This window comes from Mus musculus, chromosome 18, assembly GCF_000001635.26.
Source record: "Mus musculus strain C57BL/6J chromosome 18, GRCm38.p6 C57BL/6J".
NCBI lineage: Eukaryota > Metazoa > Chordata > Mammalia > Rodentia > Muridae > Mus > Mus musculus.
In genome coordinates, this window is record NC_000084.6 from 31,494,392 (window position 1) to 31,616,287 (window position 121,896).

The 121,896-nt window shown below is 39.3% G+C and overlaps 1 protein-coding gene, 1 long non-coding RNA gene and 1 pseudogene across 4 annotated transcripts; all 3 read right to left on the reverse strand.

The window, feature by feature from the left end:
• Gm5241 (predicted gene 5241) lies at nt 25,308-26,371 on the reverse strand (annotated as a pseudogene).
• Nucleotides 61,713-76,803, reverse strand: Gm38606. Of its 2 annotated transcripts, XR_877270.2 has the most exons (5): nt 76,286-76,803; nt 64,157-64,229; nt 63,099-63,242; nt 62,446-62,489; nt 61,713-61,894 (listed from the first exon to the last, which is right to left on the reverse strand). It is a non-coding gene; the product is annotated as a predicted gene, 38606 (long non-coding RNA). The 2 variants fall into 2 exon arrangements; XR_877268.2 differs by having other exon boundaries at nt 62,446-63,242.
• Nucleotides 76,804-85,772: 8,969 nt separating this feature from the next.
• Nucleotides 85,773-116,141, reverse strand: Slc25a46 (solute carrier family 25, member 46). 2 transcript variants are annotated; one of them, NM_001357461.1, is made up of 8 exons: nt 116,042-116,141; nt 112,831-112,873; nt 111,362-111,419; nt 108,332-108,409; nt 105,741-105,841; nt 102,648-102,704; nt 100,186-100,243; nt 85,773-89,378 (listed from the first exon to the last, which is right to left on the reverse strand). In NM_001357461.1, exons 4-8 carry the CDS (start codon nt 108,353-108,355, stop codon nt 88,800-88,802), a joined length of 819 nt encoding a protein of 272 aa, NP_001344390.1. In that variant the 5' UTR covers nt 108,356-108,409; nt 111,362-111,419; nt 112,831-112,873; nt 116,042-116,141; the 3' UTR covers nt 85,773-88,799. The 2 variants fall into 2 exon arrangements, with proteins under 2 accessions (NP_001344390.1, NP_080441.1); NM_026165.4 differs by lacking the exon at nt 116,042-116,141 and adding an exon at nt 115,138-115,539.
• Nucleotides 116,142-121,896: the final 5,755 nt, after the last annotated feature.

Sequence of the window (121,896 nt, forward strand, 5' to 3'; positions counted from 1 at the left end):
ATAAAGTGGGAAAGAGCCTTGAACATATAGAGCAAATTTACTGAACAGAATACCAATAGCACAGGCACTACGGTCAACAATTAATAAATGAGGCCTCATGACTGAAGATCTTCTGTAAGGTAAAAGACTACATAAATCGGGCAAAATGGCATCCTACAGAAGCCATTTGTGCTTCATCTTTTGAGAACTCTCTGTTTAGTGCTATTACACACACACACAGAGACACACACACACACACACTATTAATTTAGTTATTTGATTCTTGATGTCCACTTTTCTTGTACTTCATAGTAACCCTCTTTTGGATGCATAATTAGTAAAGACTTTTTTTATTTTATAGACTGTCGCTTTGAATGATAGTGACCTTTGTCATAAAGAAGCTTTTCCATTTTATGAGGTCCCATTTATTAATTGTTGTTCTTAGTGTCTGTGTTATCAGTATCCTGTTCAAAAAGTCATTCCTGTGGCAATGAGTTCCCCAAAGATTATTCCCCTCTTTCTCTTCAGATTCAGAGTTTATAGCCTTAGAGATCCTTGGCCCATTTGGATCAAGTTTTGTGTGGAGTGATATAGTATGGATCTATTTGTATTTTTCTATATACAGCCATTGAATTTTACCAACCTGGTTTGTTGAAAAATCTGTCTCTTTCTCAATGTATATCTCTGGATTCATTGTTCAAAATTAGATATCCATTGGTGTTTAGACTCATGTCTAAGTCTTCAATTTGGTTGCATTGATCACACGACTGTTTTTATACTCATACTATACTGTTTTTATTACTATAGCATACTTCTATAGGTTTCTTCTAAGATAAGCAACCTCTAGAGAGCCAACTGATATTTAATAGTCTTGCCAGTTACTTTTAGAAGAAAAGGGGATATTTTTAAAATGTATGAAAACCTAGTTCATTGCCACCCCACAGACCATTATTTTCTTTAAGAGTATTAGCCCCATGTATGAGACAAGTGATAGATGAGGAAGTTGATTGTCTCTTATTTTTCACAGCAAAGAATCTTAATGAAAATGGCATTCATTATTTTTATTCCTTTAGAAGATTTAGGAAAAGTAACAAATCCTGAAGATTCATAGACAGTTAATTAATCTACAAACTTTGTTACAATGGTAAAAAGCATAAACAGGTCATTCTATGGATGAATGTTGTCTACCTTGGATCTTAGGCATAACATGATGCCCCTCCCCCTTCCTGGAAAGAGAGATTATTACCACACTTGGTGTACTTCATGGAAGATGGAAATTCTGAGTGCAAAAGATTAAGCTTTCTACTTGCATTTGTATCCAAATCCCAGGGCAAAATAAAATTATTTTTAGAAACACTCATGAGTCATTCTGATGACCTAACTTCCTGGCTGAACTTAAGGTATCTTTGTTTGTAGTATAATAAAATCCTCACCTTGTAAGAGGCCATAGCTTTCTCCATCTTATCTCAGCTGAAGTCATCTTTGGTTGTTACTCTCAACCCTGAGAAGTCCTGTGGGAAAGCACTCAACCCTGTTCTAGAAACTCGTCATCAAAATGCCCCAGCTAACTCCATGTTCTTGGCTTTTATTAGATTGCTTGCTTGGTTTCCCTTCAACTGCCAACCAGAATACAGCTTTCTGTGTTCTCTTCTTTCCCTATAATGTGCATTAGGAGCTGCTCTGTGAGGAGTGTTTCTCTCCTTGTTTAACCACCCGGTTTAATACAGGCTCTCAATTCGAACTTTGGTCATACTGAGTGGTCTTTGTGTCTTTATCCCTAACAATCCCAACTACCATAACAAATGTACCTTATTCAATCAAGTACCATAAAGATATTGCTAATATCTATAAATATATCTTAAAACTTAGACTACCCCAAACTCTTCCCTTGACATTTATCCAATTAAAAATACTGGAATGTAGGATGAATACATAGAGGAAGGAGTATGGAAAAAGATAACAATAGTGGTCTTTTGGAAGAGTCATATGGAAATCTACTATTACAAAAGTGCCATAAATTATACACATTTAGACTTTCTCTACTATGCGGGACAATAACCCAATTAGACATACCATCCCAGTACCAAGAATTTGTTACCCCTTTAAATTGTTGGCCAGTAGGTATCACATATACCTCCAATCAGTACTCTTGACTACCCTCAAAAACTTGATGGTAAGACCCTATTGTTGAAGACAGCATACACTTGAATCATAGAACAAGTGGAAATCAAGTTGATATTTTCCTGGAAACTTTATCCCTACTGGCCAGTGTTTATTTATACTGGAAGATACTATCCATACTGCTGATGGAGAAAAATTACACTCAGTCTCACCCAGTTGTGAGCCCTAAAAGCAACAACAAGGATTGGCTTAATAAGATGTGCCTACTCATGCAATAGTGTTACAAATGTTATGACAGTAGGCAATCATTTCATGTTTGGATTGCTGAGTTAGAAAAAAAGATTTTATTTTGAGAATATCCTACATGAATACTGTTTATATAATTTCTACTTCTCTTTTATCCCTGTATAAATCCTCCTATACCTCCCACTCTCTCTCTCTCTTTCTCAAAGTTGATCTTTTTATTGTTCATATATCTATATATAACTATACACACAGACACAAACACAGACACACAGACACACATCTCTGAGTCTATTTAATGTTGCTTATGTGTTTATCTAAAACTGACTACTTGGGATTGGATAACCTATCAAGGAAATAGTTCCTAAAGAAAACTGATTCTTTCTTTCTCAGCAGCCATTAATTGCCTACAATTATTGGTCTATGGTTGGACCTTCAACAATAACCAGGATAGCTAAGACATCACCAAGGATGCAATAGCAGCAATTAGATCCTGGAGTTAACTGACAGTTGTCCAATTGGACTTAAGTCAAACTCATTAAGAGAAATCATGACTGTAATGTAAACATAGCCAACTATCCTGGCTAATGAGGTCATGGACATAGATGAAAGCCTTCTACTTCCATTTCCCTAAATCAGTATAATTTCTAACTGCATTCTAAAACCACATACTTATCCACAAAGAGAAATATATCTCTCACTGTTCATCGAAGACCTTCTTTTTTAGCCAAACGGAGACTATTACAGGAATCCATAACACATAAAACTGTAGAAAACATGGGGTGCCAAGCCCAATCCATGTATCTGCACAGAATGCTCAGGGTGCATTGAGGGGGAGGGGGAGGGATAAAAAGATTGTAAGAGCCAGAGGTCCAGAACCTCTGCTTTAAATATTGTCTACTATATATGGCAGAGAGGTCACATCCATGAAATCTCGAAAATATGATCACCTAAACAAGACCCACATTATGACATCAGCCACATGCCAATATTAAGACAAAATTTCAAAACTCCCTCTTTGACCCAAACCTTTAGAATTTTGTCAAAGTTACAGTTGCATGTTATTCACAATAGATGAAGAATTCAATATCACTCTTAGCAGAAAAGCACAGAATACAATTTTCTTATTTCTCAAAAATTTCAGTTATACTTTCATAAATCAGAAGAATAAAGTGTCATTACTTTCCTATGGCACATTCAACCATATTTGGGGATTTTTCCTAAGGACATTTGAAGCTATAAAATGTTAACATTTCTGTTTACTGTTGAATTTTTTAGAGCTATGAATAAGCCTTATTACTTACTCAGGAAGAGTTTTGAGACTATAGATTGTTGAGATTCACACTGCACACACAGAAGCAATGATGCCAAACTTTTGAAGGATTCTCAGTGATCCTATTGAGAAGATTCACTGTAGAGGTTGAGCAGAGAGAGAGAGAGAGAGAGAGAGAGAGAGAGAGAGAGAGAGAGAAAGAGAGAGAGAGAGAGAGAGCGAGCTTAGGACTTAAGAAAAAACATAGACTTTCTTCAAAATCTTAATCTTGTTTTTTCATATGACCTAAGTTTGTCCTTAAATTCATATCTCTAGCCATAGCAGTTCCTACCTACAAAACTTGTACTTCTGTACTCTGGCCATATGTTCCCTCCTTGCATTGTCCTGATTCTCTTCTGTACCACCGGCCCCTCTCCTTTCCTACATCTGTAAACCTATAGCAGGATCTTTTATCAAAGTCCTATTGAAACCTAGGCTCTCTATACCATTTCAGAAAGCATTTCACTTGGAAAGAATTGTATCATCCAATCAATCCATCACACTTTCTCTGGATGACTTCAGCCACACAGTAGTGTTAACTCCCTCCAGAGAGGATTAGTGTCTGTCCCATTTAGAGCTCCTTGATTTGGAAAGAGCTCAATAACTATTCTGAAGATGTCAATAAAAAGTGCTTAGGGCTTCCTAAATCTCAGAGTTCTCAAGGATTGCCTAGAGGCTGCTAAAACAAGGATTTCTAAATACGTAAGTACAACCTGCTCATTCTGTATAAAGCCACTTGTATGCATATTTCCAAAGTGAATGTAACAAGCAATAATGAAAAGAAAGGCCATAAATTTGAAAACAGAGAAGGTGGGTGTGTATTGGAATCTTTTAGGGGAGAAAAGGAAGTGAGAAGTGCAATTATAATATTAAAAATTAAAAGAAATAAAAAGTGAACAAGAATTAAGGTATTGTCAACGGTGAGATAGTAAAATGTAGTAGGTCTGGGGTAGAGTGCATGTGTGTTGATGACACAGATGCCCTGAGCAGCCCCTCTCAGTAAGGCACACACATACACATAAACACAATGAGTAAGAGTGGACTTATTCTAGAAACCTTTTCCTTGAGAATAAAAGTGTTCGATGAAAACTGACTAGCTCATCTTACCAAGATGCTTTAGAGTGTTAGAACAGGATAAGCAAAGGTATTGGTTAAGATGGAAGAAATAAAATTATGTTCATAGGAAAATAAGATGATACACTGTTCTTTATATATCCTGCTACTATAGCAACTCTACATTCTTGTGCATTATTTTTGAAATTTTGAATCTATATGAAGAGCACTAAAATACTGTATTCATTATAAAAAATAAAAATAGGTAAGAAATTAAATATAATCATAAAAAATGATCTAACATTTTAAATCCAATTTATAGGAAAAGCAACGACACATATAGACTACACTGAATCATTTAAAAATGCCTTCCTTGATCTAACATGAATGTTTAGAACGTCGATCTTAGTAAACACTACACTAAATTAAGCCAATAATTTTTGGGAGAGCAAAGATAGCTGATGTTAAGGGAACAAAAAAAAATGGATTTTCTAAGATCAACAAACACTCCCTAGTTTTGTTGCCATCAAGAAGGAAAACAGCAGGAAGCCAGTCTTCAGGACATCATTTGACATTAGCTAATAAAGGCAGAGAGGAAAGGGGTCAATGACAAGGAAAACTGACATATTTTTGTGGAGAACTGTCTGTAAGTTCTTTCCTTCTGTGCCTGCAATGCCTTTGGTAATGAGTGAGAGGCTGACACTTAGCCAGGAGGAGACTCTGAGCGGCTCTTCATGACTAGAATGGAGCTCATAGTGTTTACCTGTGCAAGCACCTGTCCTTGATATAGTAGATATGTTAACCCAATGGGTAATTTCTTGTTGTTTTTTGCTATTCTTGATGATTGATACCAGTTGATACTATATCTTGGGTAGTTTTGGAATGGCAATCCAGTATTGATATGAGATTTTATATTCACATGATTTTAATTGTTAAAATCAATGTGTTGCTTTATGATTATTATTGAAATACTTCTGTGTAATAGCTATTAAGCCACTAATTCTGATACTGTCCAACCTTATTTGGACTTATTAGAATAAAACAGAAATTCTATACTTTTTACTAAAATAAAATCCCAACATGTGTCATCATAGAAAAAATTTGTTCCTTATATTTTAATGGTAGAAAGCAATCTCAGATGTTTCCCTGGGGTCCTGCCTGACTGCGCCTGTAGGAAGTGCTTGGGTACCTGTCTGTCTACAAGCACATTATAGCTTTCAGCCTAAAGTATAAGTCACAAAAGAACATAAGCTTTGATGAAGAAAAAGGAAGCAGAATTAAGTCTTCTGAGAGAAGCATAGCATATAAATCAGGTGACTTGAAAACCCTTGAAATCTTATGAGCAAGTTTCTAGTGTGGAACTGTGGATTCCGTAGATAAACACTATACTATATGACTGTTCAAAACTAAGACCAAAACAGCACAAAGCAAAGAAGGAGGCATTTCTCTGTTTGCAAAATGACCAGTAGGCCTTGAAACGGACATAAACATGAAGCACCTTTCTCTGGACTATGTGTGAAGCCAAGGAGAACATCCTCTAATAGAACCTTCATGGCAGGCAACAACAGCACGATGAGTAAACTATTTTAAAAGCTATTTTTAAAGTGTCTGTGCCGTTCTGTATTTTCAACTAAGTGATGCATTTTCACCGAGTTCTCATCTGCATTTTGGAAGTCTGATTACTCGTTTTAGTTATTCCGATAGGTGCATTGTTTTGTGTTGATATTCATTCCCTAATGAAATGTTATTTTTCATTTATTGATGCATTGAACACAATTTGTGAGATTATTTTCAGTGTGTGCTTTCTCTGCAATGAAATGCATCATCAAATTTAGTTCTACTTTCTAATTAGAATGTTCCCTTTTTCCATTGAGTTTTAAGAGCTCCTTTTACATATTCTTTTAACTGGTGTTTTGATGGAAAATATGAATGTTTGGTTTGCAAATTTAACTGTTACTACTTTTTTTTCACTTCAGTATTAACTATTTCATAAGGCGAACTTTTCGATTTAGATTGTTTCACCATTTTAGTTTTTGTTACTTTTTGTAGAACCTGTGACTACTTTCTTGTCCTACTTCCACAATGACCCTTGAGCTTTCATAGAATGGAGGTGAGTGACAGGTGTCCCATTTAGTCTCAAATTCCATGAACCCTGGTCAGTTGCGAGTGTCGGCAATAATCATCATCTCCTGTGAAAAGAAGTTTCATTGGTGACAGTTAAGAGACACATTCATCTTTAACTGTAAAAATAAGAGCTTACAGCACACTTTGTTACTGTGGCCACCTAGCAAAACAGTAAGTAGTAGGCTTTCTCTTGGGGCATATGACCTAGTCATCCATTGAGGTTTGTCCCAGTTAAAAATACATAGCACCAATTCAGTCTTGTGATATGGACCTTAAACCAAACCACAAAGCAGTTGATTCCTCCTATAGTGTTTGTGTTTTATAGAAGTGGGTGTTTTTTGCCAGGTCAGTCATTGTTGCAGTTTGCAGGGTTCATAGCTGGGTAAGACTGTGGATTACTTATCTCCTCTAGTAGCATGTATACAACATTCCAGGAACATGAAGTCTAGCCAGCCAGTAGAGTTGAAAATTCCAGGAACAGGGGCACAAGTCCCTTCCGGTCCACTCCAGCACTGGGGTGCCTTGCCTGCGGAGTCTGCGGACACCCGCAAAGACCCACACAGGATCCCCCATGGGATCCTAAGACCTCTGGTGAGTGGAACATAGCACCTGCTCCAATCCAATCTCGTGGGACCTGAGACTGCATTAACTAGGGAAGCACATAACCCGGCCTGAACAGGGGCACAAGTCCCTTCCGGTCCACTCCAGCACCGGGGTGCCTTGCCTGCGGAGTCTCCGCACACCCACAAGGACCCACACAGGATCCCCCACAGGATCCTAAGACCTTTGGTGAGTGGAACACAGCGCCTGCTCCAATCCAATCTCACGGGACCTGAGACTGCATTAACTAGGGAAGCAGATAACCCTAATCTTTGCACAGTTCCCTTCCAGTGCACTCCAGCACCGGGGTGCCTTGCCCGCGGAGTCTCCAGAAACTCGGAAGGACCCACACAGGATCCCCCTCGGGATCCTAAGACCTCTGGTGAGTGGAACACAGCGTCTGCTCCAATCCAATCGCAAGGGACCTGAGACAACATTAACTAAGAAAACAGATAACCTGGCCTGATCAGGGGCACAAGTCCCTTCCGGTCCACTCCAGCGACAGGATTCTTTGCACGCAGTTTCCGGACACCCCCAAGGTCCTCACAGGACCCTCCATGGGATCTTAAGATCTCTGGTGAGTGTAACACAACATCTGCCAGAAGACAGGATCGAACACCAGATATCTGGGCACCTTCCGTGCAAGAAGAAAGCTTGCCTGCAGAGAATACTCTGACCACTGTAGATAAGGAGAGAGCTAGTCTCCCAGGTCTGCTGATAGAGGCTGACATAGTCACCTGAGGAACAAACTCTAACCAGAAACAACTATAACAACTAGCTTCAGAGATTACCAGATGTTGAAAGGCAAATGTAAGAATCCTACTACCAGAAATCAAGACCACTCACCATCATCAGAACACAGCACTCCCACCCCACCTAGTCCTGGGCACCCCAACAAACCCAAAAACCTAGACCCGGATTTAAAAGCATATCTCATGATGATGGTAGAGGACATCAAGAAGGACTTTAATAACTCACTTAAAGAAATACAGGAGCACACAGCTAAACAGGTAGAAGACCTTAAAGAGGAAACACAAAAATTCCTTAAAGAATTGCAGGAAAACACGAACAAACAGGTGATGGAATTGAATAAAACCATCCAAGACATAAAAAGGGAAGTAGACACAATAAAGAAAACCCAAAGTGAGGCAATGCTGGAGATAGAAACCCTAGAAAGAAATCTGGAACCATAGATGCGAGCATCAGCAACAGAATACAAGAGATGGAAGAGAGAATCTCAGGTGCAGTAGATTCCATAGAGAACATGGGCACTACAATCAAAGAAAATACAAAACGCAAAAAGATCCTGACTCAAAACATCCAGGAAATCCAGGACACAATGAGAAGACCAAACCTACGGATAATAGGAGTTGATGAGAATGAAGATTTTCAACTTAAAGGGCCAGCAAATATCTTCAACAAAATTATAGAAGAAAACTTCCCAAACCTAAAGAATGACATGCCCATGAGCATACAAGAAGCCAAAAGAACTCCAAATAGACTGGACCAGAAAAGAAATTCCTCCCGACACGTGATAATCAGAACAACAAATGCACTAAATAAAGAGAGAATATTAAAAGCAGTAAGGGAGAAAGGTCAAGTAACATATAAAGGCAGGCCTATTAGAATTACACCAGACTTTTCACCAGAGACTATGAAAGCCAGAAGAGCCTGGACAGATGTTATACAGACACTAAGAGATCACAAATGCCAGCCCAGGCTACTATACCCGGCCAAAATCTCAATTACCATAGATGGAGAAACCAAAGTATTCCACGACAAAAAAAAAAAAAATTCACACATTATGTTTCCACAAATCCAGCCCTTCAAAGGATAATAAGAGAAAAAAAAACAATACAAGGACGGAAATCATGCCCTAGAAAAAGCAAGAAAGTAATCCCTCAACAAACCAAAAAGAAGACAGCCACAAGAACAGAATTACAACTCTAACAACAAAAATAAAAGGAAACAACAATTACTCTTCCTTAATATCTCTTAATATCAATGGACTCAATTCCCCAATAAAAAGGCATAGACTAACAGACTGCCTACACAAACAGGACCCAACATTCTGCTCCTTAAAGGAAACCTATCTCAGGGAAAATGACAGACACTACCTCAGAGTGAAAGGCTGGAAAACAATTTTCCAAGCAAATGGTCTGAAGAAACAAGCTGGAGTAGCCATTCTAATATCGGATAAAATCGACTTCCAACTCAAAGTTATCAAAAAAGATAAGGAGGGACACTTCATACTCATCAAAGGTAAAATCCTCCATGAGGAACTCTCAATTCTGAATATCTATGCTCCAAATACAAGGGCCGCCACATTCATTAAAGACACTTTAGTAAAGCTCAAAGCACACATTGCACCTCACACAATAATAGTGGGAGACTTCAACACACCACTTTCATCAATGGACAGATCGTGGACATAGAAACTAAACAGGGACACAGTGAAACTAACAGAAGTTATGAAACAAATGGACTTAACAGATATCTACAGAACATTTTATCCTAAAACAAAGGGATATGCCTTCTTCTCAGCACCTCACGGGACCTTCTCCAAAATTGACCATATAATTGGTCACAAAACAGGCCTCAACAGACACAAAAATATTGAAATTGTTCCATGCATCCTATCAGATCACCATGGACTAAGGCTGATATTCAATAAAAACATAAAAAAGAGAAAGCCAACATTCACGTGGAAACTAAACAACACTCTTCTCAATGATACCTTGGTCAAGGAAGGAATAAAGAAAGAAATTAAAGACTTTTTAGAGTTTAATGAAAATGAAGCCACAACATACCCCAACCTATGGGCCACAATGAAAGCATTTCTAAGAGGGAAACTCATAGCTCTGAGTGCCTCCAAAAAGAAACGAGAGAGAGCAAACACTAGCAGCTTGACAACACATCTAAATGCTCTAGAAAAAAAAGGAAGCAAATTCACCCAAGAGGAGTAGACGGCAGGAAATAATCAAACTCAGGGGCGAAATCAACCAAGTGGAAACAAGAAGAACTATTCAAAGAATTAACCAAACGAGGAGTTGGTTCTTTGAGAAAATCAACAAGATAGATAAACCCTTAGCTAGACTCACTAGAGGGCACAGGGACAGCATCCTAATTAATGAAATCAGAAATGAAAAGGGAGACATAACAACAGATCCTGAAGAAATCCAAAACACCATCAGATCCTTCTACAAAAGTCTATACTCAACAAAACTGGAAAACCTGGACGAAATGGACAAATTTCTAGACAGATACCAGGTACCAAAGTTAAATCTGGATCAAGTTAACAATCTAAACAGTCCCATATCCCCTAAATAAATAGAAGCAGTCATTATTGGTATCCCAGCAAAAAAAAAAAAAAAAAAAAAAAAAGCCCAGGACAAGATGGGTTTCATGCAGAGTTCTATCAGACCTTCAAAGAAGATCTAATTCCAGTTCTGCACAAACTATTCCACAAAATAGAAGTAGAAGGTACTCTACCCAACTCATTCTATGAAGCCACAATTACTCTGATACCTAAACCACAGAAAGATCCAACAAAGATAGAGAACTTCAGACCAATTTCCCTTATGAATATCGATGCAAAAATCCTCAATAAAATCTTGCTAACCAAATCCAAGAACACACTAAAGCAATCATCCATCCTGACCAAGTAGGTTTTATTCCAGGGATGCAGGGATGGTTTAATATATATAAATCCATCAACATAATCCATTATATAAACAAACTCAAAGACAAAAACAACATGATCATCTTGTTAGATGCTGAGAAAGCATTTGACAAGATCCAACACCCATTCATGATAAAAGTCTTGGAAAGATTAGGAATTCAAGGCCCATACCTAAACATGATAAAAGCAATCTACAGCAAACCAGTAGCCAACATCAAAGTAAATGGTGAGAAGCTGGAAGCAATCCCACTAAAATCAGGGACTAGACAAGGCTGCCCACTTAGTCCCTACCTCTTCAACATAGTACATGAAGTCCTAGCCAGAGCAATTAGACAACAAAAGGAGATCAAGGGGATACAAATTGGAAAAGATGAAGTCAAAATATCACTTTTTGCAGATGATATGATAGTATATATAAGTGACCCTAAAAATTCCACCAGAGAACTCCTAAACCTGATAAACAGCTTCAGTGAAGTAGCTGGATATAAAATTAACTCAAACAAGTCAATGGCCTTTCTCTACACAAAGAATAAACAGGCTGAGAAAGAAATTAGGGAAACAACACCCTTCTCAATAGTCACAAATAATATAAAATATCTTGGCGTGACTCTAAATAAGGAAGTAAAATATCTGTATGATAAGAACTTCAAGTCTCTGAAGAAAGAAATTAAAGAAGATCTCAGAAGATGGAAAGATCTCCCATGCTCATGGATTGGCAGGATCAACATTGTAAAAATGGCTATCTTGCCAAAAGCAATCTACAGATTCAATGCAATCCCCATCAAAATTCCAACTCAATTCTTCAAGGAATTCGAAAGAGCAATCTGCAAATTCATCTGGAATAACAAAAAACCTAGGATAGCAAAAACTCTTCTCAAGGATAAAAGAACCTCTGGTGGAATCACCAGGCCTGACCTAAAGCTTTACTACAGAGCAATTGTGATAAAATCTGCATGGTGCTGGTACAGTGATGGACAAGGAGACCAATGGAATTGAATTGAAGACCCAGAAATAAACCCACACACCTATGTTCACTTCATCTTTGACAAGGGAGCTAAACCATCCAGTGGAAAAAAGGCAGCATTTTCAACAAATGGTGCTGGCACAACTGGTGGTTATCATGTAGAAGAATGTGAATTGATCCATTCCTATCTCCTTGTACTAAGGTCAAATCTAAGTGGAACAAGGAACTCCACAAAAACCAGAGACAGTGAAACTTATAGAGGAGAAAGTGGGGAAAAGCCTTGAGGATATGGGCACAGGCAAAAAAATTCCTGAATAGAACAGCAATGGCTTGTGCTCTAAGATCGAGATTTGACAAATAGGACCTCATCAAAGTGCAAAGCTTCTGTAAGGCAAAAGACACCATCAAAAAGACAAAAAGGCCACCAACAGATTGGGAAAGGTTCTTTACCTATCCTAAATCAGATAGGGGACTAATATCCAATATATATATAAAGAACTCAAGAAGGTGGACTCCAGAAAATCAAATAACCCCATTAAAAAATGGCGCTCAGAGCTAAACAAAGAATTCTCACCAGAGAAATACTGAATGGCTGAGAAGTACCTGAAAAATATGTTCAGCATCCTTAATCATCAGAGAAATGCAAATCAAAACAACCCTGAGATTCCCCCTCACACAGTCAGAATGGCTAAGATCAAAAATTCAGGTGACAGCAGATGCTGGCAAGGATGTGGAGAAAAAGGAACACTCCTTCATTGTTGGTGGGATTGCAAGCTTGTTTAACCACTCTGGAAATCAGTCTGGCGGTTCCTCAGAAAACTGGACATAATACTACCGGAGGATCCCGCAATACCTCTCCTGGGCATATATCCAGAAGATGTTCCAACTGGTAAGAAGGACACATGCTACACTATGTTCATAGCAGCCTTATTTATAATAGCCAGAAGCTGGAAAGAACCCAGATGCCCCTCAACAGAGGAATGGATACAGAAAATGTGATACATCTACACAATGGAGTACTACTCAGCTATTAAAAAGAATGAATTTATGAAATTCCTAGGCAAATGGATGGACCTGGAGGGCATCATCCTGAGTGAGGTAACACATTCACAAAGGAACTCACACAATATGTAATCACTGATAAGTGGATATTAGCCCCAAACCTAGGATACCCAAGATATAAGATACAATTTGCTAAACACATGAAACTCAAGAAAAATGAAGACTGAAGTGTGGACACTATGCCCCTCCTTAGAATTGGGAACAAAACACCCATGGAAGGAGTTACAAAGACAAAGTTTGGAGCTGAGATGAAAGGATGGACCATGTAGAGACTGCCATATCCAGGGATCCACCCCATAATCAGCATCCAAACGCTGACACCATTGCATATACTAGCAAGATTTTATCGAAAGGACCCAGATGTAGCTGTCTCTTGTGAGACTATGCCGGAGCCTAGCAAACACAGAAGTGGATGCTCACAGTCAGCTAATGGATGGATCACAGGGCTCCCAATGGAGGAGCTAGAGAAAGTAGCCAAGGAGCTAAAGGGATCTGCAACCCTATAGGTGGAACAACATTATGAACTAACCAGTACCCCGGAGCTCTTGACTCTAGCTGCATATGTATCAAAAGATGGCCTAGTCAGCCATCACTGGAAAGAGAGGCCCATTGGACACGCAAACTTTATATGCCCCAGTACAGGGGAACGCCAGGGCCAAAAAGGGGGAGTGGGTTGGTAGGGGAGTGGGGGTGGGTGGGTATGGGGGACTTTTGGTATAGCATTGGAAATGTAAATGAGCTAAATACCTAATAAAAATGGGAAAAAAAAGAAATTCATGAAAAAAAAAAAAAGAATGAAGACCAAAGTGTGGACACTTTGCCCCTTCTTAGAATTGGGAACAAAAAAACCCATGGGAGGAGTTACAGAGACAAAATTTGGAGCTGAGACAAAAGGATGGACCATCTAGAGACTGCCATATCCAGGGATCCATCTTATAATTAGCCTCCAAACGATGACACCATTGCATACACTAGCAAGCATTTGCTGAAAGGACCCTGATATAGCTGTCTCTTGTGAGACGAGGCCGGGGCCTAGCAAACAGAAGTGGATGCTCACAGTCGGCTATTGGTTGGATCACAGGGCCCCCAATGGAGGAGCTAGAGAAAGTACCCAAGGAGCTAAAGGGATCTGCAACCGTGTAGGTGCAACAACATTATGAACTAACCAGTACCCCGGAGCTCTTCACTATAGCTGCATGTGTATCAAAAGATGGCCTAGTTGTCCATCACTGGAAAGAGAGGCCCATTGGACATACAAACTTAAATGCCCCAGTACAGGTGAACCCCAGGGCCAAAAAGTGGGAATGGTTGGGTAGGGGAGTGGGGGGGAGGGTATGGGGGACTTTTGGGATAGCATTGGAAATGTAATTGAGGAAAATACGTAATAAAAGAAATATGTGAATATATATATATATAGAGAGAGAGAGAGAGAGAAGAGAGAGACAGAGACCAGCTGTGATACAATAGAAAAAAAAAGAAAATTCCAGGTTGGTGCCAGAATGATATAAGTTATGTTCAGCATAACGTACCCAAACATTTCATCAATGAAATATTTAGCCATACTTTTAATCCTGAGTTAGAAAAGCCAGGGAACTTCTGAAATAACATTACAATATACAGGCTTTTTGTGATGGAGTGGATTTAACGTCACTATAGAACTTGTTAGAATTTACTTCAGCAAGAACTGAGGATGCTAGCATGTAGCTGGAGTTTACCCAGAAGAATGTGATTGGAACTCTACAAACTGTAACATATTCTATTTTTGAAGTAATATCCAATTATTGCACAGTTACATACAAAACCTATTTGATAAGAATATATGTTTCAGGTGCTGTCTGGATCCAAATGATGTAAGAACATACTGAAAGTAGTTTAGTTTGAATCTGGAAACACAAATCTAAAGCCCAGGGAAACAGTTGTGGCTCAGAAGGGAATGAAAGATTAGAATATGCAAGTGGTCAGTTAATCTTCAATGTGGTTAAGAAGCTACTGTAAATGTCAAAATAAAAGATTATGACTTTGTGGGGAGCATCAGTGTCTGTGGTAATGATCATGAGGGTGCAATCGCTGCAGATGACAGAGCAATCATCATCAGTGTGGAAGCATTTGGAAGTGCCACCAACAAAGGATACTGCAGTGAAGGACAGCAAGTCAGAATCCTCATCCGTCTGCTTTCCCTGGAAACAGAAACTCTGAAAAACAGTGTCTCAATACATCGTGCCTCCTGTAAAATAGGAGGGGAGTTATACTAAGGACCGGTGATTGCTTGAATGGCTAATTCAGATATGTGTACTTTGACTTTAACGTAATTCAAATAAACCAGAGATCCAGCAACCATCACAGCCTTAAAGGACGGGCTAATATGTAGACAGTGAATGGTGGTGCTTGGGATGAAGTTTAAGTTGGTTTTCTAGGTTAAAAAGTGAAAGTAATTTCCTCGAGAATAATTCTAGAGTGATACTTCCATTCCTGTAGGTGACTCTAATTCAGTTTAACTGTTACTGGCCACCTAAAACATATCATGGTACAGTTGATGAGGAAGAGAAGACAAGAAACAAAACAGTCCCGTAATAAACATGTGATAGGAGACAACTTTGAGAAATAGCTGTCATTGGAGATAAGCTTTGTAGGAAGGTACATTCTTTTTTCTTTTTTTTTCTTTTTTTTTTTTTTTTTTTTAGATTTATTTATTATTATATGTAAGTACACTGTAGCTGTCTTCAGACACACCAGAAGAGGGAGTCAGATCTTGTTACGGATGGTTGTGAGCCACCATGTGGTTGCTGGGATTTGAACTCTGGACCTTCGGAAGAGTAGTCGGGTGCTCTTACCCACTGAGCCATCTCACCAGCCCACATTCTTTTTTTCTTTACTCGATTAAGATAATAGCTTTTCACACAGCACATTCTGGTCAGTTCCCCCTCCCTTGTCTCCTCCCAGATCCCCCCATCCTTCTCTCACCCAGCTAGTACACAAGCAAGGCACATGTATAAATGCATTAACAATACCAAGCACTGAGGAAAAGGAGAAGAGTCTTTGACATTGCTGATGCGCGTGTAAATGAGAAGGAAACATCTGGAAAACTATTTAATAACATTCTCTACGGCTACTGCTTACAAGGTTTCTGGTTCCTATAATTCACAATGGGATCTATATACCAGAGAGGAGAGACAGGAAGGAGGGGAAGGAGAACTGTGTGGGGTGTGACAAAACTTTTCCTGGAGAGATACAACACACACAGCTACCCACCACAGATAGGGAGCTCACAATAAACTAAAGTTTGGATACGACCGAAGTCCAGTTTGGTGAACCAATGAGCTTTACTGGGGTCACATTCAGGATTATGGGTAAGAGGTTACTTACAGGAGCAGATATCACTCAAAGGTAGCTGCACCATCAAACCCCACCCCAGCATAAGTGACAGTTCTAGCACAACAGACTGAAGAGTTTCCTTTCCAAGTACGTCCAGTGCTCTAACCTCTTCCAGGCAGCTCGGCTGTTTCTGTGTCTTCTAGGCAGCTGGCCTAAGAGTCTTTACAGATGTGCTTGTCTGAGAGTCTTCTTTGCAGCTAGGCTTCATCTAAGAGTGACCCTCAGCTTTTATAGTTTCCTCTGGCAGGGAAGGGCCTAGTGAATCTAGTCAGTTTCAGGGACTTCCTGAAGCTATTTTGAGTTGTTTACCTTCCTGCTTTAGAAGCTTCCCTGAAGAATGAAATAATTCAGTCTTGGAGGAAACGTATACCCATATGGACTATCTATGGAGACGCCACAGAATAAAGAAACAGAGACTTAAATTTATTATGGATGCTTAAGGCCTTCACTTAGGCTTGTTCCCACCTAAATCTTTTAACTTAACACATTTATTCTATTCTAAAGTCTGCCATGTGACACATTAGTTACCTCTCCTTCAGTCATGGCTTGCTTCTTCCTCCACTTTTGGCTGCCCAGAGTTCCTATCTCTGCTGGAAGCCCCATTTATTCTCTCCTCAGCTGTAGGCCATCGGCTTTTTAATAAACCAGAGAGTGTTTACAAACTATTATGTGGCCATATGAATAACAATACCAAAGTCCAGTCTACACTCAACTCTCTGCCGCCACAGTGCACAATAATATTACCCCAACAAAAACTGTTACAGAACATTTGAAAAGTCATTTCCAAAGATATGGTAACAGTGAAATTCATAGTAGCCTTAAATAAAAGCTAATACTCAAGTCCATTAATACTGAGTTATTATGTAACCATAAAACAAAGTAATATAATGCAATAAAAAATAACAAAGTATGCTAACAAAATAATATTTATTAATCTCACAATTATACAATAACCACATACACATAGGCTTTACTTGTTCCTATTGTAAAGTTTCAAATTTGCTTAGCAGCCTATGCCTGTATGACAGATGTGAGCAACTCAGACAAGAGGGTGTAGTGATATACAGAGGAAATGGGTCAAGGAAAACTTAGAGTTCTGGACATGTTTGGAGTGTTTTTTGATTGTTACCTGTGGTTATTCCTGTGCTGTGTCTCGGCTCTCTGAATGTGAATGGAATGTGACCATCCAACCTTGATCCTTCAACCAAACCTTCCCTGCCTGCTGACATTTCTCACACCATACACCATAGCCCCCTGGAACTTTAAGCTGACATAAACCCATTCTCCCTTAAGTTGCTTTGGTCAAGGTATTTTACAACAGCAAAGAGAATATGACTGTATGAGACTAAGATTCAAAATTAACGGACCCCAAGCCATCTAATGATAATATGTAATAAAGTAAAAGGCAGATTATTGTGCTATAAAATGCATTTGTGATATTTTTACCTGTCATATAATTTGTCCCTGGACTATACAATAATATCTGTAAATCAATAAGAAAAATGATGGTTTTGACTTTTCAAATTTTAACTGAGTAGTAAAATTAATATTCGGGTCCTTGACTCTCAATATACTACATATCATTCAAAGTCAGTTCACATTCACACGCACACTCACACGCACACTCACACGCACAGTCATATGCACATATGCATTGGTATACACACATGCACACACACATGCAACTCATACGCACATATGCACTGACACATTCACATGCACACACACACACACACAACACAGGCGCGCACACACACAGTTAAACGTAAAGCCTTCATCAGTCAATTTCACCACGACAAGTACATCCCCTAATGCACACCATCTTTTCTGCTTTGCCCACTCAGTCTTCCTCTTTCTTCACTTCTCCTGTCTTTAAAATCACTTCTGTCACTTTTTGTATTTTCCTGCTACTTCATAATACTTTTAAGTCATTCTGTTTCTTTCCTCTTGGCAGGGACCTAGTACTCAGAGACCTAACTTTCTTGTCCAGCTCTCGGAAGCACTAACACAATGACTGTTCCAATATATATGCAATAAAAAGTTTAATATCTCTGTTCACTTAGCCCAAGTTTTTATGGGACTGTTAACAGGCAAAGCATAATCTAAAGCCACAGTCTGGTTAACCTCCATTTATTTCTCTACTTCTATGGATTCCAGTCGTGGTGGTTTTAAAAGCTTGGAGGAGCCTCATTAACTTTACAAGGCAAGGCTGGATTTACAGAACCAATATCTATCTGTGTGCACGAAGCAATGCCCGTCGGTTCTGTTTTTATTGGAGGTTCTCTGCTTCCTTCCGCCCTCTAATACAGATGTCTTTTATGTAACAAAAACAACCGGCAATTTCCAATCAATTGCAAGGGCAGGGTTTCTCTAACTACTCTCTCAGGTGTAAGGATGTGTCTCAATGTACATGGAATCTATGAGGGGGCAGCTCATGGGGCTAATCTGTGTTATGCTATTTTGAATTATTAGTCACTGTACAAACCTTGCCCCTAGTTTATTTTTAGGGAACATATTTTTCAAACACATTTTAAGTAAACTTTCATAACAAGTAAGCAAGTGTTACTAACTCTCACTTTTTTATTTGGTTTATTCTGTTTCAACTACCTCTGAGTTGCAGGGACAGACAATAAGATCATGAGATACAGTGTTCCTTACTGTTATTCAGCTCCAAGTAGTGATGATCTAGAAGGCTCAACCATTCAGAGCACATGATGGATGATCAGTCTGGGACCAGGTTGCAACCTCAGTCACTACTAGCAAGTCTAAATCAACATTTGATCAGAAGGAAGAGAAACCACACATAACAAAAACGGTTTAGATTGAGACGTGTAAAACGTATCTGTATTGCCTAAAATATGAAAAATCACTGTAGAGGCCATAACCACATCATTAGGATTTTCTAAAGCTTGTGTAATTTATGACACATAATTCTCAGTTCTCTCTCTCTCGCTCGCTCGCTCGCTCTTGCTCTCCCTCTCTCTCCCTCTCTTCTACAGAATATGCCTAGCTCCATTTCTATATTAATGACACTTTCCTGAATTCTTCCTAGAAGTCTGAGATGTTCATGTCCCTTGTCAATGCCTAATACAAGAATTTTTTTTCTCTTGACAATCCTCCCTACATGTTTACTGAGATCATATGATGCAAATACAGTCTATTGGTGGACACTGTCTCCCCACTCTCCTATTAGTTAAGTTCCTAAAACTCCGCCTGTCACCTTGTCCACAGAAATTTAAAGTTGTATTGGCTGATTATGTTTATTGCTTTGTTTGTGGGTTGGTTGGTTGGTCAGTTTGGGTTTGAAGTTTGTTGTTGTTGCTGCTGCTGCTGCTGCTGCTGTTGTTGTTGTTTGGGTTGTTGTTGTTTTGCTTTGTTTTTGTTTTCAATTTCAGAAACAGGGTCTCTCTGTGTAGCCTGGGCTCTCATGAAGCTCACTCTGTAGTCCAGGGTAGTCTTGAACTCAGATCTTTGCCTGCCTCTGCCTCCTGAATGCTGGGATTAAAGGCATGTGCCACCACTGGCCAGCTCATGTTTCTGAACTTTGTATCATTTTTTTTCTTCTATATAACCTAGACCCAGATTTCTTCTTTTGTTAGCAAGAAGATTCAACTTTACCTTTAAAAGTGATATGTACCTGTGATTATTTTATTTCTTCTTTCTCAAATAGGAAAATGATCTGCAAGGAGACCTTTTATCAATAATATAAACTACCAGCATTTTCTTCTCGACGTATTTTCTCAGAATAACAAAGAACAAATGAAAAGAAAAGTAGATTTAAAAATGCTGTAAGAAATGATAATAAGTAGACAACACACAGGAGAGAGGAAAAGATGAAAACTTATTATTTATTTGCTTATTTGTGGTACTGAGAATTAACCCAGAATGACATGCGTGCTAGATAGGCATGCTAACTCTCAACCACATACACAGACTCTCTTCCTTTTTCTTTTCTTTTCTTTTCTTTTCTTTTCTTTTCTTTTCTTTTTTTTTTTTTTTTTTTTTTTGACAGGGTCTCACTAAGTGCCCCCGAACATCCTCTGTATTGCAGGCATGCCTGAAGGTACAGTCTCTCTGGTATACACCTGTGCCAGCAGATCCAGCACAGATAACATCTTTAACACAGCTCTCATCCCTAAAACCTTGGACTATTCTGTCAACAACTGCTACTTAAGGAGCTTTCTGGTTTACTATGATGAAGATCTTAAAGAAAAACTTAGGAGTATTAGAGTATAGCTTTACAAAATATAATGCACGAAAGGATATTTGCATTTCCCAATATCACATTCTTACCTGAAGTAAGTTTTTAGACGACTATTTATTTTTGCGTGGGTGGAGAACATGGATTGCTTCTGATGTTACTACTTTGCTGGGGTTAATAGACATTTCTATCCCAGTAACCAGTTGGTTTAAAAGAAGCCAGAATAATTTGAACAAAAGAAAAACAACTAAATTTCTTTCTTCTTTCTTTTCTCCCCTTGTAAATTTTCTGCAAGTCTGAAATCTCTCTTCAGCAAGTCTCTGGACTGATGCTGCCACCTAGCGTACATATCTGGTATTTTTCTGCCTCGAGTAAAAAGAACTCAGACACTGTTCTTATTCGTGCAAGGAAGAAGACATGCCCTTTCCGTCACAAGTTTCATGACTGAAATCTCTAAACAAAAGATAAATTCACAAAAAATAAAAACATAAAATCGTTTACTATAGAATATGCATAACATGTGAGTCTTCAGAGATGAACAGTAAAAGGAACAATGTGCATGAAAACAATAGAATGTCTTTATGCTTTCAGGAATCAATGAGAGGGCAAAGTTCATGAATCAATGGTGGAAAGCTGGTCAGAGCACTTGCTCTGACCTCTGTGTTTTGTCCTCCTTACTTTCATCCCCAGATCAGTGGAAGACCCTGGATCTTGTGACCTGCTGTGAAGTAAGGTCGGACATGCTGATGATCCATTCCAAGCAGAAGAGCTGAGAATGCATCTAGCTTCTGCTGTTTCCATAGCCAGCGCAGTGCATTTGAGGTAGCATAGCCTACATTCTACCCCAGAAGCCTCTTGTCTTAAGGTCAAACATTATTCTCACCCTGCTTTCACCAAGTGTGATAAGATCATTAGACACTTATCACTTGGGAACAGTCCATGCCTGAGAAACTTGAAACTTGACTTGTTGGCTAAATGCTCCTGTAGAGTTTCTAACATTGAAATCAGTTTTACTCTCTCTACCTAACAGTAAAGTGTCCCGTTCAAAGATGTGAAAAATTGTATTAATTTGCTAATAAGTTGTTTTCTTGAGGTCCTTTCCTGGAGTTTAATAAATAAGCCCCTTATCAGTTCACTTCGATCATTTCCTTTGTAAGGACTTTGTTATTGAGAGGCAAGTATCACTCATGGAATCCTGTGGCAGGTGGCAGCCTAGAAATGCAAGTGCAGAGCCCGTGGAATTAGAAGGCTTTATTACTCTGTGATGTATGGCAGAAGGAGTCAGGATGTACCCCCAGGTCCTGACGTATAGTCTATTTCTCACCAGAAGCTGCTTGAAAGGAGTGAAATTAGAACTTTCCATACATCTGACCCATGGTGAAATCCCAACTTATTATTTGGAAAAAAAAACTGTTATAATTTCTCATCGTAGAAGTGACATAAAAGTAAATTTGCAGAAAAATGAAACAAAAAATACATGAAAATAAAGTTAATCTAGTATGGTTTATTATTCTTATATTATTGTTATTAATATTATTATTATTACCTGGGGCAGCATTTTACCATGTAATCAAAGCTAGACTAGAACTTAAAATCCTTCCTCAGATAATAAGGACACAACATCACATGTAGCTCCCTTTTGTTAAATTTTGGATTAAAGGCATTGTGGTGGTTTGAATAGGTATGTGCCCCCCCCCACCCCACCCCCAAGACTCACATGTTTGAATTCTTGGCCTATGGGGAATGACACTATTAGGAAGTATGATATTGTTGGAGTAGGTGTAACCTTGTTAGAGGAAGTGAGTCGCAGACAGGGCTCCAAGGTCACCTATGCTCAAGCTCTACCCAGTGTGTAATGACAGTCTCCTACTGGCTGCCTTGGGATCAGGATGTAGAACTCTCAGCTCCTCCAGCACCATGTCTGCCTGCATGCTGCCATGCTTTCCACCATGATGATAACAGAGAAAATCTCTGAAACTGTAAGCCAATCCCCAATTAAATGCTTTCTTTTCTAAGAGTTGCTTTGGTCATGGTGTCTCTTCACAGCAATAGAAACCTATATAACTGCATGCCACAGAAGTTTCCAGTTGTCTTGTATTTGATCCCTAGGTCCCACATGGTAGAAAGAATAAATTTACCCAAGTTATCTTCTGTCCTATACACACATATAAACACACACACACACACACACACACACACACACACACACATCTTAGGAAAAAATGTATTCATTAAAATCAGACATTAAAAGGGGCCAGAGAGTGGCTCAGAAGTTAAGAGCACTCAGTGCTTTGCCCAGAACCTAGGTTCAATTCCCAGCACGCACATGGTGGTTCACAACTATTCTTTAATCCAGTTCCAGGAGATCTGATGCCTGTTGCGGATGACCCTGGTGTTGTTGTATTTTGATGTTAATTCCACTTTCCCAGGAGGGGTTGTCTGGACCAAGGAATGAGTCATGTACTTAGGTGGCGTCTTGTGAACCATCACCCAATGAATAAAGGAATCATTCACTGGGTTAGTAGGCGGGACTTCCGGGTTGGAGGGAGGAAGAGAGGAAGAGGGGAGAGTTGGGGGGTTTTTTAGACAAGGATAGCGCCAACAGGACAAGTGATCTACTAGCGCCTTCTGGATTAGATGGAGAATCTGCCAGATTCACCACTGGAGGATTTAGATTTAATATGGCTTACAAGATTAACGTTCTAGTTGTTGCACCCAGAGATTGAGTTACCATTGTTTCTGAACTAAGTTTGTGTGGTGTTTTTCTTCACGAATCAGCTCAACTGGGTTCCAGAGAAAAAGGTACAGCGGCAAAGCATGGGTTTGCCTGATGTGCAACACAAAAGGCTGTGGGGTTTTTGAAGCATGGGGCCAGCATGGTAATGCCCGCCAGTGGGAATTTAGGGAGCTGGGTGGAGAGATTTTGGAGCTTTGAGTCAAAGAGTCTCCACGATGTAAGAACTAGCTGGCAAGACCTCCAGGACTGAGGGTAGCTGGGTTAAGTGTGGGAATTTGCCATTCATTTTAATATTTCCCACAACAGATGCCCTCTTCTAACCTCCTCCTGCTTTAGGTACACACATGGTGCCCATACATGCATGCAGGGAAAATACTCATATACATAAAATATTTTAAAATATAAAAGCAGACATTCTCAGGCAAATGGATGAAACTTGAACAATCATCCAAAGTGAGGTAACCCAGTCACAAAAGAACACACATGGTATGCACTCACTGATAAGTGGATATTAGCTATATATATATATATATATATATATATATATATATATATATATATATATATATCAGAATACCCAGGATACAACTCAAAGACCATATGAAACCCAAGAAGTAGGAAGACCACACCAAAGTGTGGATGCTATAGTCCTACTCAGAAGGGGGAAGAAAATAATCTCTTTGAGTAGAAGTAGAGGGAGAGAGGAGGAGGAGGGAAAAGGGAGGCCGGGTCACATACAGGAGTAGATGGAGAAGTACAAAGGGTCAGGAATTTGAAAGGAGGTATGTAGCAGTGGGAGAATGGGAACTGGGAGTAGCCACTAGAAAGCCCCAGATGCTGGGGAACCCAAGAGGTTCACAGGACCCAACAGAGACAATGTTAGCCAAAATACTCAACAAAGGGGAGAAAGAACTTATAGAGACCATATCCAATGGATAGGCACTGCCCCCGGTTGAGGGATGGGGCCACCCATCCACCTTAAAAATAATCTAGAATTCCTCCTGTCAAAAGGAAATGCAGGAACAAATAGTGGAGCAGATACTGAAGGAAAGGCCATCCAGAGACTGCCCCACCTGGGGATCCATCCCACATGCAGATACCAAACCCAGACACTATTGCTGATGCCAAGAAGCGCTTGCTGACAGAAGCCTGGTATAGCTGTCCTCTGAGAAGTTCTGCCAGAGCCTGACAAATACAGATTCTGATGCACACAGCCAAACATCGGACTGAGAGTGGGGACCCCAATGGAGAAGTTAAGGCAAGGATTGTAGGAGCTGAAGGGGTGTGCAACAACCCCATAGGAAGAACAATATCAACCAACCAGATCCCTCAAAGTTCCCAGGGACTAAACCACCAACCAAAGAGTACATATGGGGCCACCAATGGCTCCAGCTAGATATGTAGCAGAGGATGGCCTTGTGGGTCATCAATGGGACGAGAGTCCCTTGGTCCTGTGGAAGCTTGATGAACCAGCATAGGAGAACGCTAGGGACTAAGCTGAGAGTGGGTGGGCAGGTGGAGGAGCACCCTCATAGAGGCAGGAAGAGGAGGGGAGATAGGGGTTTTTAAAGGGGAAAATGGGAGGGGGGATAACATTTGAAATCTAAATAAATAAAATAACCAATTAAAAAGGGGGAAAAATCCAGCTATGTTTCAATAAATTTAATACTCAGATCTTTTAAAAAAAAAAAAAAAAAAAAAAAAAAAAAGGGGGAAAAAAAACTTCAAGTGTAGAAAACAAAAGGCTGGAGCCTGAGAAGTAAGCCTACATGATTTTCTCTTTGCTGGTATGCACAAAATGAGAGAAAAAAGTGATTGTATTTGGATATGAGATTTTTAAAGCAAAGATCATCAGGAGTCAGCCTACTGCTTGCTGATCCACATGTGCTGGAACATAGACAGCGAGGCCAAGATGGAGTGGCATCTACATAGAGAACCTGTGCTCAGGAAGACTTGATGATGATGATGATGGTGATGATGATGATGATGATGATGATGATCTTGATCTCCATCATGCTGGGAGCCAGAGTAGAGATCGCCTGTGTCCTGTTAACAATGTCTGGGCACGTGGCAGTGCCACCAGACAGCACTGTGTTAACATAGAGGCCTTTGTGGATGTCAACATCACATTTAACACTAGAATCAACTGCCATTTCGAGGATTCTTCGGGATTCCATACTGAGGAAGGAAAGCTGGAAGAGGGCATTAGGGCCCTGTAACTGCTTATTGTCAATAATGATGACGTGGCTGTCTGGCAGCAAACAGCGCTTCTCTAGGGAGGAAAGGGATTCAGCAGTGGCCTTCTCTAGTTGAAAGTTCAGGGCAACATAGCACAACCTCTCCTTGATATCATGTATGATTCCCTGCTTTATAGTGTTGAAACCATAGCCCTGCTCAGTCAGGATCTTCACGAGGTAGTCTGTCAGGTCCAGACGCAGGATGACATGGGGAGAAGCACAATCTTCATAAATGGGCATAGTAAGGATAACACCATCTCCAGAGTCCATCAAAATGTTGGTGGCTCAACTAGAGGCACACAGGGACAGCATGGCCTGGATGTCTACGAATATTGCTGGGGTGTTTGAAGGTCTCAAACACGATTTGGGTCATCTTTTCACAGTTTGCCTTGGTACTCAGAGGGGCCTCAGTGAACAGCACTGGGATGCTCCTTGAGGGCCACACCCCGCTCATTATAGAAGATGTAGTACCAGATATTCTCCGTTATTGTCCCAGTTGGTGACAATGTCCTATTGGTTGGATTACTTCAGGGTCTGGATTATTTTCTCAGAGTCATTCTAGCCCATGCCCACCATCACACCCTGGTGCCCTAGGTGGCCTACGATGTAGGGAAAGATGGCTCCAGGAGTGTCATTGACCACAAAGATGGCTTTGCATATGCCGGAGCCACTGTTGACAAGGAGCACAGGGGTATGTGTTCGTCCCTGGAGGACTGATGGGTGTGGACCTGAGGCATAGGAGCTGTAAGGGACCCATGCTCACGGGGATGCTCTGCCTTCACAGTACTCATTTCTCTCTTAATGTATAGGTAACAGTCTCTAAATTAGAGGCCAGCCTGGTCAGTAGAGTGAGTTTCGGACCAGAGAGGACCATACAGAGACACACTGTCTCGAAATGTTTTAAAAATTAAATCAAATAAATAGCTTTTAAACTCAGTATATTACTGTCTCTGTATTTAGTAGTAGGAGCTAGAGAGCTCAGCAGTTAAAGGCTAGGCTCACAACCAAAAAGGTATTTTGTATTAAATGTGGGTAATTAAATGTGAGTTTAGTTTAAAAGTATAAAAACGTTAATGTAAACACTTTACTTACTAAGGGGGAAAACTGTGCTAATAGCCTCTTTATGTTTGCAAATTGCACTTACTCTATCTGAACAGGTAAAAGAAGCTTATATCTCTTTCATAAGTATTATCTATGGGAATTACTTTTCTCGTTGCTTTAATTTAAAGAAACTAACAAAACCAATTAACAGTTTAAATGAGCAGAGCCCACCACGGGAAGAAAGTCACAGAGAAACAATGAGCACGGGTATGTGTTGACATGTAGAGGTTGGTCTCCAGAGCTGTTGCGTGTGTGCTTGCCTCTAGCACTAGCTCCACCCATTGGCGTGAATTTTTGAGGGTTCCCAGTCTAGTGCCTGGCATCTGCTGCTTACTTTCACCAGTGACTTTCACAGCTGAAGTCTCCATTCAAATCCTTCTGGAGTCTTGAGATTTGAAGGCAATGGAGTTAAAGCTAGGGGGACATAGGCAGCAAGGCTCCAGGTAAGTTAGGGAATGCCACCTACCTCAAGCATAAAGCCAAAGGGAACAAAGAATCTGTCAAGGGGAGCTTCATTTTACCCTGATCAGTTTCTGAATAAAAGCTCCCATGAAGCTCTGCCGTGCGCCTTTGTGTGTCCCTGTACACACTTAGCCTCTAGCATGTTCTGAAGTAGGAACCATCATAAGAGGTTAGCTTAATCAACACATTAACAACAAATTCTGACCACTGCATTGTAGACGGCAATTATAGGTGGAAGTATGAGAGACTATGTCTGTGTGTGTGGATGAGTATATCAGTGTACCAAAGAAAAGGTGGGGGAAAGTGTTCACGTGGACAATTCCCATGTAAGACATGGAAATATCTGGATTTCATTATTTCAAAATGTCATGTTAGCCGCCATGTAAGTAGGTTCATATTCAGGACAAGCCCATCTGTGACACAAGTCCTCTGGAACTGGGTGCAAATCAGTTTGCTCTGAAAAGGGGTATTGTCACTTCCTATGAGGGAACCTGCTTCTCTAGTAAGGCATTGTGGGTCACAGCCATCTCAGAGCCAACCAGGCAACTTGAAAGCATTTCTTGTCTCTCGTTGAGCTCACCCAAGTAGGTTCTTCCCCAATAAAAGGTTTAATCTGGATCCAAGGGACCGTAAAGCCCAGGGCTTTACAACAGATTGCATCTTTGTTTTAGTTATTTTGAGAGTATGTATGCTGTAGCTCCTGGGTAAATAGGTTCTTAAGGCTTCTCGGAGAGATTTTGTTTTCCAGCAGACAGGATTTCACCTTTTTCCTTCCCTGGCTCACTCTCAGACGCACCTACGAGAAGCAGCAGAGGATGGCATGCATTTGCTTCCTCTCAGAGTAAGCCACGTGTATAACTGAGTGCTGGCCTGAGTCTTCGCTTCTCTACTGCCTCAGCAGAGCAAAAAGACACCAAGAGTGCCTGAAGAAGTGTGGCCCTGAGAACAGAGTCAGGAAGGGGGTGGAATCCAGGGAGCACAGAATCGCAGGCATGAGAAGAGAGAGAAGCTTTCTGCGGCGTCTCTGTGCGGCTTTCGGGGTTTAAGATAAAAGAAAGAGCTAAGAAATCTCTTGTTCTGTTCTACAGAACAAATCAACAGAACTCTCACAGATCTGAAAAGTCAGTTGTCAAAAAGAAAAGGGGATACGATCCGCAATGTCTACTTTTAAAGTGGAAGTTGAGACATACTGGAACTGTCTAACAGAGGCCACATTGTTGCTTTTAATTTTTTGTTTATTTTTATGATTAGTAACTTCCCCAGTCTTTTTTATTGGATATTTTATTTATTTACATTTCAAAGGTTATTCCCTTTCCAGGTTTCTCCTCTGGAAACCCCCTATCCCATCCTCCCTCCCCCTGCTTCTATGAGGGTGCTCCCCTCTCCACCCACCCACCCTCTCCTCACCGCCCTGGCATTCCCCTGCACTGAAGCATGGAGCCTTCGCAGGGTCAAGGGCCTCTCCTCCCATTGATGCCAGATAAAGCCATCCTCTGCTACATATGCAGCTGGAGCCACAGGTCCCTCCATGTGTACTCTTTGGTTGGTAGTTTAGTCCCTGGGAGCTCTGGGGGTGGGGGGGTCTGGTTGGTTGATATTCTTCTTCCTATGGGGTTTCAAACCCCTTCAGGTCCTTCCGTCCTTTCTCTAACTCCTCCACTGGGAACCCCTTGCTCAGTCCAATGGTTGGCTATGAGCATCCGCATATGTACTCTGGCAGAGCCTCTCAAGGGACAGATATGTCAGGCTCCTGTTGGTCCGAGAGTAGTGATGTTTACAACTAATTTTCCCAGTCATTCTTCCTTAGTGTTACTGGACCATTGAGCTCAATTATTCACTATGGCTAGAAGCTCCTTAGCCTCTATGGCTCTCTTCTGCCTTAGCAGAACAAAGGAGAGTCTATTCTCTGTCCAAATGCCCTCCCATCCCTGACTAATCATCTGATGCCGTCCCTGGATTTTATGAGTATGTGAAGAGTCAGTTTCTCAACCAAACCACTCTTAGGTTCTTCACAAACCTTGGGGAAGTCACTTTTCTGAGACCCCATTTCTATGTCTCCAAAATGAGCATGTCTCAATCGTGTCTCTGTTTCTGGTTCTTGAATTAATTCCACAAGTGCTCCACTACCCACGCCTCCCTTTGCAATAACCACCTCACCACAATGGGCACACACGTCCAGCACTGATATTCCTCAATCAAGATGTACTTGTGAGCAGCGCACACTCGATCCACAAAACACTCATTGGACTATATATATATATAGTTTAATTTCTGTTCCTTTGCCATGAATGTTAAACAACTGTCCCAAATGTTTCTACAATAAACAAATGATCCAGTCAACTTTGTGATAAAAGTCTTAAAAGATAATAAAGATGTGTGAAAACACAGCTCAGTGTTTTGTTTACCTGAAAAGCATACGTAAAAAGAAAAAAATCCTCTCCTTCTAGTGCCTTTAATTTTTAGCCAAAATATTGCTTTGAATAAATGAATAATTAACAAGTGTTTAAAACTGTCTTCCAGTGGGGCATGAAAGTGGTATTTTCCTGTCTTAGAGACATTTCCTTAAGGGCTATGCCTCTATTCTGTACATACGAGTCACACATGGAATAAAAGAGCACAAGTGACATCTTAGACATGAGTTCACTATGATGGGATGTATTAAAGACCTTGTGTCTAGTCTGGTGGTATTTCAAGGTGGTAAAATATGTAAAAGTGGGACCTGGTAAGAAGCCTTATGTCATTGTAGGTGTGACCTTGGAAGGAACTGAGGGTCTGACTTCATCTTTCTTACCTTTCTTATTTCTTAGCTGTGATGTGCTGCCTTGCCACAGTCCTGAGAGGACAACAGACCATGGTTGCAACCCTCCAAACAAGGGGACAAAATTAAACTTTGTTCTTTCTTTATTGATTTACTTCAGGAATTTGTTAAATTAACTGATGGCTAATGTACCTACCACCTTATCACCCAACACTAATGAAAATTAGGGAAATTAATATTGGAACACCAAACACTCTGAAGATGCTCTTTAATGGGTTCAAGAGCGATGCATGCAAATCTGGAGTCCTTGGGAAAGCCAGCGCAGGGGCCGGACATGGGGAGAAAGGGCAGCTGTCTGGGCAAGTCTCCGTGGCAGAAGCCGGAGCCGAAGCTGGTCACTGCCTACAAAGAGTTGTGAGCTCTAGGCACGCCTTCTCTTCTTCTGTAGTTTCAGACTTATCCTTAGGAGAAATAGACAAGAGTGAATGAGGTCATTTCAACTATTTTATGAGCTTAAGGTGAAATATGCTTTAAAAATGAGACTTTATTTATAAAAAAAATCCTCAAAGATTACTTTGAAAAACTATTTAAACTATGAAGCAAGACTTCCATCTACAAAACTGATCTTTGGATAAGAAAGAAGTTCCTTTAAAATGCAAATTCATAATTTTATTTACACACAACTTGACTATCAAAAATAGGCCAGAATCTATGAGGTGACGATATAATAAATATCATGAATAATTAGAGACAGTTTCTTTTTTATAAATGACAGTCATTAAAAGTACTCGTGATTTTACAGCTCTTCCATTAGTCATAGAAGCTACTAGCGAAGCTTGCGCCTGCGCTGTGAAAGCCTGTGATGGGTGGGAAACATACAAAGCAAAATGGGCTCTGAGACAGCATGAAACTGAAGGGCGGCCTTACGTGAAGTTTCTGACTGGAAGGAGAGTCTACTGAATGGCTTCCTTCACTTCTTTTAGAGATATTTTTGTTTTATCCATGTTCTAGGTTATATTTTTTTAGCATTTTTAAATTTTAATTAAATTATAGTTACATCATCTCTCCCTTTCCCTTTCATCCATCCAGCCCATCTTATGTCTCCCCACCTCCAATCTCATCTCTCCCCCTTACATTTTATCTTAGAGAAGAAACTATCCATTAACAAATATTAACAGCTATACCTAGTGGTTCCTATCTGTAATTTCAGCATTTAGGAGACAGAAGTAGGCAGATTGCCACATGTTTGAGGCTAACCCAGGCTACAGAGTACTACCCCACCTCAGAAAAGCAAGGCTGAAAGCAAGAGTATAAGGCTAAGACACTTCACCTTCGCGCCCATCCTTTCTCTCTCTGTTTCCTGCACTCTCATCATTCCAACAGCTCTGCCCCTTCCCCAACTGCTCAGTGCCTCGGGCTCTATATAAACCAGACCACCAGGCCATTGTCTGTCTGTTTTCTAAGCAGAATTGAAAATTCTTCCATTCTGAGCAAGCAATTGTTTAAAACCTCAAACCCATTATTCATCTAGAAATAAAAGAACTATAATCAATCACGAAGGCGTGCATGACTCTTTAGAACTTACAAAGCACCTGATCAGAATAATTTAAATGCAACCTTAGAACAGTCCTTTGAAGTTGCACGTTATTATTCAAATCGCTTATAAAACTGGGAGAAATGTTTCAAGGCTCTGTGTGGCCTAGCCACTGTCAGTGAGCCAATTAGTGGAAAAGGATGGTTTCAACTATTTTTAATATTTTTACTTTAAACAGAATTATATCACTTCCTCCCCCAAGCCTCTCCCTGGTAACTAACCCCTTCCAAACCCTCACATCCCCTTTCTTTGGTTATTAATGTTACATGAAATAGGTTTTCAGGGCTGGTGAAATGGCTCAGTGGGTAAAAGCACCTGACTGCTCTTCGGAAGGTCCGGAGTTCAAATCCCAGCAACCACATGGTGGCTCACAACCATCCGTAACGAGATCTGACTCCCTCTTCTGGAGTGTCTGAAGACAGCTACAGTGTACTTACATATAACAAAAAATAAATAAATCTTTAAAAAAAAAAAAAAAGAAAAGAAATAGGTTTTCAACCCAAAAATCCAAAGTTTCAGTGAAGGATTTTACAGTACTAACCCAGACCCACCAGACATGACCTACTTCAGCTGGGCTTCTTAGTACAGTTTTTCTGTTGTTGTTGTTGTTGTTGTTGTTGTTGTTGTTGTTGTTAATTCACTTACCATGAGTCGTCATCTTCATGATCAGAAAGGTTTAAAAACATAAGAAAGACATATATAAACAATCTCTTGGCTAGTCTTCTACTTTTGTGTAACAAGCATAACCATCTATGAATTTATGTATTTCATGAAATTCTCATTATAGGTAGAGGTCATCTTGTGTGAAAGTCACTAAGTGCTCTGAACACTGCAAGAACTAAGGGAAAAAGTAAAGTTGTCTAAATGAACTCAGTATTTTTAGTAATAAAGTATTATTCTGCTTCCCCTCATATTGCTTAGGAAATTTTCCAATTGCTTACTTTCATTTTGCTTGTTAATCTCTTTTGCTGGAATCCTTTCTTTCTACAAGTAACCTAAAACTTTCCTAAACTTGTTTACATTTATCCTGATCATAAACCAATGAAGAATTTTGTCAGAATGAGCTAAAATTAAATGTCCTACTTTGATCTCCGAGCTTTTTTATTTCCAGCCAATGGTACATATGGTACATGTACTATACACACGCATGCACACACACACACAAATAGTACATGCCATTCTTGTCTTCTAATGCTCATAGTTACCAAACAGAATGTACATGGAACTCAGAATATATAGAATGAATATACAGCCACACATATGGTACAGACCCCATTCATTTGAGGAAAGGTTTGTTGCCTGCTCAGCTCATGGTCTCTCCTCAAACCTGAAGGGATGACATCAGTGCCATGATTTAAATATACACACACACACACCTCATTTCTTGAACTCAAGTCTTCTTTGCCTCTCATGGGCTGCCCTGGTATTGTTTCTGAGTAAGAAGGGTATAAATATGAATAGGTGTCTGTAAATATGAAGAGGTCCACGGCAGAGATGAGTCAGCATGAACAACTCTGTTTCCATATGAAGTTGAGTATTGTCCTTTCAAAGTCTGTAAAGAATTGTGTTGGGATAACTTGTATGGGGATTGCATTGAATCTATACGTAGGTTTTGGTAGGATGAACATTTTTACTATGATCCATGATCATGGAATATATTCCCATCTTCTGACATCTTCTTCAATTTCATTCTTCAAAGACTTTAAGATTTTACAATGTGTCATTCACTTGCTTGGTTAGGGTAACCCCAACATATTTTATATCATTTGAGTTTATGGGAAAGGTATTGTTACCCTGGTTTCTTTCCCAGTTCACTTGTCATTTGTATATAGGAGGGCTACTGATTTCTTTGAGTTAATATTGTACAGAGCCTCTTCACCACTGAAGGTGATTATCAGCTGTATGAATTTCCCAGTAAATTTTGGGGAATTGCTTATGTACTATCATAATCTACAAATAAAGATACTTATACTTCTTCCTTTCTAATTTGTACCCTCTTGATCTCCTTCAGTTGTCTTATTGCTCTGGCTAGAACTTCAAGTACTATACTAAACAGTTACAGAGAGAGTGGAGAATATAGTTAGTGATTTTAGTAGAATTGCTTTGAGTGTCTCTCCATTTAATTCGATGCTGGCTATAGGTTTGCTGTAAATTTCCTTTATTATTATTAGATATGTCCCTTATATTCGTACTTTTTCCAGGACTTTTATCATGAAGGGATGTTGGATTGGATCAAGGGCTTTTTCAGCATCTAATGAGGTGGTCATGTGGATTCTTTCTTTCAGGATGTTTAGAGGGTGGATTACACTGACAGATGCAGGAACCATCCCTGCATCTCAAGGATGTAGCCTACTTAATCAAGGTGGATGAACTTTTTGATGTGTTTGGGTATGTTGTGTATTCATTTACATTGAATCCTAGAAATTTTTTAAGTTCTTTCTTATTATTATCTTAACCTATCTTTCATTCAGTAAAAAGTTGCTTAGTTTCCATGAGTTTGTAAGCTTTCTGTTGTTTCTTTTGTTATTGATATCTACCTTTAATTTGTGGATATCACAAATTTGTGGATTTTTTCCTTTGGTGCTTATGTAATGTCCTTCCCCATTTCTTCTGATGAGTTTTAGTTTGATTCTATTTTGTCAGATATTAAAAGACATCAGCTTGCTCCTTAGGTCCAGTTGCTTGATATATCTTTTAATAACTCTTTACTCTAATGCAGTGTCTATCCTTGCTATTGAGGTGTCTTTCTTAGATGCAGCAGAAGGATGGATTCTGTTTTTGCACCCATTCTGTTAGTCTGGGACTTTTTATTGGAGAATTGAGACCATTGATATATAACAATGACAAATTATTGATAATTCCTGTTATTTTGGTGGTAGTAGTGGTGGTGATATATGTAAATATGTGAGTGTGTGTGTATGTGTGTATGTGTAAGTGTGTGTGTGTAAGTGTGTGTGTGTAAGAATGTGTGTGTCTCACATGATATGCACTCACTGATAAGTGGATATTTGCCCAAAAACTTAGAATACCAATATAGAATTTGCAAAACTCATGAAACTCAAGAAGAAGGAAGACCAAAGTGTGGATACTTCGCTCCTTCTTAGAATGGGGAACAAAATACCCATCGAAGGAGTTACAGAGACAAAGTTCAGAGCTTAGACGGAAAGAAGGACCATCCAGAGACTGGGGATCCATCCCATAAACAACCACCAAACCCAGAAACTATTGCATATGCCAACAAGATTTTGCTGACAGGACCCTGATATAGATGTCTCTTGTGAGGCTATGTCAGTGCCTGGCAAATACAGAAGTGGATGTTCACAGTCATCTATTGGATGGAACACAGGGTCCCCAATGAAGGAGCTAGAGAAAGCACCCAAGGAGCTGAAGGGGTCTGAAGCTCTATAGGAGAAACAACAATATGAACTAACCAGTACCCCCAGAGCTCATGTCACTATCTACATATGTAACAGAGGATGGCCTAGTCGGCCATCAGTAGGAGGAGAGGCCCTTGGTCTTTCAAAGATTCTAGGGCCCAGTATAGGCTAGGAAGTGGGAGTGGGTGGGTTGGGGAGCAAGGGGGGGTATAGGGGATTTTCAGAGAGGAAACTAGGAAAGGGAATAGCATTTGAAGTAAATGAAAAAACAACTAATATAAAAAATTGAGAGAGAGAGAGAGAGAGAGAGAGAGAGAGAGAGAGAGAGCGCACACACACATGTGTTTCCTCTCTTCTTCCCTCCTGCCTTTAGAGGTGTAAACTGATTGATACTATCATGCTAACCCTTCTTCCCATGCTATGCCCCATGCTCTATCTGAGCTTTTCTCTATTTACTACACCTTATGTTTCTAATAATTATACATGGACCACATGGTCTCAGCATCTTATTCTATTTTTCTCTACGTATAATTTTTCAAGTATATTCTCCTGTAGTATGTGTTCCCCAAGGTCAGGTGCTGTGACTTGTAATTCTAAGTGAATTAACAATTTCCTGGGATACTGTGGTGGTTTGAATACACTTAGCATAGGGAGAGGCCTTTTTTTTAGAGCACATATAGCCTCAATAGAGAAAGTGTGTCATTGTGGAGGTGGGCAATGAGTGAACCATGTGGGAACCAGTCTTCTATTGGTCTTCAGATGAAGATGTAGAACTCTCAGCTCATTCTGTACCATGCCTGCCTAGATGCTGCCATGCTCCAGCCTTGATGATAATGGAATGAAACTCTAAACCTGTAATCCAGCCCCAATTAAATGTTGTCCTAATAAGGGTTGCCTTGGTTATAGTGTTTGTGCACAGCAGTAAAATCCTGAAACAGAAATACCAAGAGTAGGGTGTTTCTGTAACAGGCCTAACCATGCTTTTGTTTGGAGGAGTGCAAATTTGGAGATTTTGGAAAGCAATGGAATACTTTAAGTAGGGCTTAGTGGGCTATCCTAGTAATAATTTGGAAGACTTTGTTGCTGAGGGTGATTTGAACTGTAGAAGCCTGGCTAAAGAGGTTTCAGAGGAGAAAATTTTTAGTATGTGGCTGAAAGGCTGTTCTTGTGATATTTTGATGAAGAATTTGGCTGCTTTTTGCTCTTTCTGAAAAGCTTGCCTGAAGCTAAGGTGAAGAGAATCAAATTAATTGCATTGACAAAGGAGGTCTCCAACAGCCCATTTTAGACTCTTGTGTTGTGGTTTAGTCTTGTGAAGAGCCTTTTACTGAAGCATGGCAAGTTTAAAAAGAAAAAAAAACTACAAAATATATGGTTCAAGTATTAAAGGGGCACAAAGAAGTAGAATGGAGCTGAATCCTATGTTCTAAGACATAAACAGATTAAACGAATGCTGGCCTCGAAGCAAGTTCAGGCAAGGCGGTACACACCTTTAATCCCAGATCTCTAAATTTAAGGCCAGCCTGGGACAGAGCAAGTTGTAGGTAAAGAAAAGCTTAAGTCCAGGCATGGTGGTACATGCTTTTAATCCCAGCATTCAGGAGACAGAGCCACGCAGATGTCTAAGTTCAAGATCAATCTAAAGAGCAAGTTCTAGGACAGCCAAGCACAGGTAATGAGAGAATTCTATTACAGAAACCTAGTAATAGAATAAGGGGGTGGGGGATGGTCCATCCCCAGCAAGCAGTAGAACTCAGCAGCTTCAGCCATGTGGCTATAGCTTTAGAGTCAAGAATAGAAGGGATTACTAGGGCAATGGATGTTGGTTAGCTGTAGCTAAGAAATTAGCAGTGATTAAGAGGAGACCAGCATCACTGAGGTGACATCTTCTGAGAAATGTTTTCTGAGATCATAAAGAAGCTGTGTTCCAAAGACACCAAAGGTTGTACCTCATGTTTTAGCTAGACTTGATAATGTATAAGAATCACTCAGACGGTACTAGTTTTGAAGGTGTGAAGGGGTCAAGAAAAGTAGCTGAGTCTTGCCACTGTGAGAGGCCAGGGAAGGTCATTCATTGGTAAAGGAGAAGGCTCAATTGAAGTTAATGGCCCAGGTCTGAAGGGGTTGTGCAAAGAATTTGAGGATTGGCACCATGAAATGAGCCTATGAGCAGTGGGTTGAAGATGTTTAGGGAGTGGCACTTTTAGGAGGTGTTGCCTTGGAGGGAGTATGTCATCATGGAGGTGAGTGTTAAGAACATCCTCCTAGCTCTCTTTTTTAGTTGGGTCCTTGTGTGGTTTAGGTATCAGAGTAAGTGTGACTTCATAGAATGAGTTAGGTAGTGTTCCTTCTGTTTCTATTTTATGAAACACTTTGAGGAATCTTGGTAACTAGGCTTCTTTAAAAGTTTGGTAGAATTCTATATTAAATCCATCTGGCCCTGGGCTTTTTTTGTTTGGGAGGTTTTTAATGACTTCTATTTCCTTGTGCAATATGGGCCTGTTTAGATAGTTTACCTGCTCTTGATTTAACTCTGGTATGCAGTATCTTCCTAGAAAACCACCCATTTCATCTAGATTTTCCAGTTTTGTTGAGTATAGGCTTTTATACTAGGATCTGATGATTTTTTTTAATTTCCTCCATCTTTGTTGTTATGTCTCCCTTTTCATTTCTGATTTTGTTCTGAATTTGGACACTGCCTCTGGGCCCATTAGTTAGCTTGGCTAGGGGTTTATCTATCTTGTTGATTCTCTCAAAGAACCAGCTTTTGGTTTTGTTGATTCTTTGCATTGTTCTCTTTGTTTCGATTTGGTTGATTTCCCTGAGTTTGACTATTTCCTGTCATCCATTCCTCTTGAGGGAATTTGCTTCTTTTTGTTCTAGAGCTCTCAGGTATGCTGTTAAGTTGTTAATGTATGATCTCTCCAGTTTCTTTACCAGGGCACTTAGTACTGTGAATTTTCCTCTTAGCACTACTTTCATTGTGTCCCATAAATTTGGGTATGATGTGTCAGTATTTTCATTAAATTCCAGGAAGTCTTTAATTTCTTTCTTTATTTCTTCCCTGACCAAGTTATCATTGAATAGACAGTTGTTCAGTTTCCACATGTATGTGGGCTTTCTGTGGTTTTTGCTGTTATTGAAGACCAGCCTTAGGCCATGGTGGTCTGATAGGATGCACGAGATTATTTCAATCTTCTTGTATTGGTTGAGGACTGTTTAGTGACCAATTATATTGTCGATTTTTGAGAGAACTTCAGACTGATCTTGCTTATGAATATCAATATAAAATTGCTCAATAAAATTCTTGCAAACCGAATCCAAGAACACATCAAAACCATCATTCACTACGATCAAGTAGGCTTCAACCCAGGGATGCAAGTGTTGTGGCCTGAGTTCACAGGAAATCCAGATGAGCCCAAGAATTGCAAAGTCTGCTGCAACTTGCAAAGGAGTCTTTTATTTTCAAGTTCTAACTCAGTTCACCCACCTAGCACTCATTGCATGAATGCTGGCAGGCAACCCAGATGGGAAAGATCTCAGAAAATGGAGAGATCTCCCATGCTCATGGATTGGCAGAATTAATATAGTAAAAATGGCCATCCTACCAAAGGCAATCTACAAACTCAATGCAATCCCCATCAAAATCCCAACACAATTCTTCAAAGACATGGAGAGAGCAATTCTCAAATTCATCTGGAAAGAAAAAAAAAAACAGAATAGCCAAAACAATTCTTAACAATAAAAGATCAGCTGGGGGAATCACCATCCTTGACCTGAAGCTTTAATACAGAGAAACAGTGATTTTTTTTAAAAATTGCATGGTATTGGTACAGACCCAGACACATTGATCAATGGAATAGAATTGAAGACCCAGAAATAAAACCACATACTTACAGACACTTGATCTTTGACAAAGACACCAAAAATATACAATGAAAAAAAAGAAAGCATCCTCAATAAATAGTGTTGGTCTAACTGGCTGTCTATATGTAGAAAAATGAAAATAAACCCATATTTGTCACCTTCCACAAAGTTCAAGTCCAAGTGGATCAAGGACCTCAACTTTATGTTATATTAGATTCACTGAATCTAACAGAAGAGAAAGTGGGAACGAGCCTTGAAGTCATTGGCACAGGGGAAATTTCCTAAACAGAACTCCAATGGTTCATGCTCTAAGATCAAGAATTGATAAATGGAGCCTTGAAAATATGGGCACAGGGGAAAAATTCCTGAACAGAACAGCAATGGCCTGTGCTGTAAGATCGAGAATTGATAAATGGGACCTAATGAAACTCCAAAGTTTCTGCAAGGCAAAAGACACCATCAATAAGACAAAAAGACCACCAATAGATTGGGAAAGGATCTTTACCTATCCTAAATCAGATAGGGGACTAATATCCAACATATATAAAGAACTCAAGAAGGTGGACTTCAGAAAATCGAATAACCCCATTAAAAAATGGGGCTCAGAACTGAACAAAGAATTCTCACCTGAGGAATACCAAATGGCAGAGAAGCACCTGAAAAAATGTTCAACATCCTTAATCATCAGGGAAATGCAAATCAAAACAACCCTGAGATTCCACCTCACACCAGTCAGAATGGCTAAGATCAAAAATTCAGGTGACAGCAGATGCTGGCGTGGATGTGGAGAAAGAGGAACACTCCTCCATTGTTGGTGGGATTGCAGGCTTGTACAACCACTCTGGAAATCAGTCTGGCGGTTCCTCAGAAAATTGGACATAGTACTACCGGAGGATCCAGCAATACCTCTCCTGGGCATATATCCAGAAGATGCCCCAACTGGTAAGAAGGACACATGCTCCACTATCTTCATAGCAGCCTTATTTATAATAGCCAGAAGCTGGAAAGAACCCAGATGCCCCTCAACAGAGGAATGGATACAGAAAATGTGGTACATCTACACAATGGAGTACTACTCAGCTATTAAAAAGAATGAATTTATGAAATTCCTAGCCAAATGGATGGACCTGGAGGGCATCATCCTGAGTGAGATAACACATTCACAAAGGAACTCACACAATATGTACTTACTGATAAGTGGATATTAGCCCCGAACCTAGGATTCCCAAGATATAAGATACAATTTGCTAAACACATGAAACTCAAGAAGAATGAAGACTGAAGTGTGGACACTATGCCCCTCCTTAGAATTGGGAACAAAACACCCATGGAAGGAGTTACAGAGACAAAGTTTGGAGCTGAGATGAAAGGATGGACCATGTAGGGACTGCCATATCCAGGGATCCACCCCAGAATCAGCATCCAAACGCTGACACCATTGCATATACTAGCAAGATTTTATCAAAAGGACCCAGATGTAGGTGTCTCTTGTGAGACTATGCCGAGGCCTGGCAAACACAGAGGTGGATGCTCACAGTCAGCTGATGGATGGATCACAGGGCTCCCAATGGAGGAGCTAGAGAGGGTACCCAAGGAGCTAAAGGGATCTGCAACCCTATAGGTGGAACAACATTATGAACTAACCAGTACCCGGGAGCTCTTGACTCTAGCTGCATATGTATCAAAAGATGGCCTAGTCGGCCATCACTGGAAAGAGAGGCCCATTGGACATGCAGACTTTGTGTGCCCCAGTACAGGGGAACGCCAGGGCCCAAGTGGGGTGGGGGGAGTGGGTGGGTAGCGGAGTGGGGGTGTGTGGGTATGGGAGACTTTTGGTATAGCATTGGAAATGTAAATGAGCTAAATACCTAATAAAAAATGGAAAAAAAAAAAGAAAGAAAGCAAAAAAAAAAAAAAAGAATTGATAAATGGGACTTCATGAAACTGGAAAGTTTCTTTAAGGCAAAGGACATAGTCAATAAGACAAATCGGCAACGTAAAGATTGGGAAAAAAAATTCTTCAGTAAGCCCACATCCAATAGAAAGCTAATATCCAAAATATATAAAAAACTCAAGAAGTTAATCACCAAAACAACAAACAACCCAATCAAAAAATTGGGTATATATCTAAACTGAGAATTCACAGCAGAGGAATCTCAAATGGCTGAGAAGCACCTAAAGAAATGTTCAGGGACTGGAGCGATGGCTCAGCGGTTAAAAGCACTGACTGCTCTTCTGAAGGTCCTGAGTTAAGATCCCAGCAACCACACGGTGGCTCACAACCACCTGTAATGAGATCTGACGCCCTTTTCTGGTGTGTCTGAAGTCAGCTACAGTGCACTTATGTGTAATAATAAATAAATCTTTGGGTTGGAGCAAGCAGGGACTGAGCGAGCAGAATTGACCAGAGTGAGTAGAGGTCCTGAAAGAAAATTAAATTAAATTCCCAACAACCACATGAAGGCTCACAACCATCTGTACAGCTACAGTGTACTCATATAAATAAATAAATAAATCTTTAAAAAAAAAAAGAAGAAGAAGAAGAAATGTCCAAAGTTCTTAGTGATCAGTGAAATGTAGATCAAAACGACCCTGAGATTCCACCTTACACCAATCAGAATGGCTAAGATCAAAACCTTAGGTGACAACACATGTTAGAGAGGATGTGGGATTACAAACTGGTACAACCATTGTGGAAACCAATCTGGAGGTTACCTGAAGACCCAGCAATACCACTCTAGAGAATATACCCAAAAGATGCCCCCCCCCATGATGCAGGGGTGTGGGGCAGTGGACTGTGCACAGACAGCCTGGTCCCCAGTTGAGCAAAGGTCTGGAACCCCAGGACCCGATGGGTGGTGACTTCCACCTGCATAGGACAGCAGGTGTTCGGCCATGCCTCTTGGGTCCCTGGCTCCTGTCACATAGCTTCAGCTTCCCACACACACACACCCCAGAGAGGTAAGTGACCACAAGTCACATAGGAGCAGCACCAAGCCCTCCCACATGCAAATAAGGTTTCCCCAAAGCTCTCAGACCAAGCCAACGAGAAGTACTGTTGTCAGACCCTTACCCATCCCAAAACTGTATATAAGAGTGCTATCTGGAAGGATTAGGAGTTCGAGAACTACTCCATCATCTGAGCCTTTTGTCCTAAGAACTGTAACACTTGGGAAGAGATTTGCTCTCCCAAAGAGAGGCTCTGCACTCCTCACTGGCTAGTCAACCTCTTGTTGGCTCAGCGCAGCCCTACCCTACTCAGTGTAGGGTGGCTCAGAGTTACTGAGTAACCTGGAAGGCTCATCAGAGATGGAGGTGGAGCCAACCACCCACCAGGCCTGGCCAGAGATCTCCTGGAAAGCCTCTGGTACCCAGGTCCACACAAGAGCACATGTTCCACTATGTTCATAGAGGCCATATTTATGATAGCCAGAAGCTGGAAACAACCCAGATATCCCACGACAGAAGAATGGATACAGAAAATATGGTTCATTTACACAATGGAGTACTACTGAGCTATTAAGAATGAGGACATCCTGAGTTTTGCAGGCAAATGGATGGAACTAGAAAATATCATCCTGAGTGAGGTAACTCAGACCCAAAAGGACATGCATGGTATATACTCACTAATTACTCACTAATAAGTGGATGTTATCCAAAAAAAAAAAAAAAAAAAAAGTATAAACTACCCAAGATACAGTCCAAAGAACTCAAAAAGGTCAACAAGCTGAAGAGCCCAAGTGAGGACACCTCAGTACCACTTGGGAGAGAGAAGAAAGCAATCACAAGGTGGGAGGGAGAGGGGCCTGGGAGGAAAAGTGGAAGGGGTCGGGAGAGAGGAACCTGGTCTGGCATTGGATGAGGGAAAAGGACTGAAGCCCTGAGGGCCAGCAGAAAGAACAGAAACAGGCAACCTCAGGAAATAGGAGGTTGGGAGAACCCTCCAGAATGCACCAGAGACCTGGGAGGTGAGAGACTCTCAGGAATCAAAGGAAGGGACCTTCCATGAAATGCCCGACAGTAGGAAGAGGGAACTTATAGAGCCCACCTCCAGCAGGAAGACAGGGCATCAAGTGAGGGAGGGGGTGGCCATCCCACAGTCATATCTCTGACCCATAATTGTTCCTGTCTGAAAGAATTACAGGGATTGAAATGGAGAGAATCCTGAAGAAAAGAAGGTCCAGCAACAGGCTCAAAGTGGGATCCAGCCCAAGGGGAGGTCCCAAAGCCTGACGCTATTACTGAGGCTGTGGAGCGCTCACAAAAAGGGACTTATCTTGACCACACTTTGGAAAACCTAACAAGCAGCTGAAAGTGTCAGACCCAGATATTTGCACCCAACCAATGGACAGAAGCTGCTGACCCCTGTGGTTGCATTAGGGAAAGGCTGGAAGCAGCTGAGGAGGAGGGCAACCCTGTAGGAGGACCAGCGGTTTCAGTTAACCTGGACCCCTGAGATCTCTCCAACACTAGACCACCAACCAGGCAGCATACACAACACACGTATACAGCAGAGGACTGCGGGTCTGGGTTCAGTCAGAAAAGATGCATCTAACCCTCAACAAACTGGAGGCCCCAGGGAGTTTAGAGTTCTGGTTGGGTAGGGGTGGGAGGTGGGGCATCCTCGTGGAGACAGGGGGTGGGGAGGAGGTATGGGATGTGGAACTGTCTAAGGGTGGAAGGGGTGGGGGGGGATAAAATCTGGAGAATGAATGAATAAATAAATGAATGAATAAATAAATAAACAAACAAACAAACAAAGAAAAAAGAAAAAGAACATCCTCCTAGCCGCCTGGAAGTCAGTCTTCTAACAGCCTTCAGATGAAGATGTAAAACTCTCAGCTCCCCCTGCACCATGCCTGCCTGGATGCTGCCATGCTCCTGCCTTAATGATTATGCCCTGAACCTGTAAGCCAGCCCCAATTAAATGTTGTCCTGATAAGAGTTGCCTTGGTCATTGTGGCTGTTCACAGCAGTAAAACCCTTAGACAGACACTGCCATGCTTAAGAGAAAGTGACAAGTGTGTGTGTCTTCAATCGCCACAGATATGAAAATAATTTGCTCCCTGGTCCTTTAAAAGAATCTGTTGTTTACAGCTTTGTGTTAGGCTTTTGCATTTTCAAGATGGTTTTGGTAACAAAGCTAACATTACTTTACTTATAAATGTCAATAAAAATGGTGATTTTTTTTACACAGTCCCACTCAACACCTCAATATTTTTATATATATTTGATACATGTCAAACAAATTTTATATGATCCTCTTTATATTTTGGCAGCAAACAAAGTGTACACACTGGTACATATGTACGTCTCAAAATAGATTTGTTGAATCATTTTATTTTATGCTATTTTTACATTTCTTTTCTTTTTTGTTCACTTTACATTCTGATCACTGCTTCCCACTCAGTCCGCCCTCCCACGGTCGCTCCTCCCATCCCTATTCCCTTCTCCTCTGAGAGGGTAGAGGCTCCTCCATGGGTATCCCCCCACCCTGACACATCAAGTCTCTGCAGGGTTAGGAGCATACTCTCCCACTGAGGCCACACAAGGCAGTCCAGCTAGAAGAATGTATTCCAGAGACAAGCAACAGCTTTTGCAATAGCCCCCACTCCAGTTTGGAACTCACATGAAGACTGAGCGGCACATCTGCTACGTATGTGCAGGAGGGAGAGGGTGTTATGTCCAGCCCATGGATGCTCTTGTATTCACAGTTCAGTCTCTAAGAACCCCCAAAAGTCCAGTTTTGTTGATTCTGTTAGTTTTCTTGTGGAGTTCTCATCCCCTTCTGGGCCCTTAATCTTTCCCGAATTCTTCCATAAATGTCTGCAAGCTCTAACCACTGTATGGCTGTAGGTCTCTGCATCTGTCTCAGTCTGCTGCTGAATGGAGTCTCTCAGAGGACAGCCATGCTAGACTCTTGTCTGCAAACATAAACAAAGTATCATTAATCATATCAGGGATTGGTGTGTGCCCAAAATTATTTCATTGAAATTATAATTTAATTGCATTTCTCTATTCCATTTTCTCCTTTCAAACCCTCCCATAGACCCATCTCCTCTTTGCTTCAAATTCATGGCCTCTTTTTGTTTTTACTGGTTGTTATTGCATTCGTATATGTATATACATAAATATTCTTAAATACATCCTGTTCCATACAAGTAATGATACCTGTAGGCATGATTGCAAGACTGTTTGGCACTGGGGACAATCACCTCTCAAGTTCCCAGCTTTCCTCATTTGCCAATCATTCTTTCGGTAGGGTCATGTAGTTTTGGTTTGGGTATTTTGTTTTGGTTTGGTTTTGGTTTGGTTTTCTTTAACATTTGTTCTCAGTTCTTTTATAAGACATGTATAGAAGACAGGGAATTTCTCTCATTGCATGGGCTTCCTCTTCACCCAGTTCATTTAATTGTGCAGAAAGTGTTAAGTTTCATGAAGCCCCACTTGCCAATATTTGACCCTAATTCTCGGGCGAATGGAGTCCTACTCAGAAATGTTTTTCCTATACCTGTGGGTATTGCCTAAGATTCTTCTGAAATGGAAATCCCTCCAGTTGTTCTTTTGCTCAGGATTGTTTTGGCTATTCTGGGTCTTTTGTGGGCCCATGTGTATTTTGGGCTTTTTTTTTTTTTTCTATTTTTGTGAAGAATGGTATGGGGATTTTGATTGTGATTGCCCTGAATATGTGGATAGTTTTTTGGTATATTGATCATTTTCACGATGTTGGTAATACTAATCCATTAATATGGAATGTATTTTTATATTCTAGTGTGACTCTTTCTTCAGAGTTGTTAAGTTTTCATTGAATATGTCTTTGGCTTCCTTGGGTAGGTATATTCCTATATCTCACCTACTGATTACAGCTAGTTGATTCTGTATTCTACAACAGTGCTGAATTTGTTGTTACAAGAAGATTTTTGGCAGGATAGTTTGTATCTCAAATCTATAGTATCATGTCATCTGCAAATAGGGATGGTGTGATAGTGTGAAGTCTTCTTTCCCTATTTGTATTTCTTTAATTTTCTTGCCTCGCCTTATTGCTCCAGCTAGTATTCTGAGTACAGTGCTAAAAGTAGTGGGCATAGTAAACATAAACCTGTCTTGTTCCTGAATTCAGTGGGATTGGTTCTAGCTTTTTTCCACTATGATTATGTTAGCTGTGAGCTTCCCATGAATAACTTTGTGTTGAGGTATGTTCCCTCTAGCCCTACATTCTCAGTGACTTTTATCACTCAAGCATATTAGATTTTGTCAGAGACTTTTCCTGCATCTATTGAGACAATTGTGTGAGTTTTGTCTTCAAGTCCATTCACGTGGCTTATTAAATTTATTGGCTTGCTTATATGGAATCATCCCTGCATTTCACTAGTAAAGTCAAGTTGGTCATGCTGTAAACTCTTTTTTCAATGTATGTTTATGTTGTGTTTGAAAGAATTTAATTGAGTATTTTGAGTCTGAGTTAGTAAGGAATATAGTTTTCTTTTTTATTGTATCTTTACATAACTATTCCCTTATAATAGTTTCTTTGATTTTCTTCAGTAGCTGTTGTTACCTATGCATTTCTGATTTGGCTAATTTGGGTCCTCTCTTTCTTCTGGCTACTTGTTTGAGTCTTCCTATTTTATCTTGTCAAAGAGCCAGCTACTGAAATTGTTGATTCTCTGTATTGTTTTCTTTATTTGTATTCATAGATTTTTGTTTTCTGTTATTTCACTATTTTTCACGATCACCTTGATGATACAAAGTGTTCCATATTTCCTGTGTTTCTTTCCTGTGTCTTTTTTTTATTTTTAAGTTTTCACATTCCCTGTTTATTCCATCTATATATTCTGTTTTATCACTGAGATTTACTTAATATTCTGTATTCTGCTAGAATCGTTCTATGTGTAAAGTGTTCCTTTGAGTTTTCTAGTTGAACTACTTAGTTTTCCAATTCCATCTTCATTTCATCTTGAGTCCTCTTCAATGTTTCTATCTCCATATTCAATTTTGTCCTCAAGTCTTGGGTACCCTTCATCATTTCCATCAGCCTTATATTTTTGTTTTCTGGGAAATCATTTGGTAATTTATTTTCTTTAGTCTCTTTATTTGTGTTCCATTAAGGTATTTCTTTGTGTTCTTGGTTTTTTGTTGTTGTTGTTGTTGTTGTTTTTTCTGTTTTTTTAGGGGGGGTGTTTTTTTGTTTGTTTGTTTTGTTTTGTTTTGTTTTGTTTGAGACAGGGTTTCTCTGTTGGCTGTCCTGGAACTCACTTTGTAGACCAGGCTGGCCTCAAACTCAGAAATCCGCCTGCCTCTGCCTCCCAAGTGCTGGGATCAAAGGTGTGCACCATCACGCCCAGCTCTTCTTTTTATTCTTTTAAAACTCTGTGAATTCTTTGGCAAGTTTTACGATCACTCTCTTAAGTCCTATGTCCTGGAGTTCATCTGAACAATTCTCATTGGCAAACATTTCTACTGGACTGGCAGACTTTGGAGAGAAGATGCTGGCTTGGCCTTTCATCTGGTTGGTATTCCTGTGATGTGATATGGGCATGTGGACTTTCATTATTTGTTTTGAGTTGTTTATGGATTAAAAAAACAAGTTGGGGGAAAAAAAACTGAAGGTTGGGTCTAGAGACTGAGAATTTCTTGAGTGTAATGAAGTCTAGTAGACAGAAGGGACTGGGCTGGTATACCAGGTGTGCTTCCCATTCCAAAACAATGTAATGTGTTGGGGTAGATAGGCCTGAATAGAAAGATTGGCTATGATGTGGGAGAGTCCTGTAGTTTCATGGAGAGGTGGAGAGAATCCTGACTTAAGTCTCTATAGGCTTTGTAGTGAGGGCAGGGAAAGCCAGAACAAGCTGGCACACTGGTTGTGAGTCCCAGGAATGGGGTGGTAGAGACTAGATTAAGAGCTGAGTAGATGCAGAAGGGGTGGGTCCTGATACAACCTAAGAGGTTGAAACGAGGAGGTGGTCAGAGTGGGCAGAGACACTGGCAGTGAGACCCAGGGTAGATCTATTGGGGATAGAGAGGGGCAATCAATTTGTAGGGGATACTCATCATAGTAAAACTTAGCACAGGATGTCTGGTGTCTGTGTATTGGATAGGGTGGTGGAGGCAGTACTAAGGAACTTGTGGGTGAATGCAGTAACTATTCTATTTTTAACCTAAATATTGAACTAAGATTAGTGGTATTTAAAAAAGAAAGGTTCTTTGTGTATAATACTTTGTACTGAATTAATATAGTAAACTATGAATCTCAGAGTGAGACTGCTGTGCTTGAATGCAGTTCCCTCTGTCTTCTACAAACTTGTCAATGGCATCTGAATATAGTGTGTTAATGAATGCTGTCTGCTTAATAAAAGGTGACTTGCTTTCCAGTACTTCAGAAAAGAGACTTAGTAGCTAACATTCTGAAATTCAAAGTCTTCCTCTAAACTAAAATCATCTTTTTACTAATACCTGTGTGTGTGTGTGTGTGTGTGTGTGTGTGTGTGTGTATTTTATTGGTGTGATTGACGGGCTGTAGTCCAAATAGTCCAATACTGTAGGTCTCTTAGAAAGTCCAAGAATTCAATAGTTATTCAGTCCACATCTCAGGTTGTCTTCAGTATACACTGAAAACCTGAAGAGATTGGCACTAATGCTAGTGAAGAAATGAACGTGCCAGTGAGAGTGAAGGCAAACAGGCAAAAAGCAAGAGCTTCCTTTTTTCCACATCCATTATTCAGGCTGCCACCAAAAGGTGTGGCCCAGATATGAAGTCAGTCTTCCCACTTCAAATGATCTGGATTTAGGGTGGGTCTTCCTAATTCAAGAGATTCAATCAAGAAAAATCCCTCACTGCTGAACTCAACAGCTTCAACTTTAGCCAACTCCAGATGTAATCAAGTTGATAACCAAGAATAACTAAGACAAGAGACTTTCATTAGGAATACTGAGAGCTTTGGATCTGGATGCAGTTACAAACAAAAGCAAAGATGGGGCTTTGTGCACAGAAGAGCAATTGCAACACATTTAAAAAACATTTGAAGATTTTATAAAATGACAGTAAATATGTATTTTTAGGTTGTATTTTATTGAAATGTTTCAGGAAATCTTGAAGGCAGTCATAGTTCTTTTGCACAGACAAAAATACTGCATACAGTGGGCTCAACTACTATGTGATACCACCCAAACTCATGTATAATTATGGAAATCAACCTAAATTCTTTTTTTATGTTTTTCAAGAACGTTTAATATCAAAAAAAAGTGTACAGTGTTAACAACAACTTACTGATGTGTTCAAATGAACAAGTACTTTTCATAATCTTTGAAAATTCAGCTGTGAATGCAACAGCTGAGAAAGGTAAAGTCAGTGGGGAAGTAGGGTATAATCGATGCCATCAATGATTTCATGGTCTCCTTCTCATAACAAAGCAACACAAAAGAAGATGGTAGAAATCAATTTCAGAGTGTGGATCCTCAGCTATAGGGAATAACCCTACCCTGACATGGCAAGTTAATTATCTACAGTTGTTCCTGAAATCCAATATGCAACACACTTTACATAAGAATGAGACAGTTGAATGGGATATATTCATCATCCGAAGTTAGGATTGACATAGTCATGAGGAGAAGAAATTCCTGTTTAAGGTCATCATCGCTATAATAGAAATCTGTGATGTGCTAAATTTTCTCCCAAAAGTTTCTGTAAAGTAATGTAAAGCTTTAATTATAGACCATACTGATACTCTTTCTTTGTTTTTCTTATCAGTTACTTTCTCCTCCTCCTTCTTCTCCTCCTCCTCTTCCTCCTCTTTCCCCTCCTCCTTCATTTCTTTGTCTTTAATCCATAGGCTTTTTAGAAACTGTGCTTTAAATACTATTTAGTAACAACTTATAACCACATTTATTCTGACATCAAAGAGTGAGAATAAATAACATTTATCTAACTTAAACATTCAGAACCAAAATTAATTGTTAGCAGCCATTTTAAAGAAACATGGTGTTAAGGGATGAAACATGTCGTTTTCTGTAATTGAAAACAAATAGGGTTTAGCCTTATCCTTTCCCTCCAAGATAGGAGTTATTTACTGCCACATGCCTGTTATGTGCATCATCAAAACCCCTAGATTCATCAAATCTACAGCTTCCATCATTGATAATGAATCTTTACAGAAGATAGTATGTAGAAAACAGTGACTTCTAGGTTGGTGCATGAAGGTATTTTGTAGGTGCAGTAGTCATTTAAATTGCATTGACTTTTCCTCTATGAAATACTCTCAAGAATATATACAGAGCCTCCTTTAATAACTTGAAGTACTTAAAGGTAAAACGCAGCTTTCCTATGTAAAGAATTCTGCTCCAAGTCTTCCACATTAATTTGGGTCTGCCATCTTGCTTCTTTGCCTACAAATTTTGAACTTGCAGCTTGCCAGCAAGTGCAATAATGTAAGTCAATGCCTCACAAGTAAATCCGAGAAGACAGGAGCTCCCCTGCTCAAAGTTAGCTGCACAAGAGCCTCCCATACTTTTCCATATTCCATGATTCTTGTCATCTCTAGGGAAGGAGAAATGCTACCAATACTAATGCCCAAGAAGCAAGGATGCTGTGCCTTACTGGATATCTGTGAACTTAACTATACTCTTGAGTCTATTGTCTTTGTGTAAGAAATAGTGTCAACAGCTTTCTTTATGGATCTTTGAACACATCACATTAAACATTAAGACAGTATGCTTTCTTATCACTGGGTAAATTTCAAGGTATTTCCCTAGTCCTCATGATGAATTATAAGTTACATTTCTAACTCTTTGTATTTACAGAAGTTGACATTTGGTATCAAGGCTTGACCCTGATCTTCCCTAGAAAGAAATCCAAGTTTTATTCTAAAGAATCTCCTAAAACATCTTCTATCTAGCAGTTATTTTCATATTCTTGTGTTACACATAAGTAATCTTTAGGATATTAAACAAAAGAAAAACCTATTTCTGGTGCATGTTGTGTGAATCATTAATATAAGATACACTATTTGCAAAAATAGATACTTCCTCTCAGCAGAGTAGAAGGTAAATACTATTAAAATAAATGGTAGATGAAATTTACAGTTTGCTGTGTGAGCAGAAGAGTGAGAACATTAACTAGAAACACCTGGGAAAATTGTGAGTAATAAATTCATTCCTCTTTTGCAGTTTTTTATTTGTTTCTTATAAATCAGTTACTTACTGCTCAGTTTACATCCCTGGGACATTAGCACCATTCTGATTGTGATCTGTGAGGGAAAAAAAATGTACACAAGTAATTCCTGGCCTCAAATGTAATCAATGTCTAATCAATGTTTAATGAATGTTCCAATGAGTGGCACTGTATTAAAAGTTTCAAATGTATTATTTTCTTTAACAATTCAACATAGGTTCATTCCCCTCTCTCTCTAAAGAATTTATAATAACATGAACGCTCAATCATTCTCACAGGATTATCAAGTAGCAGAATAATTTCATTCTAGGTGTTTGGAATCCAAACCATAAAATTATGATGCTCAAGCTATAAATCAACTCAGTAAAGAAAAGCAAAACAACAAATTATGGAGATAAGGTAACAGGCAATACAACCCCCATAGGCTGAAAATTTGACATTCAATATTACGTATCCAAGAAAAGCATCAGAGTACTGGTTAGTTTTGTTGTTGCTGCTGCTGTGCTAAAGCACTATGACCAAGGCAACTTAAAGAAAAAAAAAGAGTTTATTGGGGCTATGGTTCCAAAGCAATAAGATTCCACTGTGGTGGGGTGAAGGCAAGTGCAGGCATGAGAGCAGAACAGTGAGAGTCCACATCTTCAAATGCAAACAAGAGGGGAGATCAGACTGGAAGCAGGCTGAGGTGACATGCTCTCAAAGCTAAGGCCACAACTCCTAAGCCCCCACAAACAGTGTATTCAATCAACAGATTCTATGGAGACAGTTTTCATCCAAACCCCTACATATAGGTTTTTGTCCTTCAAAAAAATTTTTTTAATTAAAACAAACAAACAAACAAAAAAAGGAGCCAAAGATTACCTAACAAACCCCAAAAACAAACAGGAAGTTTTTTTTTTTTTTTTTTTTTTAGTTCAGGGATGTCTGGAAGACTCCAAAAAAACATACAACGTACTGTTGCTGCCTTTGGTTGCCCCCAGAGGTGGAAGGTAAGTCTCTATTTCTGAAGATACCATGGACTTCAGAAACACAGAGTGCTCTTATCTGAATGTCCACTCCCTGAAGACTAGCTTTCATGGTACAGAAGGCTCCATGCAGGCTTCCAAAGGAGGGAAGTAACCAACAGTCCTGTCCAGCTTTGATCTCTAGGAACCATATCAACAATCATTATGAAAAGATAGCCCTAAGGCTGCAGCAGTAGTATGCATACCTTGCTGGTATCCACTCTCTATTTGGGCTTATGGGCCCCTCAGAAATGAAGAAACAGTGTCTGGAACTAGAAACCTAGCTAATCTCTCAATGCTAGTAAAGTCATGGTTATTGGAGGAGACTCTACAACCACTAATTTACTAAACCAACACAATCCCTACCAACAATATATAAAAACTTGCCCTTATCACCACAGTTAAGTATAGTCTTCACCCCTCATCAAGGAAACTTCTTGTAACAGACAGAGATCACCAGAGAAAAACTCAATAAATCAAAATGCAAAGTTGTGGAGACCAATTCCAATGGATACATCTACAAAGCACTCCCAAGGCTCAGGGAACACTGTGGAAGTGAGAGCAGAAAGATTGTAAGAACCAGAGGATCGGGGAGTTTGCTGTAAGATTGTGTCTTCTAGAAACATTGGAAGCTGTCTCCTGAGAGGCTCTGCCAAAGACAAATACAGAGGCAGATGCTCACAGTCAAACATTGGATTGAGCATGGGGACCCCAATGGAGGAGTTAGAGACAGGACTGAAGGAGCTGAAAAGGTTTGCAATACCATAAGAATAACAGTATCAACCAACCAGACCCCTCAGAGCTCCCAGCAACTAAACCACCAACCAAAGAGTACACATGGAGGGTCCCATGGCTCCAGACACATATGTAGCAGAGGATGTTACATCAATATTGTTGGACATCAATAGGAGGCGAGGCCCTTGGTCCTGGAAAGGCTCAATGCCCCAGTGTAGGTGAATGCCAGGGGGGGAGGGAATAGTGGGTGAGCAGGGGGTGATCACCTTCATAGAGAAAAAGGAGGGAGATGGGATAGGGGAGTTGCAGAGGGGAAAGTGGGAAAGGGAATAACATTTGAAATGTAAATAAATAAAATATCCAATGAAAAAAAAGAATGAAGTTAGCTTGAAAAGAACTACATTTAGACTAATACTTTCACATCACAGATTTGATGTCTTTATACACCTGTGTTAATTTTCTAATTTAGCTATTTCTAAGACACTTATATATGGCAATGTATTGTGGTTAAAAAAATATTCTTTATATTCTAGGAAACTAGAACTTTTGCTGGACCTCACAGTCAAAGTTAATGATACATCTCCAGGTCTCTTAAGACTTAAGGCAGCTATTCTACTGTGTGCTCACCCTAGTTAGTTAACCTGCTTTTAAGAAACAGTGTAACTCTCAATCTTACTTTCCTTGGATTTCCCATGTAACAAAGTTTTACAACCCAAGCTAATGCAAAGCTGCATGTTTAGTTTATGTACTCTTCCATGACCAAGACCCAAAATGATGTATGTGCATCATTTGTAGAAAGTCGCAAGTATAGGGATTTAAAAACATCTTCTAAAATAAATATCCATTTATGGATATTGACTGATAAACAACAATGTTTGTAATAAAGCTACTGTCTGAGTCAGTTGGTATCAGCTGGAGCCAGTGACATAATCCTTTGTAAAACCCCATTAAAGATTTCTGTAACATATCCCAATCACTCCCCACATGACACTTTTTGTGCTAGTTAATAAAGACAGTGTGAATCCTGAGTACCAATGTTTTAAACAGTTCTTTGTTGCGCGCACACACACACACACACACACACACACACACACACATACATACATACATACACATACATACACACCTCATATTGAATACAAACAAATCTAGGATGTCACAGGTACAATTTACAGAAATCTAACATGTCACTTAAAGAGATATGCTACTGAGTGGCAGTAAGACTAAGTTGATCAACCTTGGGTCAGAGGAAGAACTCAAACTGTTTAGGGTAGAAGTGACATCGCTCAACTTTAATGTATCTGGTTTATTTTAAGCTTATCAAAAATAAGCATACTCCTATGCCAGTCTCTAATGGTTGCATGCATAGTGGCTGAGTATGATCAATAATTTTCTGACTTTCAACCTTAACATGGCATGAAGGCAACACATATGGAGTAAAAACTGAATTTGAATGTTGAATTTAGAGCTTATCCTGGACTAGTGATATGTTAGTACGAGTCTCCTTTGCCATGCTGAGCAGCTATTGTGGGTCACAGTCTTAGATGTGCTGCATCAAAGGTTACAAACAGTCCTACTGTAACATATGCGCTGCAACAAAGAATAAGAGGAGTAACCCTAAGATATTGGGGGCTACATAAAAATCTCCTTGTGTTTCTGAGTAGGACAGAGGCCTTGTCTCCTATGTAGGAATGCAGCTGGCAGAGTAACCATCATCTACTGCTGATCATGAGGCCAGAGAGAAGTGAGAGCAGGCCTTGCTGGGCAGAAAAGTCTGATCTTATCTGCTCTCATAGTAGATAGAAGCAGGAAAGCATGTCCCAAAGGAGGGAAAATGAAATTATTTACAAGCATCCCTGACGTCTACCATGTATTTGTCATCTAATACACTTAAAGTGCTTTCCCTGCTCAGATAACCTCCTACTTCGGATTTCCTCACCAACATGTTGTCTACATTTTTCTCACTTATGCTTAGATTTTTACCAAGGTTTGTCCCTGAAAATCAAGAGTCTACTCATTAAATCTCATAACATAACTCAACAATAGAAGGAGTTTAGCACAATGACTGAAGGTCATATTCACTCTTTCTGAGTGACTCAGAGTTAGTCACTAATGCTTTTAATACATACACCATTTCATCTCAAAACTAACATAATGATATTGATTATATTATAATTATTACATGTAACCCTGTTTGGAGCTTTTACATGCCCTTAAAATACAATTGACAATTGTGTAGTGACTAACTCTGAGTCACCAAACATACATCAGTGTCACATTAAGAAATAAAAGCACATCCCCTTGGCGTCATTTAAGCAAGGGCAAGTTCTCTACTTCATGCTTCCTGTATCTTCCCTCCTGTCTATTGTATAACTCTTAATCCATACCTGCCTAAAGGCTATCTAGTGAATGTCTCCTTGTCTCTGTGTGTGCCTGTGTCTTCTGTCTATGTATGTCTGTACCTAACAAAGGGTTTCACTCTGTATTTACTGAACAGCACAGAAAGTGTAACGTAGAAATGAATGAGGGATACTTTACAGAAATATTTAAGAATGTGCAGTAGATTAAATCATTGGCTCCAACTGACCCAGATAACAAACAGTACTACAAATATCATTGTTTATCAATCAATAACAATGGATATGTTTTTTAATGTTTAATGTTTCACCTTAGCAGAGTTTCAACTTCTGTGTTTGCTGCTTTCAACAAATAATATTGTTCTGGATCTGGAGTATGAAAGACTATATAATTTAAGATTACAGTTATGCATTAGCTTGGGTTGTAAAAGTTGATTACAGGAGAAATTCAAGAAAGGTAAGGTTGATTGTTACATTGTTCTCTTGAAAGAAAGTTAAACAAAAAACATTACACACCTGATGCTTACACTTCTGCATATACATTAACAAAATGCCATTGATTACCATAAAGATGATAATGTTGACTGTCTCCAAGCATACCTAATAATTGAGCCACAGTTATTGCATTCATATGCATTACAGATATAGTAAACCCCTACTAAAAGTTATCAACTACATCTGTATTATTCAAACCATAGCTCACTGAGGGTAATGACACTCATGAAGAAATCCATCACTTACACATGTTGAGAATCCAAATGTTCTCTCAAATAGAAGATGCTGGTTTTAAGGCTTAAAGCTGTAGTGACAGGGACCATATATTAATACTTGAAGGGGAAAAAATATAACAATTACTTATTCATTGGGTTTCTTATCAACCCATTTAGAATTGGTCTTCTCATGGTATTACTGCCATATCCAGTTATTCCAACACTGTATAACAACACTATCCTACTTTGAAATATCCCTCATTCAAACTATCTTCTACATTAAAAAAAAAAAAAAAAAAACATGGTCTCCATGTTTTTCCACAATTTAACATCATTTTGGACTCTACCCTGTTCCTCATGCCCAAGTAATGGTATACTGTATGATTAGTGCTGTGACTGTAGTTCCTGCTTAGATCCACACTATCCCTGAATTTTTTCCATCATAAGTAAACACCTAAGGCAATTAGCTTATAAAGAAAAAAGGTTTGCTTTGGCTTCCATACCAAGTGGCTCTACTGCTTTGGATCATTGGTAGGCAGCACATCTTGTCTGGAGTGTATAATGGAGGAAGACACTCATATCATGAACCAGAAAGCAACAGATGGTAAAGGGGCCAACATCCTATGCACAACATTCTAGGACATAGCCTAAGTGAGCCAGGATCTGCCAACTGCAGTTTCCACAACTTTCCAATGGCAATACAATGAGGACATTTTTTTAAATAGACTGGAGATATGCAATATTTAAACTATAGTCATCTCTTACCCAAGTTATTGCAACAATGGCTTCTGAAGGCTCTCTTGTCTCTCCTCTATAATATTTTTTTCATTTGTAATTCAATTTATCTTCATAGACCACAAGTCAGATAATATCTGTTGCTTTTTAAAAGTGTAAATATGCCTTTGTTTTCTATAGCATGAAGCTTAAACACTCTAGTATGGATTGAATTATTATGCTTTGTATTTCTGTAGTTTCAATAGATTCATATTCTTCTTCTCCATTCCTATTTCATACAAAACAAAAAACTAAACTAAACTAAACAGACTTTCAACTTTCAGGTATCTTTTGTGTACTTCTTTTATACAAAGTTACAAGAAATTTAGTGAAAAAGCCATTCAAATACTATTATCAATTATCAGTCTCTATTTACATATACAGTATATGTTGACTATATGTCAATCAATTACTTTTTTGATGTGTATACACTTATTGGACATTCAAATAGAAAATAACTTCTATCTGCCTGTTAGGAGGAAGCAAGAAAAATTAAGAAGTAAACATATATTCTAAAATTTGGGCCTTTCTAGTGTCCAGAACTTGAACAAATCACAAAATAGTTACAATACACAGCATGCTCCTGACCATAGGAGAACAACACAAGATACGATAGATGAAAGTATTGAGAGATTCCAGACATTGTGAAGCAAAAAATTCAAGTCTAAATTGTGGTTTTGCTGGGAGGGGGGAGACAAATTGACACCCAGGATCAAAGGATCAGAGGTAAAGAAGACACAACATCTGCCCCAACACCAGAGGTAACTGGGGGCAGCAGGACCTGGGCACCCAGGAAATGTGCCTGACCAGTGGCAAGGATTCCTTCCTGTCTGAGCCAGTGGCTTAAGCAGACCTTGGGTGCTAACTCCACATCCAGTCCCACAACACCCAGGAGAAGCTCCACTCCAGGCCCTCTAATATGCCCAGGACCACAGGATCTGAGGATGCCAGGATCCCAGGACCTTGATCACACCAGGATCTCAATGTCCTAGAGGCTGTTTTAGTCCCAGGAGCTCTGACATACCTAGGATCTCAGGATCACAGAATTTCAGAATCACAGGATCAGAGACACCTGAACTCTAAGGAGGTCTGACACAACCATGATCACAGGACAGACAGGTTCCAGTCAGATATAGCGAGAGCAGGTAGCACTAGAGATAATCAGATGGCAGGAGGCAAGCATAAGAACATAAGCAACAGAAACCAAGGTTACTTGGCATCATCAGAACCCAATTCTCCCACCATAGCAAGTACTGGATACTCCAACACACTGGAAAAGCAAGATTCAGATCTAAAATCACTTCTCATGATGATGATAGAGGACATTAAGAAAGAAAGAAAGAACTCCCTAAAAGAAACACAGGAAAACACAGGTAAACAGCTAGAAGCCCTTAAAGAGGAAACATAAAAATCCCTTAAAGAATTTCAGGAAAACACAATCAAATAGGCAAAGGAAATGAACAAAATCATTCAAGACTTAAAAATGGAAATAAAAACAATAAAGAAATCACAAAGGGAGACAAACTTGGAGTTAGAAAACCTAGAAAAGAGATCAGGAGTCATAGATGCAAGTATCACCAACAGAATACATGAGATAGAAGAGAGAATCTCAGGTGCAGAAGATACCATAGAAAACATTGACACAAAGTCAAAGACAATGCAAAAAGCAAAAGGCTCCTAACCCAAAACATCCAGAAAATCCAGGACACAATTAGAAGACCAAACCTAAGGATAAGAGATATAAAAGAGAGCAAAGATTCCCAACTTAAAGGTTCGGTAAATATCTTCAACAAAATTATAGAAGAAAACTTCCCTAACCTAAAGAAAGAGATGCCCATGAACATACAAGAAGCCTACAGAACTTCAAATAGACTGGACCAGAAAAGAAATTCCTCCCACCACATAATAATCAAAACACCAAATGCACTAAACATAGAAAGAATACTAAAAGCAGTAAGGAAAAAAGGTCAAGTAACATATAAAGGCAGATCTACCAGAATTACATCAGACTTCTCACTAGAGACTATGAAAGCTAGAAGATCCTGGGCAGATGTCATACAGATCCTAAGAGAACACAAATGCCAGGCTATTATACCCAGCAAAACTCTCAATTACCATAGACAGAAAAAACAAAATATTCCATGACAAAACCAAATTTATACAATCTTTCCACAAATCCAGCCCTACATAGGATAATAGATGGAAAACACCAATACAATGAGGGATACTACACCCTAGAAAAAGCAAAAAAGTAATCTTTCAACAAACTCAAAAGAAGATAGTCACACAAACATAATTGTACCCCTAACAACAAAAATAACAGGAAGTAACAATCACTTTTTCTTAATATCTCTTAACATTAATTACCCAATAAAAAGACATAGACTAACAGACTGGGTAAGTAAACAGGACCCACCATTTTGCTACACACAGGAAATGCACCTCAGTGACAAAGACAGACACTACCTCAGAGTAAAAAGTTGGAAAACCATTTTCCAAGCAAATGGTCCCAAGAAACAAGCAGGAGTAACCATTCTATTATTGAATAAAATCAATTTTCATCCAAAAGTTACCAAAAAGGTAAGGAAGAACACCTCATACTGGTCAAAGGAAAAATCTACCAAGATGAACTCTCAATTCTGAACATCTATGCTCCAAATGCAAGGGCATCCACATTAATTAAAGAAACTTTTCCTAAAGCTCAAAGTGCACATTGCACCTCATACAATAATAGTGGGAGACTTCAACACCCCACTCTCATCAATGGACAGATCATGGAAACTAAAACTAAACAGACACAGTGAAACTAACACAAGTTATGAACCAAATGGATCTAACAGATATTCTTAGAACATATCATCCTAAAGCAAAAGAATATACCTTCTTCTCAGCACCTCACGGTACCGTCTCCAAAATTGGCCATATAATCAGTCACAAAACAGGCCTCAACAGATACAATAAGATTGAAATAATCTCATATATCCTATCAGATCACCATGGACTAAGGCTGGTCTTAAATACCAAAAAACAACAGAAATCACACATACACATGGAAGCTGACCAACGTTCTACTCAATGATAACTTGGTCAAGGAAGATTAAAGGATTTTTAGAAGTTAATGAAAATGAAGCCACAACATACCCAAACTTATGGGACCCAATGTAAGCAGAACTAAGAGGAAAACTCATAGTGCCTCCAAAAAGAAACTGGAGAGAGCATACACTAGCAGCTTGGCAGCACACCTGAAAATTCTAAAACAAAAAGAAGCAAATACACCCAAGAGGAGTAGACAGCAGGAAATAATCAAACTCAGGGCTGAAATCAACCAAACAGAAACAAAAAGAACTATACAAAGAATCAACAAAACCAGGAGCTGGTTCTTTGAGAAAATCAACGAGATAGATAAACCCTTAGCCAGACTAACCAAAGGGCACAGAGACAGTATCCAAATTAATAAAATCAGTAATGAATAGGGAGACATAACAACAAAATATATCTTAAAATAATTATTTTGTTCATTGAATATTAGCAGTTGAAAAGAAAGTGTTAAAATCATGTCCTACAAACATCATGGAAATATTATTGATAATTTTTCTCACTGTGCTTGAAATTAGCACTTTCTTAACTTCACAGAGTTTATTCTATTTTGAAATTTTTAAAATATACTTACTGATAAAGTAATTTCTCTCCTAGTACACCAATATATAATGTGTCTTAAATATGCTCTCACTATGTCAGGTGGTATCATATAAGAGCTTTTGAATATATTTCTTAATGGTTCACTTTTAATATTTTATGCTCTTTTACTATGCTTAACTCCCAAAGAGTTTTTGTATGTTTTGAAACAATTTAGTATTCAACATTAGATACAGGATCCTCAGTTATGGATAGTATTAAATATTAATTGATGATATTTTAGAGTATCAAAGGGTATGAATATAAAAGTTGAACAAATTTTTATGTATTATTTGATTACTCAATATTATTAATATGTTTGATGTATAAAATGAATTTAAATAATAAAAATTTAAGGAAAAAAAGAAAGTATTGAAGAAAATTATATAAATACATGAGGGAGGACCTCTGAGTTCAGTGATTGAGTTTGTGAAATCAACTGAAAGTAAGCAGATTGCCAGGGAAGGTGCTTACTCCATGTATGGAGTCATGTTATGAATAAAATGTGAATACCTCAAACTTCAGACATCTATACACTTTGGGCCCTATTCATAAGGAAGAAGGAAGATGACATGTGTGGAGTTTAGGGTGAGGCTTAAATGAGTTTTAATGAAGGTAAGTGGCCCTCAGAAGAAGAATGGACAACCTGTGACAATGTCTATCCCCATATGATGTGAACCCCTGGTCTTTCTCTTATAAGAGAAATGAATCTTTCTTGGTTGTTGAGATTCTTAGGGACAGATTTATGACATTTCATTCATTAGTTTTTCTACAAGTAGATAAACATGTTCAGAGGAAATGCCTTCCTATATATGCTGCTCACCAAATGTCCCAGTATGAAGTAATTAGCATTCTGAAGTGGCAAATGAGAGAGTGTTGCCTGGACTCCTTTCTGGGTACACATGTACTCTTCCACCTCCACCTTTTGCCATCTATGTATGGGACAGTCATATGCTCAGAGTAAGTGTATACCTAGAATTATATATGTTTATTTCCTAAGAGGTTTCTTGTTGCAAAGAAGACAAAAATGTTCTATGAGGAGGTGAGTCTATAGTGTATCCGTAAGCACATGTAGCATTTGGAATTCAGGATTCCAGAGTCCCATGTCACTTCTTGAATTGCTGACAACAAATGCAGACGATAGAGTCCCTGCACTGTAAGATGATGCTCAATTCTAGAGCTATAGAATAAGAAATTTTTATATGGTTATTGCTTATTTCATAGCACAATCCTATGAATGCTTTGCCAATATTTTGCTGATGTCAATGGGGTGAGCAACAGTTTAATTCTGTTCTGACAATAGGTGCATTGCTGACTTCAAATACATGTTACATGTCTCCATAATGGCCTGCCCTTCTGACCAAGCATTTGAGATGCCCGTGACCTTTTTAGGCTTGACAATTTTGTAGAACAATTTATAGAACTCTTAAATATAGGGCAAGGTCTGAAAAGTTTCAAAACACACCAATTTTATTAGCTTGTTCTTGAGAGCCAGCATACATCAAATTCTCCGTACTTGGTGTATTTACCAAATAACAGGAAGGCACCAACAAAACTGGATGTCCATAATTCTTATTGGACATTGCGATCTTCAGCCGCCACACCTTCACTCTCAGGGAGTTTGACTGCCCTGTCAAGAAAATAAAAGAATAACTTTAAATGATAAAGTAGTGTATGAGGACACTTAACATGAAATTGGGAAGCTATTGGGAGTCCGACCTTAGATGCATAGCTAAACCTCTACCTCACCGGATAATGTAAAGTGACCTTAGACATCATTAACTTCTGCCAACCTTCAGATGTAGAACCCTGTTGCCCACAACAATCTAGATATTGAGACAAACCTAACACTTTGCTACAGGCCCACTTAGCTTTACAGCCTCAATCATAATTCATAGTAAATAATAAAGCAGTGAACTTTTCCAGAAACTGACATTTCATAAAACTCTTACAACATATTTTCAAGATTGCTTGAATCTGTGTTTTTAGACTATACTGCTCAGATCCGTGGGGTTTTCTTTCTTTTTTTTTTTTTTTCAACTAGATCGATTTTCTTCTCTATCAACGGTACTAAATTTCCAAACTTCTAATTGCATAATGTGTCTTTCTGGTGACCAGCTGTCAGCCTAAAGCTATTAGAGATCTCATTTGTCATGTTATTAGCACAAAGTGTACTCTTACCACTCAGAGGACTTCGGGTTTTTAGATGTTCTGCACCAGGAAATCTGGGGAGAAAATAAATAAATAAGTACATATTTTATTGTACAACACCATCCATCATGGGTTCTTTTTGCCATTAAATTCTGAACAATTTTAATAAATAACTGATTTCTTCACTTCCATAATGTAGGAAAAGAAGAGTGAGAAAAGGACCATTCATATCCTTTATCCAATTTACCCTATTGTTACCGTTCAGCCTTATTTGCTTACTTCATCTCTTCATCTTCCCCTATTCTCACCCCCAACCACATTTTTTTCTCTGAACTGTGTGACAGTATAAACATGCACTATGCTTAGGTTACCATTAAATACGTGCTTATCACATTTTACTCCTTGTCTGTACAAGTGTGTTTATATTTATTGCATCGCATATTTCATTTCTACTTTGTACTGTCACCAGTTGTGTTAGTTACTTTGCTGTTACTCTGATAAAATACCATGACCAAATACAACTTGAAGAAGGAACTACCTTAAAGTTTCAGGGAAAGAGTTCACGATGTTTGGGGGAAACAGGCAGCCAAAGCAAGAAATGAAAACATCTTTCTTCAACCACAAACATAAAGCAAAGAGAGCAAACAAGAAGTTGCAGAAGGCTAGAAACTCTTAAAGCCCACTCGGTGATATACTTCTTCCAGCAAGGCAGCAGCTCTCCAGAACTTCATGAAACAGCATCACCAGTTGGGGACCAGGTATTCAAAACTGTGAGCTTATGGGGACATTTCTATTCAAGCCACCACAGTAGTTAGGTTCATTCTGACCTGCAAAGACACCAATATTTTACATACAAAGCCTCAGCCCCACTATTAGTTGCACACAAACTCTTCATAAGGAACAATAATCTCTAAAATATTCCCACATTTTTCCAGAACCCTGGGGATTCCACAGAATCTTTCAAGGACGCAGCTTTCCTCCTTCCTGTGGATCCTCTTGACCCTCCCTTCCCCTTCCTTTTTGTCAGCCACAGAATCCTAGAAATACTTTCTACCTGGTAACCCTGGAGGATATGCCTAACAGGGACTCAGGCAGGTGATTCATACTATCTTTCCTGTTCTCCATTACAATCTCTCTACTGTCACCATCAGCCTAGTAGCAGCCTGCTTTCAGGTGCCCCTCCTCCACCTCAACTCTATCCACTCCAACTTTTAGTTCAGGCTTAGGGTTCCCATAGCCCTTTCATCCCTGTCTCTCCAGACTCTTCTTTGTGTTTCTTCAATATACTTATAGGAGCCTTTCCTCTTACAACACCTCCAGCCTTCCAGGGGACCGTGCCTCTTGGTGTAGACAGGATCCTCTTAGCTCTTTCTTTTACCTCTTTCTCCTAACCCAACTCTATTCCTTGCTGTCACCCCTGACAAACAGAAGCACTGCCTACCTGGAAACCCACCACACTTTCCTAAGAGCCAGAGAGAGCAACAAATTAAAGTCCAGGTCCAGATGGTTTCAGATCTGAATTCTACAAGACCTTCAAAGAAGAATTAACACTAATACTTCTAAAATCACTCCTCAAAGGATAAACTGAAGGGATGTTGCCCAATTCTTTCTATGAGGCCACAATTACTATTGATAGCTAAACTACATAAAGACGCAAGAAAGAAAGCAGACTGCAGACCTAATGATCATATATGAAATTTCTCTCAGTAACATACTTGCAAACTGAATCCACCATACTCACCTTGGCTTCATCCCAGAGAAGCAGGAACATCTCAACATATGGAAATCAACACATAATCTGACTCATAAACAGACTGAAAGACAAAAATACATGATTATATCACTAGATGCTGAAAAAGCCTTTGACAGCATCCAAATTTCCAGTATCACCGGGGTAATTCTTACACATTACCAAGTCCAGCTGTAGCACAAGGTACAGCCTTGGCTAAATCTGAAACACAGCTTCTTTGTGCTCTCAGAAAACACTTCCCAGATTTTACCTCAGTGATGTTGATCTCTTCTTAATCACTACTAACTTCTTGGCTACAGCTAACCAGCATAAACTGTCCTAGTAGCTCCTTCTATTCTTGAATCAGAGCAACATGGCTGAAGTTGCCGAGTTCTGCTCCTTGCTGGAGCTGGAACATGGCTCCCTTGTTCTATTACATTATCACCAGCTTTTGGTTTTCCAGCTCCTCCACTGCTAAGCTTGGCTGTCCTAACTTGCTCTGTAGATTGACCTTGAACTCAGAGATCAGCATGGCTCTGTCTCCTTAATGCTGGGATTAAAAGCATGTACCACCATGCCTGGACTTAAGCTTTTCTCTACTTTGTTGCCTGCTTTTCTCCCTTAGGCTGTCACAAAATCCTGAGTTCACAAGTGTCACTGACAATTTCTTTTTCTTTCTTTCTTTCTTTTTTTTTTTTTTTTAAGACAGGGTTTCTCTGTGTAGCCCTGGCTGTCCTGGAACTCACTTTGTAGACCAGGCTGGCCTCGAAATCAGAAATTCACCTGCCTCTGCCTCCCAAGTGCTGGGTTTAAAGATGTGCGCCACCACTGCCCGGCCACTGACAATTTCTTAATGAATTTTTAGAATACAAAATTATTTACCTGAAACGAATACAAAAGTCTGCAATCAAAATCTATGGAGATTGTGAGATTCTTGGTTTTCTAGGTTTTGTATAAATGGTTTTGACCATGACTAGGAAATGTTTAGCTTATTGACAGAAGATGCTAAGTCAAGATAAAGAGAGTGGCATAAAATGTCATCCTTCACAACACATAAAACTTGTTCTAGAAAGCCTTATCAATAGAGTGGGGTATAGTCGCTTGTCCTAATGCTGCTTGGTTGATCCAGAGACAAGACAGTCCACATATAAGACACTGAATGACCATGCCCCCAAGTTATTTCTAATTGGTAAATAAAGATGCCAACTGCTAATTGTTGGGCAGAAGAGACATAGGTGGGGCTTAGGTTTCAAGAGCTAGGGGGTTGGGAGGAGGACAAGAAAGAGAAGGGCATGCAGGAGAGGAGGAAAGAGAAGCCACCACGGCTAAAATGTCAAGAGAATGAGGCCCTGAGGGCTGCCCAATTGGAGTTAAGAGCAGCCCAGATGGTACATAGTAAGTAATGACTTGGGGTTATAAATAGGAAAGAAGATTCTAGCAGCATGAAGGGTAGGCAGCTGCCCAGCTCTTGTGTTGTTTAAGGCTTATTGTAAATATAAAGACTGTGAGTGTGTTTTTTATGCAGGAACTCAATAACCAAAGGCAGGGATAGAAACCCCAGGCCAGGAATTAAAGTAATTTCTACAACATATACAGAATTTAAAGTATAAAGTAATTTCTTGTACACATATACAGATGCACAGCTCTGCACTCAGGAGCATGAAATGGCTTTGGAGGGAAGAGAGCCCTCCTGTACTTTATGTCCTCTGGATTCTTAGACTGGCTTTTGGAATTAGCTTTCTTTGTTTTCCTTTCTCTTTTACTTTATTTTGTAGCTAGACTCATCAAAACAGCTTCAACTTGGTATAATTATTTTAATTGTATGACTGCTATAAAGCCATTAAAGCAATTTTAATTTTTACCAGTAAATAGGTTTTATTACAAAGGTATATTGTTGCTTATAGCTATCCGATGTAATGGGTACTTAGAAACGTATTTCAGTCTGGGTTATTATGACTCCTTTTTCTACTGTATACCTAGCCAAGTGTTAAAAATTTTGCCCACAGGATAGCAAAAACATGCTAATAGGAGCAATTAAAGATATGAATAATATCGACATCTTTTTATTATCTTCCAGGTGCCATTGGAACTGCCCAGAAAATTAAATGGTAATGATGCCGTTACAGTTATTTGCTAATTGAAGTGTTTCCTGGGGAAGAACAGAGATATTTATTTCCAAATCTTAAAGGCTTTTGTACTTCATTACTAGGTGTGAAAAATAAATTAGGCATCTACAAAATTTTCCAAATGGTGATAATACCACGGTTCTGCAAGCATTCAGCACACACACAACACTTTTTATCTAAATAAGGTGTGGCTTCCAAGGCAGTTTCGCAAGCAAGGTCGACCTGTTATGGTTGTTTTCATTTTTTGTCTTTCTGCTTATTTTTCCCTCCTATTACTCCTCTTGATGTCTTTGTTTTGATCTTGTGATTCTGTGTTCTCTCTGCAAACCCTCATATATTCCCCACAAGTGAAGAATTGGACCCACCCACTGCTTATAAACCTGCAAGTTGAAAAGTACAACCTGCCTAACAGGGCTCTTTATCATGCTCCCTGTTCATTCATATGTGTAACAAAAGCATTAAAGTTATTATCTTTATTTCTTTGTTTCTTGATCACCTCCTGCCTTGATGTTAATCTCTTCCCTTGCAGTGATTGTTCATCCCGAGTGCCATTCCTGTGCGGTCTGACAAGCCCAGAGTGAAATATTGTGCTTGCATCTGCTTAACCTTCCTCCCTGCCCAATCATCTATTTCAGCCATCTGAGTTTTTTAGAAAAACAACTATGTCAGGATTAGTGTGTGTGTGTGTGTGTGTGTGTGTGTGTGTGTGTGTGTGTGTGTGTGTCAATTCCACCTAAAAAGCAAATGTAAGAAATAGGTCAATGAAGGAAAATGAAAGTTTATACTCAGTTTGACTTCAAAACGGTGAGAACTGACTTTTCTTGGTCTGAGATTGGCAGCCGCCGCCCCTCAGTATCTGAGCCTACAGGAGAACTTGCCAAATAGGGTCTACCACCAGTTTCCATCATTCAGAATAGGGAGGGTGAATGGCCTGGACTCACCAGGCTAGAAGAAACTGCAGGGTGGGAGATGCCAGGCTGTTTCTTCCTGTAATCTCCAGGCTCCAGGGGCTATGGTAGAAGTTGGCTGCTTTCTGAGATTCCACGAATGGAGAGTTTTTTGTTGCTGTGGCCTTACTTTATAGTCCTAGTTTGAGGTAAGGGATATCCTTTATTCCAAACCCTTTATATATAAACATCACAGGAAGCATTCTTTACTGTCAGGCTACCTCCTGCTGACAGAGGAGGATTTGTTTGGAAGTTTGCAGTGTGAGTGACTCTAGGGAAGTATTGCTTTTGCTTCATCTTATGTGGTGATGACCAAGAGATGGTGATGATTCATTCTAGAAATAACTTCTGTACAAGTTTTAAAGATGGGTGAAAGGAGGAGGAGGAGGAAAGGGATGAGTGGGAAAAGGAGCCAGGATGGGAGGGAATCAAGAGCCCATCAAAGGAGAAGGCTGAATTCTCCACATTCAGGCTCTGAATCTTTGGGTCCCCCCTCAAAACAGTTTGGATTTGTGATCATTGCTCCTGGAGGAAGGCACAAATTCTTCCTTTGGCAGCTGTCAGGAAGAGTCTCTGCTTTTAGAGTATCATGATGGCCAAAGAATCTACTTGATCCTAAAGGGTGTCAAAATTATCTGAAATTTCCTTAAGGTTTTCTGAGAAGTGGAGACACAAAGAGGTAAAATAATTTAAAAAATAAAAACTGCTGAGTCCAGCCATTTCTGTCTGGAGTCCTAAAAGCATGCTCAGAGTGGTAAGAAGCCACCTGAGTCAGACATCCCATTAGCTGGACAAAAGGCATTGGTCTCAAAGAAAAACTGGTTAGACATAGAGGGGAAGGTAGAGCTAACAGTTGGCAGCAGAGTTGGGTGTGAATTAGGAGGGATGGTTGAGTATTTGCCTATAGCAAGGAACTTAGGTCTCGAATCAGAAAACAAGCCAGAAAAGATGAAAGTAGGAAGGCTGGTGAAATGGGTGATGCCAGGAGGGCACTGTCTAGTCTTGTGGAGTAAGGTAGTGATGATGAGGTTGTATTAGTAAGGTTGAATGGAACAGATGGAATAGGGAGATGGGAGTCTATGAAGCTGTGCAGGGTCCTTGTCGAGTGGGTGACCAAGGCAGCTCAGTCAGTCAAAGGAGGGAGGGAGGACCAAAGAAAAAAAGACAATTAGACAAGGTTATAGCATGACCCCAGCAAGAACTGAGGCAGCTGTTTTGTTTTGTTTTGTTTTGTTTTGTTTTGTTTTGTTTTGTTTTGTTTTGTTTTCCAGTCTGCTTTTATACAGTTCTAGGTACATGCAAAGAATATGGTCAGTTCTAGGTCAAAGACAAAGTAGTCAAGGAACAAACAAGACATAAACAAAGGTCCCTTGATTGCTTGTATTCAGGGACTTTCATCAGCTGATCAAGACACAAAGAACAAAGAATACATTTCTCAGCTGTATTCATCTTGAGCCTTGTCTTTGCCCAATGTCAAATTCTTATCTGAGCCTACTCTCTTGTTACTAGCCCAATGTAAATACTCTTGCCAAATTCCTAGATATGGCCCCAAGAGCTCTCCACAAGAGGGCTTATTCTTGACTGATAAGATCCCTTGAGCAGAGATGATGGGAGGAGCAAGCTTTACAAGATCAAGGAATCTTTCTAACTACTAGTCCATCACTTCTTCCTCTCAGAGGTCATCCTAACCACTGTTAAGGACTTAGGGGCACGGACCACTCTGCTTCCTATCTAGCAAAAAGTGTTGTACAGAAGAGAAAGCAATTAGAGAACTTCAAAAGAGGGTCAATCTAAGGGGCTATAATAAACTTAACAGATGTCAAAGATCTAGAACATAAGACAGCCATATGAGAACAGTGTGCATCTTTGGAACATAGTATGCAAGTTAGGTAGCATCTATAATATACAAAAAAAAATTGAAGCTGTCAGTACTATTATTATTTTCATTGAGAGTCTAATTAGTTTAGTTTAGAAAATTGTTGAGGCAGTTTTGTCCTCACTAAAGGAGGATGACAACCAAGAAAACTAAAGATAAGCTTTGCCATAGATGCTAGCAAGACAGAGAATGTGTGTGTGTGTGTGTGTGTGTGTGTGTGTGTGTGTGTGTGTGTGTGTTCCAGACTTTCAAAGAAGATATGCAACTAATCTTCCTTAAACTACTCAAAAAATAGAAAAAGGAATACTCCCAAACTCCTTCTATTGCCAGGACAGGAGCCATGTTGAGACACAGTGGAGTAATGGGAGATTCAGTTCATAAATAAACACCTTCTCTTTGTTCTACTGCAGTTTGTATATTGCTCAGCTAACTACAGAAGATAGCTCTGTAAGCAGAGTGCAAGCAGTGTAATACGTCTGTCTCAGTTCCCTCTTCCACACTTCACTGTCATTATGGTCTTGTTTTTTCCTGAAGGACATTTTCCTAGTCATTATCTCCCGCCTGCCATTTTCCTCAGTCACAGAGCCCCATCTACATCAGGGCTTGTACTAGAGAAAGGAGCTGCAGAACATCAAACCCAACCAGCTCCCCTCTTCTGATTGTGTCGCGGTGACATAAACCAATCTTTTCTTGGAGAATCAGCCTTTTTTGGATTCTTGGGATGCGGAGGCAGCCTGTTAGAAGTAATAAAAGACTAATAACAACCGATGTTAGATTTATCAGGATTTTAGTAGCTTAATATAGTAAAATATTAAAGGGATGTGATGCTGTAAAGTACTTTGAAGTTCATCTATAAACTGTTGGCCAGAAACTATTGACAAATGGAAATGTTCTAATGAATGCATTTTTTGATGTAATTGGCTATGGTCAATAATACTGTTGTATTGAGTCTATACTTCCATCTGAATGGGTTTTTAACCAGTTCACATGGGTATTTATATTTATTATGAGGTAAATCAGAAAAACAAACATATGTGTGATCATATGGCAGTTTTATCAATATTTAATAGCTTGTGCTTGTTACCTAATCCAATAAATGTTATCAATGAAAGAAAAAGCTTTTGCAAGTGTTTATGCCTACTTTTCCCTTGTGTTTTTTATCTTTGAAACAGTTCTAACCATTTCATTGGTAAACTGAGCTGTTTATATTTCATGTTTGAGAGACAACACTCCCACCATAGTAGCAGTTATGATTCTAAGAAGTATTAGGATGCCAACAATTAACCATCCTAAAAAACCTTTTACTCCTAGTTTTTAGTACTATCAATTTCCCCAATGGAACATTTGTATTTCCTGAAGAGCATGCTTCTTTTAGTTTTTATAGAAACCAATATAAAAGAGGGTTGTTTGATATCTTCAATGCAGAGTTGAAGACATTCTTAATATATAGAATAACATGACAAGAAGCAGCACAAAATACGGCACAGACTGTCAGTGTAACAAAAAGAAGTTTGGCGATGGGGATAAGAATTAGAAGTTGCATGCAGTTTACATGTGGTTGAAACTCAAGAAAGTTGTTCCTGAGCAGTTAATCTTTTTTCTCTCTTTTGTTTTGTTTATGTATTTGATATTTGTGCAAAAAAAAAATGAACTCATTTAATTATGAATTGTCCTTGAGGGTTATAGAGAGTGTCATGAGGGACATGGACTTCCAAAACTTTGCAAAAAGGAGATAAATGTTTTAGATACATATGCAGAATGATTGTCTGTTTTGATTTTTGTTGAGATCCTCATAACAAAGAGACTCCTTTAGAAAGTGTCTGTAAACAGCTTGAACAGACCCATGTGTTTGATCAATAGCAAAAATAAAGCCTGAACATTATCAATACAAATATGGAAACAAATTAAATGACTGAAGAAGATTTTATTTTTAGCCTGTACCTATGACAATTTTAATTGTTTTTATAAAGCTTTAGGAACCAGAATTTATTATTGTTACCAAGAATAAAAGACTAATAACGTCTGACAACATGGGATTTTTTTTTCCATCCCAATCACAGTTAGAAGTTTCCCTCCCTCCCCCCCCCCCTGCCCCATCTGAGTCTCTGTCCCCCAAGCCATGCCCATATTCCCTCTACTCCCACTCCCATCCACTCCTGTTTCATTTCCCTTCAATAGAGTGCAGGCCTCCTAGGGGTATCAACCAAACAGCATATTAAGTTGCAGGTAAGACTAGCCACCTCGTATTAAGGTTATATAAGGCAACCTAGTATGAGAGGTAACCAACCCAGTATGAGGAAAAGTCTCAAAAGCTGACAAAAGAGTCAGAGACAGCCCATGTTCCCACTGCTAGGAATCCCACAGGAAGGCCAAGCTATGTAACAAATATGCACAGAGCCTAGGTCAGTCCCATGTGGATTCCCTGATTATCAGTTAAGTCTCTGTAAGTCCCTGTGAGCCTAGGTTAGTCGTTTTTGTGAGTTGTGTTCTCCTGGTGTCCTTGACCCCTTTGACTTCTGCAATCCTTCCTCCCTGACTTAAGCAAGATTTCCTTAGCTCTGCTTAATGTTTGGCTGTGGGTCTGTGCATCTGTCTTCATCAGTTGCTGGGTGAAACTTCTCTAATGACAACTGGGTTAGGCACCCATCTATGAGTCGAGCAGAATATCATTAGGAATCATTTCACTTTTTTGTGGTTCGTCTTGTTTTGTTCTATCCTAGGTCTCTGGGCCATCCAACCTCTGGGTCCTGGCCCTCCAGGCAGTGTCAGGGCTGGGTTCCCTCTCATGGCATGGGTCTCAAGCTGGACTAGCTATTGGTTTGTCATTCCCACAATGTTTGCACCAACTTTACCCCAGCACATCTTACAGGCAGAATTTTAGGTTGAAGTTTACATGGCTGGGTTGGTGTTCCAATCCCTCCACTGGAAATCTTGCCTGGATGCAAGAATATGGAGGTGTTCCCCATTGCTAGGATCTTAACTAGGATCACCCTCAGATTCCTGGGAGTTTCCATTACAGGAGGTTTCTAGCTGATCTCCAAGAAACTCAATTGATTTAACTGGAAGCTTAACCTTGATGTATCAAACTTTGAAGTTTTAGTATCATCTTTAAGTCCCCTCTTTTATGTACCTTAAATAACTTACTGAGACTTTCACAACTGCCATAAATTTATTTTTCCTTTCCTTCTGGACATCTTCATCCATTTTAACCTTCAAATATGAACCCTTCTTTATTAAAAAATCTTTCCATATTTTTATCCACTGACCTTTCTTGGCTGTTTCCCCTTTTAATACCATGAGATTTAGGTGCTAGATTATTGAGTAGTCGCTAAAAAGCTAAAGCTGTGGGGGGTTTGGTTTTTTTTTAATCGTTAGAGTGTAGGGGATTAGTAAAAAGCCAATTTTGAAGTCAGTAACAACAGTATGGAAACTTTGAGACTGCTCTCCTTTGAAACCTGTCTGTGAGTTTGCCTATCTCAGTGGAAGTCTGAAGCAAAGGCAAGGCCTGATATTTTACATTTGTAGCAATTAGAGGTCTAGTCAGATTTTGTGTTTTCATAAGTCAAGGGAATAAACAAGATTGTCACAATCTATTTATTACCCCTATTGTTGGCATTTCTTCTAGGCTCTGCCCAACAATTACCTGGCAATAGCCAGGTAAGCCTGGTTTGCTATAAAAGGGGCTGTTTGGCCCTTCCTTGCTCTCTCTCTCTCTCTTGACCTCTTTCTCCCTCTCTCCTCTTACCCCTACCCCCCTCTCCACGTGTTCCTGCCCAGCCTCTTCTCCTTGCCTCTCCCCTCCCCTCCTTTCTCTCTCTCTCTTTCTCTCTCTCTCTCTCTCTCTCTCTCTCTCTCTCTCTCTCTCTCTCTCTGTCTCTCTCTGTGGTATGTGTGTCTTTGTATTTCTACTCCCTTCTTAATTCCCATGCCCTAAATAAACTATTCTACACTATACCTGTCATATGGCTGGTACCTGGGGGAAGGGATGTCTCAGCATGGGCCTGCTGAGGAGCCTCTCCCACCTCACCATACCACGCTCATAAAACATATACTTGGCTTTTTAAAAACACAACACTTATTTTTATAGCTTGCTATAGAAGATTTTAAAAGTCCATAAAGGTCTATAAGTTTTTGTCTGTTAATGGAAGAAGTCCTCGAGTGTGCTGTAAAATCAGGAACTTATTTATTTTTATTTACTTGCTTTACGCCCTTGTGACAGAATCTGTGAGCCTGTTGGGAGGCTCTGTTATTTATTGTTTGCTTCTTTGTTTGTTTCTTTGTTTTATTAACCAACTGAGAGTTGGCAGGTAAGTGAAACTCTATGGGGGGTGGGGGGGGGGAACTGTTGTTTTGTTTTAAGAGATTGAGGTAATTAAACTTTTAATGCTTTTAAATTTGTACATCAGTAAGCAACATCCCCACTCTTTGTATCCAAAAGTGTTGCAAAGCTATAATATTTTTAAGAAGAAAGCCTTTTTTTAAAAATTTATGGATGGTCTGGCCAGGAAACCTCAGGAAAGTTGGTAGTGGAGGCCTGCTCACTGCTCCAGGAGAGGTAGCAGAACTGATGAACTGTCTGAAGATAGAGCCTGGGACAAGGAGGACCCACACACAGGGTTTAACTGTGCCCAATGAGGAGTATTTACAAAGCTGTTGGTGAAAGGAAATAAAACTTGAGACCTGTGATTTATGTAATGTATGTCAAATAGCCCAAAGAGTTGTTTGTGAGCTTTGAAACCTGGGGCTGAAAACATAGCAGAACAGACTAGGACATGCCCAGACAGGCCCGTCACCTCCCTATCTCCCACCCCTCTGACCTAAGTTAAATGTTAACAGGCTGCTGATGTTTAAAAGGACCAATCATGTGAAACCCTGCCAATTCCTCCCCCAGCCCCACTCCTTTTCTATAAAAACCCCTAGCTTCCAAGCCTCGTGGTCAAATCCACTGTCTCCTCTGTGAGACACGTTTCGACCCGGAGCTCCGCCATTAAAATACCTCGTGTTGTTACATCAAGGTGTTGTGTTCTATTCCTGATTCTTGGGTGCATGCTGAATCGGGAGTTGAGTGGGGGTTTCCCCACTAGGTTCTTTCATTGGAAGGGAGCTGAAGTCTCTACGCACTCCCAGGAAGTCTGTTTGAAATCTTTCTTTTAAATGATCTTGGTTTTAGTCATTTTCTGGGCTTTAAAAACAATATTCTTTTATATCTTAGTTATTTTCGTCTGAACTAAAGGCTTCATACGTGGGTGCTGAGTGCTGATGAAGAATTTTCATTTCCCTAGCAGTTCGCTGGCCTTTGAGCTCAACTTAGCTTTGTCTAGCAGTCTCCAAAGCAACAGCAACAGTACTCCAAATACAACAGAATTTCACAGGAGCTGGTTCCCCTTGCTCCTGTTTTTGTTTTACAAGTCTCCTTACTCCTTTCCAGTACTCTACTTCTAATGTTAATGAGGTGCATAGTTTGCATAACAAAGCACACCTGGCCTCCAGGTTCTCTCAGTCCTTACCTGGCATACTCTGCCCCCAACCCTGAACTTTTCAGTTCAGGGTCTGAGCTGCCCTTCCCCCAGAGGCTCTTCCCTATATAATCCAGAGGTTTGCTCCCTCTTGCTCCCTCCTCCTCCTCCTCCTCCTTCTCTCTGTGAGCATGCCCTTTCTCTTTTTCTTCCCCCTCCCCCTTATCTCTTTCCCCTTGGTGACTTCCCTAGCCTCAGTCCTTGGGGCCAGTGACCTTGCCAGAGACCAGTTTCCCAGTAAACCTGCATTTAATATCATCTAATCTGGCTCATTTCACTGTCAGAGAAAAAAACTTAGCAATAAACTTTTTTGAAAACCATAGAATAATATGTCCAGTAATATGTCTACCATTGATCTAAATCATTGTTACCAATTTTAACTCCAGTTAGCTTTAAAGTATGATAAATTAAAGAGACATAACATTTCCAAACACTTTCAGAATTCCCATGTTCTCAGGTACCCTACTCGTCTCAAGTCTCAGTTTCCTCCAAGTTTGCACACACTCCTTTGTCAAAACTGAAAATGCTCTGCATTGTGAGTCCATGAGTATCCTTCAAGCTTCATGTTGAGTACCTTTTGCCATGGCCAAAGCCTCCATGGTCAACACAAGGACCTGAAAAGAGGATAATCACAGAGACACAGGAATCTGGATTCACTTCAGGAATGAACAAACTTCTGGGTTTTCCACTGCTCTGCAAGCCAACTACGAACGAACAAGGTAATAAGGTCTTTGACCCCTTTATCTGAGAGTGTTCTTCTGTGTTTCCCTATCCTGGGGTCTTGCCCCAAGGACAGTCTTCCTACATATTACCTCCCTTCTACAGTTTTCCTCAGTCAAGTTGCCACATCTCCAGGATTTGTGCATGAGAAAGGAATTTTGTAGACCATCTGGACCCTGAATATCTGTGAAAGCAGAGTCACTATAATGCCAAAACCAGATAAACACACAACAACAAAGAACTACGGGCTAGTATTCCTGGAGAAGAGAGAGAGAAAAGTGGGGTAACCTAAATTTGTGTTTCCTGTCCATGGTCAATTAAAATGGCTCCAGGATAAGCTATCTCTTATTCCCTTTAATATCAAAGCCATGGTTTTTGCCTTTACAAGCATGGCACTACAATGTGCAACTCTGAGATGGTCCAGGTCCATGTTTCACTGAAGAAATCATCTGACTGTCCAGGTACATGCATCTAATGTCATTTCCTTGGGTGGATTTTCAGTGAGTATTCTCCAGAAATGTCATGTTTTATCCAATAGTCCATTTTGTTTGTTCTGAGCTGATTAAAAAGGATCTTACTTTGAAAGATACCTTTTTGGTCTTTTACCCAACTATTTGGTATAAGGTATCTAGTCTGTCTGTTTGCTTTGAAAGCATTTTAGTGTAGACATTTGGTTTTGTTTTGTTTGCTTGCTTGTTTGCTTACATTCAGATCTCTAAAAGCATTTTGGAATTTTTGCTTTCTGCAAATTGTCTTGAAGGTAATTTGGTTTCTGCTTTGTTTGTTTTAAAATGTATTTATTTATTATCATTTGGCCTTGTCTCCTGCCATGCCTGGTCCAATACATAATTCAGCTTTTTCTGCTACTTTTCCTGTGACCTTAAGTCTTTAGCTAAGAATTTTATGAGCATCATGATAAAGACATAAAAAAACAAGAGGTAATTAGTACCTCTCACCAAAATGTGTGGTGGTGTCATGGGGAACACATCCATGATGCACAATGACCCTCTCAGGAAAACACAGGCAACATACTTCATGTCTCTGTAAGAAGAAATTTTTGTCAGCTTGCCCAGGAAGAAACAGACCCCATATCATGAGCACAGTCATGTTTACATAAATGTACAAGATAATTTCCAGACCCAGTACGAAAAGATGGACTCATGGGAAAATCTGAGAAAGTCGATCTCAAAAGCAGCAAAATAATTTGGCCCAAAATACATACTCCCTGAGTCTCAGTTACAACCAAGGCCACTTAGGAAAGAAAGTCTTCTAACTGGGGACTTGATCACAGTTCCAGGGAAAATATTAGTTCCTAACCATCATGGCAGGAAGTGTGACAGCAGGCAAGTAGGCATGGTGCTGAAGGAGCAGCTGGGAGCTTTCATCCTATTGCTAAGTTGGAGGTAGTATGAAAGTGAGACCTTGCCTGGCATGGGCTTTTGAAACCTCAAAGCTCACTCCCAGAGTCATATTTCCTCCAACAAGGCCATACCACCTAGTCCTTCCAAAACAGTTCCAACAACTAGGGACTAAGCTTTGAAATATATGAGCCAATGAAGGCAATTCTCATTCAAGCCACCACATGTCATTAGCAGACAGGAAATTTTTCAGGAGAAAAAAAGCTCTGGAATTTATACTGAGACCCATCTTTAAGAATTGTCAGTAAGTTTCCCTGTTTGTCATTTGACTAATCAAACCTGTTAAACAGGATTCTGGTTTTTTGTTATTGTTTTTTTGGTTGGTTGGTTGGTTGGTTGGTTGGTTGGTTGGTTGATTGGTTTTTTGATTTTTTGCTTCTGTCTTGTTAACCCACTGAATGTTTGAGTTCTACTGATCTCCAAAACAGACAGTTCCTAGAGCAGCCATACTCTGCTTTGGACAGATTAGGAATTGTCAATCTAGTTATAAATGTAAGTTTTGGTTATTTTAGGAAAGTTTGTTTCAAAAGCTAACTTTATTCCCCATTAGGATAAACTGTATTTCTGGTTACTTAATTTTCATCACATTAAGCCTATGCCAGATGTTAATGTTATGCCAAATATAGAGGGTGGAAAAACATATCTGAGTCACAATGACTAAGAGTTTTGGTCTGATCCAGGGTTTGCTCTTTTAATGGCCTTTACTAGTTATTCTTCTCTAAACTCATTCTGTCCACTACTCAGCTACGCCTACATCAGATTCTAGCTATAAGGGAGTTTGTAATATTTTAAAATAATGTGTGCCCTCCCCCATGGGCACAACATATGATACAGGGCTAACAGAGTGAACAGTGAGTGAGAATTCATGAAACAAAGCAGTGTCTGCAGAGAATGATCGGCTATTGGAAGTTCAGCACCTTGGGGCAATTGAAATGGTGTAGCTCCAGAGGCTAATTACCTGTCTTAGGCTAGTTATAGGCCTCTAGAACAACAAATTGCCCACCTAAGTGCCAGAACTAACTTTTTGTGACTAATAGATTTTTAAAAATCTTTTGAAATCTATTAACTTGGTAGACCACTAGCTTCCACCACCTGCAAAGCTGAGAGAGTCATCAGGTAGAATCTTGGACATAATAGAGAAGCTTCCCCCTTCATGTTATACAGACCTCTATGATGCACCCACGAATTTACTTTAAACTTCGCTTCATTTATGACATTTTTGTCCTATAAAAGAACAAAACTTCATAAGACTGCTCCAACATTGGAACATGGAATTAGAAGTAACCAAAATCTGTGTTCCTGGGACATGATCACTCAAACATGGCTCCAGAATAAACTATCTCTTACTCCTAATTTTTAAAAATGAAAACAAATACAGACGTATATCAAAAAGATTATCCACCATGACAAAATTGACTTTATACATGAAATATAGTGAAGGATCAATATACAGAAGTCAATAAAGGAGGCAAATGACATAAATATATTTAAAGACAAAAATAAATGATCATTTAAACAGATACAGAAAAATCCAACATGCCTTCATGCTAATAGACCCAAAGAATGAAGCACTAGAGGGAATATAACTTGACATAATAAAAGCTATATATGATAGAGTCACAACCAATATCACCCTAAATGGAGAAAAAATTGAAACCATACCATTTGAGTCAGAAATGACACTGAAAAGTCTACTAACCCCATTTCTTTTCAATATTGTTCTCAAAGCATGAACTAGAGCAAAATAAGGAAATCAAAGGGATACAAATACAGAAGTCAAATGATCCCTATTTATAGATGCCATGATTCTATACATTGGAAACCCCAAAATTCTACCAGAAAACTTTTAGGCACAATAAACAAATTCAACAGTGTCACAAGATATAGAGTCAACATGCACAAATCAATGGCTTTCCACACACTAACAGGAAACATACAACAAAAGACATTATGGATACATTCCCATTCAGAATACCCTCAAAAAAAAAAAATATCTAAGAATATACCTAACCAAGGAAGAAAAGGACCACCCCAGGGAAAACTTTAAACTCAAAAGAAAGAAAGTGAGGGGGAGAGAGAGAGAGAGAGAGAGAGAGAGAGAGAGAGAGAGAGAGAGAGAGAGAGAGAGGACAGAAGGAAGGAAGGAAGAAAGGAAGGAAGGAAGGAAGGAAGGAAGGAAGGAAGGAAGGAAGGAAGGAAGGAACCAAAAAATGAAAAGAAAGCTCATGTTCATGGAGTGGTAGAATTAATATTGTGTGAAAATGATCATTTTACAAAAAGTTATTACAAATTCAATGTAATACCAATCAAAACTCCCCACTGATTATTCACAAAAATAGAAAAAAAAAAAACTATCCTATAGTTCATACTAAACCCCAAAAGACCCAAGACGACAAAAACACTGATACTGGAGGAATTACCATTCCAGATCTTAGGATATATTACAGAGCCAACATAACCAAAACAATATGGCACTGGCACAAAAACAGAGAGTAGACCATAAAACAAAATTAAAAGCACAAACAAAATTACATGTAACTTCAGCCACTTAATATTTGAAAAAAGATTCCAAAAGCACAGCAAAGAGAAGAAAGTATCTTCAACAAATGGTGCTAAGACAGCTCGATGTCCACATGCAGAAGAATACAATTAGATGCATTCGATTCCATGTGACCAAAGACATAAACATAAAGTCTGAAACGAACTCTAGAAAAGAACACAGGCAGTGCCCTACATGATGAGGCTGTAGGAAAGGACTTTAGAATAGGACTCCCTTTGCTCAAGACTCAATGGCAACAAAGACAAATGGGGCTTCATAAAACTAAAGTGCTTCTGCAAAACAAAAAATAAAAATAAATAAAACATTCAATTGGGTGAATGTTGGGAGCGATCTTGTTTAAACATTAACTGCTTTACTGCCTTGTCAGCCATAAGTGCTTACTGGCACAAAGTCTTGGCCTCTGTGGGAAAGTACTATCCCAGCTGAGAACATCTGGCCTCTGTGGGAAAGTACTGGCACAGTTAAGAACAAATAGCTATAGATCTTGTGGTTAGGTGCCTAGCAACCCATTCTGTTCTGTTCCTCCTGCTGAACTTTTTACCTAGCCAGTATCCTGCTTTTGGGAACAGGTGCATTCCCCCAGAAACATAGCACCTCCATGTCACCCCCCTCCACCTCCCTTATCCCATATCCTGCTTCTATGAGTATATAACCTGTGTGGGAATAATAAAAAATTGTCAGCTTGATCAGACCTCCTGACTTGCTGTCCATTCTTCACATTTCTTGTCCCTCGTTCTATCCACAGGTGATCCTCGGACCCTGTTTGACTGTCCTGCAGGTCGAGGCAGGTGAAGAAAAAGAGCATAGAATAGGAGAGAATCTTTCCCACAAAGGATTAACATCCATGATATATAAGGGACTAAAAAAAAAAATACTCAAAAACAAACAAACAACACATTTTTAAAAATTGGCATAGGGATTTCTCAAAAGACAGGGAAAAAATGGCTAAGAAACACCCCAAAGAATTTTTGTTGTCCCTAGAAATCAGGGAAATGCAAATCAAAATAACTTTGGGATTTTTATCTTACCCCAGTCAGAATAGCAAGGATCAATAAAACAACAGACAAAACAAAAAAAAAATTATGGAGGTGACATGGAGAAAAGGGAACTCTCATTTAACTGTTGGTAGGATTACAAACTGATTAAGCCACTGTGGAGAATGCTTAAAAGCTAAAAATAAAAGTACCATATTACCCAGGTCTGTCACTCATTGATACATGGCCAATAGGCCTGATATCTTACCCTCACAAAACAGAGTATACTCAGACATGTTATTGCTGCTCACAATAGCTAGGGAATAGAAACAACCTAAGTGACCTCCAACTGAAGAACAGATAACGAAATATGGTACTCATACACTGTGCTATTTGTCTATAAAGGGAAATTAATGCATGGACTTTACAGATTAAATGGATCAAACTAAAAAAGATTATATTGATGGAGGTAACCCAGACCCAGAAAGACAAAAGTCTCATGTTCTAATAGAGGCTCCTAGCTCTAATCTACAGATATAAGTGTAGTCTTCACCCCACATCCAGTAAATTCTCCTTGCAACAGGTGTATTATAAAAAACTACAACTAAGCAAATTGCAGAATTGTGGGTCCTAGACCCAAAGGATGCATCTACACCTAAGGGTCTGAGATCATTGTGGAAGAGGAAGAGGAAAGACTGTGAAAGCCAGAAGACCAGCAAGTTTGCTGTGAGATTGTCTTCTAGTAATTTCAGATGCCATGCTAATGAAATCCGACTATAATGACTGCCTAAACATTCTAACATGGATGGGAGAAATCCCTAAGAGTTCTCAACTCTACACAAAGAACTACAGGCAACTAAGAAATGCTGAGAAAGGATGAAACAGTCTTCCCCAGGGAAGCACACCGATTGGCTAACCAATACCACATGATCAGCTCTACAATCATACTACAAGTAATGCTATACACTCTAAGCAGGATGTATATATTATATGCAATACATGCCATCATACCATACAGAAAATTTAATTGAAATAGTAAATCCTCTTGTCATATGAATAGAATTTTTAAAACTATTCATATACCAATTAGCATTCTAATTGGTTTTCATAGTGAGAAATATGTGGCAGAAATCTTACTTCTCTGGAGATAGTCTGAGAATATTATTATAAAGTTTGTTTAGAAGTCATAGTCACTTAAAGACATTTACTTATTTTAAAAAGTAAATATAAAAAGAACTTTTGTCTGGATTGGCCTTTCAGAAAAAATTAAAGTTGGATCCCTCTACAAAAACTAAAAAGGGAAATATTGTGATTTTTTCATATTGTCTGAATCTAGCATACAAGAAATCAAAAGGAAGACATATCTATCTCTTCTGCCATTTTTCACTTTACATATCTATCTAGTCTATTCTATCTATCAGCAATTTTTTTCATATTCACATCCAAAGTATCTCCTCTGATCTATGGCAATCATATTCATGTTCTAGAACACCCATGGTTAGAGTCCTTTCCCCCCTGGGCACATGAGTCTGTGGTTACTTTTCCTCCCAGAGATTACATATAAAGGCTATCCTGATCTCATTTTGAATTTCATTTCTATAATACCATATCCAACTTCTCCATATCTTCCCTCAGGATATAGCCTGGTGAGTCACCCTGAACATCCACACCTTTACCCAAACCCAGGTTCTATAGCCAGTGTCCCTATCCTAGTCTAACTATCCTGGTCTGAGCCTCTATGAGCCTGTAGGCTTCCACCATACATGCCCTACCAATACATGCAATTACACACAGATTCCTTCTGTTACTCTTCTAACCACTTCTAGCAAGACTTCCCATTACTTCTCCCAGATCTTACAAAGTTGTACAACCACAGCAGCACACACATACACATGAACTACTATAGCAGTACACACTGGTATACTTGTACAACAGAATAGACAGATGTGCCAGGACAGCAGAGCACACAGATGTACGAGTAAACATGAAATATGGAGGTGTTAGTAAAACACTACCTGTGGAGGGAACAGTACAGAAGTGGACATGGATGTCCAGCTACAGAAGTGAACCTCAGTTTATTAGAAGCACAGAGAGCTGCACATTACTATACCGGTATAGGAGTACATAGGGATGTACCACTAGAGCAGTGCACCTGGATTTACCAGAATAGCAGTATGCATGGAAGTAGCAGTTCTGCAGCACAAATTAACATACCAATACAGTAGGGCACACGGCTGTACTAATACAGCAGTGTCTGGATGTACTGGTATAAACAGCAGGCACATGGATGCATTAGTTCACCACCGTACATGAATGAAAAGTATAGCTATGAGAATCAGTGTAGGACTTACTAGTAGAACAGTGCCCACAGATGTAGAAGTGCATCCTCAAACACAGATATACTAAAACAGCAGCACACGTGAATATACTAGAGCGACATCCATTGAGAAAGTACTGCACTGAATGCGGATGTATAAGAATATACTAATACAGCAGCACATACATATGTATTAGCACTGGGAGAATGGAAGTACTACCATAGCAACGCAACTGGATTTGCTAGAGCATATGGATATACTAGGACCACAGCACAAAGGACCATACTAGTATAGCAGCACATGCAGATGTGCTAAAAAAACAGTATACAGCCACACACAGGAATGTTATATGTTTTGAATCATTTTGTTATACTCTAATTTTTAAATTATTTTTGAGATTATAATTTAATTAAATTTCTCCTTTCCCTTCCAAACCCTTTCAAAGACCTATCCCCTCTTTCCTTCAGATTCATGGCCTGTAGATTGTCCAGTGTCAAATAACACATCCATGCAAGTATGACTATGACTGAACAGGTATATTTCAGAATACAGATCTTAGAATTAGTAGTGCTCTGGTGAAACATTATGACCAAAAGCGAGTTGAGAAGAAAAAGAGGTTTTTGTTTTGATTTGTTTTTTTAATTTTTACATATTCACTTTACATCCCAATCATTGCCCCCTCCCAGCCACCCCCTCCCACAATCCTTCCCCCATCCCCTCTCCACTTCTCCACCCCCCCCCCACAATCCTCCCCCTATCCCCTCTCCACTTCTCCGCTGAGCTGGTGGGAGCTCCCTTGGTATACCCCCAATCATGGCACTTCAAGTCTCTGCTAGGCTAGGAGCTTCCTCTACTACTGAGGCCAGACAAGGCAGCTTAGCTAGAAGAACATGTGCCATATATAGGCAACAGCTTTTAGGATACCCCCCCCCCGTTCCAGTTGTTCAGGACCACATGAAAGTTATGCTACACATCTCTTACATATGTGCTGGGAGACGTAGGTCCAGGTGTGTATGTTCTTTGGTTGGTGGTTCAGAATCTGATAGCCCCAAGGGTCCAGGTTAATTGACTCTGTTGGTCTTCCTGTGGAGTTTCTATCCCCTTCAATGCCCATAATCCTTCCTATATTCTTCCATAAGAGTCCCAAAGTTCCATCCACTGTTTGGCTGTGGTTATCTATATCTGTCTGAGTCAGCTGCTGGATAAGCCTCTCAGAGGACAACATGCTCCTGTCTGCAAGCATAACAGAGAATCATTTATAATGTTAGGGATTGATGCTTGCCCATGGGATGAGTCTCAAGTTGGGCCAGTTATTGGTTGGCCATTCCCTGAGTCTCTGCTCCCTCCCCCATGCCTACATTACTTGTAGACAGAATAATTTGGGGGTTGAAAGTTTTGTGGGTGGGTTGGTGTCTCTATCATTCCCCTCGGGTTCCTATCTGGCAACAGGGAAAGGAGGGAACCACCACCAAGGGCCATTTGAGGGCTCATATGGAAACCTACTGCTGTTGAAGCTTCTTATATATACTTAAGAAGATACACACACACACACACACACACACACACACACACACACACACACAGAGTCAGGTAGTGGTGGTACAAGCCTTTAAACCTAGGTCATGGATTTCAGAAAAGAACCTACTACCATCACTTCCCTAGACCAGCAAAATTCCTTACCTACATTCTAAATTTTATACATATACCCACTGATAAATGTAGCTCACCCTTCTTCAAATAAGCCTCTTTACAGCAAGTGGGGACCATTACAGAAAACTACAACTGGACACAATGCAAACATCAATAGGTTTGGGGGAGCCCAGCCCCCTTAGATGGAAGCACAGCTCTTGCATTTGTGGCTCAGGAAACCATGTACGAGAAAGGAGGAAGACTTTAAGAAACAATACCAGGCAGTCTGCTCTGTGACTGACTCTCTTAGAAATGGTTACATAAGCAAGGTCCAAAGAATAATACCAATAAACATGTAAATGAGAGAGAAAAAGCTCATGGGGTCCCAGCTGAGACAAAAAACCTCAGGCAACTAATGCTGTTCAAAGAAGAAAATTTGTCACTCCCAGAAATGAGTTCCTTGATTCATTATCCAGCACATAGTGGTAGCTCTGAAACCACATTCACAAAGACAAAAACAGACTCAGCAGGTTGTACTTACTTCTTATATGAGTGGTGTGTGTGTGTGTGTGTGTGTGTGTGTGTGTGTGTGTGTGTGTGTGTGTGTGTGTAATAAAAAATAAAGGCAATCTGAGATTGGAGGGAATGAACATGAGGACTGGAAGGAAAGGGAAGTAATTATAATTAGAGAAGAGGGTGTTGGATTCCTTGGAACTGTAGTTACAAGGAATTGTCACTGTTGTAAGCTGCCATGTGGATGCTGGGAACTGAATAGGGATCCTCTGAAGGTGTTCTTACCTGCTGATCCATCTCTGCAGTCCCTAGTTTGATAGGTTTGGGAGGAGGGTAATTTTTGCATGTAAACTCATAAAAGATGTTACTTTGTAGCTCTTGTCTAGGACTTAATCCTGTATTGGCTTAATTCTGGCTTCATAAGGTTGTTGGAAAGTGTTTCCACCTCAAGTTTTTGGTGAATGGAGCATTGGTACAAATTCTTTAGTTGTTTGGTAGACTTCACCAATAAAGCTAGTCCAAGACTTTGTTTTTGAGTTTTTAACTGGTTCACACTTGGCCTAACCTGCTCAGACTTTCTAGTTCTTGTGCCTGCTGTTGCAGTTTGCTTACAGATTTGTCCATTTCGTGTAGGTTGTCCAATCTGGCACATGGTCTTTCATAGCATGGTCATACAACTCATGCTGTGTGGCATGCTACGTTTAGCAATGGCCAAATTATTCATTTCTGACTCAGTAATTTGGGACTTTTTTACTAAATTTAACTGTGGGCTTGATTTTATTGTTTAAATCGATTTTTGGTTTTGTTTTCTTAATCACTGTGAGTGCTCTAATCTCTTCTCCTGCGTTCTGCTAACTAATACTTAACTTTAGTTTTATGATGCAAGGGAATTTTTTTTAAATAGGTGGTGGCAAATGTTCAATTTTACATATATGTTTCTCTTGATCTTCATTTCTATCTAGAAAAAAAAATTACCTTTTATCCCTACCATGAGTAGTCCTCTAGTATCAATAAGAGAAACATATATATTGGCTTGAATTCAACATTTTATCAAACCTTTTACATTACAACTTATTACCTAAGACATTTAAAATGGTACTGTGACAAAATTTTAAAAAATAAAGAAAATAAACCTTTAATAAATTTTAGAAATAAATAAAATAACAAGACACAAGAGTCAAACCACAGATTATTGTTACTCTGCTATACAAACTAGTACTCTATTAATAAAAATAAGATGGTACCTATTCAGGGGCAGGGAAGTGATATGTATTATGCCAAATACTTGAAGAGAACGCAGAAATGCCAGCAGTAAGTAGTACTCTAACTTCAGTGTGATGTGAACCCTTAAATAAGTTTTCTAAGTCACTTAACCTAGGTGTGTCCTTGTAACATCTCGCCAGCAAAACACACTCGGACAACCGGGTCCTTCTACGGCAAAGCTTTTTATTGCTTACTTCTCAGGAAGACCCTGAACCCGGAAAATGGAGCTGCTTAAATACCCCTCCGTGTGACGCGTCAGCTCCTGATTAGCTGCTCACTCATCACCCCACTGCTACACCCCGAGATGGGCAGTGACTTGGCACGAATTTACTCCAGCACCCGTGCACATTGCTTGTTTACTAGTTAGGCACTGCAGAAGCCAGCGCCATCTTGTAATGGCGATTGTTCACGGCTCTCCACATAGGTAGTTTTTGCAGGAGCTGGAAATGTCTTTTCTGTTCTACAGCATCCACACCCACATAGACAGCACACATCCTCCATGACCTCGACCAACAACAGTACAGCTGTCAAGGCAGCGTCTTCTGCTTCTCAGATTATGAGATTCTCGAATAAAAGCACTGTAGCGTTTTTTTGCACAATCAGCGAGTGAGTGCTTTGTTGCATTCTACTTAACAGAATCACATCTACGGGGCTATTTGTCATACTGAGTGTAAAAGGTATCAATTCACTGAGAAACACTGGCCAACTAAAATGTGTTTGACTTTCAAAGGTTACATTTTAACAAATTTAAAAAAAAAAGCAGTTAGAAAAAAAAACTCTCTCCATCTTTATTTTAAGGTAATTTGCGTGGATTTCTGCAAGGAAACAGGAAATGAGACTAATCATGTATTTAGTTCAGCAGCAGCATTTTGACTTCAGATGCAATAAATTTATATTACTAAATTCATGGTATCTGTCAATAAATAATCCTTGAATATCTAATCTTCAGGCACATGGAAAATTCCACAAAATTTACCCAGTAAATATTTGATTCCATTTAGACTGTTCTAAACATTTTCTGAAACCAAAATTTTCTGGTTTCTTCTCTGAAACTACCTTGACTTACAAAATGAAATTCTGAGGAAGGTGACTATAAACACCTAAAAATTTAGCAGCTAAAAGTCAGTAAAAAATGTTAACCCCATTTTTACACAGAGAAAAACACGTTAAGAGATTAACCATAAAATACAGAATGTGATCAACAGCATTTATTTTCCCTTTTGAGGAACTGAAGAGTTGACAGCATTACTCCAAAGACACAGACTGGTAGGGACAGCTGCTACTGACACCTTACTTCATGCTTTTCCACGACCATATTAAGCTTCCACTCTGATCAGTCACAGTCCAAACACCCTCTGCAACATTTAACATGTAACATCAGTGTTAGTTTGCATGCATTCTAGGTTGGGCAACACCTGCAGGCACTGCACTTCAGTGTTTGTAAACTTGAGCATAGCCATGAAGAAATAAAATGCTAACTGCTGCATGAGTGACCAGTGAACTATACATCACTTTATTACAGAGTCTAATCCACCATGGGAACACATCAACTTCATTTTATTAAGCTGATTAACAAGTTTCATTTGTTGAAATATAGTGTCTCCTCCTCCTCCTTCGTAACACATAAGGGCAAATTTCCTATGAGGTTTGTACTTTAATTCAGTACTTATCCAAGCAAGTTTAAATAAAGAGTACCAAGAATGTCTCATTTTTATCTTCAGGGTAGCTTATTTGGAGAATAAAACTTTACATACACACACACACACACACACACACACACACACACACACGCACACATACAAAAAAAGGAAAGAAAAAAGAAAGATTGCAGTGATTATTTATGGTGAGCAAGAGGCACAAATCCCCAGAACTTTCATTTTGTTCCCTCTCAGATAAGTTCTTTGAGAAATGAAAGACAGGTGGGGCTCCTTAACGTAAGTGTGGAAACGGTCATGGCTGCCATGATTGTTAGGCTCTTTAAAAGTAGCTAAAATCATCTGATGATCCAAACATCACAAGCAAAGGACAAATTTCAAGTTTCTGACACTGCAATGCTGGACAGGATGCAGGTAAAAAAGCTATTTTCTGGCATTTTGATGTCTTATACTTGATGTTCCAGCAGAAAGTGTCTACCTTCATTTGATGCAATAAGCTGGTCTATGAAAACTGGCAGGGAAGAAGGAAATTCCAAGTTACATGTACACACAGACACAAATGGCTCCATATAATAAATATATACAGCAATTAAAATGGTTAAATACAATTTAAACCCTTCAGCCACTGCTTACACAGTGCCAAAGCTAATCACCAGTTCTTTTCAACGGTGACATACTCTATTTGCTTAAAGGTAAAATCCCAGCACTATCCACTGCTTTAATAATTAACACAGTGACCTGAATCCAAGTTAAACAAACATAACAAATAGTAAGGTCAGTAAAACAGATTCAAGTCATTGCAATTTCATTTTATACTTGATACATTTTTTGTTTCTCCCCAGGATCAATTTTACTTCAGCATGAGTGTTATACTAAAATGTAACTTTACATTTTAAATTTAAAGTATTACCTTTATTGAGTTTTCAATTTTGGAAAGGTTTGACCCAGTATTATATATCTATATATCTATATATCTATGCCTTAAGAAAAATAAAAAGTCAGAATAATTAGCATGAGGTTTTCCACCAGTGGTAATTCCCAGCCTATTTCTTTCCGCGCAGTATTTTTACTTTTATTACTTGAAATGTCATAGCAAATTATCCAACATCTTTTGGTTCAGCCAATCATAGAACCTAAATCTCAAATGCTATTCTGAAGAAGTGTGGAGTAAATCATTTTGGTAATCTGTAAGATGGTTGCATGCAGTGTATACTGTATTATAACAGCACCAAACCCTTTATAGAAACCAAACACTCCTTCCTCCTGCTTTATGGTATTTATACAGTCTCTCATTCCCTCATACTGCGTATTAATTGGAAGTACTTCGTAGCCAAGGTCTGTGTTGTCAATAATTGTGCGTGTTCCTTGAATATGAAGACGATGCAGAACTGTTTCCAGTGGGTAAAGTATAACGTCAGAACAAAGGCTGGCAGCAAAGTTCGCAATAAGTTCTGGAAAATAGGCATCCAACATATTCTGCATGGGGCTAGTGCTCTCAGCTAGGTGGCTGTTATAGGTCTTTCTCTTCAGAATTAGAAGGACAATCTTCTGAATGATGGAGCTGATAATGTAATGAAGAACTCCATGCAGCACTGTTGGGAAGATCAATGAAAACAGTGGAAGAAGGCGTTTGCTGTGAGGCACTCCCAAGCCTATCACTCGTCCAATTCCTTCTTTAACACATTCCAGAATGCCAGTGTTATCTCGGATTATCTCACTCTGAAACATAAGTGATGAAAAAGGTACAATTATATTTTTTAAAAAAGATTTATTTGTTTGATGTATATGGTTGTTTTGCTCCATGTATGTCTTTGCACCATGTGTGTGCCCTGCCTGCAGGGTCCAAAAGAGGTCATGAGATTTCCTGGAACTGAAATGATGAGAACTGAAGCCTGGTCCTCTAGAAGAGTCATTAGTACTCTTTACCACTGAGTGCTCTCTCCAGACCCATCAACTTAATAATTTTTACAAAATTGCTGTAGAAAATAGTTATTATATCCCTTTGAGATAAATGTATTCACAAAAGAAGAAAAACATCCATGATTTGCCAACTTCAGCTGTGAGATTAGATTAGCATATTCTTTTTCAAAAGAAATATCATAAAGAGCAATGAGCAGGACATATTCTACCACCAACCACCTACAAGTCCCTTTGGTTCCTCATCCAACTATGCAACTCTTTTTTACCTATTCCCCCTTCCATGCCATGACCAACCTTTCCACCCATGTGCATCAAGCTCCACACTTCAGGCTTAGACCAAGAAGCACATTTTGTCTACCATCCCAGTCCCTTCAACAGGAGTCCTGATCTTTTTCCACCCAAACCATTTACAACCTCTAGGACAAACCTGTGCTGACATCCCTGCTTTTACCTCAACCTACTCAGTCCATATCAGACTTAGAACTAACCAAAGGAAAGAAGTCTATATGACCAGATCCCATTGCAAAAATTCCAAAATATGAAAGATCAAGCCAGTATCTTCTAAAACCTACTGGTCATATATTAATATTTGCAAAGGAAAATTACCTAGGTAAACCCAAGGATTCAGAATTTAAAAGAATAATCATAAAATTCATCAAAGGCTTCAGAATTTAAAGAAGACACAAAGAAACAACTCAATGAAACTGAGGAGAAAGAGCTTAAGGAGAATAAACACCTTAGTGATGCCCAAGAAACACAAACATAAAGCTGACAGAAATGATTAAGACAATCCAGGACCTGAGAACAGAATTCAATAAGGAGATAGAATCACTGAAAAAGGCTCAAACTGCAGTTAGGAGACTCTTATTAGTAAAAAATAAATCAAATAGAACAGAGAATATCAGGACTTGAAGATAAAAAGCACAGGATCTAGATCAAATAAGCAAAATATTTAAAAAAAAAAATTAAACACAGAGAAGGAACATACCAGAAATGTGGAACACCATGAACCTACAAGTTATAGGCAAAAATGAAAGAGAGATTACAAGTCACAGACATAGATCTGATCTTCAACAAAATCACAGAAGAAAACTTCCCCCAAACTAAAGAAAGACATCCACATACAGATACAAGAAGCATACAGAATACCAAACATACAGAAGAAAAGAAAATTAGTTAAGAGAATGTATAACAAAGAAAGTGTATTGAAAGCTGCATGAAAAAAAAAAAAAAGCAAGTTACATACAAAGAAAATTATATCAGAATAACAACTCAGTGGGAACTTTGAAAGCCAGAAGACTCAGGAGCAATCCATTCCACATTTCCAGTCTTAAAAGATTATAATGGACAACCTATACTAATATACCCAGCAAAACTGTCATAACTGAAGAAAACTTTCTATGATATAAACTGAACATCCAAAAAATTGATATCCAATAAGCCAAACCTAAAGAAAATACAGAAATCAATATATGGTGATTTGAATGACCCCCTTAGGCACATATATGTTTGAATGTTTTGCCCCCAGTTGGTGAAACTTTTGAGGAAAGATTAGGATGTGTAGCCTTGTTGGAGGAGCTGTGTCACTGAGGGTGGGCTGGGCTCATTCTCTTTTTCTCCCTCTGCCTGCTGCCCTCAAATCAGGATGAAAAGCTCTCAGCTATTGGTCCAGTGCCAGACCTGTTTGCTTCCTGCCATATGAATCATGGACTAGTCCTCTCAGACTGTAATAAAGTCCTCAATTAAAGGCTTTCTTCTATAAGTTGCCTTGGTCATATTGTTTCCTCGCAGCAATAAAACAGTAACTAAGATGCTATATTCCAAGATGAATAGAAAAATCAGCATAGCAGGGAGAGTGTGTAAAGAAATACAAAGTCATAATTATTAAAATACATAATACTGTGAACACAAGCACCACCACTAAAAATCAACAATGCAGGGACCACAACATACCCATATTAGTACTAAGTTTAAATATCATGGCCTGAATTCTCCAAACAAAAGACAGGCTGACTGACTAGGGCAAGAAATAAAATCCATCTATCTCTTGTACAGAAATCACACCTTAGCTTTAAAGAAAGCACCACCTTAGGATAAAGGATAGACAAAAATACTCGAATCAAATGTGACCAGTAAACAAGTGAGTGTCATTATTCTAATATCTAACAAGATAGACTTAATTAAAACTAATCAGGATAGATAAAGAGGACTACTACATTCTAATCAAGGAAACAGTTAATAAGGAGTGCATTACTATCCTAAACATACATGCACCAAACTCTGGAGAACCCAATTGGATAAAAATATATACAACTATATTTAAAAACAAATTAGCATCACTCCATTAATAGTAGGTGATTTCGAGCCGGGCGTGGTGGCACATGCCTTTAATCCCAGCACTCGGGAGGCAGAGGCAGGTGGATTTCTGAGTTCGAGGCCAGCCTGGGGTCTACAAAGTAAGTTCCAGGACAACTAGGGTTACATAGAGAAACCCTGTCTCAGAAAAAAAAAAAATAGTAGGTGATTTCAATTTTCTTCAATTGATAGATCATCTGAATAAAAAACAGAGAAGCATCAGAATCAACTGACATCATATATCAAATGGACTTAGTGATGTCTAAAGAATATTCCACCCAAACACCAAAACAATACACAATCTATTGAGCAGCACAGGGGAGGTTTTCTAAAATAGAACACATCCTGACACAAAAACCAGATCTTTACGAATTCAAAAAGACTGAAATCACTCCTTGTGCCAATCTACCCTTAGTGCACTACAACTTAAAAATTGATATCAAATAAAAGTATAGTAATTACACATTCATGGAGATTAAACAATTCATTACTGAATCATGAATGAGTGGAATCAAGAAAGAAATAAAAAATTTCCAAGAACTAAATGAAAACACAACATAATAGAACATCTGAGACAACTAAAAGCAGTCAAAAAACTAAACAAAGCAAAACTATTCTAAAATTCATATGGAACCATAAAGAGCCCAAATAGCCAAAACAACCCTGAGCAGAAAACACAGCTAGGGGAATAACCATTCCAGATCTTAAGATGAACTACAGAGCCATAGTAATAGAAACAAAATGGTACTGGCACAAAAGCAGGCTTCTAGACCACTGGAAAGATAACCTGAAGATCCAAGCATGAGTACATGTAACCTCAGGCACTTGATATTTGACAAAGATGCCAGAAACATAAGCTGGAAAAAAGAAAGCAAATTCAACAATGGTGCTAGGAGAAGTTGATATGCAGAATTAAATTAGACACGTATCTATCTAGTCCTTGTTCAAAAACTAATTCCATATCCATCAGAAACCTAAATGTGAAACCTGAAACACTGAAACTTCTAGAATTTCTTCCAGGCAGTACCCTGTAGGAAAGGACTTCCTAAATAGGACTCCATTTGCCCCAGAACTCACAGAATGGACTTGATAAAACAAAATGTTCTCAACAGTTAAAGAAACAATTGGGTGAAGAAGAGCAGCCCATAGAATGGGAGAGAATCTTTGTAAACTATACATCTGACAAAAGATGTATGACTGGCTACAAACTCTGCCTGGAACCTGAACCGAGTTCTCCAAAGAAAAAGAAGAGGGGGATAGGGTGGCTAAGAAAAATCTCAAAAAATGCGCACTGCTCACTGTCCCTAGCTATTAGAAAACTGCAAATCAAAACAACTTTGAAATTTCCTCTTACCCCAGTCAGAATGGCAAGATTAGCACAACAAACCAACCTAAAACAAATGGAGGAGATGTGGAAAAGGGAACCCTCATTCACTATTGGTGGAACTGCAAACTCGTATATTCAATATGGAAATCAATGTGGTGAATTCTCAAAAAGTTTAAAAATAAATCTACCACATGATCAAGCTGTACCACTCCTTGGCACCTACCCAAAGGATTCAACACCCTACTCTACAGACGCATGCCCAGCCATGGTCACTGCTGCTCTATTCACAATAGCTAGGAAACCAGAACAACCTAAATGTCCTAAAACTGATGGATAATGAAATGTGGTACATATACATAATGGACTAGTACTCAACTGTAAAGAAAAATGGTATCGTGAACTTTGCAGGTAAATGGTTAAAACTAAAAGAGATTTGATTGTATAAAGGGACCCAGATGGGGTAGGGGAAAGGGGAAGGGAGATCACATGTTCTCTCTCATTAGCGGTTCCTAGCTCTAAATCTTCGGATGAGAGTACATATCCAGTATAACTGCAGAAACCAGGAATGTAAAAGGGACCATTGCCAGGGCGAGGGGTTGGGGAGAAAGAGAGAAAAGCAGAGCATAAGTGATCTGATCAGGAAATGGGAAGAGGGGCTCTACAGGGTGGGGGAGAGAGGTAAATGAGGAGGAGGAGAGAGGAATAGCAGCGTACAAGTGGTCTGACCAGGGGAATAGGAAAGTAAGGCTATTTAGGGACAGGAGAGGGAACTACATACAGAAAAGGAAGAAGGGTAAAATACGGTAATAAGGATATCTGAAAGTTATAAGAATTATATTATCTTTTTTAAAAAAATAATCCATAATACACAGAATTCTGTGTATAAATATCCATGTATAGTTTAAATAAACTTTTCTCCTCTTGCCTGATAATGCTCCCTCAAAACATACAGCCTATTGCTATTGCCCTTGTTTGCCTCCCAAAGGTGGAAGGTAAGTCCCTATAGTTGAAAACATCATGCACTTCAGAAACTGGTCCCAGACACCTGATCTGGAATTGGCCTAAGTGCCTCCTCCCAGAAGAGTAGCTTTCATAGTACCAGAAGCTGCCATACAAGGTGCCAAAGGAAGGAAGCAACCAATCGTCCTACCCAGATATGATGCCTATGAACCACAGCAATAAGCACGGCAAGGTTACCGTAAGAGTTCAGTAATGGCATGCACACTGGTAGTACCAACAGCTCTCTAATTAGACTTAAGACCTGGTTAACAAGAGGAAAGCCATGCCTGGCGCTGGACACCTAGGCAACTAATCATACAAGTTATGGATCTTGAAGCAGAACCTACAACTTCCACTTTACTAAAGCAGCATAATCCCTAAAAACAATGGAAACATTTGTCCTTACCCATAAGTCACTGTAGCACGTGATCCGTAACAAAGAAACCATCTCTTGCATTAGATGGAGATCATTACAGAAAATCATAACATATAAAAACTGCAGAATTGTGGAACCCAGTTCCAGTGAATGGATACATTTACAAACCACTCCTATCCCTAAGACTCAGTGAACTCTGAAGAAGGGGTTAGAAGGATTATAAAAGCCAGAGATCAGTGACATTGCTATGAAAGTGTGTGTCATCGTAATATAGAAGCTACACACATAAAGTATCACCACCATGACTACCAATAGGAACCAAACAAGGACACACCAACAGAAATGCCAAAGTGGATGGGGAAAAGTCCCTGAGGCCTCAATCCTATGCAAGGAACTGCAGGCAAGTAAGGATGCTGAGAGTGGGAAAATCGTCTTCTCCAGGGAAGCATGCCAGTTGGTTATCCAATACCAAATGATCAGTCCTGAAAATGTACATATGAGTATCATACAGCCTGAGCACATTATATTTAGGAAAATATACATCTATACATATACATAGATGAAGGTAACAGCAATTAAAGGAGGCTATGACTCTGAAAAGGAGCAAAGAGGATATATGAGAAGGGAAGGAAAATGATATGTTACATTATATCCTAAAAAAAGACAGGAATAAAATGGACAGCCTTTCTAGAGTGGAAATGAGATATAGTGGGGGAAGTAGAGAGCCTGCCTCCACTGTTTTAAAGGAACTCCTTAGAACACTAAGAAGCAACAGTGTATAAGGAAGCATGGAGATCCCCAAACTATCAATTTAAATCCTGTCTTCTTAACTTACTGGCTGTGTAACATCTGTTACTATATTAACTCCTCCTAAGCATTATTTCAGCCTCCTGTAAAAATAGAAGGTAGTATAAAATGTCAGGTATTGTTCTGTAGCAGCTTCCTCTGAAACGGAAACATTCTGTGATAGTTTGTATATGCTTAACCCAGGGAGTGGCACTATTAGAAGGTGTGGCCCTGTTAGAGTAGGTGTGTCACTGTGGGTGTGGGCTATAAGACCCTCATCCTTGCTGCCTGAAAGCCAATATTCTACTAGGAGCCTTCAGATGAAGATGTAGAACTCTCACCTCCTCCTGTACCATGCCTGCCTGGATGCTGCCATATTCCTGTCTTTATGATAATAGACTGAACCTCTGAACCTGTAAGACAGGCCCAATTAAATGTCTTTTATAAGAGTTGTATTGGTCATGGTGTCTATTCACAGCAGTAAAACCCTAAGACACACTCCATCCTGCAGGAAGTTCCTAAAACAGAGAGGTAAACAATTCAAAATATCTTCAGGAGTCCCTAAAATTGAACAGATTCACTAGCCCCCTCCCTGCCAGAGTAAACAATAAAAGCTTCCAAGGAGTGGAGTTCAGATACAAAGAAGACTCTCAAACAAGATAAGTTGCAAAGATTCTCAGACAAGATAAATTGCAAAGAACACTTTGGGACCAGGAAGTAAAAACCAGCTGAGTGGGGCTGGAAAGTTGGCTCAGTGGTTAAGAGCACTGCTGCTCTTCCAGAGGTCCTGAGTTCAATTTCCAGCAACCACATGGTGGCTCACAACCATCTGTAATGGGATCTGGTGCCCTCTTCTGGTGTGTCTGAAGACAGCTACAGTATATACAAGCACATAAAATAAAATCAGTAATTCTTTAAAAAACAAACAAACAAACAAACAACCAGCTGAGTTAGCTGGGAAAGGCTTACATCAGGACACTTGGAAAGGACGCTCGCTCTCCAACCTACTGTGCTGCCTGAAAGCTAAGGACTGTGCTCCACAGTCCCAACTTTGTGACCTGTCACCCATGCTGAGGTAGGCTTTGGTGATACAAGTGTCATTTCTGCTCCTGTAAGTAACCCCTCACCTATATTTCTATAATAAACTCCAATAAAACTCATTGACTGACCAAGCTGAACTTCGATGGCATCTGTTCACGTGGGAAATAAATGCTTAGTTTTAAGCAAAAGCTCAAATTGATACAACTTATGCTTTAAAATAATACTGTCTGCTGTGCCAACAATGACAAGAGCAGAAGCTGAGAACTGTACTTATAAAGTTACTGTAAATCTCCAGTGAAGAGACAATGCTGGCCTAACCTGGGAGGCAGCTATGGAAGTCAACTAATTCAATTATGCTTTTAAGATTAATGTATTGCATATGCCAGAAAGATTTTGCTGACAGGACCCTGACATAGCTCTCTCTTGTGAGGCTATATCAGTGCCTGGCAAATACAGAAGTGGATGCTCACAGTCAGCTAATGGATGGAACACAGGGCCCCTAATAAAGGAGCTAGAGAAAATACCTAAGGAGCTAAAGGGGTCTGCAACCCTATAGGTGGAACAACAATATGAACTAACCAGTACTCCCCAGAGCTGTGTCTCTAGCTGCATATGTAGCAGAGGATGGCCTAGCTGGCCATCAATGGGAGGAGAGGCCCTTCGTATTGTGAAGATCATATTCCCCAGTACAGGGGAATGCCAGGGCCAGGAAGTGTGAGTGGGTGGGTTGGGGAGTAGGGTGGGGGAAGGGTATAGGGGGCTTTGGGGATATCATATGAAATGTAAATGAAGAAAATATCCAATAAAAAAAGATTAGAATTAATGGGAATTACTGCTGGATTACATTTATGTGTCATCAAAAAAACAACAACAAAAAAAGACAAAAACAGCCAAGAGGCTGGAGATGTTTGTAGCTCAGTTATAAAATGCCTATCTAGAATGCATAAGGTCCTCAGATCTCCTGTACTACAGAAACCCAGGCATGATAGCATATCCCTGTAATCTCAGCACTTGGGAGCTGGAAACTGGAGGTTCAGAAGTTCAAGGTTATCTTTGGCTATCTGGCAAGTTTGGGGCCAGCCTGAAATACACAAAGCAAAAAGGCTACTGGCCAGAGGTACTAGAAAGATAAAGGAAAAGGTGTCGTCTTACTAAGCTGAGGGATCACATATTACATATTTACATGAAAATTCATAACAGCAGCAAAATTACAATTATGAAGTAGCAACGAAATAATGTTAAGGTTCAGGGTCAGTACAATATGAGGAAGTATATTAAAGTGTCACAACATTAGGAAGGTGAGAAGCAGTGCTCTAATGTGAAGGCTAAATGCTTACAATGCACTACAATGTGCATCATAATGGGGCCTCTCTCACTACTCTAACCTAAAGAGCAGGAACACTCACTTAGTCAAAGCCAACCCTTTCAACTCTCCAAAACCAGGTGATACAATCCCGCTTAGCTTGTATTTGTTTTCCCTCTGCTCAGAATGTTCTTCATGTGGTTCTCGGGCTCCATGAGGCTTCATCTGAGCTTTCAGAGCTATGAACTGGCCCTCTTTCCCCACCCTACATCATCCTTGCTCTGCTCTTTAACAATCGCTTCCTTACAGGTTCTAGATATGTCTTATTAGTGTCCATCCTCCCCACAAGCTTCTAAGTCCTGCAGAAGTGGAGGATTTTTATCAGTATTTTTGCTACTGGATTACATGAGTCTAAGACCCTCTCTGATACAGGTTGTTTCTTAATATTTGATGAGTTAAGAAAATAAATTTAAGCCGGGCATGGTGGTGCACGCCTTTAATCCCAGCACTCGGGAGGCAGAGGCAGGCGGATTTCTGAGTTCGAGGCCAGCCTGGTCTACAGAGTGAGTTCCAGGACAGCCAGGGCTACACAGAGAAACCCTGTCTCGAAAAACCAAAAAAAAAAAAAAAAAAAAAAAAAAAAAAAAAGAAAAAAAGAAATTTAAAGAAGATAAAATGAAAAGGCAAAGTCAATAAAAACTGATACATTCTATACTGAGAAGTCTGAGATTGATCATGGGAAATCAATATGGACCCTTATTTTAGGGAAGGGACAGAACTATTCGACTTTGAAACACTAACTTTTCAAGTACACACAGACTGGACTTAAGGATACTGGATAAAGGATTAACCAGTGGGAAGTAGTTCCTATTCAAGGGCTTCAAACAGTAGTTCTTCTGGTGATCTCCCTGGGAGAAAAAGCCTGAGAAAGCAAGCTGTCCACAGACAAAGGACATGACAAGGCAAGCAGGGCACTAAGAGTGAGACATAGAAGACACATCAAGGACAGTGTCAAAACAGACACAGAGGAAATCCATTACTGTAAGCTGGATCCTTACAAAATACAGAGATTCAGTTACTAAACACTATTCCTAGTCTATAAGAGAAAATTACAATCTAAAGATGAGTTTTTTTAATTGGTTATTTTATTTATTTACATTTCAAATGTTATCCCCTTTCCCAGTTTCCCCTCTGGAAAGCCACTACCCCACCCCTCTCGCCGATGCTTCTGTGAGGGTGCTCACCCACCCACTCACCTACTCCCACCTCACTGCCCTGGCATTTCCCCTACACTGAAGCATTGAGCCTTCACAGGATCAAGGGCCTCCACTCCCACTGATGCCAGATAAGGTCATCCTCTGCTACCTATGCAGCTGGAGCCATGGGTCCCTCCATGTGTACTCTTTGGTTGGTGGTTTAATCCCTGGGAGCTGGGGAGGTGGGGGTGGGCTAAAGATAATATTTAAGACACTGTTTAAAGTTACAGTTCTAATTTAAGTAGACAAATGTGACTGTGTCAAATCTGTCCCAACTAAAACATCTTTCCTGATACAGCATGTTGCTTAGGTATTTTGCCTTAAATTTTTATCTTTCTGATAGTTTTTCTTATCTTTAAACAGACTGCTTGACAAACTAACTCTGTGAACTACACAATATCATCCAAATATAAAAATACAAAAGTGTTTTAGTCATAAGATGTTAATTTCAGTTAACCAAAGTTAGTTCTAACAACAGGAAAATCAGAGATTAGTGATGTAGCGGGGACAAATAATAAAGAGAAAACAAAACAAATAAAAAACCAGAAAGGCAAGGCTATTGAAGCAAGCAATTTACAGAGCAGACACTAACATGGGCGGGCAAAGTATTCTTGAAGATCGGATGCTGGAAACAGAAGACAACTGTATAAACACTTTTAACTATAAAAGATAGTGAGGCTACAAAATGTAATTCAATGTGCTTGAAGTGCCACCGTGTGGCTAGAAATAGTAAAACAAGCAAGCAGAATGTAAATGCTAACAGGAAACTACTGAAGTTTGCATTTATTACTTGTGTTCAGCCAACACTGGGACACTTTTAAAACATGCTGCGTAGTAAATTATCTACAGTTACTACAACTTACTGTTAGGATGACTACTCCTCATGCTCAAACAATTATTAATGCAGTAACATAAAGCATTTATGTTACTTGAAAGATCAAAACAAGTCAGTTTGGGTTCTGAGACAACTAAACGAAGAGTATGAAAGGAAGAAAAATAATTAAACCATAAATGTGACCCAAATTTGCAGTGGAAATGTTAGAACCATGGTAAAATGTAATAAATAAGTGTATCTGTGAAATGAATATTTAAAATCAGACATACACGGTATACTAAATATGCTAAAAGTACTTACAAAAACGTTACACTAAAGAACAGCTCACCTGTACTGTTTCGATCAGACTTGCAGAATAAAAAGGCATGGCCACCATGTATGTTAGGCTGCAGAAATTAAAGCAAATTATATCAGTACAACAAAATAAGATGATTAAAATGAAATTTTAAGATCTTTTAATGTATTCACCTAAATTTACATGCAACCCTAAAGTGATCTTTTTAAATTTTCAATTCTACTTTGGAACTCAGGACACTGAAACAGAGTGCTTTACTGAACAGAGATGGAAATAAAAGGTAACACTAATACAAAGACAGTCTGCCAAAAAAACCCAAACTCTAGATTGTACCTTTAGCAGAACGTAGGTTCATTTATGATTAACTATTTGAACATCTACTTGCATATAACTAGCACTCCCTGAAATATGCTTCTGAGCCTTTTGTAGAATAACTGTATCACAGTTTAATTTAGTGATATCCAGAAAAGAATGCTTTATGTTACTATCCTACATCATTTCCTACAATTCCCATCAGCAGAAATAAGCCACAGCCTACAACCACAAGTCAAGTGCCTTTTTTACTATGAAAAAATAATGTTGTACAGCTTTCCAAAGCTGTTTCTTTATCAGTATGGTTACATTACAAAAGTAGAGTTACTTAAAATCCTTTCACGGGTGGGACTAACCTGAGCAGCAACCTTAGGGGTCAGGCTCTGGTGAGTACTCATCTCCAAGGCTAATGGAACATCAGTAAGTAATTATGTGCGGGACCATCCCAGAGGAAGCCAGCAAGCTAGAGAAATTTCTAATTCTTCAGATAAACAGAATAAACTTTTAATCTGTAAAAATAGTTATTGATGTAAAATCACTAGGTGCCTTTACACCACACTGCAATATGACTATCATTTTGAGCTTACTCTTCACCGAATACATTCATTCATGTCTCTGAATAGTAAGACACAGGGCTAGCATCCCTTTTATCAGAAATGCTCAAGACCAGATGTGTTTCAGATTTGGGGATATTTGTATGTAAGTATCAGTATCTTGGGGATATTGATATCTTGGGGACAGAACCCAAGTCTAGATACAAAATTAATTTGTTTTATACTTTTACACACAAAGACTATGTGTTTTTGCATAGTATTTTCTGTGTGGCTATATTCTGACACCTCATCCCATATTAAATGGCATCAGGTTAAAGAAATTCAAGACATATGACATGTCTTGCTGGAGTTCAAACTCTTCAGAATTGGATATATTTCCGATTGCAGATGTTTGGCTTATTCATGTTTAACCCACAGTAGTTTGTTTGATTAACCTAGGTTAAAGGACTGGGGAAATCACAGCTGGCGAAGCACTTGGCACGCAAACATGAAGACCCAAGTATGATCCCCAGCACCCATGTATAAATCCAGGCATAGGGCATGCATTTGTAATATCGGTACTGGGTACAGAGAAACAAGTAGATTCCTGGGGTGTGCTGACTGCTCTGGCTAGTCAGTAACCCCAGACAGCACTCCAACTGATGGCCCAATACCAAGTGATCATCTAGAAACATAGATGTATAAGTAACATTATATGGACTGGCAAAGCTGTATTTATGCATTCAGAAACACACACATACATCAAGGAACAAGTAAGGAAAAAAGGCAATGAATTTGAATGAGAGCAAGATGGGGGTCACATGGGAAGTGTTGGAGAAAAGGGAAGGAGGAAATGATGTCATTATATTATAATCTTAAAAACAGAACCAGGAGCTGGGCAGTGGAGGTAAACGACTCTAATCCCAGCACTTGGAAGGCAGGGGTAGGTGGAGTTCAAGGCCAGCCTGGTATATAGACTGAGTTCCAGGACAGCCAGAACTACACAAGGAAACACAAGGGGGATGGGGGAGGGTCTCTGGGAGAGGGAGAGGGAGCTAGAGGGGGCAGTGTTTGATGGAAATAAATTAAAAAATAACATTGGTAGCTCCTGAGGACACTCTGTCCTCCACATACACACAAGTGCACCCAAACACAGGAACACACACATACCCATCCCATCCCTGAAGAAAGAACAAAAGAAAGTGTTTAAAACAAAACAAAAGCTGAGCCACAACTCTTATTTTTCAAATGCCTAAGAATTATTTTAAGCAGCATATATTATATTTCAGGATTGTTATTGTTGTTGTTGATATTGTTGTTGTTGTTATTCCATATGTAATTCAAGACTTATCCCTAAGCCTTGTATTACTTTTCTTCAAAAAGCCTATTGCTACTACTCTAACTTCCTTCACTATATTAGGCATAAGATTTTTTTTTTCCAGTTCTAACACTAAAAAAGCTAATAAAACTTTCTGGTAATAATGTCATTTTTAAAACTTACCATTTCGCTCCCCTTCTCTGAGGAGAAGGGGAGGAGACAATGGGGGAAAGATTTTATGGGTGGGACTGGGAATAGAGAAGGGAGCAGGGCTGTGATCAGAACGTAAAGTGAATATAAAAATAAGTAAAAATAATAATAAAAAATCTTACCATTTCAGGAGAAGGTGTTCACCTATTTGTTTAGGGTTCAATTTGTGTGAAACCTCCCTAAAATGTAAAAATAAATGTAAATAAAACAAAAACTACATTATTTAAAATATTTTGTTTTAATCTGTAGAATGGGTTTTCCTAGACATACTTCTGACACTGTGGTAGTTCAAACAGAGAATCAGTGCCTGTGTGTCTGCTGACAGAGGCTGCAGGGAAAAGCTGCAACTGATTGCATAATGGCTACTACTGTGTCAATGTGACAGATGAGAAGACGCAAGAGACAAGCCTCCAGCCATATCTGTGAGGAGGTTTCAAGATTGGGTGGATTCATGAGCTAGGAACCTACACTGAATGAAAAGAGAAAGTTGGATGAGCACCAGCAGGCACCCTTTGCTTACTAATACAGAACAGGGTAGTATTCTTTATCAGAAATGCTCAGGACAAGATGGGTCTCACATATATATCCCCTCTTTCTCGCTAAGAGTGAGGCCACTGCCCTGATCACATGACCCTGAGTCTTTGGAAATGGTCTGTCTATTCCAATTCCCCTTCTTTATCTCTCTCCACATAGCTAACTTTCTACACTTTCAGTGTGGTTTGCCTAGGGTCCTGAAATTTAATTGTAGCCAGAAACTGAATCACATCTATTAGCACTGCAGGCACTGAATTTTTACCACACTACTAACCTGAATGCCCTGAATTGCCAACTTTTTTATAGACCTCTGTATTTGAGTTAGGAAGCCTCAAAAAAAAAAAAAAAAGAAAGAAAGAAAGAAAGAAAGAAAGAAAGAAAGAGCTGGCATATCTGCACTTTCAGACACCCTGTGACATTAAAATCAGTAACAGAGATTAAAGTTAGGCAAGCATAGATATTCAATTTTTAAAATGTGAGTCAAGAAAACTTAGCTGGCTGCTAACCTTTAGCAAAGCTATATTAAAGGAAGTCCTTTGAAAGCAACACATTGAAAAAAGCTTGCTCTTAGCTTCTTGCCTTTGTTTCTTTTCCTTACAAAGATAAATCCCAACGCTGAGTACATGTGCAATACCTTTGGTTAGACCTTCAACTAGCTCCCTTTCTTAACAATCAAGACAATATATCCTTTAGATATATAAGCCAGAACTATTCAAAGCCTTTAACACTATCCGTGAGTTCATTCAGAAAAATATACTACAGAAAATTGGTCATGCCAAAGAGTAGCCAACAAATTACAATAGCTTACTACTATCACTAGCATCCCTTTCACATCGTCTGTGAGTGCCTTGCTGCCAACAGCCATAGCTGTAGATCACCTACAGTACCAGTCTTCTTGGGGCTTTCTACAAGTATAGTGCTGTCTTTCCTACAACAAGTAATGGCTGAATTTGACCCACAGAAAAGAAACTCAGCCTCCCTAAGTTAATCTACTTTCTCTCTCCCAGCATATCTACAACTGGCGTCTACAGCCTCTGGTTCTAGAATCGGTGTCATGAACCTGCCTCAGGTTTGCTGAGGGCATCACTGACTCTACCCTTCTCAAGTGCTGTCACCACCCCACCCTCCACACACGGTACAGACATGGAGACACACCAAGTTGTCCAGGATCTATCCTTGTCACATTTCATAACTTGTGATTCTCCATCAGTTGAAATTCATTGAGTCTCATATTCTGAATGATACTTTATGCCCCAATACTCAAACGTCTATACTTAAATAACTCCTGTGGCATCCTGATCCACAGTTCCAGCCCCCTTCTAAAAATGGCCCCCTGTGGTGGTATGAACAGCCCCCACAGGCTGATAGATTTGAGGGTTAGGAGGTGTGGCCTTTTTGGAGAAGGTGTGTCACTCACTGGGTGTGGGTTTTGAGGTTTCCAATGAGCACTCTGGCTCTCCCTCTCTCTGCTGCATACTTGTGAGACAGATGTAAGCTCTCGGCTACACCTACAGCACCATGACTACCTGATTCTGGCAATGTTCTTGCCATGATGGCCATAGTCCCTACTACCCTCTGGAACTGTGAGCCTCAAATTAAATGCTTTCTTTAATAAGTTACCTTGGAAATTTTGTCTCTTCACAGTAACATAAAAGTGACTAAGATATCCCCTACAGGTCTGGCAGATTTTTATCTCAAACTCCATTTATTGAAAGTTAAATTCCTTAACTATTTCTCTAACTTATTCTTAATGAATTCTCCACCTCGGTTAGCATTTCTATTTGAAAAAAAAAAAAAAATCTCAGTCACTGCTGGCAACTCCCCTCCTGATACTCCCAGTTCCAACCTAACAGTAACTATCATCAATTATACTTAGCTGCCTTCCTAACTCTGCACTCTCTGTTCTGTTCCACAACTCAAAATTGCCCCAGCGTGGTTAAGATTAATATATTAACTCTCTACAAGCCAGTCTGAACCAATACTTTTTACACTACCTCTTAGGAATACTCTTGTTCTTATCAAAAAACAGATGTTTCATTCCAGGCCCACAGAGAATAAACCACTGCAAAGACGATAATGGAAGGAGGGAGATTTGAGTTGGATATGTCCCAGATAATATATATACAAAAAGTTACCCAATAATAAATGAAAAATGTTTAAAAAGAAGAGAGATGAGCTCATACAAGCCTCTTTCCATTTCCAAGCACAAGCTGCTGCCTTTTGTCGCCGACACTGTGGAAGCTCTCTGAGACCAGGTGCTGCTGCTGCCTTCTCTTGGAAAGAAAGCCTTTCCTGCCTAGTCAATTCGTACTCAGAATTCTTATCTCAATTTTCAGTTATTTTTGAAATCCTTACCAATAATTCCAGGTAAATATTCCTGGGAATCTGAAGGGGATTATTTAGTTACAGCACAAATCACACAATGCTTTATAAACAAATGAGCTACTTAAAGAGGAAGTTGTTCCCACACTCCTGTTTCTCACTTAGCAGCAGGAATGAAAGGCACAGTTCAGCAGAGAGGAGGACACACACATGTCATCAGCAAGGTGTGACAAAGAAGCTTTACTGTCTGTCCTTCTCTGGGCTACTTCAGACAAGCTTTCAGATTCAAGATATTTGCTTCCATATTTGATAAAAACTTAATATAAAACTAATATAGGGAAAAAAGGCTCCACATGTACCTCGGTAAAGGTGTAAATTCACTTATTATGCCTTCTGCTCCAAGTGTGACTCCCTGAACAATAAATGTGCTTCCCATCCCTTTCCATAGGGCTCTTGGTCCCTAAAATCAAAACAAAAACAACACAAACAGTTCTGTTAATGCCTAAATATAAAACACAGAAGTTCTTCATGAAAATACAGAAGATTACAGAACTGTAACTAATTGGGTTTCTACCACTTTGTTCTTGGTCTCTTGAGGCACTCCCACATAACCCAGGATGGCCTATGTAGCTGAGATTCACCTTGAACTCTTGATCCTCCTTCCTCAACCTCCCAAGTCCCAGGATCCCAAGGCCTGTACCAATACAGTAGCCTCGGTTATTAATGTTTCATGGTACCTTGTTTAGACTAAGATGAACTAAGATAATCCATTTAGTTAAGTACTCCAAAATGATTGGCTACTTATTTAAAAACCTCAGGTATCCCTATATCCAACTTCCTACAATCTAGCTGTTTATATGACTACAGGCAGCCCAAACTTCATATTTCCCCAACTTCACTCCATCGTAGCCATTGGCCACATTTCTTTTCCTTCTCTGTTGGAGTTCCTATTTTTCCTCCTTGTGCCAAAACCATGCATTTCTCATTCTTTCTGAGTAGTCAACCAAAGTTCTCTCCATTCTCAGCCTCTCCTAAATCTACTACTTTTCTCACCCTTACCTTATTACTTATGGACCTCTAACACTGCAAGAGTTCACTGTTTCTCCTACAGTGACACCATGGTGCTGCCACTATCTAGGTTATTAGTGAATTGGGAAATAAAATACCAACAATGTAAAATTAAAAGAAGCAATATATGATCAGGAGAAAACTGTATCTCTTTTTCATCCTAGTCCCACAAAAACTTTTATCTTCCTGTCTGCACGGAAAGAAATACAATTTCTTCATTTGTTCATTTTTAACAGATGTACTTTGAACCATAAAAAACAACCCAGCAACCATTCCATATCAGTACACACAAAGATATTTTGCTATTTGTAAAGGCTACCTGGTGTTCTGCCACCTAAATGTGTCATTGTTACTTTACTGGTACCACTGCTAGGGAGGTTCATTTCTAGGCTCATTTCTCTCCCTCCCTCCCTCCACCCCCTCTTGGCTTTTGAGAGACAGGGTTTTTCTGTGTAGTCCTGGCTATCCTGGAAATCACTCTATAGACCAGGCTGGCCTTGAACTCAGATATCTAACTGCCTCTGCCTCCCCTCCAGAGTGCTGGGATTAAAGGGGAACGCCACTACTGCCCAGATATTTTGGCTCATTATTATATGAAATTCTACAATATGATATCTTGCATACACATTTTTACATATGATCACAAACATTTATGTGGGAAATTTCTTAGAAGTCAAACATACAAATTTTAAATTTTAATTAAGTAGTGGCTTATGCCTTTAATCCCAGCACTAGGGAGGCAGGGGCAAGTGGATCTCTGAGTTAGGAGACAGCCTGGTCTACAAAGCAAGTTCCAAGACTGCCAAGGTACACAAAGAAAACCTTAACAAAAAAATTAAATTCTGATGCGTACAATCTGTTCACCATGTACTTGTCACTCGAACACAGTGACATACTCCAATACAGTTCTCATGCTGTGCTAACCCACAACCATAACGGTATTTTCATTGCTACTTCAAAACTATAATTTTGCCATTTTTTGTATATCTGATATGCAGGATATCTGATATGTGACCCCTACAAAACGGCTGTTGGACACCTTCCCAGGGCTCGTGACCCACAGGTTAGAATCACTGCTGTAACACATCTTCAGTGGTTCTCTTGCAGTTCAGGATAAAGTGCACAGACCACAGAAGGTCTTCTCTGGCTCTTTTTCATCCTCCTCTTACCCTCCACCCCTGCTACAAGCGTCTATTACACTGCATTATATCTAGTCCCCAAACCATAACCACTCTTTCACTTTTGCTTTTGAACATCACATACAAAACCATTACCTCAGCATTAAGAAGCAGACTTTCTGACAACTCTCTTTTCAACCCCTTTCCCACATCATACCCTGGGTTCAAGCTCAGCTGTGAGAGTGAATCTTCACTGTACGATTAGGAATGCTTAACTGAGAAGGAAGACCCACCCTGAAGAGTGGCCGTATCATGTCTTGTGCATCAAGAGCCGCCCAATCGGTGTGATCAGCTACCTTGAGTTCAGGCCTCCATGAACTCACTGTCACCATCATGAGGATAGTGTTGCAAGTCAAAATAACACCTTGCTTCCTTAGATGTTGTCAGGTATTTTGTTACGGCAATGAGAAAACTAACAACCACGTAAGTATGGTGTGTACCTCTTTCCTAGCTACTAATCAGTACTTTATAGTCTCGTACTGAACCACACACTGGACCACAAGCTTATGCTGACATTTGTGTCTCTATGACTAAATCATAAATCTCTTGATTGCATTTACCTTACCTGCTGCTAAACTCTTGGAACTTAGCACAGTTCTTTGCAAGTTCGTTGAATTAAGTGAAGTTCTGAAAGACTCAAAGGAGAATTCTTACTTTAACGCTTAACAGTTTCAATACATAGCATTAATAGAATAGATTCTCACCTGAGTTTTGTTGAAGCTATACATAATGTTGATAATTGAAAATGGAGTGAGATGGTAATGCCGAGCATGGTAATTGACCTATAAAAATATATAATATTTTTGTTTTGTCAAGAAATAAGGAGGCCACAAAAAAATTCAAGTTCATCATAAACTAACGGTTAAGTTCTAAAGCCAAATAATAAGCATTTCAAAAAATGTTGTACCTATGGTGATATAAATGTAATATGTAGAACAGTACATAAAATATCCAGTAATGAAAACTGTAAAGAGGATTTTGCTGTTTGAGAAGTGGGGTTTTAAACTCTGGAATTAAATCTCATACTCAGATTCATTTGGCCAAGCATTTTTTAAACTACAGCTTAGGATCAATGGATGAATTGTAACACAGCCAAGCATGTCAAACTTATTTATATTGGACTGTAATGCAATATAATCCACAATTTACATACATACAAATGGATATTACTGTTCTAGAGCATCTGCAACTTCCAGTACTATTTAGGTAGTTATTTTTCTATGCATTCTTATTTTTCAATGACAAGTATAAACAGACTAATTTGTACTGATTTATATTGTCTTCTGTGAGAAAATTATTTTACAAAGAATTTAAGTTACATAATAGCACCTGCTACAATGCAGGCCAGTTCCTGTTGAGAGCTCCATTACTTCACCAGAGGCCTGGCCAGTTCAAAATACTCTTACTTTTCCTCAGGCACCTCTGAGCTTGTCCACTGTTGATAGCATACTATGAGCATGAAAGCAACGGTAATAATCAAGGCAGAAGCATCAGCTGTATTTTCTCTATTATGCTCTTCCCCACAGACACTCACAAGAAGAAACAACAATCTCTGTTTACGAGCACCCTTGGTGAAGAAGTACAAAGGATAAGTAAGGAATCCTAATCTAGAGGTACATATCACCTTTCTGGTTAACATTTTTTGTTACATAAGGAAGATGGTTGTCAGCCAGGCGTGGTGGCGCACGCCTTTAATCTCAGCATTCGGGAGGCAGAGGCAGGTGGATTTCTGAGTTCCAGGCCAGCTTGGTCTACAAAGTGAGTTCCAGGACAGCCAGGGCTATACAGAGAAACCCTGTCTCAAAAAAACAAAAAACAAACAACAAAAAACAAAAAACAAAAAACAAAAGGAAGATGGTTGTCACGAGGTAAAAGTCTTACATGATGTATTTACAACCATTCACCTACATACTCAGACCAAATAGGTACTAGGAAATTAACAAAGTGAGCTTTCTTTGTTTTGTTATAAAAAAAAAAAAAAAAGGAAAAAGGAAAAGGGAGGGGGGCTGGAGAGATACATAAAAAAAGAAAAATAGAAAAGAAAATAGAAAAAAGAATCAACCTTTCTCCAAGTTCAAATCAGAAACACCTTAATAAGATTTAAAACATTGACTCTGGCCAAGGAACACATAGGATACACTTTAAAATCTTGAAATAGGCAAGGGCTTTCTGAAAAGGCCTCTGATAAGTCAGGAATAGAAATATGAATTGACAACTAGGACAGCATAAATTAAAAAGTTTCTGTTCAGCAAAGCAGACAAAGCTTACACAATGAGAGACATCTGACAAGAAACCGACTATCCACAACACACACAGAACTAAAAAGATTAAACACCAAAACCACCAATAATCCAAAGAAATAATCTAAAGAAAAAATACAAATGGTGAAAGAAATGAAAATCAAGAAAAAAGATTCACTATATACCAGAGAAATGTAAATCAAAACCATACTGAGGTTCCATCTCACCCCCATTAGAGCTGCTATAATCAAGGAAACAAGCAGAACAAGTGCTGGTGACTGTGAGAAGGAACGCATTCCGTGCAGCTGGTGTATACATACACACACACACACACACACACACACACACACACACCAAAAAAATAGCATTGGAAAGAACTAAGAGATCTGAGTCATCAAAATAAGCCAGATTCAGACAAATATTACATATTTTCTCATCTACAGAATATAGGTTTTTTTGTAAATCAAAGAAATAAGAAGAAAATAAAGGACATGAAAGCAGGAAGTGCACTATTTGGGAATAAGAAAGCGACCAATAGAAAGTGGGAGAAAGGACAAGGGAAAGTAACTGGGACAGAAAAATAAAAGGACATAACAGACATGTATGAAAATGTCATACTTTGTATATTTTGTATAATTAATACATTTTAATAAAATGTTTTAAAAAGCTTTTGTGGGAATGTATATATTACTAAGAATTTACAATGATTACAAACTTGTGAGCTAAGTGGATCTCTCAATGGGGATTAATTTTGGTAAGCTATGACCCACTGTTTTAACACCTGGGCATGTAAGTCAACGTTTTTCAAATAACCAATGTATTATATATATAGGGTGATAGATAACCACATGTGGATATAAATTATAATATGGGGACCCTTTTAATGTAAGAGTTTTTAAAAATTAGGTTGCTTCAGATTTCACACTGCACATAACCCTTACGAAAACACCACTTTGTAAGTCTCAGTGTTAACCTCAGAAGGCACAGTATCTGAAAAGAATAAAATACTCCTATGTTCAAGGACATCACATACAGGAGGCCAAATACTCTTGTTTCTTTTAAAACAACATTCTACATCAGACTGACTGGGAGGACAGATGTGAGAAGTTTGTTCCTGTTGCTCCAGATAGTAAAGACATTTTTAAAAAACATAAATTTTGTAAAGATTATCTGTTAATGTCTGATGAATGCATTTTTATTTTAACAAACTAGATCATTATTAACATAAGTTTTCATTTCTGAAATCATGACTCCTGACAGGCATGATCCAGATAAATAAAGCATCTTTAGAATCCTGCTTAAAAAAAAAAAAAAAAAAAAAAGTTTAAGATTCTGAAGAGGTTTTAAGGCTACAGAGTTTGAGAACTGATATTTTATACATTTTGGAATACTTCACATAGGATAATGGATACACAATTTCATGTCATTTTATCAGAGTTCTGTGCTTCTAATTAGAATTCGGCTTATCTCAGAAATCCAAGAAATTATATTTACCTGACACTGGCGGCGTAAAACAATGCAAGGATGGGCCAGCACATTTTCTGTAAAGAGACTATACAGAAATAATTTATGTGTGTGTGCGTATATATATACACACATATACTTATATATACATATACATATATGTATGCATATATATATATATAAATATGTCCGTATACAGATAACATACATAAAGTTAATCTTATACTTTCACAATTGAGAGGATTTAATTCCTATATATCTGCAAATAATACCAACAATAAATTTAATATAAATGAAATCTTGATCCACAAGTTTGTAAATATGTAATATTATCTATAGTACAAAGATGAAAATATTATGTTTTTGACATGAGAAATGCTACATCATGTAACTTGCCTTTTTAAAAATGTCCTATGAACAAAATTCTCATATGAAGAGTCATTGGCTTTTCAAGATCCTCATTTTAGAAATTTTTATTTTGATGTACTTGGTACTTAAGACATAGGATTTTTAATGACCATGTTAAATACTACTTTATGCATCAAATATTTCTTTTGAATATGTCCACTACAAAATAATTACAGCTATGATGCATTTATATATATACATATGTGTGAGTGTGTGTGTATGTGTGTGACACACATATACACACACATACATTATATAAAATGGTATAAAGCTTTAAGCATAAAGAATTAGGCTAAAGCGGGGCGGTGGTGGCACATGCCTATAATTCCAGCACTTGGGAGGCAGAGGCAGGCGAATTTCTGAGTTCGAGGCCAGCCTGGTCTACAAAGTGAGTTCCAGGACAGCCAGGGCTACACAGAGAAACCCTGTCTCGAAAAAATCAAAAACAAAACAAAATAAAAAAGAATTAGGCTAAAAAGATTAGCGGAATGGAAAATATAGATTTTTATCTATGCTGACACTAATATCACTCAGGTTTTAATATGTAAATAAGGCCATTTTATTGGCTAAAATATTTAAAATGATGAAGGCCATTCTGATATGAAGGATAAACAATGCACAAGTCCAATATTTATGAAATTTGTATTCATAATACCATAAATAAGACTGATGAATGTTCTTAGTTATAATAACCACTATAAACAGTAACAAAACCAAAAAAAGGAGATTGACTACCAAATGGTAACTAAAAACAAAAATCCTGCCTCTATGCTGCAAGACTCCCTGGATACCACTGCCAGGTTTAGGGAGACTGTTAATCATGCTATCCCTCTGAGAAGGAGGATTACATTCTACTCTATTCTGATAGACTAATGAAAGTAATTATATTCATTACAAAATCACTTTGAGGTTTATGCAGTGGAATGACTGGTTTCTCTCTCTATTTAAAATCAAGTTATAGATTCTAAATAATGAATTTTCACAAGGTAAGTATATAATCTGTTAATAAAACCTAAAGGAAGAAATGTTAATCATTTAATATTATATTTAAGGGAAAAACTCAAAATAAATTTAAAAAATCTTAAGATTACCTTGCAAGTCCAATACCAAATCCAGCAAATCTATTCAACTGTTCTAAAATAAAAGGAATAAGATTACTCATAACCAATATTATATTCACTGTGATAACCAAGATTTTAGAGTAACATGCTGTTCATTTAAACCTCAAATTCTGATATGGAACAGGGAGTCAGTTTAAATAGTGAATGACTCTGGTTGAGCACATGGCAAGTTCCAAAGTATGGACCTCTTAAAGGAACCACTGTTCTTTCATTCCAATGGACTGTTGTCACAAGGGCTTGCTATCCGGGATACTTCTAAGTTGTGACTATTTACAAAAAAAAAAAAAAAAAAAAAAAAAAAGTCTTTCAAAGTTTAATTATTATCAAAGACAACTATCTTAAAAAGTGATAAAACCATGTGTGGACTACGTCAAATTAGTATTCAGACAGAACCTAAGCATTGCCAATTTTAATTTCTGATTACAATCACTCTAAAATTTTTTATGGTCACACTGATTCACCAAGGAACTGACTGCCTATGCTGTACAATTAGTCATCTACTATTACTGAAGGACTCTAGTTGCACGTAGAATATCTCAAAATAGTTAACGTGAGAGTAACTATAAGGTTAAGCGCAGCGTCTCCCTGTGACCTTAGGTTTTAAATAGTGAATAGCTGTTTAATACCGTGTGGTAGGACCCCAGGTACATTCTGTGCTCTTCTACAGCACTGCTAGAAAGCTGACAGCTGAAAGCTCCTATGTACGTGTCAAAATAGAAATCTCTATCCTGAATAAGGAATCCAAAATCCTAGTGGTAACCTAGCCAGTGGAGTAGACACTAAATATCAATATTCTCAAGAGGCCACTCTCTCTTCCCTGTCCTTTCAAATGAAGCAATGGTCCTTTTTGATGAGAATACTCTAAGAACAGGCCATGTAAGCATGCTCCTAGGGAAAGCTACGAGCTTCACCTTGAAAGATATACACGCTAAAAGGAAAGCTTTTGTCATGTTGAAGCACTTTCTTTTGTGTGTTTATACATACAAATACTAAAGGAAATATGACATTTTAGGAAGGCTTAATGCTGTTAATTATGTGAGGCTCTCCTTGTTGGCAAGCTTATAGTCACTGACTTGCTAACAGCTTCAAAATGAACTGGTTGTGTTAGCAAGTTTCCCCTCATTTGAACCACCAAGATGTAATTTAAGAAAAGATAAAAACTTTACTGCCTAAGACGGTAACTTTATAGCAATTATACCTATGTTTTAAATCATTTCATTTATAGCTTCATTCAAAAAGTAGTTCTCCAGCATTATTCTGGGACCAGAAGGAGACTATGAATCAAACAAGATAACAGACAAAAGCTTAGTTGAGTCACTTAGATTAGTGACACGAGATGACACACTGACCCGTCTTTACCTCTTCCTGTACTGGAAGATCCTAATTCAGGATCATCCGAACTTCCAAGTAAAAACTGAGGAATGACTACCACGATGACGTATAGAATGTTTAATACTTAATGATACAATTTGCTACTTCCAGAAAATAGACAGGCGTTTACATTTTAAGAAAACAGATTTTAAACATGCAGTTCATGCAGTATTGCAACTGAAGCTCTTTGACACTCCAAGGCGAGTTAACTGCTTACAAAGTTAAGTTATATTAGTGTTTCTAACTCTAAGGTGGAGGTTTTAGGTCAGAAGGGAAAACTTCACACAGGTATGGATTTGGGATCTAAAATCAGAACTCCTGTGGTGAAAAGGGTAAGTGAAGGAAAAGATTGATTATCCTACTGAGCATGTTTACATTATTGTTGTTCATTTTCTTTAGCTCTCTAAAACTAATCAGTCATTCGACAAGAGATGAAAACCGAGGAATCGGGTGGGAAAAAAATGGATAAATTTATGATTGGTAGAGCCAAGCTTTAACCCCAATCTGCCTAGACTTAAAAAGCGTCTTTCCAAAACAAAAAACAAACAAACAAAAAAACAAAAAAACACTGCTATGAGTCAATTAACTAAATCAAGAAAATCCACCTGCCAGAGTAATTCTGACAACAGTAAATAATCTAATTTCTTCCTTTCCTGATTCAGGCCATCAGTGGTAACATTCCTGGACCCCTAAACTCTCCTAGCCATGCATCCTAGGCTGCGCGGATGTCACCTAGTGCGGTGACCCCGGAGAGAGCACAAATCGCGTGCCGAGGAGGCTCCTTTCAGGGCAGAGGACGAAAGGAGGGCAGAGGGTGTGGTAGCGTGTGCAAGGACCAAGGCGGGCCTTGCGCGCGCTTCCGGAGTCCGCCGGCCCACCCGCCCGGCCGGGCCCCGCACCCCTCACCGCTGCTCGGTCCCGGCCGCGGGCCCTCGCCGCCGCCGGGAAAGGGCTCCTCCGCGGAACCCTCGAGCGTCGGGGGCGCGGACGGCACGCCGTAGGAAGGGCTCTTTTCGCCCCAGTGCAGGTTGCGGCTGCCCGGGATGTCCGGGGGCGTCGTCACCCAGTGGCCCAGTTCCGTCCCTGAACCGAAGGAGCGCGCATGGAAAGGGCCGCCGAAAGCCGGATCATCCCGAACGCCTCCCCGGTAGCCCAGGCCATCGAAGCCCTCAGGGCGCCGCGGATGCATCTCGGACAGGCGGACGAGGACGAGAGAGGCCGGCCCACGGAGCCCAGGCCTCCACCGCGTCCCCGCCGCAGCCGCTGCGCGTCCGGAGACTGACAACCGGAAGTCACGGCTAGAACCCGGAAGTCCTAGGAGCACGTGACTCCGCCCTGGCGCGTCTTCCCTGAGTTGGTTGCTAGGGAGATGCGGCTTAGGATGGAAGGGGAAGGATGCTTGTTGGGCCTGGTCCCAGGAGATGCAAGGTGTGTCCCCTGCTAGCAGGGATGCTCTGAGCTGTGCAGCAGCCACGAGTGACCGCGGACTGTTGCAACATGCTGACTCCCCTCACCCAGGTGCTCACCCTTTTCAAGGGAACCCTGTGTGAGGGCAAGAGTAGCCTTCAGCCTAGCTTTGTCTCCGGCTGTGTGGACCACCACAGCAGACATTAACAATGTTCAAATCAAAAACATCCTCGTGTGTGAATACATACTGCCCTCAACCACATAGGAATCAACTGTTTAACTTTTCTAAGGCAACTGTATACAGTTTTCTTTTTTCTGATGTATCAACTTGGGTAACTGAGATCACAGCGTTGTCCCTGAACACCCCCACCCCATGACGACTTCTGTTGATTCCCCCCACTACCTGTTTTTATTAGTTTCTTGAGGTCTTGAGGCTGGGTGGCTCTTGTTAGATCTGACCGAGTTTTGCATGGCTTCTCCCTGAGCCTTCTTCCCAACTGAACACTAGAATCTAAAGACGTTCAGAAGAGAATGCTGACGTATTCCCTTCAAAGGCCATGAACCTTCGTTTAAAGGGATAACCTACATTTTGGGCATCTTGAGATTTCTTGGATTAGGTTATGATGTGCCTTGGCAAAATGTGGGGAGTCTCTTGATCTAGTATTCCTTGTGTGCTTATATCAAAGCACTACTAGACATGGCAATAAAAGAATTTCTTTTCCAGAACTAGGCTCTCCGGCCCAGAAGCTTCTGTATGTTTGATGGTGTGTTTTAAGGAGTATAAGGAGAAGAAGGGAGAGGGAGTTTTAACACAGAAATGTTGCATGTCATAACTTCACTTCCTTGAAAGTGGAGAGAGAATGAATTATACCTCAGGAGCTAGATAAAGAATAACCAAAACCATAGAAATCGTCACTCTCAAAGCACAGTTTTAATGCACTATATTCTTCCTTGTTTAAAAAATTGGAAGAGAATATTTGGTTATTTTTATGCAGTGAATCGGAAGACTTTCTAATCCAAGGGCAGATCTAAAAGCCATTTAAGGAATTGGGAAAGATATAAATAATTTAACTATAAATTTTACACTTGAAAAATTAAAAATAGTTGTAACCAACATGAAGAGATAAATAACAAACCGGGAAAATTATATTTTAGAATAATTTAGACAATGAAGCATTACTCTATAAAGAGCTTTTACCAGTGAATAACAGTAAATCAGTATAAACACGATCAAAGGATATGAAGAGACTATTTTAAAAGGAAACAGGTGAATAGTCACATAACATATGTCTTCCAGTAATGAAAATATTTTATATGAGCAGTCACCGCTCATTTGTTAAAGTGGCAACCTATGCCAGGTATGGTGGCTTAGCACTTAGGAGGCTGGACAGGGGGTTGCCAGGTGTTCCAGGTGTTCCAAGCCACCCCAGTCTTAGACCAAAACAAAACATTCAATGTCAGTCTTTATGCAAAACTGCACCTTCTTGTTCCGGGTGAGGAAAGGAGTATCTCTCACTAAGGAGTGATTATAAAAATATAGAATTTTTTAGGGAAAGCAGTATAGTACTTTTTTGTATTTTAAGCTCTTAAATTTTAGGACCTAAATAAACCATCTGTGCCCTATAGACAGGTAGAGCTTATACACTATGCATGTACTTATGATATACTTGCCAACAAGAAGAAAAGCTATAAATAACAAGTCATTGTTAACTTACCAATCACTAAGTGAGTCAATACAGATCATTAAACATATTGATCACCGAGTGTGGTGACGCATGCCTTTAATCCCAGCACTCGAGAGGCAGAGGCAGGCGAATTTCTGAGTTGAAGGCCAGCCTGGTCTACAAAGTGAGTTCCAGGACAGCCAGGGCTATAGATAGAAACCCTGTCTCAAAAAATATATATATTGATCATCTGTCTTAGGACAATACAGGTTTTTTGCACGTGCTGTGGTGGGCATGTTTGTGTATGTAGACATATTTGCACATGCATCTAGAGGTCCAAAGTCCACATTGGCTGTCTTACTCAGTTGATGTCTTACTCAGTTGATATCCACTTTATTTATTGACATATGGCCTCTTACTAAAACTGGAGCTTGCCGAGTACAGATACTCTAGCTAGCCATCTTGCCCAGGAATACCATTCCTCTGCCTGCTGAATGCTGAGGTTGTGGGCAGCCTCCACGCCTACCTGGGCTTTATTTGAGCACTGGCAATCTGAACTCCTGCCCTCACACTTACAATGCAACTGGTTTATCTCATGAGTCACTTCCATGCCCCCTGCTCCAGATACTGTTTTAAGCAACTGGGATATTGTGTTCAATAAGGTAGGCATATGTTGAAAAGAGACAAAGAGCATGTTAAACACATGCATACATAAAGTGTCAAATAATGGAGCAAACATAAGGTAATGTCAAATAATTCTCTTTTTAAAAGAGCAGTCATGTAACCTTTATAGATTAGTTGTTCTAGAAGGTAGTCCTCTCTGAAGAGTTGGCCTTTGTCCTGTGGATTGAATGAAGCAAAGGAGTGAACCATGTTTGATTATCTGGAAGAAAAACTTCCAGGCCAAACTAAGAATGTGGTACCAAGCTAGGTAGCAAAGTAAGCAGGGCAAAGGTGATTTAAAAAAAAAAAAGGGGGGGTGACAGTAAAAGTAATCAGAGGACATGTTATTGTAATTGTAGGCTGGCACTTCATTTCTTTATTTCTGGAAAATATTGATGTGTACAGTAAGAATAAAGGATTCATTGGGAAATGACAGAAACGGGGGCTGATGGAACTAGAGCTACGTATCATGGGAAAGATGCGTAAAATGGATTACACTGAGGTTCTCTTGAGAGTGGAAGGATGATGCGGCCTTAGCGGTGTTTTAGAAATACGAACCTAGTGTTTTATGGGGTAGGAGTGAATGTTTTCTGTGTTTCTAGTCCAGCACACGATGCTGTGAAAATATGCCAGTAACTTTATCTACAGTGATGAAGGCAATATAAGAAGAGATTAAATTTAGGATTTAAAGATCCTAATAAGATGAATATTAACTGGCATTAGAATTTTATGTTAAGTATCTACCATATGATCTCACATTTTAATAATATACTAATAAAATGATAGGCACCAAAATGTTATGGCTATATCTGGGTGTGGGTTAAAGATTTTACCTTTTTACTTGCATATTCTAGTTGCTTTTAAAAGCTTAGGCATTTTCCTAAGAAAACAATATATTTTATTTTAGTAAAAGTAAAATTAATGCAGCAGATCCAATTATAGACAGGCACAGCAATAAAATCTCTCTGGATAATAATGTTTGCATTATTTAATCAACACACTCCACTGTTCTGCCAAGGTTCTGTTGTTCTATATTTAATCAAAATATTTATTAATGATGTATGTTTATAAATTCAATACTTTGAGAAGCTCATAACATAGACCTGAAACATGCATTTTGGAAACATGCATTTTGGAAATTTTCCATGGAAGGAAGGACCATCCAGAGGCTGCCCCACCCAGGGATCCATCCCATATACAACCACCAAACCCAGACACTATTGCATATGCCAGCAAGGTCTGAAGTATATCTTCAAATCTGGAATGGCAATACCTCCAGCACTTTTTGTTTGTTTTTGTTTATTTGTTTTGTTTTGCTATTCAGGATCATTTTGGCTACAATGGGTCTTTTATATTTCCATGTAAAGTGTAATATTCTTTTCTAGTTTCTGTGAAGAATTACATTGGAATTGTGATGAGGATTGTGTTGATGGGGTGTAGATTTCTGTTAGAAAGACAGCTATTTTCACAAGTGTAATGCTGCCAAGCATGACCGCTTCCATCTTCTGTTATCTTCTTCAGTCTCTTTCAGTGTCTTCAGAGAGCAAAGCCTGCTTGCTTCCTCATCCCATTTGCTTGGAGTACCTTTACCACCTTTAAGATGGTGCCTTAAAGACAACAGAAAGATGGGTTGTTGTGTGCCATTGAGGTATATATATCAGGTCTAAACATTGTCTTTTTAAGAAAAATACTAAAAAATAAAAAATAAAAAAAATTTTAAAAAAATTTTAAAAAAATACTAATTTATTTATTTTATATGTGGGGGTGTTTTGATTGCATGTCAGTATGGACTGCTTGAAGGTCCGTTTACCACTTGCGTATAGCACCCCCAGGGGCAAGAAGAAGACTCAGATCCCCTAGGACTGGAGTTACTGCCTATTGTGAGCCTCCATATGGGTGCTGGGAATTGAACCCTGGTTCTCTGAAAGACCAGCCAGTATGCTCAACTGGCAAGCCATCTCTCCAGCCCTCTAAACTTCACATTTGGGTAGAACTAGCAGCAATGTTATATGTGGAAAGGACCACCAGAGTTAACAGACATTCTTAGTTTATATTTTGTACTCTTCAATGGAGTTGTCCTGGCCATGGTTTTTATTGCTGTGAAGAGATTCCATGACCACAGCAACTCTTATAAAGGACAACATTTAATTGGGCTGGCTTACAATTCAGAGGTTTAGTCCATTATCGTTAAGGTGGGAAGTATGGCAGCAACAGGCAGACATGGTGCTGGAGAAGGACTTGAAGGTTCTACAGATGGATCTGCAGGAAGCAGAAGGATGCTGTGTACTACACTAGGCATGTGTAGCTTGAGCATCTAAGATCTCATTGACACAATTCCTCCAGTAGGCTACACCTACGCCAACAAAGCCACACCTCCTAATAGAACCATTCCTTGTGAGCTTATGGGAGCCATTTTCGTTAAACCACCACAGGAGGTTAGGCTGAGATTTGTGTTTTCAGAAAGATAAACCGATCTGTGGTCAAGGAAGATTTGAGGGAGACTTCCTGGAGGGCTGAAGCCATTGCAGTGTTGTGTGGAAAGACAGTTCATCCTTCAGTTCCGAACTGTCTTGAATTGGGGTGTCTGAATCTGAGTAAATCTCATCCTGACGTGGAGGGACAAAATGATGTGAAGAGACCACTGACCTGAGGGACTATCAGTTCAGGCTTAGTTGAAATGATGTGTAATAAGCCACTCCAATGAGCTGCGGCAATCTAAAGGAGAAGCAGCATAGACACTTTTCCTTAGCACAGTGGTCACTGAGAGCTTGGGAAGAAAGTCAACTGCAAATGTGTTTCTGCTGTGGTGATTTACTTAAAGGAATTCACATGCAGGAGAGAGTGAAGATGTTTGCATTTTAGGAGAATGTTTATTAATTCAAAATGTATGGTTCATAACCTAAATATACGTTAGTAATCAAAAAATATGCATTATATTTTTGTAAGGTTTTAAACAGCCTAAGGGACAGAGTGAAGATGTACAGAAAACGACTTTAATATGTGCGGTTGGTAGTTTTTGCCAACTTGTCACAAGCTAGAGTCACCTGGAAAGAGGGACTCGCTGTTGAGGAGTTGTCTTTGTCAGATTGACCTGTGGGCACAACTCTTGGGTGTTTTCCTGCTTGCTGACTTATGTGGGAGGGGGCCTAGTGCAATGTGGGTGGTCCTGGGATACCTAAGAAAGCCTGCTGAGAAAACATGTAAGGCAGTCAGCAGTGTTGCCTCTGGTCTTTGCTTCAGTTCCTCCCTAGAGCCCCTGACAGCTTCCCTGGATGATGGACTGTAACCTGTGACAAGAAACAAACCCTCCTCCCCACCCCACCCTACCCTACATTGCTTTTGGTCAGTGTTTTCTCACAACGGAGAAGCAAAGTAATATATGGATTTGAACTTTGGGGTGGGTTGCTTTTGGTTTTTCTCCTTTGAAACAGGGTCTCAGTGTGTAGCCCCTGATGGATAGGAACTTGAGCTCCTCCAGCCTCCCAAGACCTGGGACTCCATGCCATTATGGTGTATCTGTTTTTAAAATTTTAAAAAAAAGCCTTTATTCTCAAATTTCATACATATGAACAACAATGTAGACATTATCATGTTTACACCCATTTACTCTAATTTTCCCGAAATGACCATAACACAGACCCTCCCAAACTTCATGTCCTCCCTTTTGGTGTGTCCAGTTTATACTCACCCAGCAATGCAACCACGTGTATCTGCATTCTGGTGCTTAGTGCATAATAGAGGCCCAGGCTAGAAGAACTCAAGCCACTGAATCTTACCCGCGTTCACGACCGGCCAGGAAGAACGCAGCAAACCGGAATCTTCTGCGGCAAAGCTTTATTGCTTACATCTTCAGGAGCCAGAGAGCAAGAGAGCAAGAGTGCAAGAGAGAGAAAAAGAACAAGAACAAGAAAGCAAGAGAAAGAACAAGAAA

Coding starts and splice junctions, on each gene's coding strand:
- Slc25a46 (NM_026165.4), bottom strand. CDS start 115,420: ATGCATCCGCGGCGCCCTGAGGGCTTCGATGGCCTGGGCTACCGGGGA. Junction 111,420..112,830: donor TTTGGTATTGGACTTGCAAG/GTAATCTTAAGA, acceptor ATTTCTGTATAG/TCTCTTTACAGAAAATGTGC. Junction 108,410..111,361: donor TTTTACGCCGCCAGTGTCAG/GTAAATATAATT, acceptor ATATTTTTATAG/GTCAATTACCATGCTCGGCA.